The sequence below is a fragment of the Xenopus tropicalis genome, chromosome 8 (assembly GCF_000004195.4).
Source record: "Xenopus tropicalis strain Nigerian chromosome 8, UCB_Xtro_10.0, whole genome shotgun sequence".
Classification (NCBI taxonomy): Eukaryota; Metazoa; Chordata; class Amphibia; order Anura; family Pipidae; genus Xenopus; species Xenopus tropicalis.
This window is the reverse complement of record NC_030684.2, coordinates 35,998,271-36,142,449: the sequence shown is the minus strand read 5'-3', so window position 1 is coordinate 36,142,449 and position 144,179 is coordinate 35,998,271. Positions and strand designations below refer to the sequence as shown.

Genomic DNA, 144,179 nt, shown 5'->3' with positions numbered 1-144,179 from the left:
GGACCACATCATCTTGTTGATGCGGTCCCCAAACCAACAGAGCCTATACCTGTCATTCTAACTGGATCGTTTGGCCCCAGGGCCAATATATATCGCACCCACCCGTAGGTGGGGATATCGGGAGAAGACCTCGCCAAGCGAGCGGATCTTAGCGTGTATGGCCACCTTTAGAGTTTGTGATTATATAAACAAGGCAAATGATTTGTAAAATGACCATTTTCAAACCTAACAGAACCACAGAAATGAATTTACAGCAGGCCACTGATAAGGTTCTAGTCACAGAGCAATTATTTTATGATTATGAAAATACACAATGAAGATTCCAAAATGAAAAGTATCTCTCTTTTTATGGGGCATAAAAAATTGTTCTTGTGCTCTTGAAAAATTGATGAATTCACTGTTTTTCACTGACAAATTTTCACCTGGGGAAGGGATGCAAATATTTTGCAATGTGAAGTTAATACAAAACTAAACCTATTCTCATTTAAGTAAATAGCTGATGCTGTTGTGAATTGGCAAATTTCAACTTTTGTGTTTAGTATATATGTCCCTATCTGTATCTATATACATTACCTGTATAGACCAACACGCTTTTTTACTAGGCGAGTGCAAAGTGAAAACCAGTTGCACAGTTGGCATGTAAATAACTAAACATTTCTTGGTGTTATATATACGGTAATAAGTATAAATCTCCGATAGGGGGAGGCCTGTTGGGGGTCCTATACATGGGCAGAAAAGCTGCTGAAACTGTCTAAAGCCACCACCTAAAGTCAGTAAGTGTAAAGCTGGCCATACATGCGCCATATTATCATATGAAACGAGGTTTTGTACGATTTTCGGTGAGTGTGTTGCGGATTGAAGAGGTGACCAATATCGCAAAAACCTTGGATATCGGTCATCTTGCCGATCAAGTGGGACAGAAGGTTTTGAAAAGGCACGCTGTGTGTCAGATATGCTGAACTGTCAGATAGGGCTAGAATTCCTATTGTTTCTACCTCCATATCTGATGATTCAATGGTCACAGGAAAGATTATTGTAATGTGTATGGCCCCTTTTGATCAGTCCCAGCCAGCTCCCACTCCCACACATCCAGTCAGGGGTCACACAGTCTTGTCTCTTACAATTACTTTTGAGCCAGATGAGGTAACTAGAGATTCGGTCCAGTCAGGGCTCGGTCCAGACCCAATCAGACAGTCATGGACCCTTTACAATTATTTTGCAGCCAGATGAGAGAGTAGTAGTACTACAGAGAGACACTTAGTTCAGCTATAACCCTTGGCCCACTCCTGCAGCTGCAGCCTGACCTCACTCCCCTCTCAGTCCCCCTGCCAGACCAGACCCAGTCTTGGATGGATTAGAAGTGTCACAAAAATTCTGCTGACCCCCAGTATCCAGACAGCCTGTAATATCTTCAGACTGCATTCCATGACATCAATGTCTACCAACACACATTCACGGGATATCGGCAGTGTACTGTGAGCAGGGGACAGACTTCCCTGGCACCCCCCTCCTACTCTTGTGCCATAGGCACTTGCCTACCCCTACTTCTGGCCCTACTTGCAAGTGCAAAGAGCATACAGCTTTTATGTACAGTATTAATGAGAACTCAATTCTCTTTAGTACCAAATTAAGCAATATTCACAGATGCGAATGCTATTTCCATCTGAGAAACAAAATTAAAAAAGAGTGAAACTGTTTACAATTCAATACAAAAAGAGTCTGCAACATACTTAAAACACCTAAGTAATAATTTTAAAGGTCTAGGGGCACATCCCCTCTCACAGCCCAATACAAAGCCATCCACAAATATAATGTATAAACACTGCACCTCTCTATCATGGACATGTGACCACACACATATATAAATGCTTATGCCTTGCTCTCCCATCAGAATACAAGGTGAGCACATATTTGTTCAGTTTAGGAGAAGACCTGTGTAATGTAAACTGCTGTATTCTGCAGCACAATCAAAAGGAATGTTTACCTGAGCAGCTTGCTACTACCTTCCACATTACTGTAGGCGTCAATTAATGTGTTCATTCCAGCATTCATTGATTGGCTGGTACGATTGTGTTGGATGATGTGGTTGGTAGAGACACAGAGGTTCTGCCTTCTCTTAGCTGCTGTCAATCTATCAAGTTTGAGAGTTGGATACAGCTTTACCGAATAACTAGAAAGGGACGTTTGAGAACAAACTTCATGTTGGTTTCAAAAACATGAAGTCACTGAATGAAATCTAATCTGTTGTTTGCTCGGCCCACTTTTTCTAACCTTGGACCACAGCTATATCGTAAAAATCACTGTGCAAGGTTTGGGTACCCTGGTTTTAATAGTGTATGAATGGCAGCAATTTAAATTTCCCCACTGAAAGTCAACCAGTGAAATTTGATTGGCTGTTGTTGGCCCCTCCTACTTTGGGGCCATCCAACAAATGTCGCGGTTTCGGTGACCGCGTTATTGTGTTATTCAAGTTTGGGGGCTGAAGCTGCAAAGCTGTCAGAGTGGCAGCAGTTTGAAAATCTTCCCTGTCAAAGTCAATGGGAAAATTGGGGGGTTCGGACCGACGCCACAAAAAGTCGGGGGGCAGGATCACTTAGAAAAGCACAAGCGACCTGCTCCGCTATAGGGCAAAGAAGTGTGGGGAGTTTGGACTTTGTACCCCTAAAACAGTAGGAGTAGCGTTTAGAAAATGGGGGCGCTAAGAATAATAAGATAAAGCGGAAGAGGAAGAACAGTCGGTGGGTTCCAACCCAACATAATGAGCAGCTCCAACATGCCCAAGTCCAAACCAAGGAAGATAAAGAGGAGAACAAGATGATCATAGATATGGCACATACTGGAATGACTGTGTCTAATATTCACCAAAAATTTCAGACTTCAGGGATCTCTGCTTCAAGAGAAACCGCACGTTACCATGCCAGGGGCAAGAGAAGGGTGCAACTGGCCAACGAAAGCAACTAAGTCAACTCTTGTTATCCTTTAATTATATAGTGCTGGGACATTTATGCAGCTCTGTACAGCCATCACCCACATCAGTCCCTGCAGCCGTGGAGCTTACAGTCTAGGTCCTGTATCACATTCACACGTAGATTAATACAGACCCCGTAACTGTTGAGAAACTTTACAGAAAAATGTGGAAAACTGCAAAAATTTACATAAACATTGAAGTCAATGGTCGTTTTTTTTGGCAGTGACTTTTTTTTACCACACAACTTTTCTTTTGGCACCATTGGCGTCTATGGGTGTTTTCGCGAAACCGTGCGTAAAATTTTGCATATCACTATAGGGGAGCCCAGAAGGTATAGGGGGTCAGTTTCTGAATGGACTAATAAGCAGCTTCAATACAGCTTTATGTATATTTTTTTATTTTCAAAATTTGGCAGAGGCTAATTATTATTTTGATGTTGGGCCCAGTAACTGCCCAGAGATGTCCCGCCGTGCTGCTGTATTGATATGGTATGTATCCTGGCGTTTCATTCTTTTACTTATTGTACTTCTGTATTCCACTGTACAGTACATTATGGCCAAAGAATGACTGTTGTGGAGGAACTAACAAAGGAAAATGAAATCACTGCCAGACAAACCAAACTTATCTTTGCTACAAAATATCAACAGAACCTTTCACTTATTACAATTCGCCAGATGCGTCGTAAACTTGGTTGGCGATATGAAAAAATCGGGTTTATATTGCTTGTGTCATAAATTATTTTCTGTGGCAAATGATCCACATTAAGTAATAACATTTTCATTGAATTATATACCATTTATTTAATACAAGCTAAAATTATGTTATAATATGGAGTTGCTGTAAGGTTTGGTCTAATGGCCTATAGGGCATTTTGTCACTGGGAACATGCCTCTCTTGCAAAACATAACGTACTTGAAAACACCTTGCCATACAGATGAATAGGAATATGCAAAGATGACTGCTTCCATGTTTTTTCATTATAACAGGTTGCTGTAGGAAATGTTTTGCATGTAGCAATTTACTCCTTTGAATTCTTTTTTATTTTTCTGCAGATACTATCCCATGATAAGGGGCGTACACAAAGAGAAGAGGGTATTTCAGGCTCAGCAGCGGCTACATTTGGGTGAAACATTTAATGATGTCATTTTTACAGATGGAACTTCTGTGGCTTTGCAGCGATTTGCCAGGTGTGTCTTGAAAAGAAAGAACCATCTATCCATTAGTCCAAAACCAAAGCATCCAGTAAAAGTTCATGTCTGAGGGGCCATTTCTTAAAAAGCTGCAGGGCCACTTGTTGTATTTGAACTTATGGATAAAGCATTCTTCACGGAAAATATTGTGGACAAGTCATTAGTTCCATACATCCAGCAACATTGGCCTTCTGGACACAGACTGTTCCGGGATAATGAGCCCAAACACTCTGCTTCCTACATGGAACAGTGTGGAATAAAGTGGGAGAGAACCCCCCTGAGTCTCCTGATTTTAATGCTACAGAGTTGATATGGGCAAACATAAAGCATGATATAAGGACATTAAACCAAAAACAAAAGAGCAACTAATAAATTAAATACTGGTTAAATGTTTTACCTGTGGACTTATACAATAGTTGCATTAACCATTTGGCAAAAGTCCCGCGGTTGCTACAGAAAGGGGAGGAAGGCAACAGGGATGTAAAAATGGTCTTTACTCACATTTTGTGTGTTAGTTAATAAACATACTGCTAATTATATTTATGATCTGCATTGCTGTGTTTCATTTCTGTGTATGCCAACTATTTCTTATGCCCTTAATACATTTAGTACATACATGCACTGATTTACTGATTTATAGCTCTGCCTTGGACTTGTATGGTGTAGATTTACTAACCTAGCCTTTAGGTTCACATATAGTACCTCCTAACATTTTGAAAAATGACAAGAGAGACAAAAAGATTTGGTGCGCTCAGAGCGGCAATTTTTTGACCACGCCTACTTTTGTGGCCACACCCCAATTATCACACACTATTTTTCCCCCAAAATACTCCTTTTATATAGTTCAAATGGCGGGATCAGATGCAAAATGTGCTATACCCTCATACTGTACAACCTATGAAAAACAATATAGCAACTCCTAGATATAAAATACACATTAGCCCCCATAGATGCTCCTTTTATAAGGTTGCGTATTGACGTCACACGTACGCATGGGGCGCAACCCTATAAAAGGGCCTGTCGCTGCTGCACAAGAAGCCGGATTGCCCGGCTACAGCCAGCGCGTCCCGCTGTGCTTGATAGTTCAAAGAATGTCCCACGTTTCTGTAATCTATAACAGAAATGCAGGACATTCATTGAACTATCTGGGACAGCGGGATGCACTATAAAAACTGGGACTGTCCCGCAGAAAGGGGGTATCTGGGCGGTATGGGTTGATTTATTTAGTTGGAGAGACCCCAAGGGTTAATGCAATGATTATCCATTTTCTGCAGTGATGTTACTGTCACGTCTGGATTTCATGGCATGGTCTGAGTTTGTTTCCTGCAGTAATATTGGGGGGTTAATGTCACTATTATACTGATGAGCCTTTTCCCTGCACTCCCCCCCTGTGCTGCCGTTCTCCTGTGCTCAATCCAGTCAATACATTTTCTGCCGCAATTGTGGTGTGATTCAGCTTGGAACACACATGCACCTCTGTGCTATGACACAATTATGCTGGAATTGTGGGAAAAACTCTACATTGGGGGTAAAAAACATGGTGATACTTATAATAATCAACAAAGCTAATTGCTCTGTGACTAAGAACATTATCAGTGGCCTACTGTAAATTCATTTCTGTAGTTTTACTAGTTTTGAAGATATACATTTTATAGACCATTTGCCTTGTTTTAAATAATCACATACTCTATACTGTGACCTTGGTAGCCATATAGGTGGCCATAGGTGGCGAGATCTGCTCGCTTGGCCCATCGCTTCCCATAAATACGGTGCCAGGGCAGATAACTATTGCACAATGCATTCTGCCCCCTAGCGCTCCACCAATGCACCATGCAGCTTGCCGGTGTGCCAGGATCAGTGGGGCCCAACAAGATCAGGGCCCACTGGATTTTCTCCAGATACACTGGGGGCCAGTCCCACCCTGCCCCCACAGGCTCTAAGTGGGATGTTATTTTGCCCTCAGCTGTAAATGATGCCCAAACTGCCATGCACACTTTTAAGCTGGAACTTAAGTAGGAAGAAAGGCTGTATATAGAGGGATTTCTCTCCATACTCACCCCTTGCAGCTCCTCTCTGATTCTCCTTCTCTCCTGGTCATGCTATGTGCCCGCACCAGTAAAGTCTGCCCAGAAATGGGCCCCTACCCTGATGTACCGCTCCATTAACTCCACACATGCTGGGAAGGTAGCTGAAAAATGGGCAATAAGCAATTCTTTAATTCCACATGGGCTGATACGATCCTTGGAAAATGGACAGTAAGTGTTGTATTAACTCCGCACATGCCGAAAGGTTGCTGGAAAATGAGGAATAAGCACTCCATTGACTCCACACATGCTGGAAAGGTAACTGGAAAATGGGCAATAAGAACCCCATTAACTCCACACATGCTGGTACAATTCTTGGAAAGTTGCTGAAGAGTTGCAGGAAAATGGGAATAAGCACTGCATTAACTCCCACACAATATACATTAAATATACACAGTGAGAAGCAGTGAGAACCTTATCCCCAAATCTATTAAATACAATTAAAAAGAAAATGATCTCTGAAACCCCAGACCCCTTACCCTTCCAAAATGCAGGTCTCCTGTAGGCTGCCTTAAGGTTTGCCTGAAGATCTCAGAATCATAGAGTTCAGAAAGGGGTCAGAAATCTTTTGTGCTGCCAAATGTTGTCAGTAGCCCCACCTTGTGGTCGGCATGAGAATAGCACCCAAGTAAGAGAAACCCTGTTTAGCTCTTATGAGACTTTGGACCTTTTGCCTATCGCAGCCTACACCCCAAAATTACTAATGGCTGTTCCTGGATTCCTGTTGCCTGGCAGCATGATTTGTGCTCAATGCACCTTGGCATATACACCTGCATACACTGCCCACATGGCACCTGTACTGATAAACCTACATATGTTGCACTGAAAATATCTTTACTCCATTCCTTTCACTCTCCCCTCCTGCATATACTGACTTGACTGAACTGAATAAACTGCACAGAAGCTGCATATACCAGCTGCAACAATAAATATAATATATGCCATACATACGCCTGATTGTGGCCTCTTTGCACTTTGCATGCTGCGCTCAGGCTCACAAATGAACCCCATGGAATCCCTCCGATTCTTTTATTCCAACCTTCATAAACAGCATTCTGTTCTTTTGTGTACTAACAATATACTTACAGTTTAAATGCCAACCCATTCCTTAATTCTCTGTTCCACCTCTTACATTCTAAATTCTACAACCTCCACATTAGGAAAAAAGGAGCTACATAAAGTCTCTCGAGAGTCTGACTGGGGGGTGCAGGGCCCACCGGGGTACCGCCCCAGGAGCCCCCCACCCCCCGAAGTGACCCCGCCGCATTCCCCGCACTCCCCACAGGGGCCCCTGCCGCGCCCCACTTAACCCCCTGCAGGGGTCCCCACCCAACATCCTCCCCTGAGCAAGAAACGTACTTTCAACTGTCAGGGGAGGGACACCGGCCGCCAGGGCAGTATGGGGTCTGGGCCGAGGCCCACCGGGTTTTTTCCTGGTACCCCGGCAGCCCAGTCCGACCCCGGGTCTCTCAGAGGAAGAAGGTAGGTTTAACAACTTAGTGACAGTAGGAGATGGCGACCTTGCAAAACAAGTGAATCTACCTGGGTATATTCACCTTTAGGCTAAGCATAATGTAACATTATCTGCCTGCCGAGGCTACGGTGGAACAGTGACTGGGTCACACTTGGTCAGACTAGAGCAGAAGCCATAGTTACAGCAGGATTAGTACAATACACACTAATACTATGGAACACTTTGCAGCTCTGTGTACATGGATAGGGTACAACAAAGGGCAAAATGACATGATAAGGTGTGAGCTGGGGGGGATCTTATCCACTAGGGGTTCCATAGTTCCCCGCTAGTGGATAAGATTAACACAGGGATATAAAAGGGATTAAGATTAAGATAAATTATCTCATTATTTCCCACCCACATATGTGCTTTACGTATTATTCTGCGATTGCAAACTATTATATAGAGGTTAAAATGAAAAGAGCTGTAGGGACACCAAAAAATCATGAATCACAGTGTGAATATATTTATAACTCCAACCCTGGAAGTCTAAAGTTTACTGTTCTCGAGCATATTTAACATATATAATAGCTGAGACAGAGAGAAACGTTCTGGATTTACTCGCTAAACACCTTGAGTCCATCAGGACTGAATAGTCACTTAGATCTAGCTGCATTTTGTTTGAATAAAGTCTCATTTCAGTGATGAATAATGCTGTATGTTTAAACTGTACATGCAACACATTCATGTTGTTAGTGCAACACTTGTATCAGTAGTGAAATGCAACATTTGTAGCATTTAAGAGGTGTTTCTGTCCCTCCCCTCTGTGCCTTAAATAACTTTTGTGTGGAGAATCGGGCCCCATGGAATAGCTTAGTAGGATAGTCGTATATATATGCTGATAAGGTTTAAACACCAACCACATAGCATTTTTAGTTGCAGGCATGCAATGGGTATACTTATACTCTCATGCGCCATATATTCAAACAAGGCAGTAAGAAGAATTGTGTAAAGAGAGGAGACATCCATAGTGGCGATTTTATTTATGTGCGATAGGGGAAAGTGCAATCCCAGCTTGCCCAAAAGGGAGCACCCCTGTTTCAGCTCACTCTGTTACGTCTAAACCTCCAGGGGTTATTTCCTATGCTCCTTTTATATTCTATGGCATATTTGGAATAAATACATCCTGTAATTATTCTTACTAGGATCCTTACGGCCTTTTGATGGTTATAGCACAACGCTATGATTATATGTATGCTCTGATTGTCCGAACTGATGGTACATACAGCACTGAGTTCTGCACAGTAAAAAAAACCTTTATTTTCGTATCTTTGCTCTCTATGGGTCTTGGCTCTTCTTGATTTAACTCTCTCTCTGGGTGTCTTGGCTGTTCTTGTTTTCACTTTATAACCCTTGGTTGGTATATGAGAGCTCTGTTGGATGGGTCCTCAGGAATAATATCTCTTCAAATGGGGGTCACTGACCCCGGCAGTGAAAAACTATTGCTCTGTGAGGCTACAATTTTATGTTAGTTACTTTTTATTACTTATCTTTGTATTCAGCCCCTCCTCTATTCATATATCAATCAATCTCTCAAACCACTCCCTGGTTGCTAAGGTAAATTGGACCTTAGCAACCAGATAAGTGCTAAAATTAAAAAATGGAGAGCTATGGAACAAAAAGTAAAAAAAAACTTAAGAACTATCAATAATAAAGAATGAAGACCAACTGCAAATTGTCTCAGACTAGCGCTTTCTACATCACTCTAAAAGTTATCCTAAAGGTGAACAACCCCTTTTAAGTGAGCTTCTGGGACTCAGTATCCAGTGCAGATAATACTTCCCATATAATAGGTTATTTTTATATTGGCATTCTATACAAATACATATGCACAAATTTGGATGTGTGTATAGTGGTTGTCATGAGTTTCACAAAAGTTACTTGCAGCAAATAACGGGTAAGAACAGTGTTTATCACTGCAGCTGCATGTAGGGAAGGCTCCAGATAAAGCTTTACCTAAACTGTTCAACTGCAGAAACTTAGGCCGGATGTGGCCTTCTGAAACCTTTTTATGGCTCCCACAAAGTGCATGCAGATTCCAATAAAGATGGAGGTGTAAATCAAGCCACACCACATTGCAAGATGGCCGCTACGAGACTGCTATAAGGGAACGTGGTGCTGTGACATAAGATACCCACCCACATTAGGTGGAAACCTCTTCTAACTACACGTTTTGGCTTTTACAGCCGTACCCATTAATTACAGGAGCAGAACATCAAGTATACAGCCGTGCAATCTCCTTAGTGAGTAGTGTCAGTGTGGCACCGGCGTAGGGTGTCATCCTTCTAACAAATCAGTTTGGCGAGGGCACTTCCTGTAGTTGCCTGACAATGCTCCTAAACTAAACCTGTGTGGCAGCACGTGTGGCCTTAACGGCTGGTGCCACCCTACTGGCTAAACTTTGCCCAACTATTTACACTATCAAACCCCTACAGGTATTATGCTGAACTACAAAGATTAATGAGAACTCAAGATTTGTGTATACATGTACAGTTCTGAAATCTGTTTAAATGACTGCAATGCAATGACTGCAGAAGTGGGACATGGAACGTTCTAAGCCAAAGTTTAGCAGCATGGGTGTAGCAGCCATAGACACAGCAGCATTAGCAGAATGAGCCTTGGATACTGCCCCTAGTCTTGAACAATTGCAGATTTTTGCTGCAAGATCCTTTACGCCCTGGGCACGGTGGTTTTATTAGGAGCTTTCCCCTATTCTATATAAATCAGATTAAATCAGTTATGGAACTAGAAACTTTACTGGTTCTATGGGCCGTTAAACACCTTTTCCCCCCAGCTTGGACACATACTAGTGCAGGGATCCCCAACCTTTCATATGTGTTAGCCACATACAAATGGAAAAAGTGTTGGGGAGCAACACAAGCATGGACAAAGTTGCAGGGGGTGCAAATAAGAGCTAGAATTGGCTATTTGGTAGCCCCCATGAGGACTGGCAGCCTATAGAAGGCTCTGTTTGGCTTTACATTGGGTTTTACACAATCAGCACCTACTTTAAGGCCACTGGGAGCAACATCCAAGGGGTTGGGGAGCAACATGTTACTCACGAAGCACTGGGTGGGGATCACTGTACTAGTGCAACAACTTATCAATTCCAGCTCCCTACAGCCCCCAAATGTCATTCTGTTGGAGGATGTTGAGATTTTCAGGGCTCAAAATGCTTTTTCATTCATTTCCGTCTGTCACTCCTTTACAAATGTAACACAGTGTTTCTTCTTTAAGAACCCTACAGCAGCCACAGGTTGCTGATAATCTGGTGGTTACTCCCTTGTCTCCTTACAAGTCTAAGAATTCTCTAATAGAAATAGTTGGGGGACGGAGGACTAATTCTAAGCATCTTGATTTGGAAAAAAACAAGTTGGGTACTGAGGAGAAGCTCCTATTTAACTTTGCCTGCACTAATCCATGTATCAGATTCGAGCAGAGTAAGTGGACGGAGCCTGAAAGAAGCAGGTGATATGAAACAAAATTCATGCTTCAATGACAGTTATGGCTTCCCTAAATATTAAAAGATCCGATCAAACTTTGTCATTGTGCCTTTATATGGTCCCATAACTTGGCTATGACATCTATGTTTATATTGTACAGTGGGGAGTATGGGATTCCCCATAAACATTATTACTACTTGTAAAGGGGCGAGCAATCCCTGATACCGCTCACTGTGAAAAGTGTATTATGGGAAATGTAAGGCATCAAGGATGTTCCCTTGTTGCTAAGATAAGTGATCCTATTTATATGCCATATCCATGCAGTACTGAAAACAGAAACCTGCATTTCTTTATAAAGGAAGACGGAGACATAAATGTTCTATTGACACTTTGTTTAAATTGCTTATTATGTGTCCTAAATGTTAGAACCTTGAGCTTTTCTTGTTCTCAGCAGAATCCACAAATCAGTGCATTGCTTTAACATATAAAAATATCCTTTGCATTCAAGACAGTACATCTAAGTGGTGCCAGTTAGGGTTGCCTATTGTTATCAGCCCTAACCCCCAACTAAATTTCTACAGGTGTGAACTCTTCACCATTAACAACCCCCCAGCAATTTAGCTGGAGCTCTTTCGGCTACCAAGGTCAGTTGGTGGCCATACACGGGCCGATTATAGCTGCCGATACTGGTCCGTTAGACCAATTCGGCAGCTTATCGGCCCGTGTATGGGCACTAACGACGGGCCTGCCCGACTGATATCTGGCCTGAAATCGGGCTTTTTTGATTTTTAGTCGGACCGGGGACCACATCATCTTGTTGATGCGGTCCCCAAACCAACAGAGCCTATACCTGTCATTCTAACTGGATCGTTTGGCCCCAGGGCCAATATATATCGCACCCACCCGTAGGTGGGGATATCGGGAGAAGACCTCGCCAAGCGAGCGGATCTTAGCGTGTATGGCCACCTTTAGAGTTTGTGATTATATAAACAAGGCAAATGATTTGTAAAATAACCATTTTCAAACCTAATAGAACCACAGAAATGAATTTACAGCAGGCCACTGATAAGGTTCTAGTCACAGAGCAATTATTTTATGATTATGAAAATACACAATTCAGATTCCAAAATGAAAAGTATCTCTCTTTTCATGGGGCATAAAAAAAATTGTTCTTGTGCTCTTGAAAAATTGATGAATTCACTGTTTTTCACTGACAAATTTTTCCCTGGGGAAGGGATGTAAATATTTTGCAATGCGAAGTTAATACAAAACTAAACATATTCTCATTTAAGTAAATAGCTGATGCTGTTGGCAAATTTCAACTTTTGTGTTTAGTATATATGTCCCTATCTGTATCTATATACATTACCTGTATAGACCAACATGCTTTTTTACTAGGCGAGTGCAAAGTGAAAAACAGTTGCACAATTGGCATGTAAATAACTAAACATTTCTTGGTGTTATATATACAGTAATAAGTATAAATGTCCAATAGGGGGAGGCCTGTTGGGGGTCCTATACATGGGCAGAAAAGCTGCTGAAACAGTCTAAAGCACTTGAATTGGCAGCTTCAATCTGCCCGTGTATGGCCACCACCTAAAGTCAGTAAGCGTAAAGCTGGCCATACATGCGCCATATTATCATATGAAACAAGGTTTTGTACGATATTGTGAGTGTGTTGCGGATTGAAGAGGTGACCAATATCGCAAATATATTGGATATCGGTCATCTTGCCGATCAAGTGGGACAGAAGGTTTTGAAAAGGCACGCGTTTAGGGCTGAACTGTCAGATAGGGCTAGAATTCCTATTGTTTCTACCTCCATATCTGACGATTCAATGGTCGCAGGAAAGATTATTATAATGTGTATAGCCACCTTTTGATCAGTCCCAGCCAGCTCCCACTCCCACACATCCAGTCAGGGGTCACACAGTCTTGTCTCTTACAATTACTTTTGAGCCAGATTAGGTAACTAGAGAGTCGAAGATACTTTTTCTCAGGGCTCGGTCCAGACCCAATCAGACAGTCATGGACCCTTTACAATTATTTTGCAGCCAGATAGAGTAGTTGTACTACAGAGAGAGACTTAGTTCAGCTAACCCTTGGCCCACTCCTGCAGCTGCAGCCTGACCTCACTCCCCTCTCAGTCCCCCTTCCAGACCAGACCCAGTCTTGGATGGATTCAAAGTGTCACAAAAATTCTGCTGACCCCCAGTATCCCGACAGCCTGTAATATCTTCAGAGTGCATTCCATGACATCAATGTCTACCAACCCACATTCACGGGATATCGGCACCCCCCTCCTACTCTTGTGCCATAGGCACTTGCCTACCCCTACTTCTGGCCCTACTTGCAAGTGCAAAGAGCATACAGCTTTTATGTACAGTATTAATGAGAACTCAATTCTCTTTAGTACCAAATTAAGCAATATTCACAGATGCGAATGCTATTTCCATCTGAGAAACAAATACAATTAAAAAAATGTGAAACTGTTTACAATTCAATACAAAAAGAGGCTGCAACATACTTAAAACACCTAAGTAATAATTTTAAAGGTCTAGGGGCACATCCCCTCTCACAGCCCAATACAAAGCCATCCACAAATATAATGTATAAACACTGCACCTCTCTTTCATGGACATGTGACCACACACATATATTAATGATTATGCCTTGCTCTCCCATCGGAATACAAGGTGAGCACATATTTGTTCAGTTTAGGAGGAGACCTGTGTAATGTAAACTACTGTATTCTACAGCACAATCAAAAGGAATGTTTACCTGAGCAGCTTGCTACTACCTTCCACATTACTGTAGGCGTCAATTAATGTGTTCATTCCAGCATTCATTGATTGGCTGGTATGATTGTGTTGGATGATGTGGTTGGTAGAGACACAGAGGTTCTGCCTTCTCTTAGCTGCTGTCAATCTATCAAGTTTGAGAGTTGGATACAACTTTACCGAATAACTAGAAAGGGACGTTTGAGAACAAACTTCACGTTGGTTTGAAAAAGGTGAAGTCACTGTATGAAATCTGATCGGTTGTTGGCTCGGCCCACTTTTTCTAAACTTGGACCACAGTTATATAGTAAAAACCACTGTGCAAGGTTTGGGTACCCTGGTTTTAATAGTGTATGAATGGCAGCAATTTAAATTACCCACTGAAAGTCAACCAGTGAAATTTGATTGGCTGTTGTTGGCCCCTCCTACTTTGGGGCCATCCAACAAATGTCGCTGTTTCGGTGACCGCGTTATTGTGTTATTCAAGTTTGGGGGGTGTAGCTGCAAAGCTGTCAGAGTGGCAGCAGTTTGAAAATCTTCCCTGTCAAAGTCAATGGGAAAATTGGGGGGTTCGGACCGACGCCACAAAAAGTCGGGGGGCGGGATCACTTAGAAAAGCACAAGCGACCTGCTCCGCTATAGGGCAAAGAAGTGTGGGGAGTTTGGGTGTTGTACCCCTAAAACAGTAGGAGTAGCGTTTAGAAAATGGGGGGCACTAAGAATAATAAGATAAAGCGGAAGAGGAAGAACAGTCGGTGGGTTCCAACCCAACATAATGAGCAGCTCCAACATGCCCAAGTCCAAACCAAGGAAGATAAAGAGGAGAACAAGATGATCAGAGATATGGCACAGACTGGAATGACTGTTTCTAATATTCACCAAAAATTTCAGACTTCAGGGATCTCTGCTTCAAGAGAAACCGCACGTTACCATGCCAGGGGCAAGAGAAGGGTGCAACTGGCCAACGAAAGCAACTAAGTCAACTCTTGTTATCCTTTAATTATATAGTGCTGGGACATTTATGCAGCTCTGTACAGCCATCACTCACATCAGTCCCTGCAGCCGTGGAGCTTACAGTCTAAGTCCTGTAGGCAGACCCCGTAACTGTTTTTTTTTTGCCACCTATGGGTGTATATGGGTGTTTTCACAAAACCTTGCATAAAATTTTGCATATCACTATCGGGGAGCCCAGAAGGTATAGGGGGTCAGTTTCTGAACTGACTAATAAGCAGTGTCAATACAGCTTTATGTATAATTTTTTATTTTCAAAATTTGGCAGAGGCTAATTATTATTTTGATGTTGGGCCCAGTAACTGCCCAGAGATGTCCCGCCGTGCTGCTGTATTGATATGGTATGTATCCTGGCGTTTCATTCTTTTACTTATTGTACTTCTGTATTCCACTGTACAGTACATTATGGCCAAAGAATGACTGTTGTGGAGGAACTAACAAAGGAAAATGAAATCACTGCCAGACAAACCAAACTTATCTTTGCTACAAAATATCTACAGAACCTTTCACTTATTACAATTCGCCAGATGCGTCGTAAACTTGGTTGGAGATATAGATAAAATCGGGTTTATATTGCTTGTGTCAAATTATTTTCAGTGGCAAATGATCCACATTAACAGCATTTTCATTGAATTGTATACCATTTATTTAGGACAAGCTAAAATTATGTTATAATATGGAGTTGCTGTAAGGTTTGGTCTAATGGCCTATAGGGCATTTTGTCACTGGGAAAATGCCTCTCTTGCAAAAAATAACGTACTTGAAAACACCTTGCCATACAGATGAATAGGAATATGCAAAGATGACTGCTTCCATGTTTTTTCATTATAACAGGTTGCTGTAGGTAATGTTTTGCATGTGGCAATTTACTCCTTTTAATCTTTTTTATTTTTCTGCAGATACTATCCCATGATAAGGGACGTACACAAAGAGAAGAGGGTATTTCAGGCTCAGCAGCGGCTACATTTGGGTGAAACATTTTATGATGTCATTTTTACAGATGGAACTTCTGTGGCTTTGCAGCGATTTGCCAGGTGTGTCTTGAAAAGAAAGAACCATCTATCCATTAAACCAAGGCCAAAGCATCCAATACAACAAGGGCCACTTGTTGTATTTGAACTTATGGATAAAACATTCTTCACGGAAAATATTGTGGACAAGTCACTAGTTCCATACATCCAGGAACATTGGCCTTCTGGACACAGACTGTTCCGGGACAATGAGCCCAAACACTCTGCTTCCTACATGGAACAGTGTGGAATAAAGTGGGAGAGAACCCCCCAGAGTCTCCCGATTTTAATGCTACAGAGTTGATATGGGCAAACTTAAAGCATGATATAAGGACATCATTTAAACCAAAAACAAAAGAGCAACTAATAAATGAAATACGGGATTACTGGTTAAATGTTTTACCTGTGCACTTATACAATAGTTGCATTGATCATTTGGCAAAAGTCCCGCCGGTTGCTATAGAAAGGGGAGGAAGGCAACAGGGGTGTAAAAATGGTCTTTACTCACATTTTGTATGTTAGTTAATAAAAATACTACTAATTATATTTATGATCTGTATGCCAACTATTTTTTATGCCCTTAATACATTTAGTACATACATGCACTGATTTATAGCTCTGCCTTGGACTTGCATGGTGTAGATTTACTAACCTAGCCTTTAGGTTCACATATAGTACCTCCTAACATTTGAAAAATGACAAGAGAGACAAAAAGATTTGGCGCGCGCAGAGCGTCAATTTTTTGACCACGCCCACTTTTGTGGCCACACCCCAATTATCACACTCCATTTTTTTCCAAAAATACTCCTTTTATATAGTTCAAATGGTGGGATCAGACGCAAAATGTGCTATACCCTCATACTGTACTACCTAAGGAAAACAATATAGCAACTCCTAGATATAAAATACACATTAGCCCCCATAGACGCTCCTTCTTCTGCAGCGGTGACGGCCCTTTTATAAGGTTGTGCCCCGTGCGTATTGACGTCACACGTACGCATGGGGCGCAACCCTATAAAAAGGCCTGTCGCTGCTGCACAAGAAGCTAGATTGCCCGGCTACAGCCAGCGTGTCCCGCTGTGCTTGATAGTTCAAAGAATGTCCCACATTTCCGTAATCTATTACAGAAATGCAGGACATTCATTGAACTATCTGGGACAGCGGGATGCACTATAAAAACCGGGACTGTCCCGCAGAAAGGGGGTATCTGGGCGGTATGGGTTGATTTATTTAGTTGGAAAGGCCCCAAGCGTTAATGCAATGATTATCCATTTTCTGCAGTGATGTTACTGTCACGTCTGGATTTCATGGCATGGTCTGAATTTAATTCCTGCAGTAATATTGGGGGGTTAATGTCACTATTATACTGATGAGCCTTTTCCCTGCACTCCCCCCTGTGGTGCCGTTCTCCTGTGCTCAATCCAGACAATACATTTTCTGCTGCAATTGTGGTGTGATTCAGCTTGGAACACAAATGCACCTCTGTGCTATGACACAATAATGCTTGAATTGTGGGAAAAACTCTACATTGGGGGTAAAAACATGGTGATACTTATAATAATCACCAACAAAGCTAATTGCTCTGTGACTAAGAACCTTATCAGTGACCTGCTGTAAATTCATTTCTGTAGTTCTACTAGTTTTGAAGATGTACATTTTATAGACCATTTTCCTTGTTTTAAATAATCACATACTGTGACCGTGGTAGCCATATAGGTGGCCATACACTGTAAGATCTGCTCGCTTGGCCCATCGCTTCCCATAAATACGGTGCCAGGGCAGATAACTATTGCACAATGCATTCTGCCCCCTAGCGCTCCCCCAATGCACCATGCAGCTTGCCGGTGTGCCAGGATCAGTGGGGCCCAACAAGATCAGGGCCCACTGGATTTTCTCCAGATACACTGGGGGCCAGTCCCACCCTGCCTCCCACAGGCTCTAAGTGGGATGTTATTTTGCCCTCAGCTGTAAATGATGCCCAAACTGCCATGCACACTTTTAAGCTGGAACTTAAGTAGGAAGAAAGGCTGTATATAGAGGGATTTCTCTCCATACTCACCCCTTGCAGCTCCTCTCTGATTCTCCTTCTCTCCTGGTCATGCTATGTGCCCGCACCAGTACCGTCTGCCCAGAAATGGGCCCCTACCCTGATGTACCGCTCCATTAACTCCACACATGCTGGGAAGATATAGCTGAAAAATGGGCAATAAGCAATTCTTTAATTCCACATGCGCTGATACGATCCTTGGAAAATGGACAATGAGCATTCTATTAACTCCGCACATGCCGAAAAGTTGCTGGAAAATAAGGAATAAGCACTCCATTGACTCCACAAATGCTGGAAAGATAACAGGAAAATGGGCAATAAGAATCCCATTAACTCCACACATGCCGGTACAATCCCTGTAAATTAGGCAAGAAGCACTCCATTAACTCCACACATGCTGGAAAGATAACGGGAAAATGAACAATTAGAATCCCATTAACTCCACACATGCTGGTACAATCCTTGGAAAGTTGCTGAAGAGTTGCAGGAAAATGGGAATAAGCACTGCATTAACTCCCACACAATATACATTAAATACACACAGTGAGAAGCAGTGAGAACCTTATCCCCAAATCTATTAAATACAATTAAAAAGAAAATGATCTCTGAAACCCCAGACCCCTTACCCTTCCAAAATGCAGGTCTCCTGTAGGCTGCCTTAAGGTTTGCCTGAAGATCTCAGAATCATAGAGTTCAGAAAGGGGTCAGAAATCTTTTGTGCTGCCAAATGTTGTCAATAGCCCCACCTTGTGGTCGGCACGAGAATAGCACCCAAGTAAGAGAAACCCTGTTTAGCTCTTTTGAGACTTTGGACCTTTTGCCTATCGCTGCCTACATCCCAAAATTACTAATGGCTGTTCCTGGATTCCTGTTGCCTGGCAGCATGATTTGTACTCAAAGCACCTTGGCATATACACCTGCATACACTGCCCACATGGCACCTGTACCGATAAACCTACATATATTGCACTGAAAATATCTTTACTCCATTCCTTTCACTCTCCCCTCCTGCATATACTGACTTGACTGAACTGAATAAACTGCACAGAAGCTGCATATACCAGCTGCAACAATAAATATAATATATGCCATACATACGCCTGATTGTGGCCTCTTTGCACTTTGCATGCTGCGCTCAGGCTCACAAATGAACCCCATGGAATCCCTCCGATTAGTTTATTCCAACCTTCATAAACAGCATTCTGTTCTTTTGTGTACCAACAATATGCTTACAGTTACATGCCAACCCATTCCTTAATTCTCTGTTCCACCTCTTACATTCTAAATTCTACAACCTTCACATGGGGGGAAAAAAGGAGCTACATAAAGCGCTTGATAAGTCTCAAGGGTCTAACTGGGGGGTGCAGGGCCCACCGGGGTACCGCCCCAGGGGCCCACCACCCGCCGCATTCCCCGCACTTCCCAGAGGGGCCCCTGCCACGCCCCCTTAACCCCCTGCAGGGGTCCCCACCCAACATCCTCCCCTGAGCAAGAAACGTACTTTCAACTGTCAGGGGAGGGACAACGGCCGCCAGGGGAGTATGGGGTCTCGGCCGAGGCCCACTGGGTTTTTTCCTGGTGCCCCAGCAGCCCAGTCAAACCCCGGGTCTCTCAGAGGAAGAAGGTAGGTTTAACAACTAAGTGATAGTAGAAGATGGCGACCTTGCAAAACAAGTGAATCTACCTGCGTATATTCACCTTTAGGCTAAGGTTAATGTGACATTATCTGCCTGCCGAGGCTACGGTGGAACAGTGACTGGGCCACACTTGGTCAGACAAGAGCAGAAGCCATAGTTACAGCAGGATTAGTACAATACACACTAATACTATGGCACATTTTGCAGCTCTGTGTACATGGATAGGGTACAACAAAGGGCAAAATGACATGATAAGGTGTGAGCTGGGGGGTATCTTATCCACTAGGGATTCCATAGTTCCCCGCTAGTGGATAAGATTAACACAGGGATATAAAAGGGATTAAGATTAAGATAGATTATCTCATTATTTCCCACCCACATATATGCTTTACGTATTATTCTGCGATTGCAAACTATTATATAAAGGTAAAATGAAAAGAGCTGTAGGGACACCTACTTTGGAACATGGTAATAACATCTGCAAAAAATTCATGAATCACAGTGTGAATATATTTATAACTCCAACCCTGGAAGTCTGAAGTTTACTGTTCTCGAGCATATTTAACATATATAATAGCTGAGACAGAGAGAAACGTTCTGGATTTACTCGCTAAACACCTTGAGTCCATCAGGACTGAATAGTCACTTAGATCTAGCTGCATTTTGTTTGAATAAAGTCTCATTTCAGTGATGAATAATGCTGTATGTTTAAGCTGTAAATGCAACACATTCATGTTGTTAGTGCAACACTTGTATCAGTAGTGAAATGCAACATTTGTAGCATTTAAGAGGTGTTTCTGTCCCTCACCTCTGTGCCTAAAATAACTTTTGTGTGGAGAATCGGGCCCCATGGAATAGCTTAGTAGGATAGTCGTATATATTAGCTGATAGGGTTTAAACACCAACCACATAGCATTTTTAGTTGCAGGCATGCAATGGGTATACTTATACTCTCATGCGCCATATATTCAAACAAGGCAGTAAGAATGATTGTGTAAAGAGAGGAGACATCCATAGTGGCGATTTTATTTATGTGCGATAGGGGAAAGTGCAATCCCAGCTTGCCCAAAAGGGAGCACCCCTGTTTCAGCTCACTCTGTTACGTCTAAACCTCCAGGGGTTATTTCCTATGCTCCTTTTATATTCTATGGTATATTTGGAATAAATACATCCTGTAATTATTCTTACTAGGATCCTTACGACCTTTTGATGGTTAAAGCACATTTTGGTAATCTTTGGCTCTAATGCTATGATTATATGTATGCTCTTATTGTCCGAACTGATGGTACATACAGCACTGAGTTTTGCACAGTAAAAAAACCCTTTATTTTCGTATCTTTGCTCTCTATGGGTCTTCCCTCCTCTATTCATATATCAATCAATCTCTCAAACCACTCCCTGGTTGCTAAGGTAAATTGGACCTTAGCAACCAGATAAGTGCTAACATTAAAAACTGGAGAGCTATGGAACAAAAAGTAAAAAAAAACTTAAGAACTATCAATAATAAAGAATGAAGACCAACTGCAAATTGTCTCAGACTAGCGCTTTCTACATCATTCTAAAAGTTAACCTAAAGGTGAACAACCCCTTTAAGTGAGCAACGTCTGGGACTCAGTATCCAGTGCAGATAATAATTCCCATATAATAGGTTATTTTTATATTGGCATTCTATACAAATACATATGCACAAATTTGGATGTGTGTATAGTGGTTGTCATGAGTTTCACAAAAGTTACTTGCAGCAAATAATGAGTAAGAACAGTGTTTATCACTGCAGCTGCATGTAGGGAAGGCTCCAGATAAAGCTTTGCCTAAACTGTTCAACTGCAGAAACTTAGGCCGGATGTGGCCTTCTGAAACCTTTTTATGGCTCCCACAAAGTGCATGCAGATTCCAATAAAGATGGAAGTGTAAATCAAGCCACACCACATTGCAAGATGGCCGCTACGAGACTGCTATACGGGAACCTGGTGCTGTGACATAAGATACCCACCCACATTAGGTGGAAACCTCTTCTAACTACATGTTTTGGCTTTTACAGCCGTACCCATTAATTACAGGAGCAGAACATCAAGTATACAGCCGTGCAATCTCCTTAGTGAGTAGTGTCAGTGTGGCACCGGCGTAGGGTGTCATCCTTCTAACAAATCAGTTTGGCGAGGGCACTTCCTGTAGTTGCCTGACAATGCTCCTAAACTAAACCTGTGTGGCAGCACGTGTGGCCTTAACGGCTGGTGCCACCCTACTGGCTAAACTTTGCCCAACTATTTACACTATCAAACCCCTACAGGTATTATGCTGAACTACAAAGATTAATGAGAACTCGAGATTTGTGTATACATGTACAGTTCTGAAATCTGCTTAAATGACTGCAATGCAATGACTGCAGAAGTGGGACATGGAACGTTCTAAGCCAAAGTTTAGCAGCATGGGTGTAGCAGCCATAGACACAGCAGAATTAGCAGAATGAGCCTTGGATACTGCCCCTAATCTTGCACAGTTGCAGCTTTTTTCTGCAAGATCCTTTACGCCCTGGGTACAGTGGTTTTAGGAGCTTTCCCCTATTCTATATAAATCAGATTAAATCAGTTATGGATCTAGAAACTTTACTGGTTCTATGGGCCATTAAACACCTTTTCCCCCCAGCATGAGCACATACTAGTGCAGGGATCCCCAACCTTTCATATGTGTGAGCCACATACAAATGGAAAAAGTGTTGGGGAGCAACACAAGCACGGACAAAGTTGCAGGGGGTGCAAAATAAGAGCTAGAATTGGCTATTGGTAGCCCTTATGAGGACTATAGAAGGCTCTGTTTGGCTTTACATTGGGTTTTACGCAATCAGCACCTACTTTAAGGCCACTGGGAGCAACATCCAAGGGGTTGGGGAGCAACATGTTACTCACGAAGCACTGGGTGGGGATCACTGTACTAGTGCAACAACTTATCAATTCCAGCTCCCTACAGCCCCCAAATGTCATTCTGTTGGAGGATGTTGAGATTTTCAGGGCTCAAAATGCTTTTTCATTCATTTCCGTCTGTCACTCCTTTACAAATGTAACACAGTGTTTCTTCTTTAAGAACCCTACAGCAGCCACAGGTTGCTGATAATCTGGTGGTTACTCCCTTGTCTCCTTACAAGTCTAAGAATTCTCTAATAGAAATAGTTGGGGGACGGAGGACTAATTCTAAGCATCTTGATTTGGGAAAAAACAAGTTAGATACTGAGGAGAAGCTCCTATTTCACTTTGCCTGCACTAATCCATGTATCAGATTCGAGCAGAGTAAGTGGACGGAGCCTGAAAGAGACAGGTGATATGAAACAAAATTCATGCTTCAATGACAGTTATGGCTTCCCTAAATATTAAAATATCAGATGAAACTTTGTCATTGTGCCTTTATATGGTCCCATAACTTGGCTTTGCCATCTATATTTATATTGTACAGTGGGGAGTATGGGATTCCCCATAAACATTATTACTACTTGTAAAGGGGCGAGCAATCCCTGATACCGCTCACTGTGAAAAGTGTATTATGGAAAATGTAAGGCATCAAGGATGTTCCCTGGTTGCTAAGATAAGTGATCCTAGCAGCCACACAACTTCTTCAGTGGCAAACTCTGACAGCTGCAGAATCAAGAATATAAATGTATATATTATATGTACCTGAACACTGGAGAACACAGACGTCTCCTTGAAAAGGCACATAAAGCCTTCATGTTATAATTACCAACAATTTTAGTAATTATATGGCTACTATATCTACAAATCAGTACACAAGCCCTTTAAATTATTAGTAATTTATGCCCCTATTGCAAGTTAGTACTTACTGGGTACAGGAATTTGGTGCATTTTCATTCCATGGAGTTGCTTTACAGCTGAACAAATAGATCTGTAAGACAAAACATAAAACAACTTAGTAAGCACAGAGCTGTTGTACCCGTGAATCAGTGCAAAACCCGTTTATTATTACTGAAACCTTCACACTATGTTTGAGGAAGGCTTTAGCTACCCTTTTATATACTTATATTAGAACTTTGCAATCATTTTCCCAATATCCCCCATCAAATAAACTAGTAGAAAAAGAAGAGATTCCAAGAGAAGGGATTATATCACCATTACTAATGTTTTTTCTTGGTTACTTGGGACGCACCAAATGCCCTATTGTGAGATCCTTTGTGCAAAAATTTGGGCGAATACTGAACCGAATTCTAATTTGCATGTGCAAATACGGCCATGGAGGGGTAATAGAGAACTCCAACTTCCGTGTTTATGTGACAAAAAGTCTGAACTATTTTGGGCTGGAAGATTTAAGAAGTTTCTTTAAGCCGGATCCCCAAAGAGATCAGACGAACAAGACAAAAATTAGTGATGGTGACAGCTCATATCTACATTTACAATAAGTTTTAGGTCATAACTGCTAAATCTTGCATGGTCGGGCAATCATGGAAAAAAAAAACTCCTATACAAAAGCCCATTCAGGCAAACTTACAAAGAATGCTGAGCTTTCTCGGCACAAACCCCATGACTAGAAACTCACACAAGGTTTCCTTTACAACTGCCTGAACATGAAAGCTTGAGCTTCATAGATGGGCCCCTAAATCCCACACAGTATGAACAGCAGGCAGGGTAGGAATTCCAGAGTACCAAAGTTCTCCCGGTGGGCCTAGGGTAACAGGGCTACTAAGCTTTCGAATGACACTTATTAGTTATTAGGGCAGACATTTAGGCCACATATTGCAGGCTGGTTTCAAACGAGCCTTACTGCTATCAATGATCCATTTTTAATTTCTTTTCTTAAATTTCAAAATTTATTTTGGACAAAAAGTGTTATTGTGGAAAATTCTGCAAAGAAATAAAATATGATTAATTGCTTAATGCTCCATGAGTCGCCCATAAATTCTGACCACATCAAAACACAAGCTTCCAAGATGCCAATTCATTCACATGAAGGATTGTGGAAAATAGTATTTAGATTACAGAAAGATTCCTTATCTGAAAAACCCAGGTCCCAAGCATTCTGGATATAGATCCCATACCTGTACAGGTGGGTTATGTTAGTCAGCAAATCCAACACTAGGCTTTGAGGAAGGAGTACTGCATTGCTCCAAAAAGTCACTTGTGTTCCCATATACGTTTCATATGTCTCTCTGTTTCATCACCTGATCACCTTTGGATTAGTCCACAAGGTAAGGCAGTTTAGGGGGAAAGAAATATCAATTTTAACCTGTATATACTGTATGGGAAAGCAACAATCTAACCAATTTAACCAATTACATCCTTGTTGTGACAGCGCTGCACTAACTATGGTGCATCTAGATTTACAGACTACGTTGCCCAAAATTCCCTTTTCTGAAAACCTGCCTCCTGAACCTAGAAATGAGAGCTCACAAAAAGTGAAAAAAAAAAATGACTCCACCGACACCACTAATGGCACAACATTACCTTTCTTTTTTTATTCTTTTTATTTGTGTGCTCATAAAGCCTCTTGTATAAGAGAAAATCGGGTATATTTTATTGCTCAAACAGGAGTACAATGCAGTATGGTAAGAAAATAACAGAACTGTAAGTAAGGGTTGGCTCACCTTTAAGGTAACATTTATAAAATAAAGGATTTGTGTAGTTTTCAAGGTTCTACCACAACCAAACTCACTGAATTACCAATGGAATGATAATTATCCGAGGAAACAGCAGTTTACATAAATTAGTATTGTCTTTGTAAGTTCAGTATAGCATTAGTAATGCTTTGCCCTGCTTTACATTAAGACAAGTAGTTAGATATTACTAATGCTATACCACTTTCAGCCCAAAGAAGGCGCTATAGTTCCATCAAATGATAGTGTCACAGGATCAACTCAAAGCTCATAGTATATTGCCATACTGGTACCAGCAATACGAGCACATATTATAACAAACACTCATTAATAAATAGGGATGCAACGAAGCCACTTTTTTGGATTCGCCTGAACCCTTGAATGTGTCTCAATGAATTAAGCAGAATTCTAATTAGCCTATGCTAATTAGGATTGGGAGGGTGAAAAAAAAATTCATTCAGTGTTCACATGACAAAAGTCATGTGATTTTTTGGATTTAGTTTGGCCGAATCCTGCTGAAATGAGGCTAATTAGGCTAAAAAGCGTCGTAATCAAAAGTCATTTTAGGGCTATTGGAAAAACAATGCAATTCTTACCACTGTATGTGCCCTTGCCCTAGCTACACCTTCCAGGCACAACAGGCGGCAAAGCCAGGTATGGCCATCCAGGTCTCCTGCAGGGGACTTCCAGGCACGCTGGGCGACAAAGCCAGGTATGGCCATCCAAGTCTCCTGCAGGGGACTTCCAGGCACAACAGGGGGCAAAGCCAGGTATGGCCATCCAGGTCTCCTGCAGGGGACTTCCAGGCACGCCGGGCGACAAAGCCAGGTATGGCCATCCAGGTCTCCTGCAGGGGACTTCCAGGCATGCCGGGGGGCAAAGCCAGGTATGGCAATCCAGGACTCCTGTAGGGGACATCCAGGAAGCACAGAGACTCCCCGCATAAGACTATCAGAGGCTTCAGGGGGAAAGCCAGGTATGGATACCCAAAGGCTCCCTGCATAGGACTTCCATATACATTAGGGGGGAAAGCCGGGTATGGATGCCCAGAGGCTCCCCTCATGAGACTTCCACATGCCGCAGGGGGAACAGCCGGGTATGGATGCCAGATGCATAAGGGGGGAAAGCCAGGTATCGATGCCCACAAACTTTCCGCAGGAGACTTCCAGATGGGTCGGGGGGGAAGTTGGGTATGGATGCCCAAAGGCTCCCCGCATAGGACTTACAGATGCGTCAAAGGGGGAAGCCAAGTATGGCTACCCAGAGGCTCCCTTCATGAGACTTCCATACGCCTTGGGGGGGAGGCAAAGTATGGCTGCCCAGAGGCTCCCATTAGACTTCCAGACATGTAAAGGGGGAAAGCCAGGTATGGACGCAGAGAGGGTCCCCACATAAGACTACCATACACCTAGGGAGGAAAGCCTAAAATGGAAGCTAAGAGGACATACACATGGGACTTCAAAACACGTAAGGGGGGAAATGCTAGGTTGGAAGCTAAGAGAACCCCAGCATGGGACTTCCAGACACGTAAGGGGAAAAAGCTAGAATGGAAGCTAAGGGGGCCCCTGTATTGGACTTCCAGACACATAGGGGAAAAATGCTAGAATGGAAGCTAAGAGGACCCCAGCATGGGACTTCCAGAAACGTAAGGGGAAAAGCCTAGAATGGAAGCTAAGGGGGCCCCTGTATTGGACTTCCAGACACATAGGGGGAAAATGCTAGAATGGAAGCTAAGAGGACCCCAGCATGGGACTTCCAGATATATAAGGGGATAAAGCCGGTGATGGACGCCCAGAGGCTCCCCGCATGAGAATTCCAGACGCTTCAGAGGGAAAGCCAGGTATGGATACCCAAAGGCTCCCTGCATAGGACTTCAATATGCATTAGGGATGAAAGCCGGGTATGGACACCCAGAGGCTCCCCTCATGAGACTTCCTCATGCGTTGGGGGGAAAGACGGGTATGGATTCCAAGAAGCTCCCCTCATAAGACTTCCATATGCCACAGGGGGGAAAGCGGGGTATCCCCCGCATATGGATGACCAAAGTCTCCCTAGATAGGGCTTACAGATGCGTCAAGGGGGTAAGCCAGGTATGGATGCCCAGAAGACTCCCATGAGACTTCCAGTCATGTAAGGGGGAAAGGCTAGAATGCAAGCTAAGAGGGCCCCCATATGGCTAGAATGGAAACTAAGGGGTCCCCTGTATGGAACTTCCAGACAGGTGGGGGGGGGGCAAGCCGGTTATGGGCACCCAGTGGCTCCCCACATGAGACTACCAGATGCATATGGGGGAAAAGCCGGGTAGGGATGGCCAGAGAAACACCACATTAGACTTTCAGACGAGTAAGGGGGGAAAGGCTAGAATGGATGCTCAGAGGCTCCCCACATGGGACTACCAGTTGCGTCAGGTGGGAGAAGGCTAAAATAGATGCAAAGGCCCCCCATTAGAATTCCAGACAGGGGGAAGCCAGGTATGGACGCACAGAGGCTCCCCTCATGAGACTTCCATAAGTCTCAGGGGGGAAGACTGGGTATAGCTGTCCAGGTACGTCAGGGGGCAAAGCCTGGTATGGCCATCCAGGTCTCCTGCAGGGGAATTCCAGGCACGCCGGGGGGCAAAGCCGGGTATGGCCATCCAGGTCTCCCACATGGGACTTCCAGGTGTGCCAGGGGAAAGCCGGATATGGCCATCCAGGTCTCTCACAGGCACGCTGGGGTATGGAAGCACAGAGAATCCCCGCATGAGACTATCAGCCACGTAAGGGGGGAAATGCTAGAATGGAAGCTAAGAGGGTCCCGTATGAGACTATATGGAAGCCAGAGGACCCCCCATGAGACTTCCAGACCTGGAAAGCCAGGTATGGATGCACAGAGGCTTCCCACATGAGACTTCCAAATGCGTAAGGGGGGAAAAGCTAAAATGGAAACTATGAGGGCTCCCATATAGGACTTCCAGACACGAGGGGGAAAGGCTAGAATGGAAGCTAAGAGGGCCCCCATATGGGACTTCCAGACACGTAAGGGGGAAAAGGATTGCATGGAAGCTAAGAGGGCCCCTATATGGGACCTCCAGACACGTAAGGGAAGAAAGCCGGGTATGGATGCCCAGAGGCTCCCTGCATGGGACTTCCAGACGCGTCAGGGGAAAAGCTGGGTATGGATGCACAGAGGCTCTCCACATGAAACTTCCACACACCTCAGGGGGAAAGCAGGGTATGGACAGGAAAAGCCGGGTATGGATTCCCAGAGGGCCCCCCATGAGACTTCCAGACATGTTATGGGGGAAAGCCGAGTATTGATGCACAGAGGCTCCCTGCACGAGACTTCCAGATCCAACAGGAGGAAAACCAAGTATGGATGCCCAAAGGCTCCCGCATAGGACTACCATAGGCTTAGGGCTGAAAGCAGGGTATGGACACCCAGAGGTTTCCAGCATGGGACTACCTGACATGTAAGGGGGAAAGCCAGTATGGATGGCCAGAGAGCCCCCCATGAGAATTCCAAATGCGACAGGGGGAAAGCCATGTATGGATGCAAAACGGCTCCCCCCGCATGAGACTCAGGGTGGAAAGCAGGGTATGGATGACCAGTGGCTCCCCACATACAGTAGGACTTCCAGATGTGTCAGTTGGGAAAGGTTAGAATGGATGCTCAGAGCCTCCCCGTATGGGCCTTCCAGACGCATACAGGGGGAAAGCAGGGTATGGACGTCCAAAGGCTCCCTGCATAGTACTTCCATACGCCTCAGGGGGGAAAGCGAAGTATGGACCCCCATAAGCTCCTGTAGGGGACTTCCAGGCATGCCGGGGGGCAAAGCCTAGTATGGCTGCCAAGGTCTTTTGCAGGGGACTTCTAGGTGCAACAGGGGGAAGACTGGGAATGGCCACCCAGGTCTCCTGCAGGGGACTTCCAGGCGCAACAGGGGGCAAAGCCGGGTTTGGCCATCAAGGTCTCCCCCAGGGGACTTTCAGGCATGGCAGGGGTAAGCCACATATGGCCATCCAGGTCTCCCGCAGGGGACTTTGATGCGCACTGGGGAATAGAAGCACAGAGGCTCCCCGCATGAGACTATCTTATGCGTAAGGGGGGAAAGGCTAGAATGGAAGCTAAGAGGACCCCAGCATGGGACTTCGCGGCGTTTAAGTGGGGAGAGCCGGGTATGGCTGCCCAGAGACCCCTCGCATGGGACTTCCAAATATGTCAGGAGGAAAAGGCGGTATGGATGCAAAGAGGCCCCCCTGCATTAGATTTCCAGATGTGTAAGGAGGGAATGGCTTCCCTCATGAGAATTCCATGCACGTTAGGGGAAAGTGGAGTATGGATGCCCAGAAAGCCCCTGCATGAGACTTCCAGACTTGTCATAGGAGAAACCCATTCTGGACACCTAGGGATTCTCGAAAAAGACCTCCAGGCATGTAACGGGGAAAGCCAAATATGGACAGAGACTCCCCACATTGGATTTCCAGATGCGTCGGGGAGAAATCCTTATATGAATGCCCAGAGGCTCCCCAGATGTGACTTCCAGACGCAACTGTGTGTGGTTGCTCCTAGGCACCGGCAAGGTACTTCCAAAGAGCCACCTCAGCCGTGGCTCTAGCACCGGCCAGCCCCTGAAAGAATTCCTTTCCCTCCCTGTGACCCATCTCACGTGTTCCCTTTCAATCGCCATGGTCGATAGAGGCGCTCCATTTGTTAGAATCTACCCGCGCTGACATACGAGTTGTTACATAACTATTGAGTAACATCCATGGTGATGCCTATCTTATACCGATGGCAGTTCCACGACCTTAGGAAAGAGGTGAGGTATACCAGCCTCTTGGGCCCCCTGCACGGCACCCTAATGCTGTGTATTATAGGTATGGACGGGTACCTCTCCCACCCCTTGACACTCATCAGTCCTCTCTCCATCACCATGGTCCATGGAGGCTCTCTGAAATGGAGCTTCTATCCATGCTGACATACAAGTCGTTACATGATGATTGAGTAACAACTTGCGCAAACCATTGTCCATTGAGGCTGAGACATCCATGGTGACGGCCACTATGGAAGTCCCTATGAGAACAGATTTGTAGGTTTTATACCGATGGCAGTTCCACGACCTTAGGAAAGAGGTGAGGTATACCAGCCTCTTGGGCCCCCTGCACGACACCCTAATGTTGTGTATTATAGGTATGTGCTGGCAGAATGGAGGACGGGCACCATGCTTCATGAAGGTCTCCAATGTGCAATAAAGAATAATAGGTTATGCCCGCTGTCTCTACTCCTGGGCTGCCAAGGCATTAGGGGGTGAAAAGCTCCGTTCTTGTGAACTTAGGTCCCCCGCATAAAACTTCCAGGTGCGTTAGGGGAGAAAGCCGGGTATGGACGCAAAGAGGGCCTCCAGAAAAGACTTCAAAACACTTTATGGGGAAAAGCCAGGTATGGATGCGAAGAGCCACCCCCTACCTCACATGGGACTTCCAGGCACTTCATGGGGAAAACCAGGTATAGACACCCAGAGTCTCCACGCACGGGACTTCCAAATGTGTCAGGGGGGAAAACCCGGTATGGACGCCCAGAGGCCCACCCCCGCATTAGATTTTCAGATGCATAAGGGGAGGAAAGGCTAGAAAGGATGCTCAGAGGGCCCCCGCATGGGACTTCCAGACACGTAAGGGGGAATGGCGTGTATGGATGACCAGAGACTTCCCTCATGAGACTTCAAGGCGCGTTGGGTTAAAGCTGAGTATGGAAGCCCTGAGTGCTGCTGCAAAAGACTTCCAGATGTTTCATGGGGGAAAACCATTTATGGACACCTAGGGGCTCCCCACACAAGACATCCAGGGGGGAAAGCCGGGAATGGATGATCATAGGCTCCCTGCATTGGACTACCAGACTCGTCAGGGGAGAAACTTTTCTATGGATGCCCAGAGGCTCCCCACGTGATTTCTAGACGCGACTGTTAATACCATGTATGGTACTTCCAAAAGAGCCACCTCAGGCGTGGATCTAGCACCGGGCAGCCCTTCAAAGAACTCCTCTCCCACCCCTTGACACTCATCAGTCCTCTCTCCATCACCATGGTCCATGGAGGCTCTCTGAAATGGAGCTTCTATCCATGCTGATGTACAAGTTGTTACATGATCATTGAGTAACAACTTGCGCAAACCATTGTCCATTGAGGCTGAGACATCCATGATGACGGCCACTATGGAAGTCCCGATGAGAACGGATTTGCAGGTCTCATACCGAAGGCAGTTCCACAACCTTGGGGAAGAGGTGAGGTATACCAGCCTCTTGGGCCCCCCGCACAGCACTCTAATGCTACGTATTTCAGGCATGTCCCGGCAGATCAACAAGAGAGGGTTGACACTTAGTGCAAAATTCATATAATTACGAAAACTGTTTACTTTGGTCAACAAATGCTAACTATGTGTATGAGGTCAACAAGTCGGAGGCCTCCCTGTGATCGTGTCACATTCCCCATGATCGATTTGGCATATTGTGCCCAGGAGTGGAGGGTCCCCTGCTGGTTAACTCCCTGGTGGGTTGGCTGCATAATGGCAGGATGGTTTCTCCTTCATTGTCCCTGACGCACTTCCAGCCCAATCATCTGTGGGTTGTTCCAAGAACACCCTCTTTTACCAGTAGAGGTATGTTGGCACCCTTCATTGTGTGAGTTTGCCCTGCACAGTCTGTTTCCACCATGGTTAGGTGCCTAAAGCTACCTGGCCCTATCAAGGAGCCCTTGTCGTCCTCTGGCTTATGCTCTTCTCTTGTGGCCTGGTTGAGCACAATGCTTCGCCTGGAACACTGAGTCCTGGCTTCCGCCTCCTGGCAAGACTCTGGGACCTTCTCTGCCCCTTTCTAGGGGAGCTGTTGTAAGTGCCCCATCTTGAACAACAGGTGTTTGAAGATGGTCAGATACCGTTGTAGTTCTCACAATAAATGATGCCCACTGCCGAACTGGCAGCATTGATGCCATGAAGTGCCGAGCAGCAGGGAGTATGGTTGCAAAGCTGTGACTGATGGAAGGGCACCACCAGGAGTGGAGTCTTTGACTTAATTTGACACCACACGGGAAACCTCACCCTGAGATGGATGAGGAAATCCTAGTAAGTGTGTCATAACTCACGTTGAAGATCTCCCTGCCCTTTGTATACACCGCCCGTTGTTTCCACCAATTGTAGGGTTTGTGGGCTCCTTTGTAAGGCTCAGTTGAATTTAGTTATGGCCCTGGCTGAGTGCTTATGAGACCCACAAATGTGGCTACCTAGGGGAAGTATGCCTCTTTATGAGCATACCCTTGAGTCTGGGTGGGCCTCCCATCCTTTCTTGGGGATGCTGCCTTAGCTCCATGAGGAAAACCCAAGATGGTGTGGGGTGAGAAAGGTGAGGAGGGAGTGAGCATGCTCCATGACTCCACTTTCTAGCCCCTGCCACAGGCCAACCTGGGTGCCTAGCTGGGGAGGGGGAAAGGGAAGGCGGTGCACTTGTGCCCACCCCTCTTAACCACCCCCTTGGGTGGCTTCAAGACTCTTCCTGCTGTATGGGACGCTAACGTATGTGGTAGGAGGATGTGCCAGGTCAGGCCGGCCACTGGCTGTCATCCTTTCTTGCACAACTGGCTGACCACTGTGGTGCTGAGCGCCCAGGTGTAGGGCCCATAACGTAGTCTGCTGACGATGTGAGAGACGCCAAAAGGGGTTTCCATATATCAATCATCACTGCTGGTTCCTCACTGGTTTGTGGTGCAGCTGGGGCTGTCACAGGGAGCCTGTTTCCCTTTGTCCCCCGAAGGCCAGACTGCTGGCCATCCCTTCCCTTGTCCCCTTCCTCCTTCCAGGAGAGTTGGATGATATGTGTGGTAAAGGCCTGTTTTGGTTTGGGTGTTTGTGGACCTTTCACAGTTGCCATTCATGGCAGGTGCTAGCCACACTGTGGGGAAGGGCATGTGAAGTTTTGAAATCTGTACCAAGGAGCCTGCCGTGCGCGAGTTAGAGGGAACATTAAACCCTATGGCATGATGGCTGGGATGTTCTGGCTTGTGGTGGGAACCTGCTGCACCCTTCCAATAGGGTTTCTCAGTGGGTGTACCACCAGCCTGTCTCCCCTGCTCTGTGGGGGAGGTGGAGCATGAGCGCACGTGATGGACCCTGAAGGATGGTGAAGCATTGTAGGGCTGGGGCATGCTTGTGGAAACAGTATTTCTGGAAGGTTGTAGTGTGGCCTTGAATAAGATGTGCCCCTTCATGTGGTGGGTGCTGGCGTCTAGAGACAAAATGAATAAGAACTGGAATGTGATCGAAAGAGGGTGGCTTAACTTGTGTGTGCACCAAATGTTTGTGGGGAACCTCATGTGTATATGACCTGATTCCGTGGTAACGTTTTGTGAGCAACTATCTTGCAGTGATCAATAAATGTCATGCCTTGAGACAAGCGCTTACTTAACGTGCGAAGGGTGGGTTCCCTCTGGCTGTGTTTCCTGTCCTCCCTAGACCTCTCTTTCCACGGGGGGAGGGTAGGGGAGGCAGGTTCCTGTTGGAGGGTTGTCCCACCCCCAGTGTGGTGAATGATGATTGATCCTTCTCTGACACCTACTGGAAAACTCCTTAAGGGGGGCTGAAGGCACCTTCACCCCGGTTCCCCTTTGTAGATAGGTACAACTTGCAGGGACTTGAATTGGTTTGGAAGAGATGTCATAAGCTCAGGGTAAAGAACCATTGCCATCTCAGGAGCTGCAAACTACAGTGTATGAGGGGGGCAGCATGAGCAAGGAGGGTCCATGATCTGATGGGACCACTTCGGGACAGCTCACCACGATGACAGGCGTGCGGTTCACCGACTGAGTAGTAACTACTTGATTGTCCAAAGTGCATGAAGCCAACAGCAAAGAGAGCCTCGCTGTGTACTAGGCGTTATCCCCTGGGTCTAGGCAAGGCTCCCTTGTGAGGAATCCATACAGCATGAGAGGCAAGTAGGCACTGCACAGTCGTGGTTCAACTTGCCCGTCACCTCGGTGATAAGTCCTGGAAAGTAGGGCCTCGCCAAGCCATGCGTGCGAAAGGGGGCTTCCTTGCTGGTTCCTGGGCATAGGTGGGGGCTTAGGGTGGTCTCCCCGGGGCTTATTGGTCAGGCTGGATGTCGGAGGCCTCCTTGCGGCTTGGTGGTCGGTTCATTCAAACACTGAAACAGACAAGTAGTAGTTCCCTGACTGTGGAGTTGCTTCTTGGCTTTTCCCCTGTACACCTGGAAGCCCTCCACATTAGACTTGGGCGGCCATACCCGCTTTCTCAAATGCACTAATACTCCCTAGAACACTGCCAAAATGTAAAGGCAGCAGCCATCTACTATGGCTGCACACGCTGCAAGAGGGCTCAGTTTTAAAATTTGGCTACAGAGGGGCCAGGTGAGTCCGTGTGGAAAGCCGGGTATGGCCACCCACAACTTCTCACCAAGGTGACAGGCAAGTGACAGTCAGGAAACTTCTTGTCCCTTGCAGTGTTTGAATGAAGCGACCACCAAGCTGCAAGGAGGCTTACGACATCCAGCCTGACCATTAAGCCCCGGGGAGACCACCCTAAGCCCCCACCTATGCCCAGGAACCAGCAAGGAAGCACCCTTTCGCACCCATAGCCTGGCGAGGCCCTACTTTCCAGGGACTTCTCACCATGGTGACGGGCAACTTGAACCACGACTTTGCAGTGCCTACTTGCCTCTCATGCTGTGTGGATACCTCACAAGGGAGCCTTGCCTAGACCCAGGGGACAACTCCTAGTACACGGCGAGGCTCTCTTTGCTGTTGGCGTCATGCACTTTGAACGTTCAAGTAGTTACTGCTCAGTCAGTTAATCGCACGCCTGTCATCGTGGTGAGCTGCCCCGAAGTGGAGGGTCTCGTCAGATCATGGACCCTCCTTGCTCATGCTGCCCCCCTCATACACTGTAGCTTGCAGCTCCTGAGATGGCAATGGTTCTTTACTCTGTGGCTTAGGTCATCTCTTCCAAACTAATTCAAGTCCCTGCATGTTGTACCTATCTACAAAGAGGAACCGCGGTGAAGGCGCCTTAAGAGAGAAGGATCAGTCATCATGCACCACACTGGGGGTGGGACAACCCTCCAACAGGAACCTGCCTCCCCTTCCCTTTCCTCCGTGGAAAGAGAGGCCTAGTGAGGACAGGAAACACAGCCAGAAGGAACCTAGCCTTTGCACGTCAAACAAGCGCTTGTCTCAAGGCATGACATTTATTGATCACTGCAAGATAGTTGCTAACAAAACGTTGCCACGGAATCAGGTCATATACGTATAAGGTTCCCCACAAACATTTGGTGCACACACAAGTTAAGCCGCCCTCTTTTCATAACATTCTAGTTCTAAGGCATTTCGTCTCAACACCAGCACCCAACACACAAAGGGGCACATCTTATCCAAGGCTACACTATGACCTTCCAGAACTACAGAGTTTCCACAAACATGCCCCGGCCCTACAATGCTTCACCATCCTTCAGGGACTATCACATGCGCTCATGCTCCACCTCCCCCACGGAGCAGGGGAGACAGGCTGGTGGTGCACCCACTGAGAAACCCTATTGGAAGGGTGCAGCAGGTTCCCACCACAACCAGGACCTCCCAGCCATCATGCCGTAGGGTTTAATGTTCCCTGTAACTCGCGCACGGCAGACTCCTTGGTACAGATTTCAAAACATCACATGCCCTTCCCCACAGTGTGGCTAGCACCTGCCATGAATGGCAACTGTGAAAGGTCCACAAACACGCATACCAAAACAGGCCTTTACCACACATATATCATCCAACTCTCCTAGAAGCCAGTGGCCGGCCTGACCTGGCACAACCTCCTTCCACATACTTTGGTGTCCCATACAGCAGGCAGAGTCTTGAAGCCACCCAGGGTGGTGGTTAAGGTGGGTAGGCACAGGTGCACCTCCTTCCCTTTCCTCCTCCTCAGCTAGGCACCCAGGTTGGCCTGTGGCAGGGGCCAGAAAGTGGAGTCATGGAGCATGCTCACTCCCTCCTCACCTTTCTCACCCCACACCATCTTTGGTTTTCCTTGTGGAGCTAAGGCAGCATCCCCAAGAGAGGATGGCAGGCCCACCCAGACTCAAGGGTATGCTCATATAGAGGCATACTTTCCCTAGGTAGCCACATTTGTGGGTCTCGTAAGCTCTCAGCCAGGGCCATAACCAACTTCAGCTGAGCCTTACAAAGGACCTCACAAACCCTACAATTAGTGGAAACAACGGGCGGTGTATACAAAGGGCAGGGAGATCTTCAACGTGAGTTATGACACACTTACTGGGATTTCCTCATCCATGTCAGGGTAAGGTTTCCCGTGTGGTGTCAAATTAAGTCAGACTCTACTCCTGGTGGTGCCCTTCCATCAGTCACAGCTTTGCAACCATACTCCCTCCGGAACCCAAAGGCATGGATTTCACAGAAGCTGCTCGGCACTTCATGGCAACAATGCTGCCAGATCGGCAGTGGGCATCATTTATTGCCAGAACTACAACGGTATCTGACCATCTTTGAACACCTCTTGGGGCACTTACAACAGCTCCCCTGGAAAGGGGGCAGAGAAGGTCCCAGAGTCTTGCCAGGAGGAGGAAGCCAAGACTCAGTGTCCCAGGTGAAGCATTGTGCTCAACCAGGCCTCAAAAGAAGAGGATGACAAGGGTTCCTTGACAGGGCCAGGTAGCTTTAGGCACCTAACCATGGTGGAAACAGACCGTGCAGGCCAAACTCACACAATGAAGGATGCCAACACACCTCTACTGGTAAAAAAGGGTGTTCTTGGAACAACTCACAGATGCTTGGGCTGGAAGTGCTCCAGGGAAAATGAAGGAGAAACCTTCCTGCCATTATGCAGCGAACCCACCAGGGAGTTAACCGGCAGAGGACCCTCTACTCCTGGGCACAATATGCCAAATCAATCATGGGGAATGTGACACTGATCACATAGAGGCCTCCGGCTTGTGGAGTCAACCCTTCCTTGTTAACTTGCCGGGACATGCCTAAAATACATAGCATTAGAGTGCTGTGCAGGGGGCCCAAAAGGCTGGTATATCTCACCTCTTTCCTAAGGTTGTGGAACTGCCATCGGTATAAGTCCTGCAAATCCGTTCTCATCGGGACTTCCATAGTGCCCGTCACCATGGATGCCTCAGCCTCAATGGACAACGGTTTGTGCAAGTTGTAACTCGATCGTCATGTAACGACTTGTACGTCAGCCTGGATAGAAGCTCCATTTCAGAGAGCCTCCATGGACCATGGTGATAGAAAGAGGAATGATGAGTGTCAAGGGGTGGGAGAGGAGTTCTTTGAAGGGCTGCCCGGTGATAGATCCAAGGCTGAGGTGGCTCTTTGTGGAGGCCCTCTTTGCGTCTATACCCGGCTTTCCCCCCTGATGCACCTGGGAGTATTATGGGGGGACCTAAATTCACAAGAACGGTGCTTTTCACCCCCTAATGCCTTGGCAACCCTGGAGTACAGACGGCGGGCATAACCTATTGTTCCTTATTGCACATGGGAGATATTCATGAAGCATGGTACCCATCCTCCATTCTGCCAGCACATACCTATAATACACAGCATTAGGGTGCCGTGCAGGGGGTCCAAGAGGCTGGTATACCTCACCTCTTTCCTAAGGTCATGGAACTGCCATTGGTATAAGACAGGCAAATCTGTTCTCATCGGGACTTCCATAGTGGTTGTCACCATGGATGTCTCAGCTTCAATTGATAACGGTTCGTGCAAGTCGTTACTCAATAGTCATGTAACAACTCGTACGTCAGTGTGGGTAGATACTTTCAAATGGAGCCGCTTCATGGACCATTAGGGTTAGTGAGTGTAAGAGCTAACTGTATGGGTTAGAGAATGTTATGGGCTGGTAAGGTTAGGGACTGTCGGTGTGTTCAGATTAGGGTTAGTGCTTTTAATGTTAGGAGGTGATAGGGTTAGGGGGTTTAAGAGTTAGGGGCTGTGTAGTGTTGGATTTAGATAATGTTAGGGAGTATTAGGGGTAGGAACAGGGCTGTTTGAGTACAGCGTACGGAGCGTGTTAGGGCTGGGACATGTAAGGGGCCGTTATGGTCATGGGAGATGCATATCAGGGATGTGATTGAAAGGCTTGCTTTTCCTTTGTTCCCTAAAAATTGTGGACATTTGTCCTTGTTTTCAAAAATTTGGAAGCTCTTTGCACCCTTTGCATGGGTAGAGGCACCCTTAGAGGTAAAGAGCTAGCTTTTACCCCTCTACTCTGTACTTGGACATTGAGGGCTAGATCCTTTCTGTACAGAGCGGAGTCACTCCTCAACTTACATGCTCCAAGCGACCAGGCTCTACTGTCTGTCCTCCGTAAAGGGGTAATGCCTTCTTCCCCACAATACAGTCGAGCCGGAGCTAGCAGACGGGACAGTAGCGAAGGGCTTATCTCCTGCCATGTTGCTGATAGACATTCAATGCGTGTATGCTGTGGTGCAGGGGTCCAACGTACCTTACCTCTGCCACAGATCAAGCTTCGATATTGTCCCGTTGTTTGAAACAAATTTTCGAATCTTTTGTAGAGCAGAGACGTGGCTACACTAAGGCAAGGTGAGAGTCTTGCCTCAGGCGGCACTATCCCACAAGTTACCAAGGGCAGCAAAAAGCTGGGGGAAAGGGGGTGGTATGAGAAAGGCCAGCTCTGGGTGGCCAGGGCCCCAGAATTGGCCCTGTAATAGTACTTTTGCCAGAGCAGTAAAAATATCTGCAATGCTGCCCACTAGTATTTTCAGCTAGGACATGCGATGAATTGTTGTTATCAAGAACATACAATAGGGGCACAAAGGCTGCCCATCCAGGAATGCTATTTAAAAAATGTGCAACTAATAGGCATTACTAGTAACTTACGTTTCTAAAAAGATTACATAATATTTAAAAAAAATCATCTACCTTACTATATTAAATGCTAATGGTAACAGAACCAGCAGACAATGGTCAAGATTACGTGGCTCATTGCACATGAGTGTGTATTAAACGTGAACAATCACAAAAATATATATTGTTTAATGCAGGATTTTACATTGGTTATGTATAAACTGATGCCTTCTTGACTCAGCAATAAGCTCAAAAGAGGCTAAAACAAAGGAAAACAAAGGCCCAGAGCTGCTGGTATTTCCACAGCAAAGAGCACAGTTCCTGCCAGGGCTGTGGAGTCGGTAGATAAATTCTAGATAAATGCTAATGTATTTTATACATCCAGGAAGGGGCAGGGGGGAAAGGGCACTTAAAACACAACTGAACTGATAATAAACTGATAGACAATTTTATCTATTTTACCCTGGTGTGTAGCCATGGGGGCAGCCATTCAAAAGAAGAAAAGGCCCAGGTTACATAGCAGCTAACAGATAAACCCTGTAGAATACAATGGTGTCTTATCAGTTATCTGCTATGTAACCTGTGCCTTTTCTCCTTTTTTCCAGCTTGAATGGCTGCCCCCGTGGCTACACAGCAGCTTATTTATATAAATTATAGTAGTGTTAATGTAGCAAACACACCAGCTGTACCAGTGCAGGAATGGCTGCCCCCGGGGCTACACAGCAGCTTATTTATATAAACTATAGTAGGGTTTCTGTAGCAAACACCCCAGCTGTACCAGTGCAGGAATGGCTGCCCCCGGGCTACACAGCAGCTTATTTATATAAACTATAGTAGGGTTTCTGTAGCAAACACCCCAGCTGTACCAGTGCAGGAATGGCTGCCCCCGGGCTACACAGCGGGGTATTTATATAAACTATAGTAGGGTTTCTGTAGCAAACACCCCAGCTGTACCAGTGCAGGAACGGCTGCCCCCGGGGCTACACAGCGGGGTATTTATATAAACTATAGTAGGGTTTCTGTAGCAAACACCCCAGCTGTACCAGTGCAGGAACGGCTGCCCCCGGGGCTACACAGCGGGGTATTTATATAAACTATAGTAGGGTTTCTGTAGCAAACACCCCAGCTGTACCAGTGCAGGAATGGCTGCCCCCGGGCTACACAGCGGGGTATTTATATAAACTATAGTAGGGTTTCTGTAGCAAACACCCCAGCTGTACCAGTGCAGGAACGGCTGCCCCCGGGGCTACACAGCGGGGTATTTATATAAACTATAGTAGGGTTTCTGTAGCAAACACCCCAGCTGTACCAGTGCAGGAATGGCTGCCCCCGAGGCTACACAGCGGGGTATTTATATAAACTATAGTACGGTTTCTGTAGCAAACACCTACTGTTTGCTTATGCACTGCGTGCATTGGGCTTTATTCTTATAGCAGAGAAGTAATTAATTATGACTGTTTGTGAATTGGGACATTTAAACTTGCTTTATTTTTTTTTTAATTCCAATTTAAATTTAGTAGGAGTCGGTTCATTTTTTGCCGACTCCGACTCCAGGTACCCAAAATTGCCTCCGACTCCTCGACTCCGACCCCACAGCCCTGATAGATATTCCCCTGTAACCAGCACTATTCCTCTAGAAGACAAAAGCGATAACAAAATGTAAAATGGAAGTCACAAAAGATAATTTATAAGATTGCAAAACATTTAAAAAGCTCTAAATTTTGTGCCTAATCTCTGTCTATTTTTGACCGTGGTAGCCATATAGGTATCCATACACTCTAAGATCTGCTCGCTTGGCCCATCGCTTCCCATAAATACGGTGCCAGGGCAGATAACTATTGCACAATGCATTCTGCCCCCTAGTGCTCCACCAATGCACCATGCAGCTTGCCGGTGTGCCAGGATCAGTGGGGCCCAACAAGATCAGGGCCAACTGGATTTTCTCCAGATACACTGGGGGCCAGTCCCACCCTGCCTCCCACAGGCTCTAAGTGGGATGTTATTTTGCCCTCAGCTGTAAATGATGCCCAAACTGCCATGCACACTTTTAAGCTGGAACTTAAGTAAGAAAGGCTGTATATAGAGGGATTTCTCTCCATACTCACCCCTTGCAGCTCCTCTCCGATTCTCCTTCTCTCCTGGTCATGCTATGTGCCCGCACCAGTACCGTCTGCCCAGAAATGGGCCCCTACCCTGATGTACCGCTCCATTAACTCCACACATGCTGGGAAGATATAGCTGAAAAATGGGCAATAAGCAATTGCAATTCTTTTCTTCCACACGGGCTGATACGATCCTTGGAAAATGGACAATAAGTGTTGTATTAACTCCGCACATGCCGAAAAGTTGCTGGAAAATGAGGAATAAGCACTCCATTGACTCCACACATGCTGGAAAGATAACTGGAAAATGGGCAATAAGAATCCCATTAACTCAACACATGCCGGTACAATCCCTGGAAATTAGGCAAGAAGCACTCCATTAACTCCACACATGCTGGCGCAATCCTTGGAAAATGGGCAAGAAACACCTCTTTTAATTCCACATGGGCTGATATGATCCTTGTAAAATAGGCTATAAGCGCTCCATTAAAGGAACAGTAACACCAAAAAATGAAAGTGTATAAAAGTAACTAAAATATAATGTGCTGCTGCCCTGCACTGGTAAAAGTTGTGTGTTTACTTCGGAAAGTCTACTATAATTTATATAAATAAGCTGCTATGTAGCCATGGGGGCAGCCATTCAAAAGAGAAAAGGCACAGGCACATAGCAGATAACAGATAAAACACTATTGTATTCTACAGAACTTATCTGTTACCTGCTATGTAACCTGTGCTTTTTCTCCTTTTTTCCAGCTTGAATGGCTGCCCCCGTGGCTACACAGCAGCTTATTATATAAATTATAGTAGTGTTACTGTAGCAAACACTCCAGTTTTACCAGTGCAGGGCAACAGTGCATTATATTTTTATTATTTTAAAGCTCTTTCATTTTTTGGTGTTACTGTTCCTTTAACTCTGCACATGCTGGCACAATCCTTGGAAAATGGGCAAGAAACACCTCTTTTAATTCCACAACAGCGGATATGATCCTTGTAAAATAGGCAAGAAGCACTCCATTAACTCTGCACATGCTGGCACAATCCTTGGAAAATGGGCAAGAAACACCTCTTTTAATTCCACATGGGCTGATATGATCCTTGTAAAATAGGCAAGAAGCAGTCCAGTAACTCTGCACATGCTGGCACAATCCTTGGAAAATGGGCAAGAAACACCTCTTTTAATTCCACATGGGCTGATATGATCCTTGTAAAATAGGCAATGAGCGCTCCATTAACTCCACACATGCTGGAAAGATAACTGGAAAATGAACAATTAGAATCCCATTAACTTGGAAAAGTTGCTGAATAGTTGCAGAAAAATGGGAATAAGCACTGCATTAACTCCACACAATATACTGTACATTAAATACACACAGTGAGAAGCAGTGAGAACCTTATCCCCAAATCTATTAAATACAATAAAAAGAAAATGATCTCTGAAACCCCAGACCCCTTACCCTTCCAAAAAGCAGGTCTCCTGTAGGCTGCCTTAAGGTTTGCCTGAAGATCTCAGAATGATAGAGTTCAGAAACGGGTCAGAAATCTTTTGTGCTGCCAAATGTTGTCAGTAGCCCCACCTTGTGGTCGGCATGAGAATAGCACCCAAGTAAGAGAAACCCTGTTTAGCTCTTATGAGACTTCGGACCTCTTGCCTATTGCTGCCTACATCCCAAAATTACGAATGGCTGTTCCTGGATTCCTGTTGCTGGCATTCTGCCCTGTTTAATGACTGTTCCTGGATTCCTGTTGCTCAGCATTTTGCCTTATTCCCAGGCTGTTTCTGCATTCTTGTTGCCCAGCATTCTACCATGATGACTGAATAAAGTGACCAGGTGTATTGTCTGTGAATTTCATGCCCCCTCAGTCTGAACTAATAGCATGTGAAATGTGACTGATAATTGATTTGTACCCTACACCATCTGCATTATGTTCACTGAAAAAGCCCCAACCATGTAGTTAAAGCCCCAACTATGGGTGTCCACAGAAAATTAAAAAAACAACCTGTTTTACTAGACTAAGCCCGTATATATTAACTAGGTGGTGCCAGGTATGACAGATGATTTTTAGTAATTACATTAACAAGCAGGGGAGTGTATAAGTAAACTGCAATAGAGAAAAAACATATCTTTGTCTGCCACTATGAAATAAATGAGCTAACACATGGGGGGGGGGGGCCTTGCCAGAAGTTATGCCAAATTACCCACCTTAAACACGCACATAATGCTACAATAAAAGAAGAGTCACATGCGTGGCTTACCCCAATGAAAATAATATAAAGTTCTTTATCACAGAAACAGGGGGTTTTTGAACCCCACAGAAGTTTTACTCTGGTTCAAAAATGTTATGCAGCTGAGTGAGTGAGACACGGGAGAGTTTTTCGGTGTCGGAAAAACCCCCAGGCCTCCCCAATGAAATGATCTTTGGTGGCCTTTAGTCTATATAAAAAAGTGTATTTGCAATTAGCATACTAGATGACACAGCCCACAAGTTAGTCACACCTGTGCTTCACACAGTTACCACCAATAGCTGGGTATACATGCCCCAGAACAGATGTGTTTGGAGAGGGTACAGCAATAGCAAAAAAATATCAAAACGGACTCCTTAGAAAGCAACTTACTAGTGTCACTTTAATTTATTGCTATACTCCCAATACCAATTAACCCTTAGTTTACAAAATATAAAAAGAGGCCAAACTCACCGTTCATACCTTACAATTAATAGACCCATGGCAAATATTACACCCAATAATGAAAGACTATAGCTATTTTGCACCCCATCACTGCCAGTACAGTATTGATGTGCGGGCCATCAATACTGTACAAGTTTGGGACGACCGTGGCACATTACTGGCGGGTTCCGTATTTATAGGTGATGATATTGCGGTACAGGCGCGGGTCTATAAATACAGGGCATAAGCCGGGTCGGGTAGAGTGGGTGGGTTAGGGTCGGGTGCTTGTCAAGTTTTCTCACTAATTGACAGACCATCTCCCAGACATAAACAGACTGTTATCCTAGATGTACGAATTACTAGTAAAATCTATAAATTCTACTACTAAATCCTCCAGCAAGGCCCCGAAACAGAAACTGTATATCTTCATCTCTGATGGACCACGGACAAAGACAGTGCAGTAACAATAAGGCACCATCCCCACCCCCCCACACAAGGAAATATTCATAGGGGCCCAGCGCGCCTGCAAACCATGTCCCCACTTCCTGCTACCAACTTCCCGGTAGAAGAGAGGCTTTTCTTGACTATAGAGAAAGCAGACCCTGTGACCGTGGGGTCTGCTTCATCTATAGCTACGCCATTAGACAAAGAGCTGTCAGAATAAATGAAGCAACTCACAAACTGACCACTGCATGGCACGACACACTAGCAAACCTCCATAAGGCCTCACCTCACTTCATTTGGCCAAAGTATTGATCCCAAGAAAGAGGAAATTGATCTCTCCCCTGACATACTTGGAAGGGTATATAATACAGATGGTAAATGATATAGTAAGTCTAGGACTTGGCCATACACAGTCAGATCCAATTGCTTTATCAATGCATTAAATAGAGCGACTGTGGGTGAAGTCTGTGTGTTTTTATGGCTTGAATGTAACTCTATACATTTACATTTGAATAAGGACTACACCAAAGCTCTGCTTTGATTAACATTATGTTTGCTGTGGCACCCACTTTCTTTCTTTATAGACATGGGTGCCTTTCAGAGATGCCAACTTTCTAATGAGGTAGCTGCAACATGTGGACATGGCCTTTCTGGTGTGGGGGGCATGATATACTGGAAGGGCCCTTCTCACTTTAATAAAAGCTCACTGCCCAAGCACACAACTTACTTGTAGGAGTAAATTCTGAATAATGATGTGAGTGCAGGAGTACATAGTTGCATAGGGTTGAAAAAAGACCATCAAGTTTAACCCCTTCAAGTAAACCCAACATACACAAACCTATACTTACCTCTCTATACACGTGTGGGACCCTAAAGTGGGTTACATCTTTTTGTAGAAAATGTTTTTAAAGGCAAAGCTCAGAAAGTCACTCACAACCTACTTAACTGTTAACTAGGGGAGCTGTTTAAGCAGAGATCAGAAATTCTGAAAATATGTTGCACTATACATAACATAATAATAGGTAAATTATTAGGAAAGAAAGGTTTCATCCTTATGCCCCAGTCTTGTTATTCATGGGGGGTCTGAAATCAATACCCATATCAGGTACTTGGGAATTCTTGTAGTTTTCCCATGTGTTCTCTGTATATCCACCTACACATAAAAGTACAGAAGGGAGAGAAGCCAAAGGACTGGCCACTGATATTTTCAGGCAGCCAGAAAACAAATAATACAGATTTCAGAAACATCAAACTAGGAAAACAGTGGATCAAAATAGGTTATGGCCTCCTATGAAAAAACTATTTCTGTATACATGGATATATCTCATTATGCCTCTGCTAAAATAACAATAGCACATATGTGGGTCTGCTTAAGGGAGCAGATTTGTTTGTCTCAGCCTGAAGAAAAGCACAGTGGAAAGAAGCTGACCAAACGCTCCATGCGCCCAGGACCTTATGGCCGTATACGGAATATCCAGCGACTACTGCGGCAGTGACAGCGAAGCTGATCATTTTTAAGGAGAAGGAACGGTTCAGTCACTGGGGGGTGCCAAATGTTAGGTACTTCAAGTGATTGTAATCACTTACCTAATACCCGGTGCCCTGTTAGCAGAAAACTGCCCCTGCCCAGGGTACATACTTGCGAGCAATCCCCTTCCTGCTTCTTCTGCCTTTGTGCAGGTACACATGCACAGTAGAGTGAAAAGCAAAACCTTAACCACAAAAAGCTAACTTTTTTCTCTCTACTTCTTGGGATTTTGAAGAAAGAAAAAGGGACAAAGAAGTTGACACGTACCCTGGGCTGGAGCAGTTTTCTGCTAACAGGTCTGACCTACATGTCTCAGGCTGCTGTTCAACTATAACATTCAAAACTCTCCTTAGCATGATACACCCTTTAAAATAACACATAAAACGGAGGAACATTTTCTTCTTTAAATTTCAGCACCTGAGAGAAATCTTTTTTAAAAACATTTAATCAGAAGCAAAGGGTCCCTTATGTGGTTACTGGAGCTGGAACTAATATAAAGACCAAAAACCCTACTATTTGAGCTATAAGGCCAACTGTACATAGATGGCTGGCCAGCCACTATTTTATAAAGATATTTGATGGTTAACAAATATTTATAGTGAGACTTATTTGGAACAAAACTACCTTTTCAAGAAAAAAAACAGATGAGGGATTTGGTGGTTCCCTTGGTGCAGCATGGAAGCACAAGCCTGCATTTTGCCCCGTGTTCCCCTGTGGTGGAGAAATCCACTGCAGGGGAATGCAGGGTGAAACAACCATGTGTAAGATGTCCACAGGAAGGAGAAAGGGGGGTGTTTAGGGCTCTATGTTTCTGGACCAGGTGCAGTGACAAAAGCCCCCCCATTCCCACCCTGCCAATGGGGCTATCTGGGATAATGTCAGTTCAGTGGCAGGGCTGAAAGAAAAGAGTAAAGAGAAGGAGGGACCAGGGCCCCCGAGGTACAAGTTCCATTACTGTGTGCTTCATGAATAAAATTATTCCAATGCTGCTTCTGTAGTGAACTGTCCATTACTCAATTACTACATTTAATCCAAATTTCAGTTTAAATGAACTTCAAACTGTAAACGAAAAGGTTAAAATAAGACGCAAAATAATCAGTATCACAGCATTTATCCTCAACAGCCACTAACATCTAGCTAGATGATGCCTACACACCATACAACAGATTTGCACACAATTAAAAGGGAGATATGGCTGTTTTAACCCAGCGGGTGGATTTCCTGTTAAACAATGGAGTACTGAAATCTTTAGCAACACATTATGTGTTTTATAAGTCTCTTAAACAGAATTATGCCAGGGATTAGATGCTGCAGAAATGTTGATGTACCACAAACTGCCCTTTTTTTATACATGGTATTGGTGTGAGCAGTACAGCACAAAAGTAAATCAGAGCATAACAATTCTACAGATAAATGATACAGTATAAGCATTTAGGTTCAGACAGAGCTCTGGTATTACTCGATGGGAGCTAGGAGTTAATAAGGCTGTACACCCCCTACAGGAGGGCTGCAGGCAGGTGGCTATGTTGTCAAATGAAATTGGTGTTGAGGTAGTTGTAACCCACAACCAAAACTGAGATGCATGTCAACATTTTATAATGAATAGTTCCCAGGTAAGTGAAAAGAAAACAAAAAGGTTAACCTGATATTTCCATAGTGTCAGTGATGGTGGTGTGTGGGCTTTCCAGTGCAATTCTTAGCAATTGTGAGAAGGAGATGGAAATGTCATAAAAACCGCCAAAAAAGCTTTGCGGCTTGGAACTTTGGAATAGAAAGACATGAATTTTGAAATCAGGGGAATGTGTACTTTAAGAAAACATATAGTTTTTTTAAGGTGGGCATACTTTTTTGTATTTTTATCCTACATAAAATTATGTAAATGTGTTGATTTTGCAGGAGCTGAAGTGACAGAAATGATCATATGGGGTATCTTTATCTTGGGGCCCCCTAAAAGCCAAATACTTAGGTAAACCTATGCACAGTGGACACCAAACTGTTCAGTGGACCCCTGAGGTGTTTTATCTGGTTATCTTATGACCTTAAAGAGATAAGATGCTATAGAATGGAAGATTTGAAGCCATTTTTAAAAAATTTCACAATTTTTTATAAAAACTGATAACTTTAGAAAAGCACTGCAACTTGGTAGTTTGGAGTATACAGACAGTTTTACCTATTCTTGATTTGTCAGAATCTGTTCTTTCCAGAAATGTATAGGTTTCTAGGATAAACCTTTATTTAGTGGAATTTCTGGCCTTGAAATCTAAAGTATGCCGCTTTCTGGAGCTGTGCTTTGGAACTTTGGTAGTGCGCTGCTGGGAGTTTTTGACCTATACAAGTGAGAAATCTCCATAAAACTATATATATTTGGTATTGGCACATTCAGGAGACATGGGACTTTCCAAATCAGTTGTATTTATGTGCATAAAATAATTTATGTTTCTGATACATGTGTTTATGGAATATATATTTCTTTCATCTTTTAGCCTGTATCTTGTTACATAAGTGGAACTTAGCATTTTGAAACCTTGGGTTGTCTTGATATCGTTTTCCTGCGTATACTAAAATCAAAATGTTCAAATGTTATTTGGCAATAAAAGTTCCAGGAACGTCAAATAAGCTGGAAGTGGAAGGGTTAAATGGCGGTTTTAATAAAACAGAAACTGTGTATTAAAAATTTCTCTTTTATTCCTACACAAATTATGTGAGCCATGTCCCAGAATCCAGGAAACGTCTCTATGCATTTCCTAGTAGCATTTATGGTTTTGCTTTTTGCTCTGCAAGAAGCTTTATTTTATGCACAAAGGGCCAGTAACACAAGAATTGTTCCTACACATTTACAATTAATGTACTGTTACCTGACATTTATTAAGACTGTGAATATGTTTTTATTCAAAAGTTTTTATACAAACTATAAAAAATTGCTACTTGACAATAGTGTGTGCTTCGACAGGCCCTGCAGGACTCACTTTTTATAGCAAATCACTATATATATATATATATATACATATAGATATTGAAAACACAAGGGTTCAGTACTTAATGAAGTAGTAAAGCAAGATTGTTATTATAAATAATGCACAAGTGCACGTTTTATTCCTTACTCAATAGCATGAGGAGGTTGCTTCATGAAATAAAGTAATATGGATATATGGCCATGCTTGAAGAGTAAAGCGGTGATATAATTAAGGTGATGAAAGCTAACATAGATTTTGTGGACTGAGTAACAGAGGGTATTAAGAGTCTGACTATAACAAAGGAGGATGTAAGTGAAAACAGGAGTGTGGTAGAGAGAGAAAGGATTAATGAAGGTTAGAATGGAGATTTATGATGATGTGTGCATAATTAGCAGCTAGAAGATGAACCCAGTGACCTAAGTTGGTAAATAAAGTGTAAAGGTAGAAGCAATTCATGCAAAACTGTATCAGACCAAACTATCTAATTAATACATTAATGTACTTCCCTTAACAACATCGTAATGCTTACTTTTAACCTAACAGAGTATATAGATACTATTTAATCCAACCAATATACATATATGTAGGCCCTATAGTTTATATTATTTGCTTTCACACCCTAAAACTTCTAGTCTTAGGGCAATTCCACCCTTCCAGCTCTCAGGATGCAGTCTTAAGAAACGCGTTTTAACTGGATTGTCCAGGGTGATTGAGAAAGGTGTTTCAGGGTCCTGGTTACCAGGAAATATCTTTAAAAAAACAAAAACAAAAAAAAAAAGACAATATAGTTTAATGAAATGCATTGATGCAGAGGGGAAATGTAGCATATTCACAGATAGGAATGTTCATCCCACATTGGCCAAAAAAAGTTCTATACCTAATACAGTTCACCTAAGAAAAATATTGGAAGCAGTGCACTTCTCACAACTGGAATGTAAAAGTATCTTCCTTCTATGTGATAACATTTGTATTATGACATTATAAATCATAACAGTCTGTTTTGGCAATGTTTTCTTAAAGCACTGAGACCATAAACTAGAAGACGATTAAATAGAGAGTATTCAGCTGTTATCTTGCATATAGGGGTGAGCACTTAACATTTATTATATGGTTCTAGTTTTACCTTGCGATGTCCATTGGTGTCAGATAAAGTCTCCCAGGTATGACCATCATTGCTGAAACTCAGAGAAAACCGAGAAATGAACATGGGAATAAATACTGAACGTGCTCCTTGGACAATTAACCCAGTCACCTTCTTACGACGACCAAAGTCCAGCTGAAGCCACTGACCAATTGCATCCACCTTTAAATGAAGTACATTTAAAAACAGCTATAGTAATTTGAGACAAAAGATCATCTGGAATATCAGTTTAAATCAGATATACGGGCTGCACCGATTAATGCTATCCAAATTCTACCCAGGGGCAAATGGTCAGCTGTTGTACCACTTAATCAAGGGAGAATAGCAGCCTTATTTCTAGAACTATGAATCCCCCATGATCTGATATGTTGTCAGAAGACTTTTGATCATGAACAATACCCAATACATGACATAGATGGTCACGTAGGAATACCCAAAATACTCCAGACTGCATTGCAAAATCCTAGGCCACAATTAAAAGTAATGTACCCTTACCTGTCTAGTAGATTAGTATTACACAAATCAGTATGTATAACTATATACTTCCCCCCACCTCACTCACTTGTGGTCTCCATGCATTTACACGGCCAGGCCGATTTAGTCTTGCTAAGGCTGGATTCCATGAAGCAAATATGGAATTTAGGTAAGAGGTAGCAGAAATCTGATGATCAGGGAGGGTACCTGACTGTAGACCAAGTGGGAGAGAGCAACCTGAGGGAAATAGGATAAATAAAGCTCATATAAAGAATGAAACAAAAGAAAAAAAAAATTTGTACTGAAGGAATAAGGTGAATTGCACCTACTAAGATGGTGGGACTTATCCTTTTGTACTGGAATAAAATAATTGAAGGGGTTAAGGTCTCACTCACTAGTAATATCACATCCATAAATTTCCATTCGCAAAGCTGCTTGTCCTTTTATGTGAGTTGGGTGGAGTCGAATCAAGCGAGCAATAATTGGAGGGTCAAAATTATTCTCCTGAACACTTGAGGAATCAACGTTCCCAAAAAAGACCTAAAAGAAAAATAAAGGGGGAACACACTGGTTATAACCGATAATATAGTAACAATCTGTACTTAAACATGATTTGAACATCTAAAATAGCAATGTCAGGCTTCTGTATCAGAACTTAGTGTCCTAATATGATAGCGGTGTATCTGACTGCCTATCTACTTGTATCTAAGAGGACAAGGGAAGGCTTAACTTCTGAGTGCTTTGTTAAGCACCCCAGTAACAATAATTGCTTAATTGTTGCCATCTTGTTCCCTGTCGGGTATTTTTCCTGCAGTCTACTGGGTTTTATTTTCTTTTAAGAGGATATTGTTAGATTTACCAAGCATACGCTTCTTGGTGACCTCTGATAACTTTTTGTAGAACTTACAAATTATTCTGTCCCCATTTTCTTACATCAAATAAACTGAAGTAAAAACTAATCTAGCCAAACTCATTATTATGTTGCCAACCATTAGAGAATGTGTATGTAGAAAGTGAGCTACAGATTGACAAAGCCCTAGGATATACCCTGTGCATATAAATCCTATAATTAAAACTATACCATTTGGTTACTGCTGGCATTTCCCTGGTACTGGATCCAGGACTTCCCATTCAAGCTGTAGGAAACAATGTACTGGGAAACATACAGAGAAAGCAATCTCTGGCGAGCACCCTGCGTCTGAATGCTGTGTATAAGGGTTGGGATGTGAAGATCAACCTGAAAGTAAGCAAAATAATACTTTGATTAACTCTGTTTTATGAAATATATGGAGAAAACAAAAAAGATTGGTAATACAAACATGCAATGCAATAATAACTGGCTAGCAAGATTACACTAGAACAAAAATATTTCTTAATTTGCTTAAAGGGGAAGGAAAGGCAAAGTCACTTGGGGGTGCCAAAATGTTAGGCACCCCCAAGTGACTTTAACCGCTTACCTTGTACCCCGGGCTGGTGCCCCTGTTAGGAGAAAATAGCACCAGCCCGGGGTACCTGGAGCGCAGCACTTCCTCCTTCCGCCTTCCACTTCCTAAACTGCCGGTGGCCGGGCATGCACAGTAGAGCGAAAAAGCCGACTTAAATGTTTAAGTTCGGCTTTTCACTCTACTGCGCATGCGCGCGCAGCGAAGCCGGAAGGAGGAAGCGCCGGCAGCTACCCCGGGCTGGTGCTGTTTTCTCCCGACAGCGGCACCAGCCCGGGGTAAAAGGTAGGCGGTTAAAGTCACTTGGGGGTGCCTAACATTTTGGCACCCCCAAGTGACTTTACCTTTCTTTTTCCTTTAACCTTAAGCCTTTTCATTACTTTTATCCCATTCCTCCAAGACATGTTATAGATGTAATCTATTTTATGCAAGATAATGAAATGTATTTTTTTTATATATTCCCTTTCCCCGTGTTATATTTACCTGAATCCAAGAATTTTGATTATTCACACTCCAGGCATTGACAGATCCACTTTTATGGAGTCTTGCAAGAGCTGGTGTCCAGGTGCCTGTAACATTTTCCAATAAATACAGTATATTATAGTTGTTTTCATGTTTTAATGGATCATATTTACAATCAGCATTCAGTAATAAGTTTATCATTTTAATGATCTGTATTAAAAGACAAAACTAATGCAGCAACATGCAGCCACCTTATACCCCATTCTCAGTTGTCCCTAGGGCAGTAGCAAAATTGAAAATTAGTATTCTACTCCACATGCGTGAGTATGCCAAAGGACGATGCCTTAGACAGTCACTATTCATTGGGCTGGTGGGGGACTGTTTGGGCCTCTGTGTACTTAAATTGCCAGGGCCTATTTAGAAACCCAATCCGGGCCTGGAAGGATAGAAAGGTCAATCTCCATTATGGATTTGTCAAATGCAACCTCATTAAGGGTATAAGTGACATGCATATTTTTACATTCCAGGCGCATTACCTTCTCAACACTGAACCTTTATGTGCCAGATTGCCAATCTTATCCTGTTGCAAGGACGCAAAGTCCTGCTTAGAATTGATTGTACAGTATGTCCTCTGCAAATACCGATACATTACTTACAATACCCTCCCCTTAGTCATTGAAAAATAAATAAGTGAACCCAATACAGAACCCTGTATTTTACTTAACTTAGTAACACAGAAACATAAAGATAGACATCTATACATTCACTGCTCATCATGGGTGCCCAAACTGTTAGGGCTTGACATCTTAGTGAAGTCTGGGGGTTTGAGATACATTAATTCCCTTTTATAGGCCATTCCAACTGCACCACCATTGCACCATGCATTCTCTTGGTAAGGTGCTGAGTAAGATAAGGCTAAGGAACAATGGTATTTTATGCAAGTTAAACTGCCTTCACAGATGTTCAAAGACCAAGCAAGAAATTAGCTGTACATTACACAATACAAACAAAATGAAGATATATTGGCTTCATAAAATAAAATCCCAATCGCAGTCTAGAGGTGTAATTCTAAAGGAGCTTTTATTAAAATACAATTTTTTTCCTCCAACTATTACTCTAAAGAACCAAGGGGGCTGCCTCTTTAAAGTTAGTTAAAACCATCATTGGACACAAATATTGTGTTTTTAACCAAACTGTGTTCATGAAAAATGTCTTCATTCCTTCTAGCAATATATACTCACCATAATGTCCTGATGCAGAAATCTGGGAATCTTCGACTTTGCCGCTTGACAACCCTAGAGGCTGCCGACACTCTGTAGAAGAGAGGAGAGGAAGTCACTTTCATAATTAGGATCGCTGGAGCCACACTATGAAGCAATTTATATAAAAGCAATGTCAATATGGGCCACTATGCAGCCACGGGGCAGCCATTTAAGCTGAAATTGGGTTATAGGGCAGATGTTTACACAGCAGACAACAAATAAGGCTGATGCCACACAAGGCATATGGCGTATATTTTTGGCAAGCGGAAAACTGCTTGCCGAAAATACCGCCATACACCTCCTACCTGTGCCTGCACCCGAATGAATGAGATATGCTCGGGTGCAGCCACATGTAGCCAAAATACGCATAGAAACACAAGACTTTGCATTCTCTCTCGTTTTTATGCAGATATCTTTAAGTATGTTACAGAATGGCCAATCCTTAGTAACTTATCATTTAGTCTTCATGTTTTATTTTTCATAGCTTTCAAAAGGGGGTCACTGACCCCCGCAGCCAAAAAACTATCACTCTCTTAGGCTACAATTTTATTGTTATTTTTTATTATTTATCTTTCTGTTCGGGCCTCTCCTAGCAAATAGATAGGTGCTAAAATTCCAAAATGGAGAGCTGCTGAACAAAAAAGCTAAATAACTAACAAACCACAATAATTTTAAGTTAATTTTGGTGAACAACCCTTTAAATCCTCTGTGACATTTGTGATACAAATAACATTTTTATTGAAAACAAAATTCTTATGTGCTGAATAAACAGACATACCAAATGTTAAAAATCGTATATAATTTATAGCACTAGCCCTTTCTGTGCCAAAAGAGAATTAAATGATCTGCAAATGATCCTTCGACTCTTCCAAATATGTACAACATCTGAATCCCAAGCTCAAAGCTTTATACAGTATAAGGCCTTATTTACAAGGCCACAATTGGGCCATTTTTTTCACTTTGCCAACTGCATGGGGCATTGTGCAAATAGGCGCAGGCTTCTGTCCTTGGAGCACAGAGACTGTAATATTTATCACTCTTTTAGTTGTTTAATACACTTACGTGGATCATACACAAGATACAGTGCCATCATTTCAGAAACTGGATATTCAGCTTCTGTTTCCACGTGCCAGAGACCAGTCGACTGAGGCACCATTTCTAAGGAAACTGAGACACCTGGAAAGAGTTAAGAGTAAAGAATAAAGAACTTAAAATAGGCATCAGTAACACAGCTAAGGTCTTGTTGGCATATATTTAAACATGCAAAATCATGGAGGTTCATGGAGGACCACTATGGGAGCAAGTGGAAGAACCCATTTCATTAGAATGGTAAAACAAATGTGACATTTTCCAACAACGTCTTCAATCAAAAAGATAAATAAAATACTACTGTTCAATTTATTTGGGAATTTGACAGTGTTTGCTTTGTGCAAGAGTGTCTATATTTAAGTAAATGCTTTATTGTGAAACCCAGGTACAGTGACATCTCATATTTGTGATCTTTTCTTAGCATGTGCCATAGACACAATTTGCATTCTAACTTCTTTATATATACAATGTAAAATATGTTATTTCTTACCAGGATACAAATTCAACAAGCTTAATTGATGCTCTTCTTTACCATGGTCTGTGAGTATGTTTCCATGGAAGTGAATAGGAAGGATATTGCTGCTACCAATACTAAGAAGGTGCCATCGTATTTTTTGTCCCAGGGGCATGACAAGTCCAGGCAGAGAATCCTCTGTGTATCCATTGATGGCTACGGTAAAGAGTTAGCAGACCAATAAAATGCATCAGACAATTATACAGCGCATCTAAGAGCTATACAAATTCAGACATATTTACTTTTCATTACAAACATCTCGTGGGTGGGGCTCAGTGTTGGACTGGGGTACATGGGGTCTGCAAGACAACCTTACCCCAGGGGCCGGGGTAGCACATTCTAATTTTTCTTGGCCATGTCCACTTGTAGTCACACCGGTACAACTCAATTTACAAACGCACTCCCCACGGTTGAAGGGTGCAGTGTACCAGCATTTTATGACTGACACATATTTTATGGCCCTCCATGCATTTCATGACAAAGTGATAGCATCTCCAATGCAAAAACAGAAGAACAATTAAAGCAGAAGGAAGTCACCATTAAGTTAGAGCTCTCTTACACCTTTCAAAGCACAAACTCCTAGCCATGTACTGCAAAGTACTGTACATATAAGCTGCAACAACCTACTCACATTCTATATATTTGTTCCATCCTCCTTACTCTAAACTTCATTTTCCCCTTGTCCCAAGTATTTTTGTATTTTACCTTTTGCTCCTATTTACGTTCCTTTTTGCCTTAATTCACTCTCATTACCTTTTCATTTCCTTTCATTGCCTTTTCATTCCCTTGTCTGCCTCCATTACATCTTCATAATCAATCATTCTGCTTTCCTACAAACTTTCTCATTGTATGCACCCTTCTTAGTTTCTCATTCCTAACGTCCCCTTTGGATTTTTTTTTTAACTTACCCTTGCCCTCTGTGTGTTCTGCATTTCTTAGTATTTTCCTCTCCCCTTGACACTGGTACTGCGATAACATTCACAGCCAGGCCATCAGAACACTGGAATGTGTTTAACTACGTGCAGTCTGACATCCTTCATATACTTTTGCTGGAAAAAGCTGCTGCTTACGATCTCTGTGCTACTTTTAATGTGCTTTAGTCTCAGTATGGTGGTTGGTTCCTTAAAGTGATACTGACACTAAAAAATGACTTATGACTCAAAATATGAATGTACATAAAAAGTTGCCTATAGGTCATGTTGATTGATTTTCGCTGAGAGATTTGCATTTGTAAATAATTGTTACTTAAAGTTACTAAACCTGACTGTTTTGCCAACCTGACTGTCCCTTCTCAGCCTGTCAGTAATAGCTTCTTATGCTAATGGCCTCCTGCTGGACAAATATGGCAGCCCACTTATAGGGGAACATGGGGGATCAGATAGGTAATATAAAAGCATGGGGTAAATACTTTTATGGCAAAAATGAAGGTCATGCAAAGACAATGTTATGATAGATGTAACAAAAAGGTTTAATTTCTGGTGTCATTATCTCTTTAACAGAACAGGGTGATTGTGAGCAGCACCTTTTCTTAAGTTTCACACCAAAAGTAAATGAAAGAAGCAAAAGTAAAGTGTACTCTGTCATAGTGCAAAAGATGAATAAAAGCCATTAACTGCAAGCTGTGCATATTGCAAAAGCTCACAATATTCACTCCCTTCTTTCTGACTGTCCTCCCTGTGGACAGGAGGTTGAAAGTTGAAGCTTCTGTATCCATCCAATCGGAGAGCAGTTTCTGTGCATAGAGACACTTGCTGCTGAAGGCTTGCAGGGACGCTGCCACAACATCACTTTTCTGCTCACAAAGCTATCCTGGCAAATCAATTCAGCACACAACAATCTTTTGATTGGGAAGTCATTCAGAGATCATTGGGGCGGCAGCATTTGGGGACTGGGAGGTCTCCTGGCCCACAAAAATCTAAGGCAGCGGCATGAAACCTGGTGGGCCAGTCTGACCATGGTGAGAGTAAAAAAAGGGATAAGAAAGGCCCCTTCTAAAAATTTGTTTGCCGATTCTATTAATTACTTTTTATAATATACAATTTACATGTCACCTACAACAATTTTTCCAACTGTCTGTAAGATTATTTGAGGTGAGCAGAATAGATATTATCAAGTGTCAAAATATCAGAAAGTTCCCTAACACATGTTGTCAAAACCCAACAGAAACATTTGCTGGCAATCCAGGAAATATTCTGATTTAGGATGCAGGGATTCCTAACATGTTTATAATTTACCAATATTTCATTCACACATCTCTGTCCCACATATGTTGGTATGGTATTCTGCTCGACGAATACTTTATTTTTGCACAATTTAAAAGGGCACGCACTTGGGATAATTCAGTACAATCTTGCACTACAGTCAGTACAGTTAAACACTTGATGAGAATTGTGTTCATACCATGAAATGTGTGTCGTTGCTGAAATTCCAGAAGAGGGATCTTGGTGCAAGCTAACGGGCAGGAAGCAAACGTAGCCCCACCTTCCCTGCAGCCTGGAGGGCATTGCTTCTGTAGGTTCTCACTGAAGTACCAACTCTGGGTCTCATCAGTTTTCATAAACATAAGTGAGAAATCTCTTACAGAAATCTGGCGATTAAAATGTCTGCTGAGAACGTGAGAATGACAGACAATGAACGGTCCCAGGAGTCCAGAATGTAAGTCTTTTTCCTACAGTGGTGAAGGGGGAGAGGAAAAGGACATTGTGGACAGACACAAAGAAAGGAATAGGATATAAATGACGATAAAAAAGGGGAGGGGGTCAAATGATGTGGCTAACATAGAGAGAAATATAAGACCTGTTTAGTTTCTGGAAGAATAGTGATAGGGAGGTTACAGATATGTAAAATCATGTATGTATTAATCAGGGACAGTTGCGAAGCTGAGCAGAGTTTTTACATGCTATAGGAAGGCAAACATGCACAGCTTGGGAATCTTTAACATACATATTTGTTACAATGCTATACTGTATGTATAAAATTTAGTTAGCTACTGGAGGGGCAGTAAAATAGACAAAAATAGAACAGTGGGGTCTGCGATTTATTGTGACAAAAGGTAAAATGTACTGGGGTGTTGTAACATATATACGATTATGGTAGATACATTAGAACAAAATGCATGAGAACATAAAAATACAGTTTTTATATAACATTTATGCATATTATTGTGGCTACATATAAATGCTTACATACTGAATTAACATTTGATGAGTAAGGCCAGATTCTGCACTGGACTCCAGGCTCTGTAGGCCCAAATTGTTTGCTCACTCGCCCTGTGTATGTACGGGTGCCCTGAGGAGAAACACCTTCTTCTGAATCATTCTGCACAGACAGTATGTTGGAATAGAAGTTGAATGGGCGTGATGCCATATTCTTAAAGTGTATCTGTAGAAGAAAACAAAAATTCACTTACCCTTAGGAAATGTATCCCATTGTTATCCAATGTTTTAAACAAATATTCCCAAGTTATTGGCTTCATGGCAGCAGTCACTTTCATCTACTGCCATGGTATAAATGTAGATCCCCTTAGGTTGCATGAATGTATACAAAGTGAGAGTCAATATTTTCATCCATAAACTTTCTTTTGTTAGAGGACTCAAAGCAGATTTTATGTAAGTGCTTATGGCTGTATTTACATAGACCTTTTATATGAAGCTTACTTATTTCTTAGCTTTCCTTCTCCATAAATATTTTATGAAAGGGTTGGATGACTTTTTAGCAAAAGGTAGATCAGCCGTAATGAAATAATATCTTGGTTCAAAGTTGATCCAGCGACTGGCCTTACAGAATCAATAAATAATTTCCCTTCTGAGGCAAACTGGAAAGGCTTTAGGAGCCCGGACTGTGGGGTTTGTTTCACCTGCTGCTCTCTTACCTACTCTGCTGAGAGTGACCGGGAGACATAGGACGGGCGGATGAAGAAACAGGTAGGGCTGCTTTGCATGCCAGACTCCTCCAAAGAACTCATAAATATAGGTCATGGAACCCATGAACCTAAGGTGACTTGGGTAACAGGTGACAAGGTAACAGGGGGTACATTATTAATTATATAATTAACACCAGTTTCAGTGAGTCATGAGACAGAAATGATGACACTTACTATTATTTCATCATTGATTTCTGCCCGTATATGAGGTCCCAGTAACCCAAGATGAGCATCTCTCTCTCCCCGTAATGCAGGTTCCATAAAATTAATGTCTAGATACTCCCGAAAAACCACTTTCTTGTACAGTGGGAATCCATGTGAATCACGAGGTCTGATGCAAGAAAAATAAGTAGCACTGAACTAAGAATTAAATCAAAAGTATAGAGCACTAAAAGCTTTAGAGTAAAGCTGGCTATGGAACTAAAAATCCACCTCTTTGACCAAGCACATATTCATTTGATTTGGCACCCACAAGCTAGGCCAAATTAATCTGATCTATTCACTGTCCCAGGGGGCAACAATAATCTTGTGGGTTCGTTTGGTGACCCAATCCTTGTCTGATGGCATTTTCAAACCAGCATGATAGATATCTAGGCAATTTTCTTTAAGATTGCAAATAGGCAGGCAATTCAAGAGACCCAATACATGGGCCAATAAGTTGCGAACTTGGTGTGGAGGTGCCTCATCAGCAACTATTATCAGCCCATGTATCCCATGTATGGCCACCTTGCTTGTGGGGGAAGGCCATGAGTATAATCACAAGCTGTATCAGATGCAGACGGAGAGAAGACAATGTAAACGGTTAATTTGTTTTGGCATCAAAATAAGCAAATCTTATTATAAAGCCCTTATGAAGCATGGTTGTACTGTTCTCTTCTTTAGGGTGAAAACACACAGAGCTACTTAGTAGCAGCTAATTGTCACGGCTTCTAAACACAAGAAAATAACTAGCCATAGACAATACTGAGAACTGCCTCTACTAAAACACACAGAGACAATTATCAGTAAATTATTAGCATTGTATATTTTTGTAGCCTTGACAAGTAGCCGTGTGTCTCCACCCTTAATGCCCTAGCTACACAAATGTAATATTACAAAGACTACCTCTGGATTAAGACCATTTTAACAGGATAGCTCAACTTGCAAATATATTTTTCAGTGTCACTGTTTACAAATGGACCAAAATAATTCTTCACTGAAAGAAGTTTATAGGAACTGTCCACCTTTTTCAGAATCCTACCTGTAAGGCCATAGCTAACCATTGTGCATCCATGCTGCCCTGTAGAGGCATAGGTTGTTATGTAATAAAACAATATCAAATGTAAATGTCAATAAATAAGTCAGCTACAATGCCTTACTAACCTGCTCAAGGGGAAAAATGGGTCACAAATACAAAATTTAAAGCAATTAAAATCATTATTTCTAGAAGATAACCAGCCATAGACAATACTGAGAACCGCCTCTGCTAAACACACAGAGACAATTATCAGTAAATTATTAGCATTGTATATTTTAGAAGTTCTGACAAGTAGCTGCTACTAGTAGCTCTGTGTGTCTTCACCCTAAATCCAGTTCTGTGCAGACTGCTATCTCTGACTTTTGATTTACTGTTAAACCCTATAGACAGATCTGGACTATCCACTCACTTCACAGAGAATTTTCTAAGCACATAGCACCATAGGAAACATGTGCAAGGTATGCTAAATACCTTGGTTAGTATATGGTTTGCCAAAGCCATGTACATTAAGCCACCCAGCAATTTTATATTCTGAAAGGATGCTTATTCTGCATGCCCCTGTGAAACTGCATCATAAGAGTATGAAGAAAACTAAAAACTTTTTTTTTTTAAAAAGCTTACGTTTTAACTGTGAAATAAGGAGATATCTCTGACCCATAATCCCACATCACTTCGACAGCTGCAATGAAATAGGTGCGTAGATGCCCGTTACTACTGCGAGGGTCCTGATCCCAGTGCTCTTCCTGTTCATCATCATACATATCAATATCTTCCAAGTCATCATTGTAATTTTCATAAAACTCATCTCCCCTTATTCCATGTTCCATCATTTCAATGGTGCTGTTACTGCCTAAATATTTCTTCTTCCCTTCTTGATTCATGACATTGTTTTCCCACTTTTCACTGGACAGTCCATCTGATATTTCCTCTGGAGTCTCTCCTGAAGTCAGAGCAACCTGTTCGGTTTGTGGAGTTTTCTCACTGAGTTCTGACAAACTTGCAAAGGCCCCAGAGTTTTCAGTTTCCAAGTTCTTGTTTTCAAATGTTTCTTCCTCTTCTGTGTCGTTTTGCTTAATGCTCATAGGCTTCTGAAGTTTGTGATGAATGCCTCGTGGGCTCGGGGGAGGTATGTCATGCAGCAACTCCTCAGTAAAGTCTTCATATTCATATACATAGAATTCATCCTGCTCATTTAGACATTTTGAAACACTTAGCCATACCGTCATACCCTGCTCTTCTACAGTTGAGTCCAAAGGGACTATAGTCCAGTGCCCTGAAATAAGTAACACATTTGAAAACCTTTATTGTAATTTACTGAACTATTATAATGACTACGTAAATCATAAAAAGATATAAAATACAACATAAAACACCTACAAAACACCTATGAACCCACTCTAATTACTATAATGTTTTAAAATACTATGGATAAATGCTCTTGTTTAAAGGAGAAGGAGAGGTACAATTACTGGGGGGTTCCAAATGTTGGGCATCCACCAGTGATATTAATCGCTTACCTTATACTCTGCTTCTTTCAGGAGAAAACCGCACCGGCCCAGGGTAGCTGTGAGAGAGCGATCCTCTTGCTTCTTGTGTCTTTGTGCCGCTTGCGCGGTACAGTGAAAAGCCAAACTTTAACACAAAAGAAGCTTTTTCACTGTACTGCGCATGTGCCGGTCCCAGAATTCCGCAGATAGACAAGAAAAAGGAGAGGATTCTTCTAACAGGAGCACCAATCTGGGGTATAATGTAAGTGATTACTGGGGGACGTCTAAAAACCCCCAAATAATTTTACCTTTCCTTCTCCTTTAATATGATAATTAGAATACATGAACAGTTTTTATATATATCACCCATTTTCCCTAAGGGTAATGTTCCACGGGGAGATTAGTCACCCGCAATAAATCTCTGTTAGAAAAAAGTTTTTTGTTTATGTTTGATGGCACTGTCATTAAGCCCTTTCCAATCACTTGTACTTCTTTTTACAGAAGTGAAAGCAAATACTTTACCTTCCTGGCACTGCTTTAGCACCTTGAAAAAACTAAAATAGACTAAAATGGTTATACATCTCAGTGCTCACCTGCCTTCTCCATGTCCATATTTATAGTCTCTCCTCTCATTGGAAAAAGGGTGAGGGTATCTTGATAGCCAGAGTCTGTTCTAAATGTGTTGCCTCCAAAACGAATAGAGAGAAGGTCTGGTCCAAGGCTAAGAATATGCCATATGCTAACCTCATTTACACACATAGAGAGGTGCAGAGAGTCCAGAAGCCCATTCACAGCTAGGACAAACCAAAGGTTGTGTGAAACACAGTGCAAAACTTTTTACTTACAGCTGACTAATATAGCAAGAAACGAAAAAATGGGTTTGAATATCCAAGAAAATGGCTTTCTATAGGTAACCTAAATAATGTTTTTAAAGGGGTGGTTCTCCTTTATTAATCTTTGGAAATATAAAAAGATACAATCATTTAAACAATATATTTGCAATTTAGTTTATTTAAAAAAAATGGATAATTTTCAAAATAGCTACCTGTAAAAGGTAGTGCTGCTTAGATCTCACTGCCCAAGCCGCAGGGATCGCAGACACCCAGGCTGTATATATCCTGTCAATGTCATTCTGACGTTACAAGGAGTGGAGTAAGGAGGTGAGGAAGAGCAGGCATAGGTCGTTATTGCACATGCTCAATACATTTGCATATCTGTGATCTGACTGGCTAACGTAATGCAGCCAACCGGATCAATGAAGGCGAGCGCAAAGTACCAAACATTTACCTTGCACCGATTTTAAACTGGGTACATGCGCCATTCAATCTGCCCCTTAAAAGACACTTTGTCCTGCACATATATCCACCCAGAGAGGTGCAATGGGTACCTGGGAGCAGGACTGGTGAATTATTTAATCACTGATTGGTGCCTTACAAATTTGCACAGTGTTCTCAAGTTTTGTTCTCCTTATGGGTGAGGACACACTAAGGGGGGCATTTAATAAAACTTTTTTTAAAAAATTTTGTACCAAAATATGATTTTGTTGTGCGGAAAAAAACAACATTTCTCAAATATTATGCAACAAACCCACAACTCTGAAGGCAAAAATGCTCCATCTAAAACCTGTCGAGATCATGTAGAAGTCAGTGGCAGGTGTCCCTAACAACTGGAAGATTTTTCTTGGCTTCATGGTTTTAGAGGTTTTTTAATGCTGTCATTTATGTTAGATTTACCAATTTAAATATAGATACGAAGCCTGAAAATCTGTAACACACCCACTTTTCTATAATGCAGTAATCTTTTGTAAGAAAGATCTAAGTTACAGCACACACTGGCTTCAACATAACACCTGCCACACTGAGAAGGTGCCTACATCTAACCTACTGTAAATATGCCAGAGAAAGCTGCAATACAAAATATGTGTTCAATTTTAATCATATAAAATACTTGTTAGTGGTTAGCGCCTCTAAGGTACTATATATACATACTGTACAGAAGGTTCTGTTTCATAGGGTTCATGTTTGAGATTTGTTTTCCTGATCTTCCATTTATCCTTTTAATGTTCTTCTCCTGATACCAACTAAGGCTCTCATCGAAAACAAAGAACACCAGGATGTGTTCTTTATCTGTACTGATCTAGGATAAGAATACTGAATTATTAAACATATATAAAAAGCGTGTTTATTAAACAAAAGCCTGCAATCCATTTGCTTCAGACAGAGACATGGATTCACACAGTGGCTTAATGAAATTTACTTGCATACACAAATCAAGTATGTTTTATTATGTATATAGAAGTTTGGTATATTCGGGTGAATTCAGTAGCTACATGTAAAAACCCAACGTGACCAGTTTGTTCTTTATCATCTCCGTATAGGCCCTTGATGCAGCTCTGTCCTTCTATAGGTAGGCCCTTTTGGCAATCGTACCCTAATCTTTGTGCAACTGTGTCCTTATGTGTGTGTGTCTGCTCTTGCTGCATTTATTTTGGAAAACCAAATTCCAATGCAACATTGGTGGAGTATAATAATAATAATTAATAATCTAGATGGGCAATGACCCACTTGTTTATTTTATTTCAAAGAACAATAGTTGCAGCCAAACTGAGTGTCTTGAAAAATCAGCTTATTTGCTACTCCATGTCCTAGAAAGTTACTTTAAGAGAAGTTGGCAGACCTCTCCCAACTACCTCCTATTCAGTTTTACCCAGGGGATAAATATGTATTCAGGATCATTCACATTACCTGGTTTCCTCTTGTGTCAAGAGTCTGCTTTGTACAGATGAGAAGAGGTCCAAAAAGCCCAGATGCTAAATCTTTTTGTGTATTAAGGGAACTTGAATACAGTCTTGTTAGACAACGTGGATCAGATGACAATGGGGCATCTCCTTGTGTCACTCTCCAAATATATGTAATGGTCTCATTTGGATAAATGGGATATTCCATCACTTGTTCCCCTTATCAAAATAAAATAATACATTTAAAATGTTGCATTCATTTCTAATTTTTATCTACTTTTTTTTATTTCTATATCTGTATCACTATTCATGATGCCACCTAATGCGTCTTGATAACGCAGACTACTGCAGTGAGCAGTCTGCCAATGTTGTAATGCACCATGACTAACAAAACCAATAAAAATTGTCAGTTTAAAAAAAAAAATGTTGCATTAAACCTAACATTCAGTTTCGAACTGGCCCACCAGGATACCAGGAAAACTCCAGATTGGCCCAGGTGTCAATGGGCCCTCCTGCTTCTAACTATTTGGCCTATATCATGGTCATTCCCTATTTCTGTATGGGAACAAGGAAGCTTGGTAGATGGAAGAATAGAGTATAGTATGTACAGAAAAGAGACTAGGATAATAAAGAGTATGAAATTGGAGAGGAGGAATTAAAGTTTTGAGAGTGGGCCTATGGTCCAGGGTTTTGTGGTGGGCCCCTGCCATCTCAGTCCGACACTGCTAACATGCTGTGCTTTCTTACTCATTTATACCATTAATGAATGACTGTAAGCTCTTTTGGGCAGGGCCTTCTTCCCCTTGTATCAGTTATTGGTTGCTTTATATATTACTCTGTATGTCTAATGTACGAAACCCACTTATTGTACAGCCCTGTGGAATATGTTGGCACTTTATAAATAAATGTTTATAATGAATGATATGGAAAGCCCCATTACAGTTGCAATAACACACACATATTTATTACCCCTATACCCTGAACCTATGCCCTGATACTGTGCACCTATGATGTTAACAAAGGCGTAGGGTTCATAGAGCAAATTCCAATTTATTGCAACATCAAAATATTACACCACAATATTAGAAATGGCAGACTTGTTTACTATTTTAATTTTGGCCCAAAAAACCTGTTGGCTAGATGAAGTATGCATTTCTTATTATAAATGTTTCATCTAAAGGGTTTCATGCAGGCACAGTTTGATTGCCCTGTCATTAGGCACAAAAGTCAGGAAATTACATCCTCACTATTAAAAAAATCCACTTCATTCTAAAACATTAGAGCTCCTACCTTGTAACAAGAAGGAAAACCTTTGTGTCCACTGGACAGATCTACCAGTGAATATGTGAAGAGTTACCTGTCATGTAGGGTTCTGCGGTGGACACACTTCGCAATCCTTGGGGGTGCATATTATATGGATGACTAGCCAAATTCTTGAAGATAATCTAAACACAAGAAATAAAACAAAATACAATAGGTATGTGTGGGGAAGGGGGTCTGTATGCTACGCACCTTCCCGGCCAGTCACTTGCTCAGACCCGATCTTCGGTGCAGAGCCATGTAGCGTTGCACGGGCACGTTGTTCAAGGTGTGGGTGTGCGCCAGTATCTACATCATTGAACCTTGCGGTGTATTAAACACCAGTGCATCAATCTTGGTGCTGGTACATTAATTTTGGCACATGCACTCTCACTTCCTTGGACCTATAAAAGGACGCTGAAAACAATCCTCCTTGCATGGTTATCATGTTCCCTTTGATCTGCATTATTTCTATGGTATTAGTCTTCACCAAACAAAATCTCCTCCCAATGCTGATATATGGGTCAGGAAAAATTAAACCCGCACCCGACCCTAACCCACAAAAGGCTGCTATTCTAGGACCTGCACTCAATCCATATCCGCGCGTTTCCGCTCTTTATGCTACGCCTGCACGCACCTTTGGTTTAAGGAATGGAATCTTCTGTCTCACCCGCACCTAACTTAAACCTGGAATGAATGCCCAAAGTTCAACCCAAACCCACAGGTTTGGTTAGAAGGTTTTGCCAAATGCATAAGGTCTAGTATTAAATCTTTTTTGAGTATGTCTGAAAATGCTCATAGAGGTACTATCAGCTCTTCATAAATCCAAATAAGTAAATGTTTTATTACACTTGAAAGTTAGACCTCAACTATTTAGTTCCACTGGCCAGTACAATATTGATAAAGTAGTTAAGCAATGACCAAAAAGGAACATTTTTACTGGTGATGGCGACTGCTGTATACTGTGTGTTTCAAGGCTTCTACCAGTCCATCACTACTTATTTTAAGATGTTATGTGAAGAAATCAAGCAGTATTTGGCATGGTGCACAGCATTGTAGTCACTGATTGACGTCAGTTGTCAGCACATGTTTTACAGGTTAGTGTTATGACTATACCATTAAACGATTCATGTGTATGGACTTTTTATTTTTACTGTTTGGGAGTTTGAGAGTTGGCTTGAGTGAGCCATATATCCTCTTTTCTAACATATTATTTACGCATCTCACTTCACTCTATTTATAAGCCATCATTAAGAGATACAATCTGTAGTATTTATGTAGCCATCAAAGTTTAAGGCATACTTAAGGCCTTTTCTTCTATTTGTGAGAAAGCCCCATGGGCAGGACTAAAACACGGATGGCTAATTAAATAAATACAAGTTTTGAGTTATAAAAAAACACTTTCTGCCTTGTGATACACGTGAATCTATGTTCAATATTTTTTATACAATTTGCAAAGTAATATTAAAAAAGTGGCAAAATATATTTATGTAGATTTTGCTCACTAGCAGCACAGTGATTTTTCAAACATTTATATAGGAGGTTTCACATGAAACATGAAGATACCACAGACCCGTTGGCTGGCAGAAAGTAAGGAGGACTTACCTTGATCTCATCTCCAACTTCTCCTCGCAGCACTGGCCCCAGGATCCCTGTTCCAGCATGCTCTGATACTTTGGGATGAAGAAACTGAGCATCTGTAAACTCTCGGAATACTGCCTTGATATAACTGGAGCTAGGAAAAAAAATATGTGAAATGATAATAATAAACAATTCAAACATATACCCAAGAAGCTTCTAAGTGAATCAGATGTAATGTCTCTGTTTTAAAGTGACCCAACAGTGAATTTTTCCCAGGTGATTTCACTGCGGGTCATTTCAGTCACTAACTGGATGAGTAAAGCTCATCAAATTTCTCATCCCATTTGCCAGTTAAATTATGATGTTGATACTGTAGAAATTATAGTCTAATTTAGAACATTTTAGGTGTAATTTAGCCATTTATGAAAATATATCTTTGCAAGGGTTACATTGCTTCACCAACTCAAATGGAAAACGTTACTTATATATGGTATTAACCCCTTATTACCTTATTAACCCCCTTATACCTCATAATGGCAAACAACATGGATACATTCAATGTTAGTTAAATATCAAAACTAGAAATGTAATACTGACTGTACAACTGCATACTGTACCTTTTTTTACTTTTATTCAAATATGTTCAAAACTCTTTCTAGCCCATAGAGCAGCACTGGAACCTGTCACAGATCTTGCACTGCCTACTCTGATTTGATTATAAGTAGAATCAAGAACAAAATGCTAGTGACTTTTCACAGGTTGTTTTTTCCAAAGGCAAACAAAAAAAAATATGGGCAAGGGAAAATAAATAACATTGTTAGAGAATATTCCCAAAGCCTTATAAACAACCTTGACAGATTTACTTGCTGTGTATCTTCTGGTGAATTTTTCTTTAATAAATCTTGACTATTTGATTTCAGAAAATACTTGCATGTTTTTTTGTGTCTGCATTTTTCTTGAACTGAGATAAATAAAGCCAACTTGATTTTTGCTAAATCTGCCCCTTAGAGTGTTCGATACATACCAAATCTGCAAGCAGAACTTGGTATGAAAACTTTTGCCCTGAAAGCCAAAGGTCAGCCCGAATATGGCATGCTATAGCATATAGCATGCACTGGCTGATTCCAGGGGATCTAGGTCTGTGGTTTCCATAAATGTTCCTCCTATGTCTCATCCTATCAGACCCAAAAGCTGGGCTTGCAGGTGTATCTAAATCTAAAAGATTTATTCTCACCAAATCTCACTATAACTGCCCTTCAGTCTGGGACCATCTCCCATAGACTCCATTTTAATCAAATAATTCAATTTTTTTTAAATTATTTCCCTTTTCTCTGTAATAATAAAACAGTACCTTGTACTTGATCCCAACTAAGATAAAATTAATCTTTATTTGAGTCAAAACAATCCTATTGGGTTTAATTATTATTTAAATAATTTTTTTAGCAGACTTAAGGTAGGAGATCCAAATTACAGAAAGACCCCTTATCCTGAAAACCCCAGGTCCCGAGCATTCTGGATAAAGCATCCCATACCCGTACCATAATTCAGCTGAAGCGTCTCTATTTATTGCTTTTTGTTTCTTTGCACTGCCATTTGTTTTCATTCGTTTCAACCTTGCTCTCCACTCTGCCTACATTCTCTTTCTCATGATTATGGTCTACTTATCCTTCTTTCCGTAAGTACTCTATTGGCTGATTTATCTTTAACCTACTATAAACTTTGTCACCTGTGCCTACATTATTCTTTTCTGTCTGTTATTTCTTACCTCTCATCATCTTTAGATGGAACATAGTCCCACTCGACTTCCACGGCAGCAATGTAATGTTTCCATATGACAGGATTAAGTTTTCCATGAGACCGAACATGGCTGGGTGACAGATAATCTGTAATCTCTATAATATCAGACTCATAATAATCATCATCTTCATCATCGTGTACATCCATAAAACGCATTTTTTTCACAGATTCTTCAGCACAATCTTGTACCATGGCAACAGCCGACATCCTGCCTAAGACACAATATGATTTCAACTACTAAATTATGAAAAACTGTACTAATAATCACTTGTCCTCCCTTCTTTTAATAAAGAAGTATTAAGCAAATCTGGGTCACTTGTCTACCTTGTTTTCCTTTATCGCTCCTATGAAAGTCATATGAAAACACCAGCTAAGGAAATTGTCTTGCATGAAAATGAACAAAAAAGTCCAGCATGGCTTTATTCTTTGTTGACACCAAAAAAAAAAACCAAATGAAATGTTTTTTAGTTTGCATTTGCTTAACTTTGGCAGCTCGCACTGAAATCACTCAGGATCTGCTCTGTTCTAATTTTTAAAACATCCATCTTTAGTTGTACATCTGTTGAACAGCCAGCAAGTGTTGAATTTGGGCAGCGCGCATCAATATCACTCAATTCAACAGATGTACAAATAAAGATGGATGTTTTAAAACTTTGAACGGAGCAGATCCTGAGTGATTTTGGAGCACTGCCAATCTGGGGCACTTGCTGGTCTTCTTTAGCGACAGACTCGAGGTAGAAGCACCCAAGTCACAGGATCCACTGGGTAAGCACATACTGAAGATGTATATTCCTTTTTTGAATGAGCAGATTCTAATCTAAGCACAGGGTTTGGGCTGGGATGCTCCCAAACTATTATTCACAAGCGGTGAGCTACTTATGATCTAGCGTCTAGGAACTTTCTCTATATGCAGATTGATGTTGTGTCTTAAATTAAATGAGATTATTTGAACTCTCTGTGAATCCCTTTCAAGTGCTGTAAAAAGTATTTTATGTGCATGTGTCTTACTCCCAATAATGCATGGATGAATGTACAATTATTTCCATGTTATCTTGTTTTCTTTTCTGTGAATACGTTATATATTCATCTTGCAGATCGTAATGATCGGTACTTTCGGAAATTGACGCGACTTTTTCGTAGCCATTACGATTGCTTCGCAAAATGTCGCAACTTTTTCGTAGTGTTACGACTTGCGCGAAAAGTAGCGACTTTTTCGCAGCTTTCGCGCTGAGTACGAAAGTTTCGGATTCTTTCAAGCTTCAGTATGGAGACTTTTCTTGGGCCAGGTTGGAGCTGCAGAGTGCCATTGAGTCCTATGGGAGGCTTCCAAAATCATGTCAAGTCTGAAAGTTTCGCCCGCCGCTTACGAGTGCTCAATACGAAAAAGTTGCGACAAGATACGAGCAAATCGTACTGGCCACGGAAAAGTCGCGACTTTTCGCGCAAGTCGTAATGGTTACGAAAAAGTTGCGACAATTTACAAAAAGTCGTAACGGCGACGACAAAATCGCAAAAAATACGAAAAAGTCGCAAAATGTTCGTTTTCCAATCGGATTCGGATTCGTGCGTTAGTTAATCAGCCCCTTAGGATATGACAAGGTGGACATGGTAAAGAAAAACAGCACCTAAGTGTTATATGTATGACAAGTTATTGGATATTTGTGTATGATATACAGTACCTGCTGGGTGCAAAGGATTCTGGCAAGATATGTTATATTTTCCTCTTTCTCCTGGCTGAATGGAGGCAGTGATGAAGGTGAAGGCAGTAACTGGGAGAGAAATGACCCGGTGTCCTCTTACTACAAAGCTATGTCCTTCAAGCGAGATGGTGTGAACTTCGTTGTGTGGGCCAAATCCAATGACATGAAGGGAAAGGGGTTTTTGGCGACAAATTACAAGTACTGAGAAAAAGAAAGAAAGAAGATATTCATAGAGCTTCAAAAGAGTCAGATAAATCACAGCAATTAGTACAGTTTTATATTGTTCCTGAAAGAGAAAACTAGCCTGCATTTTCTACCTACTAAGTTAGACAATGAAAGGTATAATTTATGCTATATTTTCTTGCCTTGAATTAAGTGATTATACCCTCCAATATTTTACCTCTTTATAGACATCTCTCAGCAATTCAAAGGCATGGATATATTACTTTATTATTATGTAACAATGTATGAACTGCCTGCTAACAAATCAAAATTAAAGACAATAAAATATATTTCTTTGAACTGTATTACCAACTATTTGCATACCAGGCAAGGAGCTGTTTGTGTATCCATTAATTGTGTGGTGTGGTTCTTCATCCTTTGTCATTGTATAGTGACTCTTACCTGTAAAGAGAAGCAGAGAGACTTTAATAAACTCACCCAATATAATCTGATTAAACCAGGCACAGTACCTACCTTGCCCTTCATCAAACAAACACTATTGCCTTATGTTGCAGCAAATTGGTTCCAAATTATTATTTCCAAATTATTTACTCAGCAACCAGCTACATAGTAAGGTATGGAATATGCTATGCGCAAGCCCATTAAGTTCCTGTACAAGACAGTTCCCTTGTTTACATTTGAGTTAACTTTTAGTATGATAAGTAATATTCTGAGACACTTTGCAATTGGTCTTCATTTTGTATTATTTGTATTTTTTTTTTAGTTATTTCAGTTTTTGCTTGGCAGCTCTCCAGCTTGGAGTTTCAGCAGATATTTGGTTGCTAGGTTCCAAATTACCTTAGCAACCAGGGTGTGGTTTAAATGAAAGACTAATATATGAATAGAAGAGGACCTGAATAGAAAAATAAATAATATTAAGTAACAATAACAATTAAACTGTAGACTCACAGAGCAGTCAGACTCCCATTTAAAAGCTGCAAAGAGTTGGAAAAAGAAGGCAAATAATTCAAAAACTATGAAAAACAAATAATGAAGACAAATTGAAAAGTTGCTTATAATTGGGCAGGTTAAGCAAAATCTTTTTTTTTTTTCAGTAATGTTGCACTTAATTCCAGATAGCATCAAACTTTTTTAACTATTAGCGTTAGTAAATGGCTCCCTTAACATTTAAATGTTTTTTTTTAAATGACACTTAGCTTTTGGTGATCCATCATAGAAGACCCCTTTTACAGACCCCAGGGGTATACAAACCCCAGGTCCCAAGCATTCCAGATAATAGATCCCATTAGATTTGTTAGCAAAAGCAGACTGTATCACAGCTACAAACTTATAGCTTATAGAATCTATATACAGAATGATATGTTTGATTAGATTAGATTTATTACATTACATTTAGAGAAGTCATCATCCATGGCAGATGCTAAAAACTGAACGAGAGACTAACCGCAATGAGATAGGGTGCCAGACAGAAATCTTTAATTACTTACTTTCATCAAATATGGCAAAGAGGAGGACTCTCTCCTGTACTCCAAACTGAGATCCATCGGCAGAGAGAGAGCCTGCAAGAAAAAAAAAGCAGCTTAAAACATTCAGACAATAGTATATGTACAGGGTTGGACTGGGCCACCGGGATACAGGGAAAAAACCCAGTGTCCTCCCCTGACACATTTAGCTTACACGTGTTTAGGGGAGGATGTGTGGTGGGGTGTTAAGGGGGCATGGCGGGGGCCTCTGCAGGGGGCGGAAGCGCCCAGCAGGAACACCTTGGGTGGTGAAGGGCCCCTAGGGTGGCAGCCGCAGTGGGCCCTGCCCCCCCCAGTTCGGCCCTGATTGTAGAGAGCATTATGTGTGTATATTTATTAACTGGATCATCGTGTGATATGATTTGCAGTCTGAACCAATCACCTTTACTAATATATATTTCCTTCAATTTATATATGGGCATCTTCCCTATACATACATTACTGAATACATTTTTTTATATTTTTTGAAACAGACAGTACTGCATTCTGGTCAAAACTGCAGTTACATGAAAAAGCAGCAACAATTTTGACTGGAAGCAGCAGGGTCCATTATTTGCTGAGAACTATACCGCCCCCCCCCACAAGAACAAAAGCCCCCATCCTTTGACCTTCATCATCCCTGCTCTCTCTCCTCTGAGTCTAGTCCATAAAATACATCCAATTTGTGAACCTGACACAGATGCAAAGTCTCCAACTGCACATGTACCTGCAAGCTCTGTGTCTGTGAACCAATTCGAAAAATACAGACGATGGAGCCTATAAAATATGCTGAGCTGGTCTGCATCTATAGGTCAGGTTCACAAACTGGAATTCTATTCTACGAAACAGACTCAATGGGAAGGGAAGGCAATGGATGGGATTTTGGTATTTGGGGGAGTTAGATATTCACATAAAAATATTCCCTACTTGGAAGTACCCTATATACCTACTCTTGTCTATTTTGCTGTTCTATGATAATATTGTACTAAAATACTGTTGATGATACCAGTAAAGTAGCAAAGGTAGTAAAAATTGTAAAGGTATAGAGTCTGCTTTCATACTAATTTCCATTTTAAAAAATGGTGTGCAACTATCCATAAGCTGTTGGTTTGAATTTCTAGTAACCAAGTCCACATGTTCAGTGTTAACAGCTTATATCTATCAACTAGACTAAAACACTCCCTTCTAGTGCTTTTTAATTTTAGTGTCATTTTTGATGGTATTTTTTTTCACAAATTATATTTATGTAAAAAAAAATCCAAAGATATTTTTCATAAAATTATTCATGTAAATAACTTTACCACAGTGGTTCTGAGCTTGCAAAAAGTACTATACATAAAAAAACTGTGTTTTCTCCAGGACAGACAGCATCAGTTCTCTTACTTGGTTTTTCAGAAAATCTTTCACATTGTTTATTGGTCAATAAAAACTGTACCAAAGTGTGTAAACTATGTGAAAAATTCACTTTTGCTATAGGAATGATTTTTACCTGGTTTACAAATAAGCATAGCACCCACAAGACCAGCATTTGTGTCATAAGAAGTATTACTGTGGGAGTAATAGGCAGAAGTCACACATGGTGGTTCGGATGCTGTTGGTCCATAGCTTAAAGGAATTTCCCAAACATAAATGTACATTTCACCAGGTGGCACGGCATCACCAGCATTTTCCAATGGACTGGTCCCATCTTCATATTGCACTCCTAAATAAGAGGCAAACAAAGGATAAGATTATGCAAGAGAGCCTGGGACCATTCCCTTCAGCCTATATAAACTCTGTATCATTTGGTACTGTCCATATCTAATTATATTGGTGGACCCTAGTGCAACAATGGTGGGCCAAAAAAAGCCCTGCTCTGTTTGTTAGCATGGTTGTTGCACTAGCCAATACATTAAGAAGTACTTTGTCTAGTGACACCATGATTACAGTGCAGAAAAAAAAAAAAAAAAAGATATTTGTATTATTATACACACTAACATTTTTCTTACCCTCTGAGCTTTTTCCATATGATACTCCCACTCCATGAATGCTGTATGCAATGCTGGCAAGATTCTTAAAATAAATGACAAGAGTATCATATGTTTCTGCACGGATCGTGGGACCCAAAAGACCTAAAGTACATAAAGCACAAAATTTGGTAATCAGAAAAATTCAAGATTTAATTAACATTTAGCTTAAAACAATACAACTTGCAACACTTAGGGCAGATTTACTAATCCATGAACGTTTTCGTGACTTTTTCGTTTTTGCGCCAAAAAATCGGAAAGGTTTTCCCGCTGTTTACAATTGTTCGGTATGAAAATTTTGTGACTTTCGGATCGCCAATACGATATTATCGTGACTAATACAATTTTTTCGTAAGCATATTCGTGATATTTGCGTATCCAATCCGAATTTGTCCCATTTGGGATTCGAACTTGCGTTTTCACGAATGTGCCCCTTAGTATATACTATCTTACGCAGTGCTGCCTAGCATACTGCGTAAGATACATTTTACACAGCAGTGCTATTTTGTTCCCTTACTCCCACCAGTGTTTAACAGCGCCCATGTTATGGTGAAAACTGGCTCACAGAAAATCACATGCCATGTTATATTGCATACATCCCTGATCTTCAGGAACTGTTTCCTTTTCTATTTCACCACAAATCCGAAATTGTATATAGCTCACAGGTTCCTAGTATCTATTTTATACTGTAAAACCTGCAACCTTACAATTTGCTCTTTGGAAGCTTTCTGATTCATGTTAATCTTTTTCATAATTCTATTGAGAATTGTAGCAAAAGTGCAAGCATAAAACCTCATGCAGCAGACGGTGGGCATACAAAAAGGGTAGATAAAATAATGGAGAGAAACAACAAAAAATATGGCACAATGGGTATCAGGCTTACATATTTTTGGTATGTTATAGAATGTCCCATTTCAAGCAAGTAGTCTTTATTATCTATTTCTACTGAAATTGCCCCCCTTCTGCCTCTCAGGGCCAGAACTAGGGGTAGGCAGAAGAGGCACAATGGTGGGGGGCGCTAGGCATGTACCTCTTCTCTCTGCTTACCCCTCATCCGGGCCCTCATCCCCCACCCATCCATCAGGTACCTTGTCCCCTGCAGTTACCCGTCATTGCCCCTTGCATACGTATGCTCCAACCCCCTACAAGTCACACCGGCCGTCTGGCCCGACACTGACTGATGCACAAAAATGCAAAAAGTACCAATGTAAATTACAGAAACTGCATTCACATGATGCCCATAGTATGTTCCTAACTTACTATACTTTTTTTCCAGAACCTGAGCTTTCCACTTCTGGAACAAGATTTAGAGCTCTAAATACCAAAAAAGGGATTTGTACCAGAAAAATATTTTATGCCCACAAATATTCAACTGATTTGTAAAGTGTCATGTCTCCCGAACATGCCAATACCAAATATGTACAGTTTAAGGGATATTTCTGACTTCTATAGATCATAAACTTTCATAAAATCACCAAATTTAGACAGCACTACAGCAGAATACGGCATAGATTCCAAAGCCAATAATCCTGAAACAGGAAACCATATATTTTTGGAAAGTACACATTCTACCAAATTTAAAATGGGTAACCATGTCTTTCAACTCCTAATTACTAAGTTTTCTGAACTTAGCAGTTTCTATAAAAATGTATTAAAATTCTGAAAAATCACCTCAAAACTTTCAGTTGCAAATTAGTATCTCCCACAAAACATTAGGTATCAAGAAAAAAAATCCTAAATATGAATGCGCAATGCTAATTGGTTTTAAAGGAGACATATCATCTAAAAATTATAATGTACCAGTGAATTATACTCCTCTAGATATAGAAGGATTGTGCTTAAAAAACTTGTGTTTCAGACTGATCTATTGAGAAATTCCACCAAAACCCCACTGTTCCCACCCATCTGTTCCACTTCATGGTGGCTGAATTCTCTGGATGTGCAGGGGAGCCAGCGGCCCTTAGTACACTGCAGTGTAGGATAGGAACCAATCAGCAGCTAGGCTGACCTGAAAGGGAACTGAAGCCTGTCTGTGCTTGTGTGAGTGCAGGGCTGTAATTGGCTCCCCCCCTCCTACTGTGCTTCTGGCAGGGTCATACCAAGCTCCGATAAAGGCATACCTCCCAACTGTCCCGATTTTGGTGGGACAGTCCCTCTTTTTGACAGCTCAACCCCCAGTCCCGGATTCTTACTGAAAAGTCCCTCATTTCCCTTTGATCCCCTGCACTGAAGTTAAAAAAGTAGCTTTTGGCAGAGAGCCCAGAAAAGTAAAAAGCCCCCCCTGCACTGAGATACAATTGTAACTAATTAGCTAAACAGGTCTCTTGGGGGAACTGAGACTTGCAGCTTAAAGGGCAATTTCACCTTTTTCGGCAAAACTGTAATAACACATAAAACAGAACCCAAAAACTCCCAGAAATGCGTTCAAACTTTAAATAACCTGCCAAATTTAGTCAAATGGGAGTGGTATTTAGGGGGTGTGGTTGCAAAAAATGGGCGTGGTCAAATAATTTGCCACGCTGCATGCAGCATTTGTTTTTGTCCCTCTTCCGGTTTCAAAATGTTTGGAGGTATGTAAAGGGGCTATTTTTACAGACTGTATTCAATTTTAGAGCAAAGTAATCAGGTCGATCTGGAGATGTTGGAGAGAAAGTAGGAAACGGAGGAGCCTCTTTTTGTCTTGATCCAGCGGGTGGGCAGGTGCTGGGGGGGAGAAAGTGCAAGCAGCAGAAGACAAATAGTTTGCATGTGTCTGCTCCTGCCTATGGGCCCCAGGGGCCATTTGCTTCATGACTCTGCTCATTATTTATGGGCTGGGGAACGAGCAGGGAGCAAAGGAGCGGCTTTAAAAGCAAGACCCAGAAGTGCAGCAAAACGCTGATTTACTAATCCACGAACCCGAATGGGAAAAATTCGGATTGGAAACGAATATTTTGCGACTTTTTCGTATTTTTTGTGATTTTTTCGCCGCCGTTACGACTTTTTCGTAAATTGTTGCGACTTTTTCGTAGCCGTTACAACTTGCGCGAACTGTCTCGACTTTTTCGTAGCCATTACGATTTGCTCGTATATTGTCGCAACTTTTTCGTATTGAGCGCTCGTAAACGGCGGGCAAACCTTTCAGACTTTGCATGATTTTGGAAGCCTCCCATAGGACTCAATGGCACTCTGCAGCTCCAACCTGGCCCAAGGAAAGTCTCCCATAGGGCTCAATGGCACTCTGCAGCTCCAACCTGGCCCAAGGAAAGCCTCCCATAGGGCTCAATGGCACTCTGCAGCTCCAACCCGGCCCAAGGAAAGTCTCCCATAGGACTCAATGGCACTCTGCAGCTCCAACCTGGCCCAAGGAAAGTCTCCCATAGGGCTCAATGGCACTCTGCAGCTCCAACCCGGCCCAAGGAAAGTCTCCCATAGGGCTCAATGGCACTCTGCAGCTCCAACCCAGCCCAAGGAAAGCCTCCCATAGGACTCAATGGCACTCTGCAGCTCCAACCCGGCCCAAGGAAAGTCTCCCATAGGACTCAATGGCACTCTGCAGCTCCAACCCGGCCCAAGGAAAGTCTCCCATAGGGCTCAATGGCACTCTGCAGCTCCAACCTGGCCCAAGGAAAGTCACGATACTGAAGCTTGAATGAATCCGAAACTTTCGTACTCGGCGCGAGTCGTAACGCTATGAAAAAGTCGTAACACTTTGCGAAAAAGTCGTAACGGCTACGAAAAAGTCGCAACAATTTACGAAAAAATCACAAAATACCAATCATTACGAAAAAAATGCATTCGGACGCTTTTCGGACGTTCGTGGATTAGTAAATGTGCCCCTATGTGCTGAGGCACTTAAATGGAGTTTTAAACAGTATACAGCTAAAATAGATAAACAAACACTGCTTTCAGGTGCAATTACTACAAATAACTTAAATCACTGAAACATTTAATTAATGCAAGATTCTTTTTGGTGAAGAGCAAGCTTAACAAAAATTATCTTGCAGGACCCTTTGAGATTAGGAACTGTTAGACAATAGTGTTTGCTCATGCATTCCCCTGCGGTGGCTCACACATGTCAGACACTGCATATTATATCTCACCTGTAGTTGGTGGTTCAGTGCAACCCTGTAATAGAGCATGTGTGGAACACATACATAACCCACTCCAAGGGAATGCACGAGGGAACGCTCGTAAGAGCCCTTACAAAGAGGAAGGAAACATGACACAACAGAATTAAACGCTTCCTTATTACAGTACCAGTAATACTCAGAGCTGTCAACTCTAAAGCCATAGAAAGTGGGAGATCTAAGCCTTGCTTTGCTGCAAATTTGGGGAACGTGGTCTAATTATGTCATTCGTGGTATCATCACGCATGTGCAAATGCTCTTCCGACACCATTGAATGTTAACTACACATGCGCATTAGTCCTTGCCCGTTTAAAAAACATTATTTTGCATACACACAAACATTTTAAAGGATAAAAACTCAATTGAATTGTTCATAGTGTTGGGTGACACTAGTAGGGGTAACTCCTGGAATAATTGGGGGTGTAATAACTGGCTCTGAATACTGCTGTAGCTTAATATTCATGAGATGAATAACAAGTCCATTTTATTTCTTCTAATGCACAAATCACAAATATATATATAAATGTATTCATTTTAGGGATGCACCCCCAAGAACATTTTTATGGCTCTGTTGCTTTACATTTGAATGTAGCTTATGGGCAAACATTTTTGTACAGAAGAAAAGAAAAATGCTGGAAAATATTTCAGCATTGTTTAGATCAAAATTAAATCAAAAAAGGTTTGCATTGCTCAACATGTTCCCATGCCCCATCTAGTGGTAGATATGAGAATAGCACCCAAGAAAGAGAAACCCGAATTGTATTTTGCCACTTGGGAAATAATATTGAATAGGGAAAACAATAGCTTATCTAAAAGCAGTTGCATAGTGCAGTACTGGCACATTCTAAAAGCTCAGACTCAGGCACAATGATCTGAGATGGTGCCTACTCACCAATATTACAGCTAAAAAAGTAAACGTATTGGTTTAAAAATAACATTTTAAATGGAAACATGAATGATTTGCAATGTGCCCAGAGTTATAAGAACTACACTATCATGACAGAATCCCTTTTGGGTGTTAGAACTAAATACCCTGGAGAAGGAGCACTTAGGGTACAGTCTCACAAGGCTGACTTTTGGTGCTTGAATCTGCTTTCTGATGTGCCTGAGGTATGCTCCCGTCCCACAGCCATGCAATGCTCCATAAAAGCAATGCATTACGATAAGAAGGTAATCACAACCATTGTGCGTTGACTGGCAGCAGTGGGGCAGATTCACCAAGCTGAACTAGGAGTAGGCAAAGTGTTGATCCCCTCCTGTTGCACCCTAGGCACATGCCTCTGCTACCCTTAGTTCTGGCCCAGGCCCAGGTGCAGGCTCACTGTGCATAGTGTGTTTTGGTGCCAAATCTGCTCCATGTCGCTGCATTTGGGCCAACACAGTGGCTCCAGGTGCAGGCAGATAAGAAAGTTGATATGAACACAGGGGCTGAATCAGCCCTGTATAGCTTTAGCCTTATGAGGAAAATTCTATCTAAGTATAAATATATAAGAAGAGCATACAATAACCTCTCAAATACTTTATTTAGCAGTAGTTCCTTCCAGCAGGCACAAGGAAATCCATTCAGATTATAAGAAAGGAGGTGAAAACAAAAAGGTTTTTTTTTTAAAATGAAACAGTTGTACAGGAAGAAACATTAGACAATATCAAGAAATGTCTGGAAGCCTTTTTAGAAAGTGAGAAAAGGAGTTACAGAAATTAAAGGGGACCTATCACACTAATAAATAATTCCAACTGTATTTATATTGTGTTTATCAAGCAGAATAAACTTCACCTACACTATAAAAAAAATCTAAATCTTGCTTCCTTCAGTCTTGGAATTACACAATCACTGCAAGCAGGGCATTTGCCATTTTGTAGACACCGTTATAAAGACAGAATGGGGTACCTGATGCCCATGCACTGGTTACACAATTAGATGGTAAGGAGGGAAAGGTGCAGTGAGGAGCGCACTGACAGAAATTCTGAATAAAAAGTCAAAGTATGCCAAGGCACAGAGTTGGTAGTTTCACTTAAACAAACACATTTAACCTGAACTGTGCAATGCCTTCTCCAGTCCTGCAGCAACTTCCTCCCATCAGCCATTGCTAGAACATTGAGGTCTTAGCCCCACAGCTACCCTTCTGTAATAGCTTATAGTCACCTCGTTATATCAGTCCAGTATTGAGGTAAGGGAAGCAATAGGTTTGCAAATGTTTGTACAAATGGGTAACAAAATGATAACTTTTTTCCTGACAACACAAACTTGAGACAACACTACTTTCACTGTACAGGGAACAAGTATAGGGTTTTGTTTTCTGCTGATTTTGTAATGCTGGGTGCTGCCAATGCATCCAGAGGCAAAATGTTAACAGAGATGCAGTTGTATATACTATACCACTGTATATAGGCCAAGGGAAAAAATCTTGTCCCCCTGTAGCCGTGCTGTATTGCTGAATAATCCCATAAATTAATATGCCAACTGAATTTGTGCTCAATTGTACTGAGCTGTATTTAAACAGGAAACAAAGTGAGATGCTTGGTTGTTGTGCACGTTGCATCACAGCCACTACAGTAGTACACATCTTGGTTTAAATTACACAAGGATATGAAGGCTGTACACATTTCAGAACAGACCATTTGTTACAGTGGGCAAAACAAATTCAGCACCATATTTGCTTTCATTTAGTGGATTACTGATAACTGAAATATGGCCCTTGATCAAATGTTAGACCCAGCCCCCCAATAACCAGAATTCTATCCAGGATAATTTGCATTCCTCTCTTTCTTTTAAAAATTATTAAAGCTGTTTTGAAACTGTAAATATTATGAATTTTGTATCTATAGCACCAACTGCTGGTTTGTTTTCAAACAGTACAGTTAGTAAAGGTAATTTGACAATTCAGATCTCATTCCTGAGTGGAGCAACATCAGAACATTTCTCTGTTTTCTGCACTTGTTCTCCCTGTCATACAACATGGCACCTCATCTCTTATACTTATTTATTGTATTTATTAAGACACTTGTCCTCCCTGTGTGTAATTGTGTGTATTGTACAGTGCTGCGTATCCTTGTAGTGCTTTATAAATAAAGTTATTACATACATACATACGGACTATGTCAGACAAAGACTGTCAATGGGGGTCATTTATAAACACCGGAAAAATTGCTCCTGGGTAGTTGCCCATATCAACCAATCAGATGTTTGATTTTATTATTCTACTTGAAGCTGACTCAAAAAAGCTAAACACTGATTGGTTGCTATGGGTAACTGCCCAGGTGCAATGTTGCCCAGTGTTTATAAATAAGCCCCGCTATAGTGACTTCTGGGGCAGAAGAAACCAAATCTGTGTCTTCTCTCCCAACGTAGATACTTTGAAGAAAATTGTTTATCTGACATTTACCTACCAGAACACACATGACAGGACAAATAAAGTGCCTAAACCATTTAAAGATTTCTGTCCTATGTTAGTAGGAAATCCAATGGTGTTAGTTGAAGGAGGCTTTCTCTTACCCCCACTCTTGCATCTCCTGCGCTCAAACTGGGGGTGTTTTTAACACAGCTGAGCCCTCTGCACAAGAATTTCATTAAAAGAACAGAAATTCAGCTCTTAAAATTACCCAGCACAGATTTTTTCTTTCCCTGGTAAAGTACCACCTGATGCATGGTTCTCAGCCTTGACCCATAGCTAGAGCAGAACTGACCCATCTACTGTACATGCTTATAGTCTCATCTATTAAGTATTTTTGCATTTTTATTGCTCCCTGTAAGCAAAAGCTTTGCCACTGCAATTAAAGTGAGAAATGTTAAGGTGAGCATTGCTTTTAACCAATACTGGGCACTATTTTGCTACTAACCAGAGTTTTGCAGTACTGTCAACCAGCCCAATGTCATGAGGGAGATAATGATCCACTTTAGCCCTTCTTGAGACCTAATTACATGTTATCATGTAGTGGGAAGTAGAATTTAGGCTTAAAAAATGCAGAAATTGATCATTATCTCCCTCGTGACATTTTTGCTTTTGTGCCCCCATGTACACAGGATCCACTGCCTGGTCCTTCCTCTTCTCGTTGTGGTATAATGTTTACTATTGAGTTTCTCAGTTTTTCCCAGTGCTTTAATTATTATTGTATGCATACAAATGAGATCATTTTCCTTACCTGTCCATTCAAGGCGTGGCTTTTCTTGTGTAAAAGAGGCATCAGTGTACTCTACATATACAGCCTTCTTGTACAGGAAAGAACCAGGGGACTTTGCATTTTGTGACCTGCTAAAAAAAAGGGGGCACATGTTAATGTAACAGCATAATATACTGAAACAGTAACCCAGAACAAGTAAAAACAAATAAGATGTGTTAATTGTGTTGTTTAGAGTGACAATAACAGAACCGTTTATGACCTGTGCTCTGAAGATTGCAGGCTGCTGTTCTTATAATCCCAGTATCGTTCCACAGCAGCAATATAAAATGTCCTAGTGATTGCTTCAGAGCTCATGAAGAAGAAGGAGAGATAAAACCAAATGACTGTCCCCATAACTGAAGCAAGACACTCTATCCCAATATTCGTTAAATATCAGTCCGTGTTGACACTCGTTGAACAATGCCCGCTGGCCACCCAATATATTTATACTGCTTCTGAGGAGGAAGGAAACCAGTTACAGGAGAGTGTTACACAGTTGATAACACTTTTTACTTTGAAGTTCCTGTGTGTCATAAGTAACTCTGGGAAAAGGCGCCCAAGGGTAAAGAAAAAGAATTAAATACAAAGAAATGACATTGGTTCCCAGAGGTGTCAATGTCAAAAATGTAAAAAAAAAAGTTTATTATAAATTATCACACATGCTCCTGCTAAGGACATAAATACGATCCTATGGTTACTTCCAGAGCATAATGGAAAGCTGTAAAAAATTACATATTCCCCCAGGTCTAAAATGGGTACCCACGTCTTTCTACTGCAAAGTACCAAGCCGATTTCCTAAATTTGTCGATTTTGATTAAATTTCTGAAAATCACCTCAAAGCTTCAACTTTGCAGCGTCTTATCTCCCACATACTATTAGGTACCAAGATAAAATATCCTAAATATGAACGCCAGGGGTCCACTGAACAATGTGATACCTAATGTGCATACTGTATGTCACGTGGAGCATTTAGGGAAGCAGCTTTCAGTTTCTGAACTCTATGCAATCTTTCTATCTGTGGACGGATCTCTGTTCAATATACTGTTACATATCTATAACAATACTGTGCGTATTTCCTCGTTTTGTGTAGCTTCTGGCAATCCCTGCACCCTAAAATTGTTTCTCCTACTTCTGTTCTCCTGATCTTCCAACTGTCTTTGGAGGTCAAGAATAATATTGTCCTGTTGTTGTAAATGCATATGTATTGTTTTCTGATTAGTTGTGCACTTACTTATGCATTGTTCTAGGTCGCCGGTGCGTGCTGCCAGAGTAAGCATATCTTTTTGTTATGTCTTGTATTTCCTCCTTTATAGTGGCCTGCAACATTTCTCTGATGTTGGCTTTCGAAGGTAATTTTGCAATGTATATCTGTTCCGTCATCGGCATTGCTATCAGGTTCGGATAGCTCTCCATTGGATTTGGCCTCTTCCTACCTTTCCTCCCATGAAGGCGCCATCTTGGGATCACGTGGTCTATTTTTCTCTTCATGAATAGAAGCGATACATCAAGTTGAACCGCTTGTTTTCTGCAGAGAGTTCTCTCCCTCTCCTGTTTGTTTTTGTGTGTTTTCCCCATTCCTCCTTTATCTTATTAGGGCTGGAAGGGTTATATGCACACGGAGCTCTAAGGTTAAGCTGGAATACAGCTTTAAGCCATGCCCCCAAGATTAATTGTTTAACGATATCTCTCGGTTTACATTAACAAAACCTAAATTGCTTAAAACCCAAATGGATTTGTTGAGAGAAAAAATATAGAGTAAATGTGGGGTTACCCTTTCTTCCTAACAGGAAGTAAAGATGGTGTTCAAGCTGTAATTCACACACTGAATGACAACTACCCCAAGTCAGCCTAGCGGAATGGCCTGCTGAACCTTGCAGCACACAAGCAATGGACTTTACTCTCCACGAGGAATGGCTCCAAGTGACTAATCCAAACCAAAACTGAGGGATCCAGTGAGTGCCTAAAGACCCCTTGATTCAATGCAACTTAGAAATGGGCACTTAAAGAGACACAACAAATTAAACCCTTTTTACATCTTTCATAACATTGTCTTTGAATACTATTTATACTTTTGCCATAAAAAGTATTTGTCCAATGTTTTTATATCGGGATGCACCGAATCCACTATTTTATGACCCTGCTGAACCCTGAATCCTTTACAAAAGATTTGACTGAATACTGAACCGAATCCTAATTGGCTTTAAAGACAACCATGTGCTTTGTGCATGGTAAAAATTTTTAATTTCTGTGTTTATGTGACAGAGAGTCACATGATTTTAATGATTTGTTTTGGCCAGAGGCTAAATCCGAAACCTGCTAAAAATGGCCGTATCTTGGCCGAATCACGAACCGAATCTGGGATTTGGTGCATCCCTATTTTTATATTATTAATCTGATCCCCCATGTTCCTCTATGAGGGGGCTGCCATATTTGTGCAGCAGGAATCCATTAGCATTAGAAGCTATAACTGTCAGGCTGAGAAGGGACAGTCAAGTTGGCAAAACAGTCAGGTTTAGGAACTTCAAGGAACAATTACTTACAAAAGGAGGCCTCTCAGTGAAAAACGATCAACATGACCCATAGGGAACTTTTATTGTACATTAATATTTTGAAGCATTTAACTTTTCCATGAGGTGGTGAGACTGCAAAGGATCTCAACAGGTTACAGCCATAAGGAAGAAGGAATACATAAGATACCAAATAGTTTTGTCTGTAAGGTTTTACACTTTGTTATTGGTATGGTTATTGGGTATACCTGCCATATGTTGTTTATTCCTCCTTCTCTCACTGACTTAAATAATATTCCTGTAGGGAAAGCTGATTGCAGCCTGGCATTGGCTCCTGACGCCCATACACTTAAGTGCCACGTCATCCTGAGAAGCAATCATTTACCCCCCAACTGTAACTGCAGCCATTACCTGCCAGCCAAGGGGATGAACCCCATAAAGTCTGCAGCAGCACGTTACTGAACCCCTGTTTAACATATTAGCTTACCCCTTTATCCCACCCTTACCTCTACCTGAAAATCTGTAAGATAAGAAGTCCTACTGACAAAGGGAATGTTATTAAAAGAATGGTTCACCTTTAAGTTAACTTTTAGTTTGATATATAATGTCCTATTCCTAGCAACTTTGCAATTGGTCCTCATTATTGTATGAGTCTCTCTACTATTCATATTCCAGTCTCTCTTTCAAACCACTGCCTGGTTGAGTTAACTTTTAGTATGAAGTAGAGAGTAATATTCTGAGACAATTTACAATTGGTTTTTATTTTTTATTATTTGTAATTTTTTTAATTTCAGTTTTTGTTCAGCAGCTCTCAAAGTATCCAGAAACTTATATCCACTGCAAAATTGATCAACTTAACTCAAGAACAAAGTATGCCCTGAACTGCGACCATGTCAACCTGGCAACTCATGCAGAATTCCTGCCCACTGGGCCAGAAGTGATGGGGCACTTCATGTGTGTCAGTCAGAGAGATAACTTGCATTTAAATTGAGACCTCCTGCACTCTGCACCCTATCCAAGCTATAACTATAGGGTCATTTAGACAGAAAAGTAATGGCGCCTTAGGTCAATGTCCCATCTTTTACACTGCCCTAAAACAATAACTGAATAGTATAGGAGACCCTCACCCTACACATTTTGAAACCTCTCCATCCTAAGAGAATATATTTCTGTAGGGAGATGGGCTATTTAGTTACAACAGGCTGGTTATAATGATGTAGCAATGCCCTTTCCCAGAGTTACACATTTACAAATAGTTGAAACAAACGCTAAACATATTTAGAATCACATTACAAAGCGTCGCTAGTGTCAGTAGAAATTACGAGCATAAGAGCAATAGAAAGTACTCCCTTTCCCAGTACTGCCTCTAGGTGGCACCCCTGGCTGCAGCCTACATGAACTGAATTAATATGAATGCTGCGGTGGCACAATTTTGGTCCAAAGTCTGTCAGTTATAGGGCTCATTCAATATCATAGCTCCTGAATGATACAAGTCCAGTTACCAACAGCAATCAGTCAGTAATTAGCTTTGAAAAAAAAGGAAACTGGATCAGAAAAGGTGCTAACCCAATCCTAAACCTGAATCACGAGGCGAGGCCACAAAGGCTCCAGCCTAGGGCAGCAAGGAGTCAGGGGCGGCATGCCGCCCAGCCGCATCCGAGTGGGTGCTGGGGAGCTATTGCTCCCCAGAAACCCACAGATCCCCCTGCGCACGATGAAAGCGTGCCACGTGTTTCGGCGCATGCGCGCGGGGGGTGGAGGGGGATGTGAACCACGTGACATTGCGGGGGTCGAGCCGACGCATGCGCGCGGGGGGGGGGGGGGGGGGAGAGACACCTTGCCGGCACATACACGGAGGGGGTGGCCAGCCTAGGGGCGGCAAAATTATAAATCCGGCCCTGTTGGTATGGTAAGGAAATATGGCTATAAAGGATTAGAGTTTACAGCGGGTACAGTTTTCCAGCCCTATGAAATGCCAAGACACATTTTCCAAAACTGGAGCGCACATGCCCATTTTGTTCGTCCGTTTAAAATGGCTCAGGCAGAGCATGCTGAAGGAATGTCTGTTCATTTTGCATAACTCCTAATAGCTACAGGACCAATTCCTGGAAAACAGTCCAGGGCCGATTATACTGACCCAAATGTGTGCCTCTGTGCCATCAAATATATAAGCTAGAGATGCTTAGCACTGGGATTAACTCTAGAGGTTGGGTACTAGCTGGCTGGCAGCATCCACAGGCTGATCAAAGGGGCATGGAGACCCAGGGTGCCCTATAGCCACAATGTATAAAATCATTCTAAGAACTACAGTGTGAAGGGGCCAACTCCATCCCACACGCTCTAGAGGAGGGATATGGGATACAGGGGGACAGATAAAGAAACTGCATTACACGTTTTTACATATAATAGTTCTGATACAGTCAATCTGTTGTGATGAAAGAAATCATCATGTCAAATATTCCCTTTGTCTATAGCATAGCTCAGTGTCAGCAACATAATAATGTGGGACCGGGCCCTCCCACCGAAAAATCTTCTGAAGGGCCCATTGTGCACTGCAAACTATTTGCTTCCCCTCCGTGCCCACTTGCACGTACACACCTGCTTGAGCAGGCAGCAGGTGCACTAATTTCCTCCATCAAAAAGTATCTATAGAGGAAACTTACACCGCGGTGGGCACCCTTTATACCGCCCCCCCCCGTCCATATATTACATTTGTCCCTCTTCAGCTGCACCAATACATTCAGATCATGTAGGGAATGTTGTGAAATTCTCTAGATATCCCTTTCATTCCACTACACTGTGTATTAGCCCCACCAATTATTATTAATTATAGTCAGTATGGCATTCCTAAAGTAGTCAGGGGCAGCACAAGAGAGAGGAAGAGCCCACTGCCGATCACTCCCTCACAGACACATACAAGGTGAAACAGGAAAAATCCAAGCGGTCACCACTCCCTCAGCCAGCTGTCACTTGGAGTTACTGAAAGGGGGAGGCAGACAGAAGAGGTACTACCTTAGCGCCCCTCCACATTTGCATCCTAGGCACGTGCGTCTTTTGCCTACCCCTAGTTCCAGCCCTGCTCATAAGTCCCACTAGCAACATACATTATTCTGTGTCTCACAACAATTTGGGTCCTTCTTATGTACATACATCTGGTCACTGCTAATAACAGATGTTTGTACTCTAGCCTCATCCTCTACTGACTAGGGTTCTATTGTCTTCCACCTTGTGCAGAATTATGTCTTCCTAAGACACAGTCTGGAAAGGGTGTCTTTATGCTCACACAAGTGGGTGCTATGAAGGCACATCAAAAAGGAGGGCAGAATGCGCATGTAGTATCATTGTTAAAGTCCTGACCTTAACTGAGAATTTTCCCCAATAAATACAGAACTGACACAGCTGAAATAGTTCAGGGTTACAATTTAACAACATTTAACAATTTTTACAATTTAATAACATACTAAAAGCTAACTTAAAAGTGAACCACCCCTATAATGCAAAGAACATATTATATACATTCTTGCCTGCCCGCATGTATTAGATATGTGAGATATGAGATTCTAAGCATTAATTCTTATATTTATTTGGTAAACTAACTGGCCATTAGGCGGGGGTAGAATTATATTACGGAAATGGGGATTGGGAAGAATTTAAAAATGGTCTCATTTCTTGATGAATTACAATTCCCAGTGACCCCTACACACACACCCACCAATGTGGAATTGTCACAGCAACATTTATGTCACTCACATACAGTAACAAACCAAAAGGACACAAATGAAGATCCTACTATGTAAGCAAAATATTTGATCAAATATTTTAATGAGCTTTTGAAAGCACCCAGATGAGTGAGGTGCCAGGGTGTTTGTACTTACCTGCAGGGGGCATGTTGGTACAGTCTGCTAGAGGTGTTCCTCTGTGAGCTGCACGGCCCAAGTATCAAACAATACGACTTGCTCACATGGCTTCTTCTCGCTCGTGATTCAAATGTGGGAATCGGTCTCTTTCCCATCATGCACCTGCGATTCTGTGCCTTTATCTTCCATAGACAGATTCCACCTGGAAGTTAAACAGACAGTTCATCTTAAACTTTACCCAAATTATCATGCAGACAGCAACATTCTAACACAATTTGGATTTACTCTTCTCTGGAACTGCAGCCGCCTGGTTGCTAGAGCTTAAGTACCCTAACAACCACACAGCAGTTTGGAAATAAGAATGTGATATGAATAGTTGATGGGCTGAAAACAAAAATTTAATACAAATAATAACACTATTATAACTATACAAACTAATGAGGACAGCTGAAGGCACAAGGGGGGCTGTACAGAGTAATGGTAAAGCCCTGGTTTATATGCAACTGCCCAGACCTGAGGGCCAAGTGACAGTGGCACAGCAATTCTGTGGATCCCGGTGATTGCCATAGAGATGAATGGGGTTGATATTGAGCACAAAATCACTTGGCAACAAAATATCCTAAATCCCCCTCTGTGCCATTACCCTAAAGCTGTATGTTACTGGCAGGGTGTAATGGGGCAACAGACCCTAACACTTTAGAGAGCCCAGGGGGAGCGCATCTCTAACAAAATGGGCTTCAGTATAGTCTGAATGAAATCCATCCTTCCTATACACATTGCGTTTCTCCCCTATTAATAACATTGGCATCAAATACCAACTTTACTGGCCAGGTGGCACCCCCAGATACAGACATGGGGGCACAATGAGAGAAATCAAAATAGAGATGGAAAAATGACATAGAGACTTTATCTCCAGCCTTGTTTCTTTGGTACATTAATGTTTTTCCTTCCTCAACCTTTACAATACTGTGTAGCTCCTGGGGGTCAGTGACCCCAACAACAAGAAGGGAAATGCATTGGCTGCACATCTATTCTCAGCCTCCTGCCATATGAATAGAGCCGCATATGAACCGGCATTTGGCTGCAAGCTGCCAGGAATACTATGCCTTGCAATGCCTATGTAAGCCAATTCCCTGGTAGCACGGGAGTAGTGTCTTCAAAAAATGATATTCCGAATATAATACTTCTATCTCCCTCAACAAACGATGGGCCTGATTCACTAAAGGGCGATAAAACGTGCGCTATTCTTATTGTGCGCAAAAATTTTTACCGCCGCTTAATTTTGGCGATTTTTCGCACAATTCACTATAAGCATACTCGCGCTTTTTTACGCGCGATATTGCAAGCGTTATTTAACTCGCGAAAGACTATTTCAATGCGGTATTTGCCTGTACATGCGCTAAATTACGCGAATAATCGCCGAATATGAATGGTAGCATAGAAATAGTGTATAAAAATTGTCGAAGCATATAAATGGTGTATATAAATATTAGCCACATATAAATAGTAGATGCTTATAAATAGTAGCCACTAGTGATGAGCAAATGTGTTCTGGTTTCTTTAGTGAAAAATTAGCAAATCTTTCGAAAGATCCCCGAAACGGCAAAAATGTTGTGCGGGCAAAAAAATTGTTGCCCGTGACTATTATTTTTTGACACTTTTATCAATTTGTGGATGTGCGGTGAATTTTTGCGTGGCGAATTTTTTCATGCGTTTTGCCATTGGCGGATTATTTTGCGAAACACATGAAAAAATCCGCCGCGAAAAAATTCAACGCACGTCCAAAAATTCGCTGCGAATCCATGCCTGGCGAAACATTTCATCACTTGTAGCCAAATAGAAATAGTTGCGCAAATGAACGCACGCCATGTTAGCCATACACGCCAATACTTGCAGAAAATTACTGTATTAAAAATGAACATTTCGCTGCAAACTGGCGGCTGCGTCACTCTGGGGGAAACACAGACTTGAATAAATAACACTGTAAGTCCATATTTTATTGCAAAAAATCATTTACTGTACTTTTGTATAATTTTTCGCCTGCCTGTAGTAGGTGTTAATTTTCGTATAGCCGAATGCGATATTTAGCGCGCAAAAGTTATAGTGAATCATGCGATCGTATTCTTTTCAGCGCGGAAATTAACACAAAACGGTAAAACTAGTGCGAGAAATACCCCATGCGAAAATGGCGATTTTTCGCACGCGATAATACTATGGTGAATCGCGCGCAAGTTATTTTGTGTTTTTTAACGCGAAAAAGCGTGCGATAATTTTTATCGCCCTTTAGTGAATCAGGCCCTATGTCTCCAGTCATTGCTAAACTACAATTTGCAGCATTCCCTATGATAAACAGTAGCTGAGTTGTAGTTCACGTAATAGCTAGTGGGCCCCCAGTCAGAGGAGATCTAAGCAGGGCAATCATCAGTAGGGATAGGGGAGCCCAGTCAGTGCAAGCTCAATTGTTCCCAAGTCTCACTATACAGCCAAACACAGTCCTGTATGTATCTGAGTATGTGTCAGTTTGGCAGTTATTGTGCTTCAGTGACATCACCAACGGCTCTCACAAACGGCAGTTATACCATTTCTGGATTCAGAGGTAAGTGGAGCAGATTAAGAAACTGGGGAGGGGGGACATATTTAAGACAATGATACAAGGGGCAATTTGGGGGTTTTGGCAACCATGATTTATAGTAGCTTTATTAGTGGGGTCAACGCTCCCAAAAATTGTGCCCTGGACCCAAAGCTCCTAAAATTGCCACCCCATTGCCTCCTATTGGTATTGCCTGGGGAGATGCTTGTCTTAATGTTGTCAGTTGGATATGTCTGTCATCTTAACCAATAACATTTGCCTGACAAAAAGGGGGGGGGGGGGTATTTTAGGCAACTTTTTTATAGTAGCTTTTATAGTAGCTTGGGCAGTGGAGTCAAAGATCCCAAAACTGTTCCCTGGCACCAAAGCCCCTAAAATTGTACCCATTGCTTGCTCTTGCTTGGGGAAATGTTTATCATGTAGAAAATAATATTTTGTGTTTGCTTACTGATGCTTTTAACCATTAGACCATTTAATCTACCTCTCTTTAGCTGTAACTGCCAACTGTCATTTGGACGCTAGGGTCCCAGTTACCGTAGCAACGGTCAGTAGCCTTAGCACTAGAGTGGATGATGGATAAGGAAGAGTTAGTACAGTTAGTAGAACAAATGCTAAAGTGTTAGGATCCCTTGTATTATGGGTGCAGGGGCACTAATCAGAGTAGAGCAGGTTATGGGGAGCAGACATGTTGGGTATGTGCAGGGAAAAGCAGGTTCTTTGAGAATATATGTACTCTGTATGTCCAATGTAATGTCATGAGCCAACTCTGACATTATAGGCAAACCAATCCTAACTACCTCTTATGCCTGACATTAGAGTGCATCATGGGAGATAAAGGCCCTTTACAAGAGCCAGTGAGGAAAGTCTGCATCCTGGATGACCATCATGTTTGTTAGCTAAATAGCACACACACACGAGCTGTCAGGCTCATTTTCTTCTAATTATAGTCTGAAAAAGTTTGAAAACCTCACAGTGTATTATGCATTCCCATTTCTTTTGGAGTCAGTGTAGCTCATATTCTTATATACAGTGGCTTGCAAAAGTATTCGGCCCCATTGAACTTTTCCACATTTTGTCACATTACAGCCACAAACATGAATCAATTTTATTGGAATTCCACGTGAAAGACCAATACAAAGTGGTGTACACATGAGAAGTGGAACGAAAATCATACATGATTCCAAACATTTTTTACAAATAAATAACTGCAAAGTGTATGACAGAGGGGGGTTATGTGCTGTATCCCTGGTTAATACTAGTTCATTTTAAGGCCCCCACATTTAAAACAGGAGCAGTTTTGCAACTTTGTATTGATATTGCTTATCAGTCTGGTTCCAATGGGTTTCCTACTCTCCTGGGGTTCCAGAGGCGGCAGGGTCCACTGCCCCTAATATTCTCATGCTCACAATCCTTTATTTTCTTTTCTTCCCATAGCGGTAAGTATTGCAAGCGACTTTGGTGAATAACAACAATATCAGCGATACCAAAGGGAGAAGAACAGCAAAGGAAAGAGGAGACTCGAGTGATTCCCTGCCCAGAGGATATTTTCATCTTCCCATTTGGGGTCCTCTGGACAAAGGTACTGGTCCTGCATTTTCCCCTCTATAATTTGAGTAAGGTTATCTTTCCCTCTTGGATGTACCAAGCTGTTCATTATTTCTTTAGCGCCAGCTATTATTCATAATTCCTACCTGTAGATTTGTAAGCTAGGGGCTTAGAGACCCCGGAGTAAGATTTGGGGCCTGGTTCCCACAGTGCAACACTGCTACAGTTCCAGGGGTTTACCAACTAACACCAACTGGCCATGTAGGGGGGAAGAATTACAATATGGAAACGTAAATTGAAATTAGGGCTCATCTGTTGAGTTACAATTCCCAACATCCCATGGAAAGGGACATTAAGGAAGGTAACACTATGTGAGCAAAATATTAAAGTAAATCACTTCACTGGTTCTGATGAGTGAGGTACCAAGGTGCAAGGGGTGTTCCTCTGTGTTGCACTGAACTCCTCCTCTGCTGCAGATACAGTGCTGCACGGCCCGAGCATCAAACCCTCACTCACATGGCTCCTTCTCACTCAGGATTCAAATGTGAGAAGCTGTCTCTTTCCCATCATGCACCTGTGATCCTTTGCCTTTATCTTCCATAGACAGTTTAACCAGAGCTGGAAGCAGAAAGAACAAAACAATTCTCATCAAACTTACAATTCAGCTTAAACTTTACTTTTCATATCATACAGACAGAAGCGTTCCAACAACCACCACAGAGAATAAAATGTCATTTAATCATAAACTTCACTTTTAAAATTAAAGAAACATTTATAGAATAAATATGCTGGAAAAATAGTTATATTAGGTCAGTGATTCAGGGTTATAACAAGTGGGTGGAGCCATCAACAGACAATATATTTCCACCCATTAAATTTCATTGGTTTATATTTAAACTGATGCCATTATTTAAGTATTAATTCCAGGGTTTTTGAACTTTCCAAAGTTAGTCACTGGGTATTTGCCATTCAAAGTTAGAACAAGTGGGTGAAGCCACCAACAGCCAATCACATTTCACCTATTTACTTTCAATGGTAAAGTGTCAAATGCTGTCAGTCTCACAATTTTTAAGCCTGAGTCCCCAAACTTTGCTAAGTTGGTCACTGGGAGACTCTAGTTCAAAAATAGGAAAAGTGGATTGGGCCACTAACAGCCAATCAGATTTCATCCATTGAATTTTATTGGTTTAAATTTAAAATGCTGCCATTCTCACACTATTTATGCCAGGGTGCCCACTGTTTGTCACTGGGTGACTTCCACTCAAGGTTAGAAATAGTGGGCAGAGGTAACAACAGATCAGATTTCATTCAGTGACTTCAGGTTTTTCAACCCAACATAAAGTTTGTTCTTAAACTTCCCTTTCTAGTTGCCACTTGAGCTTGTAGTTTACCCGCAGCTACAAACAGTTGTATTTTTTTTATCTCCAATAAAGCAGTGACTAATACCGACCTTTCTTTCCTGATACAGGAGATTCAAGATGGGTGCCAAGCTGTGTAACATCTTGCACCAGCAGCAAAACACTGAGGTAAGGCTGATGGAAATATAAAGCCATTGTTTCCTGCCTGAGGGTGAGGCCTTGCCGCCAGATATAAAGGGGAACTGTCACTGCAAAGAGAAATTCCTCCGCTTATAATAAATATTTAGTCAAATAGCTGTTCTTCATGTGTTTATTAGTTTAACATTCACTAAAGTTTGAGATGATTTCAAGCCCTTAATTTTTTCCATTCTCTATAGGCTGAGGACACCAATCAGTGTTTTGATTATTTTGAGCTTGTAGCTATGAAACATCAGCTGGTAAGCAGCATTCAAAAGGAGATGCGTGTAGCAGCAGGGGCGGAAAACCTGTACCGGGCCACCAAGAACAGAAAGACCAAAGCCCAGGTGAAGGAGCTGAGGAAGAGCAGTGAGGAAACGGTGAAAGCCCTTTACTCCTCTCTCCTCAAGCTCACTCAGGAGATAGCTAGGAAGGAAGCAGACAACACTCGAGGTGAGCTATAACTATCTCTGGCCTCTTTCCGTTCCTATTTTCATTATATGTGGAAACTGCGTGGCACCATAACAGCACACCCACTACCACTTCATGGGCATCACACTTAGCCCTGCATGACTATAGATTACTTTACATTGACTTAGAAGCATTTGCATGTATATTTGAAATCAAAAGTCATAAAAATCAAGAAACAGCCCTTAAGCCTTAACCAGGTACAATTCTGCAATGTAAAGTGAACCATGGGCATTTCAAATTGTCCTCCTTCGCATCCTCAGCATATCATGTATTTGAAACTCCTTATGTCTATCAAACTTGTTTTCTATAGTTTCAGATGCTGTACTGGAGACGACTGAGACTACAAATGACATCAATGTAGTATTCCCAGCAGAGAAGGTCACTGGGCCTGAGGTTCCGGTCATTTCAGACCCTGCCAGTGACTCTTCCCAAGTGAGTACATTACATTGACATTACATTTATGTATTGGGCAGAGCACAAACATTTCCCCTTATCTTATCCTTGTGATCCTTTTTTGTTTGCAGCACCATCCTGATGATTCTGCTGAAGAACCGGGGCCAGAGATAGAGCAGCCCCAAGTTCCACCTGACAGGTAAGGATTTATTGGAGTTTCTCAGAGACCAGATTAAATCCCTGCCCCATTCTTTCAAATAAGAGCAATAGAATATTAACAATAACTGCGTTATTCTTCTAATTACAGTGAAGTACCTGCAGAGGAAAATGAAGATGCAGAAGAAGAAAAATGGTAATATGCACATGCATTTAGCTGGGAGATTCCATTATACACAATATTATAGAGGACCTCTATAATACTGTGCCCTCTATGAGATATGGCGGGGGTGCTACAGTATTGGGGATTATGGAGAATGAATCAGCTGAGGAAAGCAATAGGATAGCTTACAATTAATCAATAACTAAGCAAGGGATTAAGAATGGACATTAACCTGTATTATACTTATAGTGACTCACCTGCAGACGATGAGGAGGATGAGGAAGAGGCAGAAGTTCTTATTGCCAATCTGGAACAGCCTGAGGAAGACAGGTAAGATCACTCTTTAAAGCCGCAGGTTAGCTTGCTTTCTATTATTAACTGTACATTTGCATTATAATGATCTTTTACCACAATTACCTTATCCCAATAGCGACGTGCAAGTGCATGAAGGAGACTCCTCGGGAACATCACAGGGCCCTCACCCTGGTGATTATAGTCCAACTCAGAGGGATTGCCAGGCAGAGGAGCCATTAGAGGAGACCCAAAGCACTCAGTAAGACAAAACCTCAATACTGGAAATGAATAGTGTGTGTGTGTATATAAATACTACGTTGCATAAGACACAATTTCTGTTTCTTCCCTTCCAGAGAGCTGCAGTTCTGCAGTTTTAATGCAACAGACTTTCGTCGCATTCAAGTTCTAGGCAGAGGAAGCTTTGGCAAGGTAAGTGATTAAGTCTCTAATTAGAATTTGGCAATATATACAAGGGAACATTCAGTGTCACTAAACTCACTCTCTTATGCCAGGTTCTACTTGTTGAGTACCTTCCGGCAAATATAATCTGTGCCCTGAAGGTGCTCAAGAAGGACAAAATCAACGACAAAGAGGACATACAACGGTAAGTGCATGGGGAATGATTGCATAATCTGATAGGCCTAAACTTTTAATTGGCAGTCACTTTCTGTCTGACAGTCTTTTTCATTTTATACACTTATCTCTTCACTTGCCTTCCTTCCATTCAGTTGCTTTTCTTACCATTATATTTTACTTATATTGGACTTATTTTCTCTTTCATTTTTCAGCATCTTAGCCGAAAAGCAGATTGGGCAGTTGGTGAATCCGGACAGGTTTTTAGTGGATTTATATGCCACATTTACTAGCAAATTTCATCTGTTTTTTATTATGGAGTTTGTTGCAGGAGGGACTTTAAGAACGCACCTGGAGAGCTGTGGGCACTTTGATCTGGAGAAAGCTACGTAAGTATAAATTAGGTGAATATTTGGGCTTTTATACATACAGTCCCAGAGTTACAGGAGACTGAAGAGTAGGGGAGGATAAGAGAACTGGCAGTTACGCTACACTAAATATTAAGTTTAATATATGAAAGCAGCATATAATGATCAAATGTATTTTCCTTATGCTTGCAGGTTCTACGCTGCCTGTATTACCCTAGGTCTGTCGGCGATCCATACCAAAGATGTCATACACAGGTAAGAGTTTATAAAGAGCTAGGTACCTTTAGGGCTCTGGCACACGGGGGAGATTAGTCGCCCGCGATTAACTCCCTGTTCGCGGGCAACTAATCTCGCGAGTCTTTTTCAGCGATTTCCGGAAATCGCCCCGCCGCGTCTGCCATCCCGCCGGCGACTTACATGTTCGCCGGTGGGATGGCAGGGGTAGGCAACTCGGGGAGATTAGTCGCCCGCGAACAGGGAGTTTTATCGCGGGCGACTAATCTCCCCCGTGTGCCAGAGCCCTTAGGGTGAAGACACATGGAGCTACTAGTAGCAGCTACTTGTAGTGGCTACTAAAATAGACAATGCTGATCATTTACTGATAACAGTCTCAACATGTGTTTTAGCAGATGCAATTCTCATTATTGTCCATGGCAGGGTATTTTTGTAGCTTTTAGGGCTCTGGTACACGGGGAGATTAGTCGCCCGCGGCAAAACTCCCTGCTCGCGGGCGACTAATCTCCCCGAGTTGCCTTCCCCCTGCCATCCCACTGGCGAACATGTAAGTCGCCGGCGGGATGGCAGACGCGGCGGGGCGATTTTGGGAAATCGCCGAAAAAGCCTCGCGAGTCTTTTTCGGCGATTTGCGCGAAATCGCGCCGCCGCGTCTGCCATCCCGCCGGCGACTTACATGTTCGCCGGTGGGATGGCAGGGGGAAGGCAACTCGGGGAGATTAGTCGCCCGCGAGCAGGGAGTTTTGCCGCGGGCGACTAATCTCCCCGTGTACCAGAGCCCTTAGTAGCCATGAAAAAGTAGCTGCTACTAGTAGCTCTGTGTGTCTTCACCCTTAGTGGCGAGTACAACCTGGAGTTTTAAGCTGTTGCAGTTTAGCAGCAGGACAGCTACAGCTTGAAAGTCACTATTTAGAAGGTTATGGGAAGGAAATAGAACAAGAGGCAGAATTCTCTGGCAGCAGTTTTAATGTGTCATTATAATGTCTCCATTTTGTTTCAATGCAGAGATTTAAAGCCAGGAAATCTACTCATAGATGAAGCCGGCTACTTAAAAATCGCCGATTTTGGCATGGGCAAAACAGGTAAGAGGGCCTTGTATAATTATCCAGCACAAAGTGGACTAATTTACGGTTTACACTGGCATTAATGCCTCAATAAATATCACTAACAATTTGGCTTTTTTTTTAAGGCATTGGATATGGAGACAGAACAAGCACCATACTTGGCACTCCAGCTTACATGGCACCAGAGCTCGTGAAGGAGGAGCAATACACAAGAGCTGTCGACTGGTGGGCTCTTGGAGTTATCGTGTATGAAATGCTCCTTGGAACAGTAAGTAGAAATTGCCACTGGTCAGTTATAGAGGGAGGTAATACAGAAATAAATAGATCTACTGTTATTTATCTAACCTCATAAAGCACTCTCTCTTTATAATAATCCTGGTCCCCTAATACATTCTTATTATACAATGCAGAGACCCTTCACCGGAAAGGACATCGACTACATGTATGAGTGGATTGAGGAGGATGAGCCACACTATCCCGACTCCCTGGAACCACAAGCACTGAGCTTTATATCACAGGTAAGTAGCACAGAGCTATCGGTTTATTACAACCAGCTCTTTAGCTCAGCGACCACTTTATAATTTAACTCTTGAGTCTCGCCGATGCTTCTGTACATGTAACTGCCATTTTCTGTTCTTGTAGCTCTTGATGAAGAATCCAGAGGAGCGACTGGGTTCTACCCAGGATGATGCAGAGGATGTAGCTCATCATCCATTCTTTAATGTAAGTTCTCTGTCTCTATTGTCATAATAATTCTAATATCTTCTGGGAAATACCCCTGGATACTATCTGAGAGGTACAGTCCTTTCATATCCTCAGCTTCTAAAAATGGCCGTAAGGTGCCATTTTCTGAAGAACTTTAAATAACAAGCATTTTTATGGTTCCTATTTGCAGAACACAGCCTGGGATGACATCATTGATGGGAAGGCAACAGCCCCGTTCGTACCCAGCCTCAACGGACCGGAGGATGTCAGCTACTTTGATGAGAAGTACACCAAGCTGCCAGCCAATCTAACGCTGCCCAAAGGACCTTGTGCTGAAATGGTAGATGACATCGAACAAGCCTTTCAGGACTTCAACTTTTCAGCATTTTAGGTCCTAATGGGATAATAGGTAAGAAAGGGCCTGGGTTAAAAAACAAGTAGCACAAATCAGAAGAATAAATGCCCAGCATTAGGATTTTTTATGTTAAAGGTGCAGGGGAACTGATCAGAGCAGAGCTGGTTATGGGAATCAGGCACATTGGGGATTCTATGGGAATACTAAGGTGACCTCTGAGATGATTGCTCTTATGCATGAAAAATAATCACAAAAAAATCCTGCACATCAAAAAACTTGTTGAGATAACAAGGTAACCAATAGGGAGTGCATCCCCTAAGTGTTATAGAATATCTACAGGAATATCACTTGTAAAAATGTGTGGTTTTAATTCTAAGTTTATTGTTTGGCTTTTGTAGGCTGGTCTCAGAAGCGTTTAGAAATGGCACCTACCAACAGATCCATCAGCAGTTTCCAAAGTACCAAATACTGCAGTACCACCATTTAGGTATCATCTGTTTAAGTAAATGCAGTTCCATCAGCAATGACCCTTCCTCAAGCTACCTCAGGCCACCACCAATAGTGTGTTCAGGTAAAACCATCAGTGCATCTCCTTCTATCCACCATATTTCCACCAGTCCTTTTATCCAACTCTGTTCAACCAGCAGTGCCTCAACTTACATCTGCTGTAATTCCACCATCCGTGCTCCCCTAATTACACAGCAATACCACCAGTAGTGCTCCCATGCACTTTCACCAGCGGTGCCTCCTCTGACAACCACCGCATTTCTACCAACGATGCCACCCCTGCCACCACCAGCAGGACCTCTTCTTTCAAACAGATATGGAATCATACACAGAAGCGCCCTAAAGCATTCATTAGACCCTGCATTCCTTTTCACTCCATCCATCAGACTGCAGAAGCCGGGGTCTGCAGACTGCCTGAGGTCCAATGGAATGGAAGGGAATGCAGCAGCTTAATGGCACTCATGTGTATGCTGCCATATCTTGTTTTTTTTAACAACAGTGCCTCCTTTTTCTTCCTCTGCAGCAGTGTCTCCTCTTACACTCACTGCAGTTCCACCAGTGATGCCTCACCTGCCACCTTCCGCAGTTCCACCACCAGTACCTCCTGTTTCAACCAAAATCTGCCACCATAAACAGGAACACTTCTTAAGCCACATGCAGGGTAGACCCTGCATTCCTTCTCACTCCATCCATCAGACTGCAGAAGCCGGGGTCTGCAGGCTGCCTGGGTTCAATGGAATGGAAGGGAATGCAGCATTCACCTAGCAGCTTAAAAGCATTTTTGTTATGCGATCACATCACTCTTTTTGCCTCCCTCTCTTTTCACTGTAATACAACCAGCAGTCTCTCCCTTTATAGTTTCACCAGCTTTGCAATTTTTATGTTATTACATTTACCCCAGTTCCACCATTATTAGTTAATAATAGATATAATAGATAATAATTAGATATAAGTTATCACCTCTTTCAACCCAATATGGCACCATAAACAGGATCACTCTTAAGCTACACGGTAGACTCTCCTTTTCACTCCATCCATCAGACTGCAGAAGCCGGGGTCTGCAGCGAGGGAATGTAGCCTTAACCCTGCAGCTTAATGGCAATCATGTGTATGCTGCCATATCCCTTTCCCTCACCACCACTGCCTCCCTTTCCTTTTACTACAATAGCACCAGTAGCGCCCCCCTTACACTCACCCCTGTTACACCCACGTTACCTTCTCTTTCAACCCAATATGGCACCATAAACAAAAGCACCCTTAGGCAAACTCGGTCAGTCCTGAATTTCTTTTCATTCCATCCATCAAACTGCAGAAGCCGGGGTCTGCAGGCTGCTTGGAAGGAAATGCAGGATTCACCTTGCAGCTAAATGGTGCTCGTGTGTATGCTTCCATATTGCTTACTGTTTCCCCTACCCTTGGTTTTATAGGGCGCATTTGATCCTGGGAGAAATCCGATTGCCGTTAAGGAGTCAGGAAGGAATTTTTCCCTCTAATGAAGCAGATTGGCCAAAGCTTCCAGAGGTTTTTGCCTTCCTCAGGACCAAAATAGCCCAATCTATTAATTTTAATAATTATTAATCATATTTTCTATAAAATCTATAAGTTTCTAATTATTATTAATAAAACTATCTAGTATAAATAAATTTGAAGCAACTGGACTTGTTTAGTAATCATTGAAGACGTTTCACTACTCATCCGAGCAGCTTCTTCAGTTCAACTGACTGGTATGGGAAGTCCTCAGCATATATACTCTTCCACTAATCCAATCACAATGGCACTATGTAACTCTTCAGAAAGGTGACATCTGAAACTCACAGAGGTGTGAATGCTGTGGAGTTACTTTGAAAGGATTACCAAAGTATCATGCAACTCTTCAAACAGGTGTTACTTGTTAGAGTTGCATGAATGGATGTGTGAAGAGTTCTGAAACTGCCGGGGTACAGATGTTAGAACAGCATTGTATGTAGCAGACAGATGGTGTCGAAGTCCCCCGCCTCTGTTAAGGGATGGTTTCTCCACTTTGACATGAATGGCCTCTTTTACACCTCTTTCAAACCAGCGGTCTTCTTTGTCCAAAATTTGGACATTGCTATTTTCAAAGGAGTGTCCCTTGTCTTTTAGGTGTAGAAAGACAGCAGAGTCCTGGCGGGGGACTTCGACACCATCTGTCTGCTACATACAATGCTGTTCTAACATCTGTACCCCGGCAGTTTCAGAACTCTTCACACATCCATTCATGCAACTCTAACAAGTAACACCTGTTTGAAGAGTTGCATGATACTTTGGTAATCCTTTCAAAGTAACTCCACAGCATTCACACCTCTGTGAGTTTCAGATGTCACCTTTCTGAAGAGTTACATAGTGCCATTGTGATTGGATTAGTGGAAGAGTATATATGCTGAGGACTTCCCATACCAGTCAGTTGAACTGAAGAAGCTGCTCGGATGAGTAGTGAAACGTCTTCAATGATTACTAAACAAGTCCAGTTGCTTCAAATTTATTTATACTAGATATACCATGACCTGGATGAATGAAAATCTTCATAGACATATTAATAAAACTGTGCTGTCACAGATTTACCATCAAGCCACTGTGTGTGTGTGTCTTTATTCTGGGTATTGTGTCATTTTGAAGGAATAACATATAGTAGGTTAGAGAGAATGGATCAAATGAAGAAACACTGAATGGTTCAGTACCTGCGAGTGACAGGTGCCCTCCTCCTGTGGGTATTGGCTGCTCTACCAAGCATTCTCACACTGGCCTAACAGGCTGAAGATTCTGTTTATAATGGTTATTCTTGGCATCCTCCACCATTCCCCATCATGGCATGAAGGCTGTATGCTTAGTGCACCCACTTGGATATATATCTGCATTCAAAAAGCTGGGGGTGAAAGAAAAAAATAATTAATCAAACTGAAACCAGGATTTAATGTGATACGGACACACTTGAATCTATCACAGTTATGGCATATCCTTATAAAAGGGAACACAAAACAAAACAATGTTTTGACTGCATTTCAGTTTAATTAGGAATAGATTCTATTCTCCCTTTCATAGTCTGGGTTATCAGGTGCCCCCTCATAGGGAAAGTAATGCAGATGCAGTTGATATTCATTGGGTAGATGAGAAGATGTGGGTTTTTCATTAACCAGGTAAGGAAATCTTCTTGGGATTTGTGAAATGCTTCCATGTCTTTAGCAGGTGGGAATGCTCATGTCTTTAGCAGGTGCCCATTGTACTGCCTGTAACTTCTCCCCTATCCTATCCTGGCAGTTTTGCAGTCCAAGCCTGCCTAGGTCAGTCCAGGACTGTCCTCTCACAGAGTGGGATGTCACATCAATATAATGAGAAATCTAATTATAGTGGCATAACTATCGGAGGGTACAGAAGCAGGGTATAGCACAGGTTTTGCAATCCCTGGCACTATATATTGGAAAGAATGGCTCCATCTATACTCATCTGGTATCTCTATGCTTAGCTCTACGGGTGTAAGTCACTGAGCCAGAAAATCCCAGCAGCACTGCATACATAAATAATACAGATTTCGATCCCTGTCAATCAAGCAATCAACAAAATAATTCCATTTACAGTCAAATAACAGTAGACCTGGGGTCTTAAAGGCATGTATGGCCCAATATTGAAAATCTATGGCTAAATACACCCATATATCTCAGCAGGTCTCTGTTATACCAAAAACACATTCTGTCACTATTAAATACCTTGGCCACAAGCAAATTGAACTATACACAGACCTGGGGCATAACTTTGGGGGGCAAGAATCCCAACCCCTGCCACACCAACAAAATCATGGGCAACCCACTACCTGCCAATGTCAAGTGATTCCTAAAGTGTAAAGTGTCTGTTAACTATGGAAAGGGTGACAATACAAAAACAGAACAAAGGGCACAGTAGAAAAAGCGTAAGATGATTGCTGTGGCAGAAAAAGTCAGTCTCCAGTGTTTCCAGTACCAGTTCTTGTGCCTTTAAGGTCAACAGAACAAGAAATTACTGTATTTGGTAATTTTGTGAAGGCGTAGCAGACTATGGGGTGCGGAAACAAAACTTCTGTTGTAACCCATAGCAACCAATGAGCAATTAGCTAAGATAAGTCATCCTCTTATCTACAAGAGCTGAAATGTATGACTCTTGGATAGAGAATCTGAATGATTTCTAGCTATGCCCATACATATCCTGGCCAAGGTCCATTATGTACCATTCACAACCGTTGCTTAACTAACAAGCTCTGCTACAATTCAACATCATGTATTTGATCCCCCATTCAAAAATCTACATGGGGCCTAGTGTGCACTCAGCACCTGGAGTTTGTTTCACCTCCTTACTAGGCTTTATCAATGGCCTAACTGACCTTCTAGCTGAGCTCCCCCTGCTGCTGCAAGTCCCCACAGCCCTTAAAGTTTGGGAACCAAAGGTTTATTGTGGCAGGGACATTACTGTGTTTTCATTTTAATACTGTGGCACATTTTGCAGCTGTGTACATGAATAGCATACAACACTTGGCAACATGACGTGGTATCAGCTGGGGGGGGGGGCGTTATACACAGAGGATTCAACAGTTCCCCATAGGGAGATTAATCACCAGTCGTTAAATCTCCACTACTGCGGGCGACCAAAATGCCTTCCCATGTTCAATAAAGTGAATACCAGTGGGAAGGCATATGCAGAACTTTGTTTTCCAGTGACGCCCAAAGTTATACATTTCTTTCTCCTTTAAAAACCTGACTCTGATTATTGCCCCCTTACTGTCTACAACATGCCCATGATTTTCTCTGCAGCCTTTCCCTTACCCCTTTGGTTGATAACAGACAGGGAAGACCCACTGCGGGTGACTCACCTCCCGAAAATGCTTTTCCAGTGTCAATAATGTAGATCGACCAGGGGAAAACCATGCAAGTTGTTTTGTCTTTCCCAATTTGCTGAAATTTGCCTGTGGCGACTACGGAAAACGAAACAATGTGTATGTCTTGCATTCCGCAATTTACATTATTGCCAAAAAATTTGAGAGATTTGTCACCTGCGGTAGCGAAGATTCGAGCAAAGGCTACAAATCTCCCCATCGGCCATCACCCTTAGGAGTGTTCTTACTGCAACTTTGCAACTGTGGTCAGCAGAGCTAGGATTCTGTGTCTCACAGTCTTTCACCTGATTGCTGAAGGCCAAGGGTCTAACTCTGAATACCCAGGCCCCCTGCCACCCACACCAGAAACCTCCAATCAGCACTGGTGTGCTCTGTGGTAGGGGGGGTCTCAGTTTCTCCTTAGCCCCCTCACACTGTGCTGCTTCCCCTGTAGTCACTTCTTACACGGCTCTTAGGCAGAGTTTTTCACAGGCCCCCTACACAACAGCATGCCTTCCACATCTTCTTTTGTCTTAAGCCAGCTCCATTTCTCCCCCACAAAGTTAAAAAACAATTCTAAAGTAACAACATGACAATATTTACATTGCAGCACTGCCAATAATCTGCAACCTGATCTGTTTCCCACGGCATGCTTTTCATTCAATTTACAGTCACGTCTTCACTTATGTAATGTCTTCTCATAGCCACTAGGTGGCAGATTTAACTATCCAGGTACTAAGTGACTGGGCAACCAAGGTAAAACTCCTTATGGTGCAAAATCTCCCTCCGAACAGACATTGTATTCCCACATATTACCTTCAGAACATTAAGCAACTTGACTGCTTAATGTTCTGAAGGTAATATGTGGGAATACTATGTCTTCATAAACATTAAATTCCCCCAAAACATTTTCTGAATAGCAGAAATGCTGTAAGTAACTAAAGGGATTTAACAAATATGGAGCAGTTTGCTTTTATATTCTACCTGCTAAAACAAGATGTTCCATATACAGTGGTGTGAAAAACTATTTGCCCCTTCCTGATTTCTTATTCTTTTGCATGTTTGTCACACTTAAATGTTTCTGCTCATCAAAAACCGTTAACTATTAGTCAAAGATAACATAATTGAACACAAAATGCAGTTTTTAAATGAAGGTTTACGTTATTAAGGGAGAAAAAAAACTCCAAATCTACATGGCCCTGTGTGAAAAAGTGATTGCCCCCCTTGTTAAAAAATAACTTAACTGTGGTTTATCACACCTGAGTTCAATTTCTGTAGTCACCCCCAGGCCTGATTACTGCCACACCTGTTTCAATCAAGAAATCACTTAAATAGGAGCTACCTGACACAGAGAAGTAGACCAAAAGCACCTCAAAAGCTAGACATCATGCCAAGATCCAAAGAAATTCAGGAACAAATGAGAACAAAAGTAACTGAGATCTATCAGTCTGGTAAAGGTTATAAAGCCATTTCTAAAGCTTTGGGACTCCAGCGAACCACAGTGAGAGCCATTATCCACAAATGGCAAAAACATGGAACAGTGGTGAACCTTCCCAGGAGTGGCCGGCCAACCAAAATTACCCCAAGAGCGCAGAGACAACTCATCCGAGAGGCCACAAAAGACCCCAGGACAACATAAAAAGAACTGCAGGCCTCACTTGCCTCAATTAAGGTCAGTGTTCACGACTCCACCATAAGAAAGAGACTGGGCAAAAACGGCCTGCATGGCAGATTTCCAAGGCGCAAACCACTTTTAAGCAAAAAGAACATTATGGCTCATCTCAATTTTGCTAAAAAACATCTCAATGATTGCCAATACCTTGTGGACTGACGAGACAAAAGTTGAACTTTTTGGAAGGTGCGTGTCCCGTTACATCTGGCGTAAAAGTAACACAGCATTTCAGAAAAAGAACATCATACCAACAGTAAAATATGGTGGTGGTCTGGGGTTGTTTTGCTGCTTCAGGACCTGGAAGGCTTGCTGTGATAGATGGAACCATGAATTCTACTGTCTACCAAAAAATCCTGAAGGAGAATGTCCGGCCATCTGTTTGTCAACTCAAGCTGAAGCGATCTTGGGTGCTGCAGCAGGACAATGACCCAAAACACACCAGCAAATCCACCTCTGAATGGCTGAAGAAAAACAAAATGAAGACTTTGGAGTGGCCTAGTCAAAGTCCTGACCTGAATCCTATTGAGATGTTGTGGCATGACCTTAAAAAGGCGGTTCATGCTAGAAAACCCTCAAATAAAGCTGAATTACAACAATTCTGCAAAGTTGAGTGGGCCAAAATTCCTCCAGAGCGCTGTAAAAGACTCGTTGCAAGTTATCGCAAACTCTTGATTGCAGTTATTGCTGCTAAGGGTGGCCCAACCAGTTATTAGGTTCAGGGGGCAATTACTTTTTCACACAAGGCCATGCAGGTTTGGATTTTTTTTCTCCCTAAATAATAAAAACCCTCATTTAAAAACTGCATTTTGTGTTTACTTGTGTTATCTTTGACTAATAGTTAAATGTGTTTGATGATCAGAAACATTTTGTGTGACAAACATGCAAAAGAATAAGAAATCAGGAAGGGGGCAAATAGTTTTTCACAACACTGTAGGCATCTACGTAAAGGCAATTGATCCTCACTAAGATGTTACCCTGTAGAAAGACATAGATAACAGCTTACATGTCACATTCAAGATTATGGCAACTTCCAGTATGATGTAGATGTAGAACTCCTGTTGCTCTCAATGCCTCATTCCCTGCACTTTCAGAGGAAATCTTGGGTGCCAGGGGTTCTTTAAAAAAAAACAACACAGTTATTGAAAAAGAAGGGATGTCACTTATTAGACTGAACATTGATATCACATTATGCAGCATCTATCACTGATAGATCATTTGATCTCATCAAATATACAATGGAGTGTCAGCTCCTTCACAGGTTAATCTTACCATGGGCATTTAGTCATAGTGTTCTAGAAAATTCAGTTATTGTCTCCCATAGAATATAAACCAACTTGGATCCCTCTGTGGTCTCAAAAGGAAAAAACCCACACTGTTTAGCCCTTCTCAGTGGAGCACAGGCTTGCTCATACTAAATAACTAAATACCCTGCCGGTCTCCCATACCTTTAGTGTGCCAAAACAGGAGATAGACTTACAATAACTAAAGCATGGTGATTCTCACAGTCCCCTACCCAATTCCCATTAAGGTGTTTGGTCTAGCTTAAGGCTTCTCATTAATCAGGACTCCTGCCCCCCGTCTCTCCCTGAGGCCTCTCTCTTCGAGCAGTCCAGCAGCACCCACCCCAGCTACACAAAGTGGAGTCCAAAGGAGAATCTGGGTATCATCCTCTCTTCACAGATGGAACACACCCCTCAAACAGGGCACTGTCATGGAGCTTGCGGTGCAGCAAATCCAATATTTTGGGGTTCATAAAAATGCAGAATATTCTACAAAAGATTTTGCTGAATACCAAAACCAATCAAAACTAATCTGCATATTAATATTTGAGAGAATCAAAATGTATTTCATCTGTGAACATTTGTGGCATTCAGTTGTTCAGGTTTTAAAGCCCCATGACTGGCTACTGGATAACTCTGGCCAACTCTGAACCTGCAAAATGGCTTGGCCAAATGCTGGACCAAATCATGGTGCAATGCTACAGAAAGCCGACTTGGTTTTTATTGTCATTATTATAATGTAGCTCTTTGTTTATTCCATCTTTAATTTGTGTTTCATTATGTCATTAAAATCATTGCCTGGTTGCTCAACAGTTCATACCGCAATGCTGCAGAATAGAGGTCCAAAACAGCAAAAAGTTAAATAAAAACAGATAAATGCAAATTGTCTATGTCACTGGATACTAAACTGTGATTTAAAAATAATCTATTCCTTCACCCTTTAAATGGCCATGTCCACAGAAATCCATGGCTGGGTATTTTCTATTTACATAGCACCTGGAAACATATAATCAGGGGTTATGGCAACTCTTTTGTGCTGGTAGATTCTGCATCAATGGCAGTTAAGGGATGAATTTTTTGTTACAGGCACAAGCAGCAAGTCTTTCTAGACATATGGGATTAAGAGAGTTTGGTGAGTACATGTTGGCTCAGTAGGTAGCACTGCTGACCTTGCTACACGTGTGGATCTGGCCATTTATGGCCCCCCTTTACAGTTTTAATGCAAGGACTATAACATTCCAGTATACAATTTTCCTGTTTTTTAAACCTTATCTAATGAGCATGCCTTTTTAAAATATAATCATCAGAGGTCTGGCAATGCAGCTATAAAAACAAATGTTACCCTTATGATTGGCTTGTGGCCCATACTATACACTAGCATGGATAGCTTTTAATTGTTCTATATATTTGCACTCTCTGCAGGCAACAACCCCCCAAATTCCTTCATATACACTTACAATCACAGTACTAGTGGCAGAGACCACAGAAGAAAGCTTTTTTTATGAGTCAACTAGTTAAAATGCTGTACAGGTATGGGACCCATTATCCATAATGCTGGGGTTTTCCGGATAAGGGGTCTTTCCATAATTGGGATCTCCTACCTAAAGTCTGCTAAAAACATTATTTAAACAGTAATTGATAATTAAATATCTTAGTTTGGATCAAGTACAAGATACTGTTTTATTATTAGAGAGAAAAAGGAAATCATTTTTAAAAAATGTGAATTTTTTGATTAAAATGGAGTCTATATGAGATGGCCTTTCCGTAATTTGGAACTTTCTGGATAGTGGGGTGGATCAGGGCATGCCAGGGTATGTAAGAATAAATAACATTGCAGCGAAGTCTCATTGTGCAGGACATACACTATACATGTTTACCAAAAAAAAAAAGGATCCAAAGTGAGAAATATAAATGGGTTAATCTCAGAGGGTGCCAATTTGTCAGCACTACTCTCTGGCCTATATGACACATTCATTAAATTGCAGGTACACTTTCATATATTAATAACAAACCCCTACAGGTATTATGCTAAACTAAGATTTATGGGAACTCGAGATTTTTGTATACATGTACAGTTCTGAAATCTATTTAAATGCAATGACTGCAGAAGTGGGACATGGAAGGTTCTAAACCAAAGCTTAGGAACAAGGGTGTAGCAGCCATAGACACAGCAGAATTAGCAGAATGAGGCCTGGGTACCACTCTTAGGGGCTGATTTACTAATCCACAAATTCGAATCCGAATGGGAAAAATTTGGATTGGAAACGAACATTTTGCGACTTTTTCGTAGCCGTTACGAATTGCTTGTATATTGTCGCGACTTTTGCGTATTGAGCGCTCGTAAACGGCGGCCAAAACTTTCAGACTTTGCATGATTTTGGAAGCCTCCCATAGGACTCAATGGCACTCTGTAGCTCCAACCTGGCCCAAGGAAAGTCTCCCATAGGGCTCAATGGCACTCTGTAGCTCCAACCTGGCCCAAGAAAAGTCACGATACTGAAGCTTGAATGAATCCGAAACTTTCGTACTCGGCGCGAAGGCTACGAAAAAGTCGCGACAATTCGCGCAAGTCAAAACACTACGGAAAAGTCGCGACAATTTGCGAAAAAATCGCAAAATACCGATCATTATGAAAAAAACGCATTCGGACGCCTTCGGACCGTTCGTGGATTAGAAAATCAGCCCCATAGTCTTGCACAGTTTCAGTATATGAGTGTGGGACAGCTAATTCACAAATTGCTGATTTTTTGCTGCAAGATCCTTGGGTGGTTTTATTAGGACCTCTTTCCTATTCTATATTAATCAGATTAAATCAGTTATGGAACCAGAAACTTTACTGGTTCTATTGGCCATTAAAGGCTTTTTCACCCCAGCATGGGCACATACTAGTGCAGGGATCCCCAACCTTTCATATTTTAAATGTGTTGGGGAGACACAAGCATGGACAACGTTCCTGGGGGTGCAAATAAGAGCTAGAATTGGCTATATGGTAGCCCCTATGCGGACTGGCAGCCTATAGAAGGCTCTGTTTGGCTTTTATGCAATCAGCACCTACTTTAAGGCCACTGGGAGCAACATCCAAGGGGTTGGGGAGCAACATGTTACTCACGAAGCACTGGGTGGGGATCACTGTACTAGTGCAACAACTTATCAATTCCAGCTCCCTACAGCCCCCATATGTCAATCTGTTGGAGGATGTTGAGATTTCAAGGCCTGAAAATGCTTTTTCATTCATTTCTGTCTGTCACTCCTTTACAAATGTTGTAACACAGTGTTTCTTCTTTAAGAACCCTACAGCAGCCACAGGTTGCTGATAATCTGGTGGTTACTCCCTTGTCTCCTTACAAGTCTAAGAATTCTCTAATGGGCAAGAAATAGTTGGGGGACGGAGGACTAATTCTAAGCATCTTGATTTAAAAAAAAAAAAAAAACAAGTTAGATACTAAGGAGAAGCTCCTATTTTACTTTGCCTGCACTAATCCATGTATCAGATTCGAGCAGAGTAAGTGGACGAAGCCTGAAAGAAGCAGGTGATATGAAGGGATATTCATAGTTCAATATCAGTTATGGCTTCCAACATAGGATCCCCACTGAAATAAGTCAAGTCACACTAACTATATTGAAATGAAATTTTAAAAGTCTAACATATAAATTCATACATACGTATTAACTTTTTTTCCCTACATATTAAAAGATCAGATCGAGCTTTGTCATTGTGCCTTTATATGGTCCCCCAACTCCACTTTGACATCTATGTTTATATTGTACAGTGGGGAGTATGGGATTCCCCATAAACATTATTACTACTTGTACAAATACATTTCTGATGATGATATGGCTTGCAATCCATCAACAGCTAGAGGCAAAGGGGCGAGAAATCCCTGATACCTCTTATATATATTATATGTATCTGAACGCTGGAGAACAGTGGTTACAAACTTCTCTTTGCAAAGGCACATAAAGCCTTAATGTAATAATTACCTGAACATATTAGTAATTATATGGTTGCTATATCTACAAATCAGTACACAGTAGTACTTACTGGGTACAGGAATTTGGTGCATTTTCATTCCATGGAGTTGCTTTACAGGTGAACAAATAGATCTGTAAGACAAAACATAAAACAACTTAGTAAGCACTGAGCTGTTGTACCCGTGAATCAGTGCAAAACCCGTTTATTATTACTGAAACCTTCACACTATGTTTGATGAAGGCTTTAGCTACCCTTTTATATACTTATATTAGAACTTTGCAATCATTTTCCCAATAACCCCCATCAAATAAACTAGTAGAAAATGAAGAGATTCCAAGAGAAGGGATTATATCACCATTACTTATGTTTTTTCTTGGTTACTTGGGATGCACCAAATGCCGTATTGTGAGATGCGGCCGACTTCCAACTTCCGTGTTTATGTGACAAAAAGTCACGTGAATTTAAGGATTTGAATTCAGTTTGGCCAGGCACATGGATTGGACCAGATCCAAATCCTGCTGAAAAAGGACAAATCTTGGCCGAATCCCAAACCAAATTCTGGATTCAGTGCATCCGTATTTGTTACAAAAGCCTGCATGGCTTACTTGAGAAGATCGTTTGAAAATGTGCTTCTAAACCAAGAGACTCAGGATCCTGCAGAACTACAAATTATAGAAACACCAGACTAATGCAAGTGTAAGTCACTCACAGTCTCACTGTGTAATCGTAACCCACCTCCTCGTGCCTTTTCAATCATTTCTAAAGAAGACTCAATTCTGTTTAGTTAAAAGACATACTTGAATACACTTGAAATTCATAGGAAACTATTTTGCGCTGGAAGATTTAAGAAGTTTCTTTAAAAAGCCAGATCCCCGAAGAGATCAGACCATGATTTACCCATAACTTTCGACCATACCAAAACACAAGCTCCCAGGATGCCAATTCATTTTCATTGAGGATTGCGGAAAATAGTATATACTGTAAGTTTTATAGTTAATTACTCAAGGAAGAATACAATGACAACGACCCACTGATAAATGCCTGTCTTATTAACAGTGAAAGCTCCCTTAGGGCTCTGGCACACGCGGGCGACTAATCTCCCCGTGTGCCAGAGCCCTTACTCCAAAATCAAGACAATGTTATATTTCAATTGGCCCACTACATATAATAGGTTGGACAGTACTAGTATAGAGAGAATCAAACAGAAACCAGTGAAGCAAGGCTCACCATAAGATTGCTAAGTATGTAAGCATTCCAGAAGATTAGGAGACTAGAAGTTGTCACTACCATTGCAACCACTCTACCAAGTATTCAAACCAGTGCCAGTACCATGAGAACATGAATAGGAGGCAAAGCAATCAACCCCGTGTGCCACTAATGAAAACCCCATCAATTCTGGAAATAAACTGTCTGTGTAAAATAAAGAAGATCTGCAGTGCTATATGACTGTATTTGTATCACATTTATGTTTATATTAGTTTACATTTGCTAAATATGAAAATGACTTAGTTTTGTCAGTTGATAAGTGTAAAGAATAGCATAAGTTAAAATATAAGAGCCACCTCTGGGCCCAGGACAACACTTTGCCCAACAAGGGGAAATAAGCGTAGTTGTAAGGGGAGCATCAAAATGATGGTGCAGTTGTGTGAGCAGCTGCTGGCTAAACTTGATGGGCAATGTTAGGGAACAACAGCTGGTTAGCTGCAGGTTGTCTAACACTCTGCGTATGTTTTTGGCAGAGAACACATCATCATATTGCCTATGATGGAGTCTCTCACCAACTCATTTTTGGGTGCCGGTTTATTTCTCAGAGATGTTTCTGCCTCCCAGCTCTAGATGGCTCTCACTAGACCATGCAGACAGAATATACAACTTGACTCATTCTCAGCTCTGCCACACACCGAGTGGTACAAACATTAGAACTCGTAACATGGGCAAAGGGAAACTCACCATAACACTCCGCCCTGACAACCAACTTGCTTGCTGCATAAGCAACCTAGCTGATTCTACAGCTATATATATATATTTTTTTTATATTTTTTATTTTGAAAATAACGGTGTACAAAAGGGCGCCTTTTGGGTTATCCCAAGGTGCCAGGCAGGTATGTAACAAGATCATAAACATTGGGAAAAAGGAGGGGAGGGGTGGGGGGGAATGGAGAGGGAGGGAAAGATAGAGGATAAAAAGAATAGGTACAGTCAGTAATATGAGGTGGGGAGATAGTCAATCAAATTGGGGAGAAAGATCTCGTGGGTATATATTTGCCGGACATCAGTCTTGTAGGTAGGTAATCAGGTCTTGTCTTTTAGTGTTTCGGTACTCTTATGAGAGGTATCTTTTCCAGGTTGATGTGGTTGATCTTATAGGTGTATTGAGATATTTCTGTAAGTCATCCAGGGGGCCCAGATTTTGTTGTGGGTTTTTAATTGGCCTAATGAAATGCTGGTCAGCCTTTCCATAATTAGCATATTATCAAGTCTTGTTTTAACAAGGTTTATATCCAGTGTTGCAGATTTCCAGGCTTTAGCTATTGTTTGTTTCGCCGCTGAGAAAATGTGAGTGATTAATTTCCTCAGATATTTATTGCCGCCGGGGATATTTTTGTTAAGTAAGGCTTCTGCTGGGCTCTTTCTTAGCGAGAGGCCTGTTACTGCCGTTATTAAAGTATAAGTTCTGATCCAGTAGCGTACTGCGACTGGGCAATCCCACCAAGTATGCATAAATGTGCCTTGTTGGTTGCATGCTCGGAAGCATAGTGCGGATGCCGAGGGATACCACTTAGAGATTCTGGTTGGTACCAAGTACCATTGATGTAGAATCTTTTGTGAGGTTTCCTGAGTCAGCACATTTATAGAGCATGTTACTGTATTTTTAAAGATGTCCCGCCAGGTGGCCTCGTCAAAGCATAGGTGTAGTGTGCTTTCCCAGGTTTGTACAAATTTTAATTCCTTGATTGGAGTTAGGTGGGTTACTGTATCATATAGATAGGATAGTGCCCCTTTGAGTGTAGTGAGTTGCAAACATAATCTCTCAAAAGCTGTGGGTAGAGGGAATTGTTTGCCTTTATATTGAGCTCTAATGTAACTTACTATTTGATGGTAATGGAGCCATTCCTGTTGTGGGATTTTGTAATTTTCCCGGAGTCTTGGCCATGGCAGAAGTGTATTAGAGCTGGTTAATGAGTATATAGTGTCCAGGTTGAATTGTTTCCACCAGTGGAGAGCTTCTGGTGATTGGCCTGGATCAAAGTCAACATTATTGATGAAGCTTGTGACTGGCTTGTGTAGAGAGCAGAGTTTGTAGGGTTCCTTTGATCTGTCCCAGAGCCTGACGAGGTGAGTTACTATGGGGTTTGTTTGTATTTGAGATGTGGAGTGGGTTGTCCATAATATATTCCTTAGGGGTATATTTGGCAGAGAGTCTTGTTCGATTGTTACCCATAGTGGTTTATCCTCAGGTAGGTACCATGGTATCATTTGGGATAATTGTGCTGCGGTATAATATCCTTTCAGATTAGGGATGCCTAGGCCGCCCTTGTGTCGGTTACGGCAAGCTGTAGTGCGATTAATTCGTGGCCTTTTCCCGTTCCAGACAAATTTTGTAAAAGTCTTTTGCATTTTCTCTGTGTAATCTTTAGGGGGGGAGGTTGGTAGCGTACGGAACAGGTACAACAGCAGGGGAAGGGCGGACATTTTCAGTGCGGTTACTCTCCCGAGCCAAGACAGTTTAAGTCTTTCCCATATTTAAAATCTTATGTTCTATTTTGGGATAATTATCCTTGGCTAAGGATCTGTAATCGGCTGATATCAGTACTCCTAGGTATCTTATGGTTTTAGTTTGCCATTTAAGTTCAAAATTGATTTCTAGAAGTTTTTTTAGATGGGGCTGAAGGTTTATGCTTAAGGCTTCTGACTTAGAGGGATTGATTTTGAGTCCCGAAATTTTAGTAAAGTTGGAGAGAGTCTCGTATAAATATGGGAGGGAAGTCATGGGATTAGACATTGACATTATTATATCATCAGCATACATTGTACATTTATATTCGGAGTCCCCTACAGTTATACCCGAAATCTTTTTGTTTAGCCTTAGATGTTGGGCTAAGGGTTCGAGTGCTAAGGCAAAAAGTAGAGGGGACAGGGGGCATCCCTGCCTGGTCCCTCTACTTATGTTGAATGCGTCTGATTGAAACCCCATGTGGCTAACTTTAGCTATAGGGGAGTTGTAGAGGGCCTTAACCACGGAGAGGAAGGGGATAGGAAAATTATAGGCAGATAACACTTGATACAGATGCCAGGAAACAGAATCAAATGCTTTTTCTAGGTCTAGTGATAGGAGCATGGAGGGAACATCTTTTATTTTTGCTATGTGTATGAGATTTATGATCTTGCGGATATTGTCAGTGACCTGTCGTTTTGGGATAAATCCTGACTGGTCTTTGTGGATGAGTTGTCCTAGAAACTGGTTAAGTCTTGAGGCTATAATTTTGGCCAGCAATTTGATATCTAGGTTTAATATTGATATGGGGCGAAAATTTTTACAGTTAGTGTGATCCTTCTCTGGTTTAGGTATCACAGCTATTTGTGCTTGTAGATCATCTCTGCTGAAGTTGCCTTTATTAGTCATTATATCATTAAATAATAGGTGTAACCATGGGATCAGTTTAGGGGCAAACAGTTTATAGTATTTCCCTGTGAACCCATCAGGGCCTGGGGATTTGTTTACCTTTAGTTGCTTTATAGCTACCTTAATTTCTTCTATTGAGATTGGTTCTGACATTAATGTTTTCTGTTGGGGTGTTAGTGAAGGTAAGTTTGCTTGGTTTAGAAACTGCTGTAATAGGGTTGGGTTTGGGTCTTTGTGTTTTTGATATAATGGGCCCGATTCACTAAAGTCCGAAATAAGGAGTGCTATTTATAGCATGCGTTAAAAATCTTATCACTTCTTATTTTTCGCTCGATTCACTAAAAGGACACTTGTCATAATTAAGAAGCGATGTTCTTGGCGTTATTTATCTTGCGATGACATATTTTCAAGCAATATATTACGCAGCGCACAACATATTACGCAGCACGTTGCTTGAAAATATGTCGTAGCAAGATAAATAACGCCAAGAACATCGCTTCTTAATTATGACAAGTGTCCTTTTAGTGAATCGAGCGAAAAATAAGAAGTGATAAGATTTTTAACGCATGCTATAAATAGCACTCCTTATTTCGGACTTTAGTGAATCGGGCCCAATGTGTGGTAATACGTGGCAAATTCCTGGGTGATACGTTCCGGGTTTGCTGTCAGGGATCCATCTTTTAATCTGATTTGGGTGAAGGGGGACTTATTAAATTTATTTGATAACTGGCGTGCCATCATTGTGTCGGCCTTATTAGCCTTTCTATAGAATTTTTGTTTTGTCCACTGTAATTTTGTGATTTCTTTCTCTGTCAGGAGTAGATTAAGTTCTGTTTTAGTTTTTTCAAGCTCCTGTTTGGATTTAGTGTCATTAGGGTTGGTTTTAAGCTGATCTTCTAGTTGTTGCATTTTGATGCCTAACTGATTAGTAGCTTTGGTCCTTTCTTTTCTAGCTTTAGTTTTAAGTTGGATTAGGATCCCTCTAATATAGGCTTTATGTGCTGCCCATAAGGTTGGGCTAGCAATATCTGGGGTATTGTTGTGGGTGAAATATGATTCCAATTCAGATTGTATTGTTTGTTGATGTTGTGGGTTAGATAGAAGGGAGTCATCTAGTCGCCAAATATTATTTAAGGGCTTGTGTGCTAGACTAGTGAGTGTTAGAGTGATTATAGAATGGTCTGACCAAGGGCAGGAAAGTATTTTTGTCTGGGATATGTTGGGAGAAATTTGCTTATGAATTAGGAACATATCAATTCTAGAGTGGGAATTATGCGGAACGGAAAAAAACGTAAAATCTTTCTTAAACGGGTGTTGTTCCCTCCATGCGTCCACCAAAAGATATTTGTCTATTAGCTTTGCGAAATAGTGTTTGTTGTTTTGATTACGTATGGATACAGGGCTAGGTTGTCAGTCTATATTTGGGTGGGATACCTCATTAAAGTCACCGGCCAATATTAAAGGAACAGTAACACCAAAAAATGAAAGAGCTTTAAAGTAATAAAAATATAGTGCACTGTTGCCCTGCACTGGTAAAACTGGTGCGTTTGCTACAGTAACACTACTATAATTTATATAATAAGCTGCTGTGTAGCCATGGGGGCAGCCATTCAAGCTGGAAAAAAGGAGAAAAGGCACAGGTTACATAGCAGATAACAGATAAGTTCTGTAGAATACAATAGTGTTTTATCTGTTATCTGCTATGTGCCTGTGCCTTTTCTCCTTTGAATGGCTGCCTCCATGGCTACATAGCATCTTATTTATATAAATTATAGTAGACTTTCTGAAGCAAACACACAACTTTTACCAGTGCAGGGCAGCAGCACATTATATTTTAGTTACTTTTATACAGTTTCATTTTTTGGTGTTACTGTTCCTTTAAGGGGCCTCTGCACCTTTCCTCCAGGATAGAGAAAAATTCTCTATAATATGTTTGTTGACATTCGTTAGGGCCGTAAACCGTTGCTAGGGTTATTGGGGTATCTTGTATTTGTCCCACCAGGATCAGGAATCTGCCTTCCGGGTCTGATTTTATGGTGGTGGGTTGGAAATTTAGTTTTTTGTGAATTCCTATAGCTACTCCTCTATGTTTTTTTTTCTGCACAGGCAGTATAAACAAGTTGATATGAGTAATGGAAATATTTAGGTACGGAGGTGTTAGAAAAATGAGTCTCCTGGAGGAAAAGAATGTCAGCCCCTAGTTTGTTGTAGTGCCGAAATGCCAGTGACCATTTCGTGGGGGAGTTCAGGCCTTTGGCGTTATGGGATATACATTTTAAAGACATAACATTTGAGGCAGTGAAGCTTAATAGATAGGCTCGTAGGATACCAAATAAAGAGACCATTAATTATACCCACAAGAATAGTAGCATAGAATAGACAAGGGAAAAACTTCTATAACTAGAAAACATTGTTCAAACAGATAATATAAACTTATCAGGATCCTGCAAGGATTTCGGAAGGTCGGTCGTTGACCTCGGTTGGGGGGGGATTCCTCCCGGAGGACTCCTTCTTATAGAGTAGTGGAGTGAGGCATGATTAATGTTTCGGGGCCCGCTGTTGCATTGGGTTTTTACGCCAGAGTGGTGAAATGGACCTCTCGCTTGAGCCTTTCCTAGGAGTAGTATTGGGAGTAGTTGGAGTTGGTTGTTGTAGCTTTAGTCGGGTCAGGAGTTCCAGGCCTTCTGGTAATGTCGTCGCTGAGTACGGGTGGTTCTGGTACATGAACGTTAGCTTGAATGGGTATCCCCACCTGTAGCGGACCCGATGCGAAGTCAGGATGGTGAGTACTGGTTTCATGAGCTTGCGTTTTTGGATTGTCAATGCGGCTAGATCGGCGTAGATGGAGTATTGGTGGCTTTTATATTCCAAATGGAGAGCGGCCCGGGAGGCAGACATTATAGCTTCCTTCGTTGAGTAGTAATGGAGCCGAGCAATTATGTCTTTCGGTGGGGCTCCCTCCCGTCTGGGGCCGAGAGCCCTGTGGACTCTGTCCATAAGTAGTAGAGAGTCCGTTATGTCCTATAGACTTTAGAAGCAGCGGCACTTCCTCCTGTAGATTTTGTATTGCGTCGGGGAGACCCGGATCCTAATATTATTTCTGCGCGTCCGATTTTCCTGGTCTTCCAGATTATCTTGCATGTCGGTAAGTTGTTTTTTTAGTTGCGCAAGTTGGATTTCGTGCTCAGCGGTCTTGTTGACCAGATCGTCAACTTTATCCTCGATTGCTGCTGTGCGTTGGCCTAGGTCCCGTAGTTCTTGAGTGACGTGATCAGTGATTTTTGCAGCTACCGCGTTAAGTTCCGTCTGGAGTAGGCGTTTGAATTTGCCAATTAAGATTGAGTCTCCCGAGTATTGCAGCTGGGTTTCTGGATCAGAGTCTTCTGGTGGGGAGTCTCGATCAGATTGTGGCGATGTCGTAGGAGTTGAATTGGCGCCATCCGCCATGCTGTCGTCGTCAAACGAGGTAGGCCGCCTATGCGGAGTTCCAGGTGGCTTACCCTGAGGTTGGGCTTTCTTGGCTTTATTGCCTCGGGTCATGATTACTAGCTCAAATGGTTGTACTTTGCTGTTATAAGCTTGTTGTTTCAGTGAGCTTAGTGGCTTAATGAGTCCTCCGGTAACGGAGCGATGGAAACGTGCGTCTGTTTAGAACAGCAGCATAGCCACGCCCCCTACAGATATATATTTTAAGGTACAAGTGATAAACAATATAATCTGATTGACCACAATACTATCAGCAGTTGTTCTGATTATTCTGGGTAAAACTAATAAAAAAGGCAGATTTAAGTGGCTAATTCAGACCCAGTCGGCAGCTTATCTGCCTGTGTATGGGCCCTTCCTGACTAGCTCCCCGAGTAATAAAAACTCTGTTTGCTGCATTGAGGTGGTCCTTATGATACACCGGTCTCTGTTATGATCCCATCACTGGCCCAATTTGCCTCACCATGTATGTGACCAAACCATACATAGATCCAGTGGAGTAACAACTGAAGAAGCAGATTCCATGGTCGCAAGATTTTAGTCATCAGTATTATAAAAATGGCAGCCACTTCAAGAAGTCTTATTACATATAATTAAATGAAGAAACCGTGCATAGAATTGGATTGATAGAACTGATCAGTGTAGGAATAACCAGGCTCTACCAATCACTTAACATGTTTTCGTTTAGGCAGACTAGAACTAGAATGAATTTACAATACTGAATTTTACTGAATGAATTTAAAATACTTTTGAGACAAATACAACAAAAAAAAGTCTCAACACTACAAGTACATGAAGCATGTGATATAACCACACACCCCCTGTCTCACAAGTACACTGAATAATCAATACCACACACGGTTTAGACTTTCTCATGGATTTAACCCTTTAAGTGCCAGCAGAATTTGACATTTCGGTTCCCCTCAGTGCCAGATGTTTTGTAAACATTCTGTGGTCTCTCAATTTTTTTTACTGGGGGAAGGGTTAAGTTTAGGTAGGCAAACTATATATTATTTTTTACAGGAGAACCTGAACTTTCTGGACCTGAACCTGAACTTTTCACTTCTGGAACAAGATTTAGAGCTTGAAATACAAAAAAAAGAAAAAATGCTATGGGCCTGATTCACTAAAGGGCGATAAAACGTGCGCTATTCTTATTGTGCGCTAAAATTTTTACCGCCGCTTAATTTTGGTGATTTTTCGCACGATTCACTATAAGCATACTCGCGCATTTTTACGCGCGATATTGCAAGCGTTATTTAACTCGCGAAAGACTATTTCAATGCGGTATTTGCCTGTACATGCGCTAAATTACGCGAATAATCGCCGAATATGAATGGTAGCATAGAAATAGTGTATAAAAATTGTCGAAGCATATAAATGGTGTATATAAATATTAGCCACATATAAATAGTAGATGCTTATAAATAGTAGCCACTAGTGATGAGCAAATGTGTTCTGGTTTCTTTAGTGAAAAATTAGCAAATCTTTCGAAAGATCCCCGAAACGGCAAAAATGTTGTGCGGGCAAAAAAATTGTTGCCCGTGACTATTATTTTTTGACACTTGTATCAATTTTTGGATGTGCGGTGAATTTTTGCGTGGCGATTTTTTTCATGCGTCTTGCCATTGGCGGATTGTTTTGCGAAACGCATGAAAAAATCCGCCACGAAAAAATTCAACGCACGTCCAAAAATTCGCTGCGAATCCATGCCTGGCGAAACATTTCATCACTTGTAGCCAAATAGAAATAGTTGCGCAAATGAACGCACGCCATGTTAGCCATACACGCCAATACTTGCGGAAAATTACTGTATTAAAAATGAACATTTCGCTGCAAACTGGCGGCTGCGTCACTCTGGGGGAAACACAGACTTGAATAAATAACACTGTAAGTCCATATTTTATTGCAAAAAATCATTTACTGTACTTTTGTATAATTTTTCGCCTGCCTGTAGGTGTTAATTTTCGTATAGCCGAATGCGATATTTAGCGCGCAAAAGTTATAGTGAATCATGCGATCGTATTCTTTTCAGCGCGGAAATTAACGCAAAGCGGTAAAACTAGTGCGAGAAATACCCCATGCGAAAATGGCGATTTTTCGCACGCGATAATACTATGGTGAATCGCGCGCAAGTTATTTTGCGTTTTTTAACGCGAAAAAGCGTGCGATAATTTTTATCGCCCTTTAGTGAATCAGGCCCTATTTTTAAAGATATAGGGATTTATACCAGAAACATATTTTATTTTATGGACAAAAATTCAACTGATTTGGAAAGCCTCATGTCTCCCGAACGTGCCAATACCTGATATGTATAGTTTTATGGAGATTTCTGACTTCTATAGATCAGAAACTCCCAACAGTAAATTACCAAATTTTCAAAGCATTACAGCAGAATACGGCATACTTTAGATTCCAAAGCCAAAAATCCTAAAACATTAGGTTTACCCCAGGAAATCATACATTTTTGAAAAGTACACATTCTGATGAATCCGAAATGGGTAACTATGTCTTCCAAGTCCTAAGTACCAAACGGCAATGCTTTACTTAATTTAGAAGATTCTATAAGAAAATTATGAAAATTCTAAAAAATCACCTCAAATCTTCCACTTTCAAGCATCATATCTCCCACATAACATTAGGTACCAAGAAAATACATCCTAAGTATGAAAGCCAAGGGTTAGCAGAACAGTTTGATGCCCATTGTGCATAGGATCACCAATGTATCTGGCATTTAGAGACCCCAAAGGAAAGTTAGTACATACAAATTGCTCCGGAGATCTCTTTAGCTACTGAAAATTCAACACGTTTACTGCATTTTCTGTGGGGTAAAAACACAAAAAAATACATTGACCCCCCAAAAACCATATATTTTTGGAAAGTACACATTCGGGCGAATTCAAAATTGGTACCCATGTCCTTCTACTCCAAACTACAGAGTTGCAATGCTTTTCCAAAATTGCCGGTTTTGATGCAATACCTGAAAATCACATCAAATCTTCCACTTTCAAACAACTTATCTACCACATAACATTAGGTACCAAGAAAATACATCCTAAGTATGAAAGCCAAGGGTCCACTGAACAGTTTGATGCCCATTGTGCATAGGATCACCAATGTATCTGGCATTTAGAGACCCCAAAGGAAAGTTAGTACATACAAATTGCCCCGGAGATCTCTTTAGCTACTGAAAATTCAACACGTTTACTGCATTTTCTGTGGGGTAAAAACACAAAAAATTACATTGACCCCCCCCAAAACCATATATTTTTGGAAAGTACATATTCGGGCGAATTCAAAATTGGTACCCATGTCTTTCTACTCCAAACTACAGAGTCGCAATGCTTTTCCAAAATTGCCGGTTTTGATGGAATACCTGAAAATCACATCAAATCTTCCACTTTCAAGCACCTTATCTCCCACATAACATTAGGTACCAAGAAAACACACCCTAAATATGAAAGCCAAGGGTCCACTGAACAGTTTGATACCCACTATGCATAGGATCACCAATGTATCTGGCATTTAGAGACCCCATAAGGAAGTTAGTGCATACAAAGCAATATAAGCTACCGGCATGTATATTATGTGCCATAAGATCCCTTAACAGTATGGAAACCCTAGAAAACTATACATTTTCTGAAAGTACACATTCTGACAAAACAAAAATGGGTAAATACAACTTTCTACTGCAAGCTACCAAACTACAAAGCTATACTAAACAGAACGGTTTTTGTGACATTTCTGAAAATCGTCACAAAGCTTGCATGTTGCCCCATTATGTACCCCACATTTAGTAACGTACCAACATAAAACACTCTAAGTATGAACGCCAGGGGTCTACTGAACAGTTTAATGCCCAATATGCATAGATTTACCAAACTATGTGGGGTACAGAGGATGCCAAATTGAAATACAGCAGACAAAATGTCCATGTGCAAAGACAAGTAACAAAGAACAATGTAAAATGCAATAAAATTTATAAAAATAAAAAAGAAAATCACTAAAATCATTTTTTTTTTTGCCTAATAATATCTCAGGTCTGAATTACAGTTTGAGTATTTTGGCTTGGGCAAATAAGTTTTACAGACAAAGTCAAGCGAACAACAACTATGCATAACTGAAAATGCAATAAAATAGCTAAAAATGCAATAAAATACCCAAAAATGCACCAAAATCACTGAAAATGCAGTAAAAACACCAAAATAATACACAAAAGGTATTTTTTTCAGGCAAGAATAAAAACGATGCGATCAAAAAAAATGAATATAGTGCATATAGATTTTTCTCTCCTGTCAAATCAGTTTCTGTAGAAAGAGCCCCATGGCTCCATATCATGTCATAAGACCCCCTAACGGTCCTGAGAACCCCAGAAAACCTTATATTTTTTGAAAGTACAAATTCTGACAAATCCAACATGGGCAAAGAAGTCTTTATACACCAAACTACCAAACTCTTAAAAGCTTTGCTAAATTTAGCGGTTTTTATAACTTTTCAGAAAATCACCTAAAATTGTTGCAATTTGTCGCATTTATCTTGCAGAATTTTACAATGACACATCACCCTAAATATGAACGCCAGAGGTCTACTAAAAAGTTTGATGCCCAAAATGTATAGATATATAAAATAGTGCATTTTATTTTTACTAGTTTTTGGTTTATTTGCCTTTCCCTTCTGCCTCTTTCCAGATTTCAAATAGGAGTCACTAACCCCAGCAGCCAAAAACTATTGCTCCGAGACTACAATTCTATTGTTACTGTTACTTTTTATTATTTGTCATCTTTCTTAGCAGGCTCTCCCCTATTCATATTCCCATCTCTCATTTAAACTACGGCCTAGTTTCTAGGGTAGATAAGACCCTAGCAACCAGATAGCAGCTGAAAAACCAAACTGGAGAGCTGCTAAATTAGAGTGACCAGGTCTCTGAATTTTCAAATTATCTGGCTAAATAACTGGAAAAAAACACACACAAAAAAAAAATTAAAAAATTAAGACCAACTCCAAACTGTGCAATAATATCAATATCATACCAAAAGATAATGTAGCGTAAGCTGAAAAAAGACACCTTTTATGTCTATATTAGGGGGACCAAATCATTAAAAAAATTCAGGGACACGTCTAATAACTAGACTAACCTATACGTATGTCCAGCCTTAATAGCCAATAAAGATGCTGGGTATTTACAAACTGTGTGCATAGATTGGACACTCACAGGACTTAGCAAATATATATTATATATATATTTTAGCAAATACATATTATATATATTTTATTCAGTAAATATCTCAACAGCAAACAGATCATGTTAAATTAACAACATGAGCAATCATTTTATGGTATTCACAGCAGGCAGAGGTAGATACATGTAGTTATAGACATATATAACAAATACAATCAGTAAAGACTTTACACACGATGAATCCCTCTATCACATTCTATAGCTCAAGAGATATATATATATATATATAGATATATATATAGATATATATATAGATATATATAGATATATATATATATAGATATATATATATATATATATAAAACACGTGTAGCAGCACAATCATTACTATACTATACCTATTAGATGTCTGTACATCCCAGCGAATTAGTGTAGCACCTCCCACGACCAGGCGGCGATCAGCGCAGTAATAAAAAGTTCCTCGAAAGTCTCTCCCTTCTTCTTATTGGTTAAACGTCGCCTCTTTCTTCTCCTAAGTCGCAGTTCCTGATTGGCTCACTATAGGGTTGGGGGCGTGTCCATTTGTGTGCCGTCTCAGTGCGGTCCCTCAGCCAAGGAATCCCAGTGCAGTCAGCATGAGCGACCAGTCTCCGTTCAACACCGATGTCATTACCCTGACTCGCTTCGTGATGGAAGAGGGCAGGAAAGCCAAGGGTACAGGGGAGCTAACCCAACTACTTAACTCAATCTGCACCGCTGTAAAAGCTATTTCTTCCGCCGTGCGCAAAGCTGGGCTGGCCAACCTGTGAGTACAATGCCCCCCCCAACCAGAATTGGTTTTGCCCATTGGTACCCACTATAATATTGTCATGCCCCCCCCCAACCAGAATTGTTTTTGTCCATTTGTACTATCATTTTGTGCCCACTATAATACCGTCATGCCCCCCCAACCAGAATTGTTTTTGCCCATTTGTACCCACTATCATTTTGTACCCACTATAATACCGTCATGCCCCCCCAACCAGAATTGTTTTTGCCCATTTGTACCCACTATCATTTTGTACCCACTATAATACCGTCATGCCCCCCAACCAGAATTGTTTTTGCCCATTTGTACCCACTATCATTTTGCACCCACTATAATACCGTCATGCCCCCCCAACCAGAATTGTTTTTGCCCATTTGTACCCACTATCATTTTGCACCCACTATAATACCGTCATGCCCCCCCCAACCAGAATTGGTTTTGCCCATTGGTACCCACTATAATACTTTCATGCCCCCCCAACCAGAATTGTTTTTGCCCATTTGTACCCACTATCATTTTGTACCCACTATAATACCGTCATGCCCCCCCAACCAGAATTGTTTTTGCCCATTTGTACCCACTATCATTTTGTACCCACTATAATACCGTCATTCCCCCCCCAACCAGAATTGTTTTTGCCCATTGGTACCCACTATAATACTGCCATGCCATGAGGGTAATAATTGCACTGCCAGCTGACCCTAGAAGAATGCCATGGCTGTTCTCTATTGAACAAGTATTCGCTAAGCCTGCAGCCATTTAGCAGTTCTTAATTGGCTTTCATAGCTCTAAAGCTGCGCATACACATAAGGATTTGGCAACAGTGGGTTTAGTGGTGCTAAATTGAACCAGTGCAATTTTCAATAGCAACTAATCAGCCATTTGTATTCAGCAATCTATTACAAATGCTAAATTAAAAACAAATATCTGACTGGTTGCTGGGCAAATGTACTGGTGCAATTTAGCATCTAGAGCTGGCCATACACCCTGCTGATTCAACCCCTCTACACTGAGTAGGCAGCTAATTTACCTGTGTATAGGCCCTCACCGCTGGCCTCCCTGGTATGTGAATGAATACTGGCCGATATCTATTAAAGGAGAAGGAAAGGCACCCCCTATACCTTATACCCCGTGCTGCTCCTGTAAGAGGAAAACAGCACCAAGCCGGGGTACCTGCAGCGAGCGTCTGTTCTTACTACTTCTGTCTTTGCAAGCTTGTGCATGCGCGGAAGAGTGAAAAGCCAGAGTTTACTGCATTCAGAAGACAGATGATAGAGGAAACAGCAGCTACCCTGTCTGGTGCGGTTTTCTCCTAACAGGGGCACCAGCCCGGGGTAAAAGGTAAGCGGTTAAAGTCACTGGGGGGTGCCTAACATTTGATTCCCCAAAGTGATTTTTACCGTTCCTTCTCCTATAAGCAGGTTTGAAAATCCCACTGGGCAGGGACCACATCTGCACGTTGATGCAGTCATCATTTGGACCAGCCTAATTTAGCCCAAAATGGAAGTGGCCAAATCAGACTAATCACTGTAGTGACCTCACCAAATGAGTGGATCTTAATATGTATTGCCAGCTTAAGGTGGCAAATCAACCCTAATGGGCAAAGTGGTTGTAATTATGTAAAGGAGCTTATCCCTAAACTCGGCATAAAGCAGCAATATAAATGTTGCTCCACTGAAACATATTGCTTTATAATCTTCCCTTTAAACTTACAAAGCAAGGCTTTGGCAAACAAACTGAAAAGGGCTCAGTAGCTGCTGCTGTTCCATAAACCTGTTTCAGCTGCAGTTATTTGTTACACAGCAACGATCAAATCAAAGGTAAGTCACCCCTAAAAATGTTACAAAGTGCTCTCAGTGGAGTAAGGCACATGTAAGACAGGAGCTTGAGATACCTGCTTGTCAGTTTCCTGGGCCCCCCTGCAAAAACATTTTGGAGCCCTCTCCCTCCTGCACTAAAAGCAAATAGATGTGACAGCAAGCTTGCAGGCAGGAGGGAGAGTGCTGAAAGTTTGCTGATAGGCAGTCTCTCCACTGCTCCGTGTTGCACAAAAGCTCCATCTGTTTAAAAGCAGAAAAGCCACATGGCTATTAGATGCTTGTATGTTTGTAACATAGGAAACCTCTGTCAGTATTAAAGGGGTGTTTCCCCTTTAAGTTAACTTTTAGTATGTTATGGAAAGGCCAATGCTAAGCAACTTTTCAATTTGTGGTAATTATTTGTTTTTCATAGCTTTTGAATTATTTGCCTTCTTCTTTAAACTCTTTGTAGCTTTCAAATGGGGGTTATTAATTATTTTTCACCTTCAGGCCCTCCCCTATTCATATATCAGACTTTCATTCAAACCATAACCTCGTTGCTAAGGCAATTAGGATCCTAGCATCAAATTAGATGCTGAAACTCCAAGCTGGAGAGCTGCTGAACAAAAACAGAAATAATTAAAAAAAACTACAAATAATAAAAAAAAACGAAGACCAATTGCAATTTTTCTCAAAATATTAATCTCTACAGCATGCAAAAAGTTAACTCAAAAGTGGACAACCCCTTAATGACATTGGTGTTAGTGAATGTGATTTTCTCATATGTGCAGGCTTTTTGGGTACATTTATACCCAAAACTATATACACATACGATATAGTTTTAAACTGATTAAGGGTGGTATCCCTGTCTAACTAGTTGCAGACACTAGTGCTTAAATCAGTGAAAGATGATTTTTCATCTCCTGTTTGGAACAGTATGAAGGCTATTAAACCCAGAATTGACTTTGGTTGCCACCTCCCCCAGTTTCAAATTAGAAATACCACATATTGCATGACTATTTAACAGTTTATGTAGATGAAGATTTAGGTGACTAGATCATTTTAAATAATCTGTGTTGCATTTAATGAATGCAACCTTCTGGGCTGCAGTGATTACATTACACATTTTGTGCAGCCCTTCTGCAATTATGTTTAGTTTGTCACAGTGGAATCTTTGTTTTTGAATCTAATGTGCCTATTATCAGGAATTTGACTTTTGCAGATATAAGGCTTACTACCTATTTATATTCAATTTGCTTTCCTGCTTTTTCTAGCTGTGGGATTGCTGGATCCACCAATGTGACGGGAGACCAAGTGAAAAAACTTGATGTCCTCTCCAATGACCTGGTTGTCAACATGTTGAAATCATCATACAGTACCTGTGTCCTTGTGTCTGAAGAGGACCAGCATGCCCTTATTGTGGAGCCTGAGAAACGGGTGTGTGCTTAAAGGAGAAGGAAAGTCATTTTGGCATTTTACTGCCAATAGATTTGCCACATTAGTGCTAGTTAGAGCCCCATATTTATTCTGCAGAATAAATGAGTAAAAAGCCCTAGAGACTCCCTCCGTTTCAGATAGCAGCTTCCATTTTAGCTTGGCCTTTGTAGCTTCCTGCTGCAGCTCTAGCCGTTTGTAGCTCAGATCATACATTCCTAAGGGAAGGGGGGAGTGAATTCATTTGCAATCTTATAGGAGGGAGAGCAGGAGAAGGGAGAGAGGAGAGAGCTGCGCAGACTCCGGCCCCAGGAATGAAGAATTTTCCAGAGGAAGTCTGATATCGAAGTACATGTTTACAAAAAAAAGACAATAAATCCTGTGTTTTTTTTAATTGAGGATTCAGTGCTTATGGCTGTATTTACATAGACCTTTCTGATAAAGCTTACTTAGTTTTTACCTTTCCTTCTCCTTTAACATAGTGATTTAATCTTTGAATGGAAAGTAATTGAAGGAGTGATTTGGAAACACTAATTGTACTATATTACCTTGTTAGGGAAAATATGTGGTCTGTTTTGATCCTTTGGATGGCTCCTCAAACATTGAATGCCTTGCTTCTATTGGTAGCATTTTCGCTGTCTACAGAAAGGTAAGATACTTGTTTAATAATACCGGAAGTATGTGTTTTCTACAGCTACCTCACCTCATCCTCTTTATAGGGATGATGTATAGTGTGGCCCTCCGTTAGGCCAAGGAAATGTAATGAACTAGTGATTTCTCTGATAGCTCACTCATGCATTAGACTGACTAATTGCTTAAAGTATCCTTTGGTAAATATTGCAGACTGGGTCACTTCCAGTCACAGCATGCAGTTGTTATCTAGTACAATGTGAGCATCGCTTTGTAACTGATACTAAGCTAAGTCAATCCAATCACTGATATCATGGAGGTTTATAAACGCTAAATTATAGAATTACAGGGTGGCCTGCTTCCTGTAAAGGCAAGTCCAGATATCTCGTGATGTACTGTTGAATTCTGGTGAGGAAATCACAACTCCACCATTAATCTGTAGAAATAGTTACCCAGACACACAATCTTGCAGTTCTTGGAGAAATAAGCCAAACGTCGATGCGATTTAATGTTACACTCCAGTGACTACTTTAGAGCTGTTCATTAAACCCCATGATTTACACATAAGCATGCATGCTAGGGAGCAGCAACTGCATGCAGCGCAGAATTAGCCTATTTTAATTACATCTTGCTTTAAAGGAATGCAGCTTACTAAATGTCAATATATAACTGAAACAGGAATTAACAAGTTCTTTCTTTTCCAGGTATCTGAGGGAGAGCCTTCGGAAAAGGATGCCTTACAACCAGGGCGCAATATTGTTGCAGCGGGCTATGCTCTCTATGGTAGTGCCACCATGATGGTCCTTGCCACACAATATGGTGTGAACTGTTTCATGCTTGACCCTGTGAGTAACTATAAACTGTTTATGTTGTGTACCTGCTAGGTGTTGCTTACTTGAACTGTGCTTTGCTTCCCAAACCATTCCCTACACCGCCTATCAGCACCTAATTGTAATTGAATACATGCACAGCTCAAGCCAGTTGCACTATGGTATACCATAGTTAGTTTAGTGATCCCCAACCAGTGGCTCAGGTGCAACATGTTGCTCACCACCCCCTTTGATGTTGCTCCCAGTGGTCTCAAAGCAGGCTTCCATTTTTAAAACACAGTTTTACTTCAAGCAGAGCCTCCTGCAGGCCAGCAGTACACCTGGAGCTACATAGTAGCCTATCACAGCCTTTATTTGGCACCCCCCCAAAAATGTCATGCTTGTGTGGCTCCCCAACACTTTGTACATCTGACTGTGTCTTTCTCCTCTTTGTAGGGTCTGTAGTCTTTTGTTGTTGAGCTATCCACTAAAAAGTACTGACTTGCCTCAAAACGGAAATCCAAGTGAATTCCTTCCTGACCTCAAAATGCAATTTGATAGCTATTTCTGAAGCCCACTCTAAACATGATCATTTGGTCAAGGCTTACCTTTGGCTTATCCCATATTACACCCTTATTGACATTAAATCTAAGAATATCTAGCTGAAAAAAGTGACCTTATCCCCAAATATCACCCTAGTTGGCTTTAGACTGGGTTTTTTCCAACCAAGGCACTGGATCGCGTGGCACAGTTGGGGGACTGGTGCATTACTGTATATTTTTATGGTGATATCTCTAGATACATTGGCTCATTGTTTTCCTATTCCTAAACATCTCGGTTATTCTTTGTTTTTTTATTGATGGATGTTAAATTGTACCCTTTTGTCCAGACTAATCAATGATTTATACAGTAGAGGAATTCTATTTCAAGTTCTAGAACCATCTGTCATCCAGAGAACCTTATTTTGCGGTATGAGACTTTTTAAAAACAAAAAAAAAACAAACTGTATTCCATGGTGAGATGTGCCTGCTATATTTCCTAAATTCATCCACAGCCAATAGCTCATCTGCTGTTTCTTCTTCTACATTGTAATAAAGAGGAATATAAACACACTGGGTTTTTGGCATGCATTCATGAATCAAAGCCCTTCTTAAGCATTTTACATTACTTGTGATTTATGTCTAAAACTTCTGTGGCTTGTCTTTCCTTTTAGGCAATCGGAGAGTTCATTCTAGTTAACAAAGACGTGAAAATTAAAAAGAAAGGCAATATCTATAGTCTCAACGAGGGCTATGCCAAATACTGTGATCAGGCAGTTACTGAATATGTGCAGAGGAAGAAATTCCCAGAGGTTAGTGCTTGATTCTGTTTAAAGACTTCTGCAAATGTTTAAAGTTTTCTGCAAATGTTTTATATAAAAAAAATACCATAAACTAGAAAATTCAATAGAGTGCCTGCAAAGTGGCTTTGGAAGCTTGCATAAATGAGAGTGAGCAGTTGCTTTGAAACCCAGTAAGAGTGCGTGTATTTATGTTGTGTGGGTGTGTCAGTCAGCTAGTTACTATAATGGTTAGACATGTATGATTAAGTACCTCCTGGTCAGATTGTAGAGACAGTACAAGGTATAGGTTTTATGCATTCAGTATCTGTTGACACACAGTTTCTTAATATATGATGGTGTGCAGTACCTCCAAGAGTGAGGGTCTTTGATATGGTGTGATGGAAGGAGTCCCACTTTCTTGAATGTGACGCTCAGCTGGTGGACCGCCTGGTATTTTTTAGACAGTACTCCAACTACTGTTCATTTGGTCTAGGTCAGAAAGTGAGCACCTAAAAAAAAAAAAAAAAAAAAAAAACAACCTGGCTCCGTTTCTGCACTGTCCTGCAAATCTTCTCCGGGCTCTGCAGAAATCAGCTGTGCTCTGATTGGATCTTTCTTCTTGTGGATTCTCCAATCAGAGCACAGCTTTCTTGACGGGCAGTAAAATTGACCAATCAAGGCGCAGATGCAGACAGGGATCGGGAGATTTTGCAAACTGGAGCCAGTGCAGAATTGAAGACTAAAAAAAAAGAAGAATCTGCAGGCTGTAAACTTTACCCAAAAACCAACTTTGAACTTTTGCTGCAGTTTTCATCCCACAGGTACTATACACAGGTACTATACTGTATATGTTCTAAAGACTGACCCACTAGCTGAAATTAAATTTTTTTTTTTGTCACCTGACCTCACTTATATACATAGAAATGCTATATATAGTTTTTAGCTGTGCTTTTTTTCCTTTACTAGGATGGGAGCTCACCATACGGTGCAAGATACGTTGGATCAATGGTGGCAGATGTTCATCGAACTTTAGTATATGGCGGAATTTTTTTGTATCCTGCTAATACAAAGAGCCCAAAAGGAAAGGTAATACTCATACTTATTAAGGATTATTTCACAAATAATATATATATATATACAGTATATATGTACATTATATAATGTATATATATATCCAGAAAACAGGAAGTCCGTTAAGCTGCACAAATCCATAGTTGTTGCAATACAATCCTACAGGGTTTAGTTTTTAGATTATTTTTTAGCATTAATTTTTGGTGGTCTAAATTATAGAAAAACTATGTATGTATTTCTTTTATCTAGACATAAAGTCATCCAGCCTATTTTAACTTTACTAGGTGTTTGAGATGGATAGAATTCTGATTTTAAATTTGATTTAAATGTGGGGAGGGGATGAAAAAATTGGTGACCATTGTAGTGCTTTATAAGCAGGGGCAGTAATGCAGGTATGGGATCTGTTATTCTTATAGTGTGGGGTTTTTCAGATAAGGACTCTTTCTGGAAGTTCAAATCAACCAAAATCTATTGAACATAGGTTAATTGCTATTAATTCATTAATATAGTTTTAGGGGGAGGGTGTATGCAGACTGACCTGGACTGGCCCAAGTGGTTATTGTGACACTAAGCAAATAGCATTAAGCTGTTCATTGGACAATACCTTTAGTGGAATAATGGATTTGTTACTGCATCATGGGATGGTACAGGGCGGCATGTTTCCCTAAACTATATTTAATACGTGTTAAACTGTGTTCTCTGCTCTGTAATCTGTTGGTCTGTAAAGGAGCAAAAGCTGCAATTGATGGCATGACTGTTATAAATAGAATGAACTCCTCTCATAAAGTTCTTCCTTTCCTTTTGTAGCTGAGGCTTCTGTATGAGTGTAACCCTATGGCTTATATCATGGAGAAGGCTGGGGGAATGGCTACTAATGGACTTGAACCAGTGCTGGATGTAGTTCCTGAGAGCATCCACCAGAGAATGCCAATAGTTCTGGGCTCCTCAGATGATGTGCAGGAATATATGGATCTTTACAAGAAATATGCGGGCAAGTAGGGAGCAGATGGATAGATTTCCTGCCATGGGACCAAAGAATATACTTAATGCTCCATATAATGTGCCAACATGCAGAAACATATTTTCCACACCATTGCACTAATGAACTTCTTTATATAGAGCAGATTGATTTTGTTAAATCTGTCCCTAATGGAAATATGGGCATGCAGACATACACATGAGCAGTTCATATGTAAAACCCTGATTCATCTAAATAAACTATTTTCATAAAAATGTACTTTTTTAGTAGTATTTGCTATTGGGTAATCCTAAATAGAAAATTGTCATTTTAAGAATTAATTGCCGCCTCCTGGAATCATAGGATTCACAGTGCTCACAAACAAGCCAAGGCACACATACAGTACATGCTAGGCCTCATTAGCCAATGAATGGACAGAGTTCTGTATTTTGCTTCCACACTACTTCCTGCTCCTTCTAAATTACACTGTTTACATGGCAAATAATTTGCTCTACCATTAAAATTTTTATTCTTGAACCAACAAATGTATGAAATATAAAAAAAAAATCAGTGTTTTTGAAAAACAGATTTCAATGCAGGATTCTGCTGGAGACCTCTATTAACTGATGTGTTTTGAAATAAACATGTACTCCCATGACAGTATTCCTTTTAAATAATTAATTTTAGCTTGAAAATTAATAAATTCATTAATTAGAGCTTCTAATGCCCCAGTTGTCAGCCAATGTTTGAGTTCATTTTAAGTTGGAAGGCTAATAGTGATGGTCAGATATTCAGCAGCTGTTTAATCCTGGTATAAAAATGGGCTGAAAGGAAAAGGTGGTTAGGGTGGCCATTAATGCCCAGTTTAGCTGATTTCAGTCGGTTTTAGACCACACTGCAGTCCTGTGAGGTTTCAGATCGTGGTGGCAGAGATTGTACTGAGCTGCATAAACCCTGGACTGGGCTGGCCACAAGCAGTGTAGTTATGCTACTAGTTCCCCTACTGAGGGTAAAGTATCTTATTGGTCATGGGACTGTTATACCTCTGAACGAGAACCACCATTAGAGCTAGAGCAACCTTGTCGTACAAAAACATAGTAATTGAAGGCATTAATTTTGCTCAGTTGTAGTAAATCATTGCAACATATTTGCTTGTTAAAGTGCTACGTCCAGATTGGTTGCTATGGTTTATTGTACCTATGCGACCTGAAGCTGGCTATACACGCACCGATGATATCGTACGAAACCTCGCTTCGTACGTTATTTGGTGCATTTATGGTGGCTCGACGAGGCGATCGATGCCGCAAAAGGCTAAGGATAACTGTCGACTCGTCGAAATTGCTATGTGTATGGCCACCTTTAGTGTTGTTATTGCACGACCCCACTTGAGTCCAACAGTCCTGTGCCACAAGCTCCATAGTTTGGATGCAGCAGACATATAATAAAGTAGCACAGATTGGGGCTACCACTCTGAGGCCATTACGTAACCTTCAATGGCAGAAAAGAATCTGTTCATGTAGTTTGTTGACTGAATACATTCGTTTTAGTCAAGAATTCTTTATTTGTTTATTCTTTGCATGAAAGGTAAAATGCTGCAGAAATGACAGATCAGGTTATTTTCCGACAGCCTCATCCCCCTGTGACGGAAGTTTATAAAGCTGTCACCATTCGTCACTGCCTGTCATTGCTCTACAGACTTCAATATATTCTGCTGATATATGAACTAAGTAAATTTGGGCATTTCTCCGAATCTTACTAATATGGTCATTTGTAATGTTTTGATGTTTTTGCTAAACTAAATTTGTTTTCAGGTGTATTGAGACACAAGTGTTCTTCTTTTCTCCTGTGATAGTAACATTGGGCATTGTATATCATTAGCTCCCAGGCAAGTGCCTGGCTTTACATTCGTCAGCCCCCAGATACGCATTGTGGGGCATCTTTCTTGGCAGTCTCCATTTTCATTGGTTCATCTCCTTTTGGCATCACATCTAGAAAAGATTAAAACAACAGGCATTACATTAGATGTTATGTATAGCTTTAACCATTCTCTAAAGGTGGGGATTATATCATCCATATCAATGCAATTCCAACTAATTCAGCATACCCAAGTTAAATCATCACTTGAATAAGTGACAAATACAGTTATAGCAATGCACAACCAATGTACTGTAAATAGTGCACCCCCTGGTATACTCTATAAGTATATTAGGTCAGAGAGGAGTTCTAAGGGACAAGGCCACAATAGGGAGTTACCCCTGAATAATGTATTCCCACAATTTTGCCACAGCATCAATCACTCTGCAATTTAAAATAACATTGTATTTCATGAACTGATTAGTAATTTCCCAAATTGGCCAATCACTATGAGGGGTGGCATCCCAAGGGAAGAAACACAACCTGAAAGTGGGTGGTAAGGTTGCCAAGAGAGTGAATCTTTTACCAATATGCATGCCTTCAGGATGAGGACCACCTCTATGTGGAGATAGATAGAAGTTTTAGTTCATGATTTTTCCATTTTTGATTTGATTTTTTTTTATTTGATTTTTGATAAATATGCCTCCATGTGTTGATGCCCAGAAGCTTCTTCCTGTGAAGTCTAATTGCTGGAATTGGGGAGTATTTCTATAACCTGTAAATGTTATTCTGGGCACTGACTGCATTACCAGGTGTAGAACTGCAGGTTTCTGCTGCCCTCTGGAGGCCGTTTGTGGTCTGTGCAGCTAGACAATTAAAGCTGATGCTACAAATTGTTAGATGATAAAGTTTATAAAACTTATAAAAAAGTGGTTTGTAATACACATTTTTTTATCGAGTTATGATAAGTGACCCCACTAAAGACTAATTATATGGATATATTTTACAAGATAATTATAGCTCTTTTGTATTATATTGATATAATTTGCCAAATATAAAACCTCTGAAAAGCAGCACATAATCTGCCTGTTTTTGAAACTGAAAGGAAGGATTGCAGAATAATGTCTCAGTAAGGGGAAGGGACAGTCCTCTAATGATGATCAATTAAGCAACCCCGTCAGTGTGGGAATGCCGAAAGGGCCAAGATCAGTACTAAACTCAAGCAATGTTTCATGAAGAGAAATGGATCTAGCCTGTTACAGCCGTATGCTATAAAAATGGAAGAATAATATAAAAAAAAAATTGTTGGGAGGCATCTCTTCTGCTAATCTGTAAAGGCAGTGCCTTGGAAGGAGATTGCTTGCAATCTATGTATTTGTATCTGATTTGTATCCTAATGCTAATGTCTAATGGAGCAATTTAGCCGGCTGTGATGGATCTCTGTTACTGTGGGCGACTAAATGCTCCGAAATGCATCTCTTTGGCTTTCCAAAGTTGCGCAAAGTTCTCCTGCACCACTTCGGAAAGCCATAACGATGTATAGGCCTTTCCACCGGCGACCCCTATTGTTGCTGGTGGAAAGGCATTTCGGAGAGGTTAATCGGCTGCGGTAGCAGAGATCTATCGTCAGCGACTAACTCACCATACACTATTACTATGGTACATAGAAGGTACTAGAATAGTATGTGCATATCAAGTATTCAGTTGCATTTCCATTACACTGCAAATGTTAATTACACATAATACAAGATTTAAAGACATGCTTGAAGGTATTTTTTGGGGGTAAATTGCAACATTGCACTGTGGGTTAACAGTAGGCATATTTATCCATATTGTTTTTTATTACAAACCCTCAAAAATGGGCAAGATATTTATTTGAATAGTAGTCATTTGGAGAAGTAATTTAAGAAGAAGTACAGTTAAAATCACTGGGGGGTACCAAATATTAAACTCTACCCCCCAGTGATTATAATAGCATACCTGATACCATGTGCTCATTAGCAGAAAACTGCTCTGGCTTGGGGTACTTTTGTGTGAGAACCACAGAGCGATCATCTTTTTCTGCTTCTTTATTATTTGATGGCCCGGGGCTGACACATGCACAGTAGAGAGAAAAATGCAGCTTTTTTGCTTAAAGTTCAGCTTTACATTCTACTCCACATACACACCCAGCACAAAGTAAAAAGAGAAGAAGGTTGCTCCATGGTGCTTATACAGAAATACCATGGCCAGTGCAGCTTTCTGCTAACAGGAACTCCTGCCCAGGGTATCAGGTAAGTGATTATAATGACCAAAGGGTGCCCAACATATGGTACCCCCCGTGATTGTTACTTTCCTGCCCAAGGATCACATACACTTCTGTCTAGAGACTGCTCACGCTGCCCAAGGATCACATACACTGCTGTCTAGAGACTGATCACGCTGCCCAAGGATCACATTCACTGCTGTCTAGAGACTGCTCACACTGCCCCAGGATCACATACACTTCTGTCTAGAGACTGCTCACGCTGCCCAAGGATCACATACACTGCTGTCTAGAGACTGCTCACGCTGCCCAAGGATCACATACACTGCTGTCTAGAGACTGCTCATGCTGCCCAAGGATCACATACACTGCTGCCTAGAGACTGCTCACGCTGCCCAAGGATCACATACACTGCTGTCTAGAGACTGCTCACGCTGCCCAAGGATCACATACACTGCTGCCTAGAGACTGCTCACGCTGCCCAAGGATCACATACACTGCTATCTAGAGACTGCTCACGCTGCCCAAGGATCACATACACTGCTGTCTAGAGACTGCTCACCCTGCCCAAGGATCACATACACTGCTGTCTAGAGACTGCTCACCCTGCCCAAGGATCACATACACTGCTGTCTAGAGACTGCTCACACTGCCCAAGGATCACATATAAAGCTGTCTAGAGACTGCTCACGCTGCCCAAGGATCACATACACTGCTGTCCAGAGACTGCTCACGCTGCCCAAGGATCACATACGCTGCCCAAGGATCACATTCACTGCTGTCTAGAGACTGCTCATCAGCACTGCTCGCTAACTGTCCTATCTGGCAGGTATTCCTTAGGGACTCATAGCAGGTTAGTATCTCATTATTTAGCCCTGTATATTATCTGAAAGGAATTAACTCCCCAGCCTATTTGTGTAAATTGGGTGAAAACACAACACATAGAAACCTATAAAAGTGTTTAGGCCAGAACTACATGGCACTACATAAGCAGAGAACATTTAGGTTACTGCTATGTAGAAACCCATACAGAACTGAAAACATTGTCCTGTTTCAGTGATCATTAGACAAATACAAACTAATATTATTTAGAAAAAACAAGGAAAAGCCCCTAAACGGATTATCTTAGAACGAAAAAATACAATTTAATCCAATGAAAGAAAACTTAATTCTGAGTGATGCAATATACATTCATTAAAACTGTCAGTGGTTTTGAAGTCATTTGTGGTTATCATTGATGAAGCAGTGTCTGCCTCTCCCTTGCTACTCTCTGCACTGCTGGTTCTCACTATGAAAACATTGTAGCAGAAGGTGGCTGAATAACATACCTGTGATAAAGCATGCAGGACTTTGTGGGAAATGGAGGTGAGATAAAATCTGACTTTTTCACTTTTTTAAGAGTAAAACTTCAGACAAATAGTGCTGTCAGCTGCAGTTATATTTATAAAGAACTTCAAAACCACTAAAAAGTTTTAATTGACATCTCTGTAGGAAAGTTGCTTGAAATTAAGTTTTCTTTCAATAGACAGAATGTTATCTTTGGATTTACGGCACCTATTAAGGATCTCTGAACCAGACCATTGCTGAGAGATTGACCCGTAACCTTATTATTTAGTTACCCTTTTTTTTTTATTATGCATTTGGAATGACCACAGTTAGTACTCATGGTGGCAAATGTACCATTAGTACAGGTAAGGGATCCATTATACGGAAACCTGTTATCCAGAAAGCTCCAAATTACGGAAAGCCCATCTCCCATAGACTCCATTTTAATCAAATAATGTCGAATTTTAAAATTGATTTCCTATTTCACTGTATTAATAAAACAGTACCTTATATTTGATCCCAACTAAGATATAATTAATCCTTATTGGCAGAAAAACTATCCTATTGGGTTTAATGAATGTTTTAGTGATTCTAGGGGTTTAGTTTTCCTTTAAGTAGTTAGATTTGGTTCGACTAAGAACAGAGAATTCTGCCACATCCTGCAAAACTGTACTGGGATTTAGCCAAATTTCACATCCCATTCCATCCCATCATTGCTTTCTATTTCACACAGTTTCAAGGGGAAGTTAATCCCATCATTGTTTTCACATAGTTCTAAGTGAAACTTAAACACATTATTGTTTTCCAAGAATGAGTGCCAATGGTCCTAAAATGGCCGCTGGAACACTTTATGTTTGGGAACAATAAAGATGAATTTTTTGGCTCGAAAGATAGTGATTTTTGGACAATAAACTCATATTTTCATTCGTCATTCTAGCTTTAGTAAATCTGCCCCTTAGTGAAGAATGTTATGGCTGCAGCTATATGTCTTCACCTTTACAAAGTACCAGTAAGGGGCTAAAGGGTATGGAGATTCTCAGTTTTGAACTAAGGCTGGCCAAGCAGGAATTTTACACTGCAGAAGAGGGTCTTAAGGGGGGATATGATAACTATGTATAAATATATAAGGGGATCATATAGAAATGCTTTACTCACCAGTTGGTGCTTGCAGCAGACATGAGAACAATAATTCTGATTTGAAAAAAGGAGGTATAAGGCATAAAAAGTGAGAGTTGTGACATGTCACATAGCACATGAGAAAATACAGGGATACAGGAATAATCCCTAAAATAATAAAGATGATCTAGAGCAGTGATCCCCAACCAGTGCCTCAGGAACAACACGTTGCTCCCCAACCCCTTGGATGTTGCTCCCAGTGGCCTCAAAGTAGGGGCTTATTTTTGAATTCCTGGCTTTTGGGCAAGTTTTGGCTGCCAAACAGAGCCTTCTATAGGCTGTCAGTCCATATAGGGGGCTACCAAATAGCCAATCACAGCCCTTATTTGGCACCCTTATGAACATTTTTCATGCTTGTGTTGCTCCCCAACTCTTTTTACATTTGGCTCACAGGTAAAAAAGGTTGGGGATCCCTGATCTAGAGACTTGGTCAAGTCACTGTTGGGAAGGATTTTTTTTTTCCCTTAGGAAACCTGGAGAGACTTTAGAGATATTTTTGATTTTGTCTTTCTCTGAACCAGCTAGCAGTTAGGCAGGTTTAATTTAAAAAGAAAAGGTTGAACTTGATGGATATCTTTTTTTTTTTCAACCTCAGTTATTATCTATGTGTGAGTATTACCGTGATACAGCAATTTAGGGATCTCTGGCACACGTCTAGTTAAGACTGGAATGTAGAATGCTTGTTTTAGTAATCTAATTGTGTTTATTATTAACTCAGGGAGTTGTCTAAATTTCATCCAATTTTATCATTAGTTCACATAGGTAGTTATTTACTAGACAGCCAGATCAATCACATCGTTCATGAAAATAACAGAGATATTGAGGTGAACTTGAAATCTACTCACCTACTTAGTATTATGACACGAATACACTCTCTTTATAGGGGTCGTAAAACTTTATAATATTGATTAGAGTGAACACCAACAGCAGGATATATTACATAAACTCTAGCTCTATATATGCTTTTATATCTGATGGGGCAAGAGCCATTCATTACTTGGCACAGAACCCTAATTGGCAGATTTACAGGTTCAAGTCTGGAAATTCTGTCAGGAAAAGTCCAAATTGAATTTTCCCAAATATTTTTTCTCTGATTACAATGAAATCTTTGTGAAGTGATTCAATTAACTACAATGTTTTTGAGGAAAGTCTCAAGACAATTAACGCTGTGAATTTATATCCATTATAGTCATTGGGGAAACACCTCATAAATGAAATGCAATTATCATCCAAAATATGCTTGGGCTTGGGTACTTTCATTTTGAGAACAAGTAGAAAACATTCCACAGCAATTCCATTCACTTTTATTACTGCCAAATATTTCCTGGAAGGCAGACAATCAAAATAAGAATGATTTTTATCTTCATAAGATAAAAGCATGTTTATGCTATAAAAAGAAAACTTATCTACTATCTACTGAATGGTAGTGTGTTAGGGGGTATCCTTAATGGAGAAGGATCTAGGGGTTTTTGTTGATAACAAGTTGTCTAATTCCGGGCAGTGTCATTCTGTGGCTACTAAAGCAAATAAAGTGCTGTCTTGTATAAAAAAGGGCATTGACTCAAGGGATGAGAACATAATTTTGCCCCTTTATAGGTCCCTGGTAAGGCCTCACCTTGAGTATGCAGTGCAGTTTTGGCTCCAGTCCTTAAGAAGGATATTAATGAGCTGGAGAGAGTGCAGACACTGCAACTAAACTGGTAAGGGCTCTGGCACACGGGGGAGATTAGTCGCCCGCGAACAGGGAGTTTTGTCGCGGGCGACTAATCTCCCCCGTGTGCCAGAGCCCTAAAGGGGATGGAAGAGTTAAACTATGAGGTTAGACTGTCAAGGTTGAGGATGTTTTCTCTGGTGCTTGCGAGGGGACATGATTACTCTGTACAAGTACATTAGAGGGGATTATAGGCAGATGGGGGATGTTCTTTTTTCCCATAAAAACAATCAACGCACCAGAGGCCACCCCTTTAGATTAGAGGAACTGAGCTTCCATTTGAAGCAGCGTAGGTGTTTTTTTCACGGTGAGGGCAGTGAGGTTGTGGAATGCCCTTCCTAGAGATGTGGTAATGGCAGATTCTGTTAATGCCTTTAAGAGGGCCTGGATGAGTTCTTGTGTGAGTGTATAGATTGGTAGGTGGGGGTTAGGTGTGCTGGGTTTACTCGGAAGGGTTGAACTTGATGGACACTGGTCTTTTTTCAACCCTATGTAACTATGTAACTATATGTAACTATAAATTGTCAATCAATATGGGGGATGGGTGCACCAGATTTAGGTTGCCATTTGGTGTTTCAGGGTGAGGAAGGATTTATCCTTCAACTACAGGTATGGAACCTGTTATCCAAAATGCTCGAGACCTGGGGTTTTCCGCATAAGGGATCTTTCCGTAATTTGGATCTCCATAAAAATAATTTAAATATTAAATAAACCCAATAGGCTTGTTTTGCCTCCAATAAGGATTAATTATATCTTAGTTGGGATCAAGTACAAGGTTCTGTTTTATTATTACAGAGAAAAAGGAAATCATTTTTAAAAATTTGAATTATTTGCTTATAATGGAGTCTATGGGACATGGCCTTTCCGTAATTCGGAACTTTCTGGATAACGGGTTTCCGGTTAAGGGATCCCATACCTGTACTAAGTATCTTAATAAAAAATTCGGCCCGCGAATTACCCTGTGTTTTAGATTTCAGCCCCCTTATGTGATTGAGTTTGATATCCCTGCAGTAGAGGTTAAGATTCCATACATGTATTTTTTTATACTAATGGACATATAGTATTTCTCAACAGGAATATTTCAGCCAGTGGTGAAATGCCCCATATACATTTCCTGTCAATGAAAACTACCAGTCATTACTCGTGAATTAAAAATATTTTCATTTTCCAATGACAAGAGACACTGTGGAATATTACCAATTTCTCCACTTGCTGAAATGCTGCACTCGCCATTAGCTTTGGGTACATATTGTGCTTTCTCTACTGAAGCAAAAAATCTAGCAAACACCTGTACTGCTCAGTTCTAAAGCCATTGGTTTCAATGCCTCTCATTACACACTAGTAGTTCATTTTAACCTGTAAACAATCAAGTATGAATTTTTCAGCCCAAAATGCACTCTCTGTGCACAGTGACAGGTAAATGCCATTCAGTTGAATGGTATTAGACATACAGTAAGCAGAATTGGCATTTGATTAATTGCCTGAGGTAGAACAAACACGCTACTGCTGCTGCTCTATGCTATGTGTGACATTAGCATTAAAGTTCAGTGGTTTCTTTGGCTAATGTTTAATCTCTCCAGTGTAGAAAATGTAGTCACTATAAATGTACTGTAATTAAACTGATTGTGATCTAGAATGTTCTGTGCCATAAAATAAGAGAAAATTAAAATGCTGAGGGTGATAATAAATTGTGGCAGAAAAATACACTAGAGAAAATCCCAAAGCTTGGCTA

The 144,179-nt window shown here is 41.5% G+C and overlaps 3 protein-coding genes and 2 long non-coding RNA genes across 6 annotated transcripts in view; 2 read left to right on the top strand and 3 right to left on the bottom strand.

Annotated features, from left to right (window-relative positions):
- Positions 1-48,529: 48,529 nt before the first annotated feature.
- Positions 48,530-83,374, bottom strand: f8 (coagulation factor 8). Its single transcript, XM_012969689.2, has 26 exons — positions 83,143-83,374; positions 82,905-83,011; positions 74,638-74,760; positions 74,139-74,351; positions 72,635-72,706; positions 71,511-71,588; positions 70,944-71,165; positions 69,233-69,476; positions 67,492-67,621; positions 65,945-66,032; positions 64,595-64,806; positions 63,839-63,986; positions 62,444-62,644; positions 60,985-61,636; positions 59,301-59,457; positions 58,394-58,585; positions 57,605-57,872; positions 55,181-55,360; positions 54,664-54,777; positions 53,581-53,652; positions 52,361-52,446; positions 51,517-51,672; positions 50,831-50,975; positions 50,524-50,672; positions 49,944-50,123; positions 48,530-49,569 (listed from the first exon to the last, which is right to left on the bottom strand). Exons 1-26 carry the CDS (start codon positions 83,274-83,276, stop codon positions 49,423-49,425), a joined length of 4,470 nt encoding a protein of 1,489 aa, XP_012825143.1. The 5' UTR covers positions 83,277-83,374; the 3' UTR covers positions 48,530-49,422.
- Positions 83,375-99,019: 15,645 nt separating this feature from the next.
- LOC116406755 (serine/threonine-protein kinase N2-like) lies at positions 99,020-99,792 on the top strand. Its single transcript, XM_031891582.1, has 3 exons — positions 99,020-99,190; positions 99,315-99,395; positions 99,568-99,792. Exons 1-3 carry the CDS (start codon positions 99,077-99,079, stop codon positions 99,766-99,768), a joined length of 396 nt encoding a protein of 131 aa, XP_031747442.1. The 5' UTR covers positions 99,020-99,076; the 3' UTR covers positions 99,769-99,792.
- A 2,993-nt stretch (positions 99,793-102,785) lies between these two features.
- On the bottom strand, positions 102,786-125,803 carry LOC108648374. Its single transcript, XR_001925205.2, has 4 exons — positions 125,704-125,803; positions 112,089-112,150; positions 107,770-107,881; positions 102,786-103,120 (listed from the first exon to the last, which is right to left on the bottom strand). It is a non-coding gene; the product is annotated as an uncharacterized LOC108648374 (long non-coding RNA).
- A 36-nt stretch (positions 125,804-125,839) lies between these two features.
- LOC100485303 (fructose-1,6-bisphosphatase 1-like) lies at positions 125,840-134,414 on the top strand. Its single transcript, XM_031891581.1, has 7 exons — positions 125,840-126,110; positions 129,187-129,349; positions 129,903-129,995; positions 130,681-130,821; positions 131,999-132,136; positions 133,073-133,192; positions 133,985-134,414. The coding sequence occupies exons 1-7, from the start codon at positions 125,941-125,943 to the stop codon at positions 134,174-134,176; spliced, it is 1,017 nt and encodes a 338-aa protein (XP_031747441.1). The 5' UTR covers positions 125,840-125,940; the 3' UTR covers positions 134,177-134,414.
- Positions 134,415-135,652: 1,238 nt separating this feature from the next.
- The window catches only part of LOC101733838, a 15,621-nt gene continuing 7,094 nt past the window's right edge, over positions 135,653-144,179 (bottom strand). For both annotated transcript variants that reach the window (XR_001925207.2, XR_208437.4), the window contains one exon: positions 135,653-136,123. This is a non-coding gene — a long non-coding RNA (uncharacterized LOC101733838). The remainder of the gene's footprint in view (positions 136,124-144,179) is intronic.

Excerpts from the sequence above, each read along its gene's own strand:
- f8 (XM_012969689.2), bottom strand. The coding sequence starts at position 83,276 with ATGGGGACAGTCATTTGGTTTTATCTCTCCTTCTTCTTCATGAGCTCT. Across the intron at positions 66,033-67,491 it reads AAGTTGGAGATGAGATCAAG|ATTATCTTCAAGAATTTGGC; the intron begins GTAAGTCCTCCT and ends TCTTGTGTTTAG. Across the intron at positions 57,873-58,393 it reads ACTCATCAAATGTTAATTCA|GAAAAAGACTTACATTCTGG; the intron begins GTATGTAAGCAT and ends TCACCACTGTAG.
- LOC116406755 (XM_031891582.1), top strand. The coding sequence starts at position 99,077 with ATGCAGAGACCCTTCACCGGAAAGGACATCGACTACATGTATGAGTGG. Across the intron at positions 99,191-99,314 it reads CACTGAGCTTTATATCACAG|CTCTTGATGAAGAATCCAGA; the intron begins GTAAGTAGCACA and ends CTGTTCTTGTAG. Across the intron at positions 99,396-99,567 it reads CTCATCATCCATTCTTTAAT|AACACAGCCTGGGATGACAT; the intron begins GTAAGTTCTCTG and ends TCCTATTTGCAG.
- LOC100485303 (XM_031891581.1), top strand. The coding sequence starts at position 125,941 with ATGAGCGACCAGTCTCCGTTCAACACCGATGTCATTACCCTGACTCGC. Across the intron at positions 129,350-129,902 it reads TTGTGGAGCCTGAGAAACGG|GGAAAATATGTGGTCTGTTT; the intron begins GTGTGTGCTTAA and ends TTACCTTGTTAG. Across the intron at positions 130,822-131,998 it reads ACTGTTTCATGCTTGACCCT|GCAATCGGAGAGTTCATTCT; the intron begins GTGAGTAACTAT and ends CTTTCCTTTTAG.